The sequence below is a fragment of the Lepisma saccharinum genome, chromosome 3 (assembly GCF_977018435.1).
Source record: "Lepisma saccharinum chromosome 3, izLepSacc3.1, whole genome shotgun sequence".
NCBI lineage: Eukaryota > Metazoa > Arthropoda > Insecta > Zygentoma > Lepismatidae > Lepisma > Lepisma saccharinum.
This window is the reverse complement of record NC_139231.1, coordinates 100,916,576-101,043,940: the sequence shown is the minus strand read 5'-3', so window position 1 is coordinate 101,043,940 and position 127,365 is coordinate 100,916,576. Positions and strand designations below refer to the sequence as shown.

The 127,365-nt window shown below is 37.1% G+C and overlaps 3 protein-coding genes across 5 annotated transcripts; 1 reads left to right on the top strand and 2 right to left on the bottom strand.

Moving 5' to 3' along the window:
• Positions 1 to 8,352: 8,352 nt before the first annotated feature.
• On the top strand, positions 8,353 to 25,738 carry LOC145985918 (armadillo repeat-containing protein 7). 2 transcript variants are annotated; one of them, XM_083120055.1, is made up of 5 exons: positions 8,353 to 8,408; positions 12,400 to 12,545; positions 18,202 to 18,369; positions 19,125 to 19,262; positions 25,510 to 25,738. In XM_083120055.1, the coding sequence occupies exons 2-5, from the start codon at positions 12,437 to 12,439 to the stop codon at positions 25,677 to 25,679; spliced, it is 585 nt and encodes a 194-aa protein (XP_082976181.1). In that variant the 5' UTR covers positions 8,353 to 8,408; positions 12,400 to 12,436; the 3' UTR covers positions 25,680 to 25,738. The 2 variants fall into 2 exon arrangements, with proteins under 2 accessions (XP_082976181.1, XP_082976182.1); XM_083120056.1 differs by lacking the exon at positions 8,353 to 8,408 and adding an exon at positions 8,461 to 8,504.
• Positions 25,739 to 37,169: 11,431 nt separating this feature from the next.
• Positions 37,170 to 64,813, bottom strand: LOC145985917 (ATP synthase subunit b, mitochondrial-like). 2 transcript variants are annotated; one of them, XM_083120053.1, is made up of 5 exons: positions 64,679 to 64,813; positions 54,156 to 54,431; positions 42,192 to 42,355; positions 40,703 to 40,891; positions 37,170 to 37,566 (listed from the first exon to the last, which is right to left on the bottom strand). In XM_083120053.1, the coding sequence occupies exons 1-5, from the start codon at positions 64,713 to 64,715 to the stop codon at positions 37,381 to 37,383; spliced, it is 852 nt and encodes a 283-aa protein (XP_082976179.1). In that variant the 5' UTR covers positions 64,716 to 64,813; the 3' UTR covers positions 37,170 to 37,380. The 2 variants fall into 2 exon arrangements, with proteins under 2 accessions (XP_082976179.1, XP_082976180.1); XM_083120054.1 differs by having other exon boundaries at positions 54,156 to 54,416.
• A 27,485-nt stretch (positions 64,814 to 92,298) lies between these two features.
• On the bottom strand, positions 92,299 to 119,221 carry Ras64B (ras-like protein 2). The gene is made up of 4 exons (XM_083119041.1): positions 118,901 to 119,221; positions 111,804 to 111,891; positions 105,173 to 105,384; positions 92,299 to 99,252 (listed from the first exon to the last, which is right to left on the bottom strand). The coding sequence occupies exons 1-4, from the start codon at positions 119,003 to 119,005 to the stop codon at positions 99,058 to 99,060; spliced, it is 600 nt and encodes a 199-aa protein (XP_082975167.1). The 5' UTR covers positions 119,006 to 119,221; the 3' UTR covers positions 92,299 to 99,057.
• Between the last annotated feature and the right edge of the window lie 8,144 nt (positions 119,222 to 127,365).

Here is a 127,365-nt window from a genome sequence, read left to right as displayed (position 1 = left end):
AGTTGATTCGTTTCTTTCGGTTATTTTTTGTGTAATTTGTAAAACTTTTCAAAATATTCTATTAATTTATATTAATGTAGCCGAGCTTTATATAGAGTTGATATTTACTGTCATTTTCACCTAATACTATTTCCAAAGAAAGTCAACTGCTTTTAAACATGGTCAAGAGTCAAGCAGACGATCCACCACGCCATAAATCCACGCTGTTCGTAAACTGCAACGCGTGACAGCTTCGCTACAGTGTTACCACATGAAGGGAAATTTCCCTTTTTGAAGGGAAATTTGGAGCTAATTTTAAGGGAAAAGGGAAATTCGATGAAAAATAGCGAATTTTCAGGGAAATTTTAAGACAAACTCAACTTTAATTATATTAACCATTATAAGAGATTCCAGTTTTGAAAGTGAGAACTTATTTTAATTTTTTATTTTGTCGTATACTTTGTTCTGAGAAGAAGGGTGGAATTTGGGTTGATCCACATCTGGCTACCATTTGGGGCCGGAGGTCATTGACCATTCACCCTTTGGGAGTGGGAGTCCGAGGGTATTGTTTATGGTAAGCTTTCCGCGGTTCTCTGAATTTTGCCTCAAACACTACACGTGCAAACCATAAAGTTATATTTGTCGCAAACTATCTTTACTTCAATATTCAATGGATACTGATACTGGGTTATTCGTCGTGTGCGAGTGTTTGGTGGAAGGTTGTACCCGTCTTGGACGATGGAAGAACAAGGGAAGCAAAGGAAACGATCTGCAACTCCAGAATATATTAGAAAACGTTGTGGAGAATTATCGGAAGATGAAAAAACACCGCCGAAACAAGTTTAAAAATTCCGTGCGGAGTGGCAAGAAGTGACCAACAATACCTCTAAGACTCAATGGATTAAATTTTAATAAAAAACTTGCTGTGTTTTAGAAATTTCCACCTAATATGTGAAATTTACCAGAATGGAACATTTGCTCAGGTATGTACTATATATATATATATTTTTATTAATAAAACGTGTATACCCATACGCCGAACGTAAAAATTTTGATGGGGAGCCAAAAATGTGATTTTCCACACAAACTCTTCATATCTGCGCCTTACTAGAACCACAGACAAATTTGTCTGTGCTATTAGAACAGCATTTTGTGTAGAATATTTTTTCATTTTCTTCTGATGGTCTGATGAAGACAAGGGGCATTGGCCTCCCTAAATTTAATCTATGTTTGTGTGTTTTGCTTTTTACTGATCAAAATCTTCAGTTGCCAATTTTAACATAGTTTGAGCTTTCATCTCAAAACGAAACAATTGGCTTGGTTTAGCAATAAAATATAAATCTTCCGGAAAAAAAATTAAAAGTTATTGATTTGGTTTATTTTACTTTGCTTTTGTGCCACTTTTGGCTAATTGCGAAGATGGGGATGAGTGATGATATGATGAAATTTATGAATGGACACTAACAAACAGCCATGTCCAAGCAGGGATTTGAACCCAGGACCCCTGGCGTCGTAGCATTTAAAAGTTAAACATTTTATACATATGAACATGGGTCAACGATAATATTTAATTATTATTATTATTATTATTAATAATAATAATAATTCCTTTAGATGAAGGGAAAAAATGGGCGAAAAAGGGAAATTTTACCCCTTGCAAAGGGAAATTGTGCTTACAGATTGTGGCAACACTGCTTCGCTAGTGACGTCTGAGTAATCCACTCCTAAGACCTGCGGCGCGATTCACGAACTGTTAGTAGTCCGATATGTAGTCTAATATGTAGCCGCGTCAGGCTTGTGGTCAAATTTGTAGTCATTTCCTGAATTTGCGATTCTTGAAACTGTCTACAGCGGTCTACAGGCTACAGTCGACTACATATCGGGCTACAGTTGTAGACAGTTCTTGTAGGACCCTTTTTCACCCTCCTAGAGCGGGCTACAGCGAACTACATTCGTCATATTCTGTGTTTGTGTATGACATCCAACTTCAAAGAAGAAAATAGAGCTTCCAAAATGGCCCATAATCTGTGTTTTCACGTTTTCGAAAAGCAGAAGGAAATGACAGTGGGCATTTGCGTGTACTTAAAACACATCTTAGAGATATCGGAAATCCTTTTTCTGTTTCGAAAATATCTTCATAGTGATTTGTCACTGAACAGGAGGTGCCGGATTGATCAAAATTGTGGAACCTCATTTTCCCAACAAAAGGATTGTTTCTCTCAACCTCCTGTAATCCAAGTTAGTAATAATAATAATTATCCATATCTTGCACTAATTTATATGAAAATACACTTCCACGAGCAGATTAAGTTTGGTAGGCATAATTTGTTAGCACCTCTTTGCAGGCATTCCTGCTCGTGCACAATACATTTCAAAACATAATTTATCTTGTAATTAATACTTTGTGCAACTTTTAACTGTGCTAATTAGTTTCTCCAAGTTTCTAACTTACTCCCACAATCATTTCCAGTGTTGTATACACTTCCTAATACTCCTATAAAATTTGTGAAAAATCATGAAACATTCGGAACTGTTACCAAGGATTTCATGCGATTTAAAAACAGCAATTTCATCTTCTACAGACCATAAATAATAACGACTCATTTTGAATCTTATGCATCCCATAAGCCATGCCAAAATCGTAATTATACGGAAGTCAAGCCCTAACAGTATGCAGTTTGGTTTTGTACGAACGTGCTTGCAGGCAGACGGATGAGAAGAAGCAGCACAAACTTAAGTGAAAAAAAATGTGCATAGGTTATCGATGGCTGTAACAGGACAAAAGTAAATAGTGAAAACATTTCTGAAAAGAAATGAAAACTCTTGATAGGCTACTTAAGGTTGCTAAATCATACAAACGCATGCATCGAAAATGTTCACAGTACACACACCACTTATCATAGCAGCCTATATTTTTGCCAGTTATGTACAATCGTTGTGATGATGTTTTTATTATTGTTATTTATCCATGCCATTCCATTCGCCTTCTCAATTGCCAGCGATGTGGTTAGCACATCATGCTATGATGCTAGGGGTCCCGGGTTCGAATCCTGACCTGGGCATGGCTGTTTCTGAGTGTCCATCCATCAATTTCATCATATCATCCCTCATTTAGCCAAAAGTGAAGCAAAATAAAGCAAATCAAATCAACCTAACCGTCTCAATTGTTAACATGGGCTTCAATGAAGTCCCATGAGAGCTATTTTTCTTCTTTGTGCAGTGCTCAAGATTTGTGTGAAATATAGTTTTACATAAATTTATTAAGCATTTACTTAATTTATAACTAAAATTCACAGCACAATAATTATGCATTTATTATGTAGATAGAGCACATATTATCTGCTAGAACAAAACAGTACACTGTACTGACACAAACACATGTAAACATTTAGAGTTTGTTGTGACGATTATGTGTTCATTACCATGTGCAAACTATATATATATATTTTTTTATTTTTCTCAGGTTCCAAGTTCATTCTGGCTTCCCTGGGATCCAGACTCAGGAGCATTAATGCAAGGCACGGTATGGGATTTGTGCTTGGGAAGTGTATTGTACATAAACTTCTCAGTTCAAATCCTGTATCAGCCAGCATAAAACATCTTTCAATGCATATAAAATATTAGGGATATCACTATTATAAACAAGAAGCACTATATTTCCTCTATTGGCAACCCCTCAGCACATTCATGTTTAATTATGTAACACTACTTATCTTTTAACGGTTAAAAAATTGTGGTAGCAATTATTGTAAAACAACATAACTTTCAAAATAGTTAATACATGAGAGGAAATATTTTCCTGTAGTTTACGGTTATTACAAGCATAAGAAAACAGTTTTTCTTTCTGACGTTTCAGGAGAACACACGCTCCTTTCATCAGACATTTATTTTTGTTTTGACTAAAGATACAGTTATAACAATGGTTAGTAATTTTTTAAACAATGAGAGGAAATTGCATTAGAACATGATTTTTTAAAAATTAATTTGGTGCACCAAAGCATTCTAGTGTAAATAGGTAAAGAGTTTAGGGTAACAGTTCGTTATATCGAAGACACATTAAAATTGGATATTTTGTGTTTCGCATGGTTCGTACTTACCAATTGTGTATTGTGAAACATAGTTCAAGGTGCCATTATGCTTTTTACACAAAAACAAACACAATTTTTCATAGAGAGTAGTTTTTATTATTCCTTTTTTCGCTTCCGTAACACACAATATGGTGGGCAGAGGTTGACTACTGTTGTAGGTATGCAGTGTTTCCAACCTTCTTTACCGAAAATACCTACTATCATATTCGTCACGCGTGCAAATTGTATATTATGCATGGGTAGCCCCACAAACCATTTCTGATAAGGTTAGGTTAGGTTAGGCAAGATTAGTTAAAAAAAGGGGGGTTGGAAACTGACGGGGTTACATCATCAAACGTATGTAGCATCCAGTTCACGTAGCGAAAGCAATGGCACTTGTGCGTTGCTGAGATGTTTCTCTTGAAAAATACATGATTTCCCGCTCAAATAGATTCCAGGATGAAAGAAAATACCTCGATGAACGTTGTAAGTAGTTTCTTCTGTAAAAACGAAGAAATGTGTCTCCGATATAACGAACTGTTATCGAGGTTAGCAAAGTTCGCTATGATGCCAGGAGTTAAGGGTTCAAATCCTTCCCAGGACATGGATGTTATTGTGAGTGTCCTTTCGTCAATTTAAACATGTCATTCCTCATCCCCATCTTCATGATTAGCCAAAAGTAGCAGAAGACCAATGCAATAAATAAATCAATAAATAGGTTAAAAAAATATGTGAACAGAGCATTTTTATTTTAAATCTATAATCCCATGTAGTTGGTTCTTTCATTATTGTGTGATTTTAGGTATGACTTGAGATGACCGGACCCCTCTCCGATTTTCTTCATATTTGACATACTCACTAATTGAGGCCTCCTAAACACGAATCTGAAGTTAACATTTGTCGGTCACGTCTAGAAATTGCGAACCATTGACGCTAGCCTCAAGAACCATTGGCACGTGATTAGGTTAGTTTCGGTTAGGTTAGGCAAATATAGTTAAAATTTGGTATCGTGGTAGTATCAGGATCTAGAAATTGGAAATAATTGCGAACCATTGGCACATGGTTAGGTTAGTTCTGTTAGGTTAGGCAAACATAGTTAAAATTTGGTGTCGTGGTAGTATCAGGCATATATATATTTGTTTGTGAAACAAAAAAAATTCTCGAAAATCGACAGTTTCCATTCCGAAAACTAACGCCTTATTTTCGCTTATTTTGCAATTTCTAGACGTTTCCGACAAATTTTAACTTCAGATTCGTGATTAGGAGGCCTCAATTAGTGAGTATGCCAAATGTGAAGAAAATCGGAGAGGGGCCCGGTCATCTCAAGTCGTTCCATGATTTCTAATCCAAATTGTTACAAATGTCAACATTTCTTTTTTGTTATCAACAGGAATGCAAGGTATATTCTGGAGTGTATCAAATTGTGATGTGTGTAACTTTTAAGAATTTCTTGAAATTCTCATTGAATGAAATTTCTGTAAATTTGAGGTGTAAGCAAATGTGATGTAAGTGGTTGTCTTATACATAGATATTACATGAGCAGCTAACAGCAGCTTGGTGTTACATGCTAAAAACACCAAACCTACTAGCATATGCATCTGATAGCAAAAAAAAACATCTGAAAAGGTTAGGGCGGTTATGTTTGATTTATTTCTGATCTCAGATGCAGGTGTGAGTAGGTTAGGTATGTCACGGTTTGGTGCTTTTACCATACTCCAAGTTGCTGTCACTAGCTGCTTATAGATAATGCAAATGTATGTTGTTGTTTTTTTTGCCAGGTGGTGGCAGTACTAGTCCATCTTCTTGGCAACAAACAATGAATGACTGTCTGCTGAGAATTCCATACAGTATAACATGGGACATGAAAATCGTCCTTAAAGAAAAAAGAAGTAACATGTAGGCCTATCTTTTATGTTTCCGTAGTATGTGCATTCAGTCAGAAATCAAATTCATATGTACAAATGTAGCATGTAACATGACAATATTTTATTCATCAATTAAAAGTTTGGCCAAGTTCAAGGCATGAACAATTTTTGAGCACAAAAACATTCAAAAGTTTGTTCTAATAATTAGTGACATTTGTAATCCGTGAACCTTGAAGTTAATTTTCGCTAGTGATTCCAATTGTTCAGATTCTACTTTACTAGGTTTGATACTCAGTGGAGGTACATAGTGGCCCGATTAGCTGGGAATTTCTATTTATAACTGTTATCAATTGTAGTCTACTGTTTTCTTGGAAATCTACTGAAACTGAATGGTTTTCTACCAAACACCTACAGTAGATCTAATGTACAGGAAAGAGAAAAAATAATAGGCAAATAGTTCATATCTTTTCATTTTTTCATTCCACATCATATGTTGCTTTAAAGAATGGAATTCTGTTGAAGTGAAGCACATATTGTCCTCCAGTTTTTTTACATTTTCATTTAAATTTCACATTGTGTAGAACAGACCAAATAAAAACTGTTATGGACAACTCGCCTACCATTTCTTTAACATATTGGCTGTAAATATAAATTGTCATTCCTCATGATAAACGATTTGTTTTCATATCTGCTTGAAAATCTACACACAGTAGATGTTTCAAAACACCTGTTGATGTACTGAAAACAGTACAGAAGAGACACTAAAAGTGTAAATAATTTCTTTAGTATTATTTTTAATGTGTATGTCATGTGCTTAGCATAAGATGATGGCTGCTCAGCAGGGCTATTTGTGCATAAAGTTGAGTAAAGAGAAACAGTTCGTATGAAACTGGCAACGTTAATCTTAATGGGTTTGAACAGGTTAAGAAAACGTAGACGTTCCTGCTACGAACGACTAACTTAAGAAAATGTAATGCCAAACAACTAAAAATTTGACATTTGTAAAAAGAAGAAAATTGAGTTTTCACGAGATATTCAATGGGTGGATAATTTAATGGTTTCTTACTCCCTGCATTATAGATAATAATGGCAAAGCATGAAAAATCAGCTGCCCGATCCTGTGGCCGAGTGGTTAGCACATCGCGCTGCGATGCCAAGGGTCCCGGGTTCGAATCCCGGTCGGGCTTGGTTGTTTGTGAATGTCCATTCATCTATTCCATCACTCATCCCATCTTTGCAAATTAGCCAAGAGGCACAAAACGCGAAGTAAAATAAACTGGTACTACTTTACTATACCGGAGACACCTATCAATGTTTTATTTCGCAATTTTTTACATTGCTAACGTACTATTCTGCATTGCGGAACATTTCTTTAGGTGAAATAATGAATTTCTAACGAAAATAATGTCTATTTCTTACAATAATGAGTACTTACTGTTGTTCCTTATTTCCCACAAACTTTCACGGGCAGCCCCAAAAATTCACGATAGCCTCACGAACCATCACGGGGACGAGGTATGCCTACTAGGTTAGGTTAGGTTCCATTAGCACTCCTTTCGTTCAATTTAGCATATACGGAAAATACGAGAGCGTATTGTGCTCTCGTGCAGAAAGGAAATGGCGGCAGCAGCAATAGCGCGTCGAAATAGATTTTCGTAGAAAACCACATGCTTTCGCATTAAAATGGATCAAAACTACATTCCCGAACATCAACAACGCTACAGAAAATGATTTGCGTAAGTACTTTCTCCTGTAAATTTGAAGAACTCCGTCTCCGGTATAGTTAAGTGTTACCAATAAACTAAATCAATCAATCATGAAAAATCAGCTGCCTTTACATTTTGCATCATTCAATTGCAACACATAAGAAAAATAGTATTCCTTAGTTCTGCCGCATATTGTTTCAACAGTGACATACAGTAGAAGGTAAGGTAAAACCATAGGTAAAACATAGCATCTGTTATTAAATTTCGTGTATTTACACACAATTGCTTTCATTCAAAGAGTATTTTCACTTTATACAAATTACTTTGCGGTTACGCGTACATTACGATTACTTCGCAGTTTTAACAAACTAAACTAGTTTTCTGTGCATTCTGCGTAAACAAACAACTCTCGGAATCTCGAAGTACGACATGCATCGATAATGTCAAGGAAATAGCACAACAATCGATTAAAATATCGATTATTTCCATAGATATTGCTTAGTTTCGCCAAGTTCACCACTTTCCTTGTAGCCGTGCGCTGTAGACAATTAAAGATGTAGTAGATTCTTAGTAGACGGTTTCGTGAATCGCACTTTACTACATCTTTTACTACTAAAAACTACTACTTCGTTGTAGACTCGATTTTGTAGTCATTTTCGTGAATCGCCCTGCTGGGCTGAGTTGGCTGGAGTTTACGAACAGCCGTTTAGTAATCTGTGGCAGATTAGCTGGCCTGGAGTTTACGAACGAACTTATGTTTGCAGCAGCCTTTTTGTCAACTCCCATCTTGGGTACTGACTATGGCTCAAGTTCCTTTTGTTTAATTGCAGTTTCATCATGCTACGCACACCTTTTTTTTTTATATACATAGTTTGAGTTTGTTTTATGTTAGTTAATACATATTGCAAACTGCAGAGTTTTTGTGATTACTTGCTGCATGTTTCCTTGAGAATGGTTTTTCACTTCCATATACTCCTATACAAATATCAAATTTTGGTAACAGTATGGTATAGTGAAAACACATTCCACTCGTTTATTTCCTAATTATTTACATTTGTACTTACCTGTTATGCATAGCGGAACATTTTTGAACGTGGGATTTTGCTTTTTCCACTGAAAAAAGCGTAATTTTTCACATTACAAGTATTTATTGTTCGTTGATAATTCGCTTTCGTTACACACAATATGGCGGGAAATCTTGACTCACGTTGTCTATCGTCAGCTGATATGCAGTGTTCCCAAACTTATTAACTGAAAAATGCAGCACAAACTATTCACAGAAGGTTTTTAAGTGAAAAATTGATCCACAAACCATTCACAGAAGGTTAGGTTAGACAAACAGAAAATTAAATTGGAAAAAAAAACCCGCTCCCACATAATCTTGTAAAACTACCGCATGTCTGCAACATTAACAGGGGGTTACATAATTGAACGCACGGAACATTTGATTCACGTAGTCGACGGTAATGGTGGCAAGAGATATCGTGCATCGGAGATACATTAATGTCGAAAAATACATGATTTACCAGCCGAATAAGTTGAACGAAGGGGGAAAACACTTCCACAAGCTTCCAAAAGTCCACAGAAACTCATTTCCGTAAGTAGTTTCTCCTGTAAATTTGAAGAAATGTGTGTTTCACTATACCATACTGTTACCCAAATTTCTATTAGGTCCCCCACCAGAGATACTGGGGCCCAAATTTTGAATAAAATTAGAAATGAGCATTTTCAAAGCATTATAACTCAAAGAAAAAACCAAGGTAAATATGTGATATCGCCCGAATGGATTTCTTCAAATTTATAGGAGAAACTACTTACTGAAATCAGTTTCTGTAGCATTGTCGAAGTTCTTCGAGGTATTTTTTTTCGCGGAAACTGAAAACTTCACCATAGAATGCTAGAGAACAAGCAATAATCACTTTTTATGTAAGGAACTATCATTTTCTGAAATTATGCCGTTGTTTCCATTATGTACCTGCAGATGGCACGAGCGTCGAAAGTCACGCGGTCTCGCCAGTGTTTCCAAACGTGCCTTTTTCTTAAGAGATTTTTTTTTTACCTATGCTTACCTAACCCAACCCAGCCTAACCTAACCTAACCTTGCCGGAAGTGGTCCGTGGGGCTATCGTGAATGGTTTGTGGGGCTATCGTGAATGTTTTTTTGGGGCTATCCGTCAATGGTTTGAGATGACATAATGAACACGAAAGTAGGTATTTTTTGGTGAAGAAGGTTGAAACACTGCTTACCCACTCCAAATGGACAAAACACAAGCACGACGCATGGTGATCCATGACGAGTGCACTATTTTATGGAAAAAGGCATAACTTCACCTTAAAGAATCTTCCACAATGCAGAATAGATAAGTATCAATGCTAAAATTAACGAAATAAACTAGTGAGAGGTGTTCGGGCAATATCGCATATTTACCAAAACCGGTAACAGAGCTCAAATATCTACTGCCAAAACTTTCGATGTACGTGTTTGTATATGTATGTGTGTGTATCTGTTAAGACATTACTTCCCTACTAAAAAAAAAATCCTAATTCTGTTCAACCATTTTAGAGATTATGAAAAGAAAAGTACAGAACACATAAAATAAGATGGCCGCGACTATTTTCACCAGGTGGTGAGAATAGCATGTAGGAACAGTTATTTTCTGTTAGGACTGTCCTCCTCTCCAATGGTACCTAAATCATCACAATACTCCACATATGGTAAAAATCTGATATTCCCCGGACACCTATAACTTCTCCGTTTTGTCAATTTTTGACTCTTGTAGTTACCTATCTGCTTCGCGGAACATTCTTTAACGTGTATTCACGTTTTTTTTGATCGAAGTAATTGCAATTTTTTTTTAAAAAAAGTGTTTTTGTAACTGGCTATGTGTCAATGGTTTGTGGGGCTACGCATATTTTTTTCAAAACCAATTTTTAACTATTGTAACCTATACGTGACTCTGCCTAACCTAACCTTACCGGAAATGGTTCGTGGGGCTATGCGTCAGTGGTTGAATTTCCGCTATGAAACATTCCCACATCACACAAAACACCTTCCAGATGTTAGACAATGCTACAGGAACTTATTAACGTAAGTAGTTTCTTCTGTAAAAATGAAGAAATCTGTCCGGGGAATATCAGATTAGTACCCCACATATTTTCTGAGGTATGACATATTTTGTGTCATATGGTGCATTCGTTCGTCCACCCAATATCTGAAAAACTTTGATTTGTTTAAAAAATTGTAACTTTCAGCATATTTGTCATATTGGACCGTGTATCTATCAGTAAAAAAAAGAAGAAGAAGAAGCAAATCCATGACTATGAAGCAACCTGCTCTGGGTGATTTTACATGTATTGACCCACAAGTGGTTCTGATCCACTTCAAACTATAGTCCTGATTGTGCTAACTGTGCACTTCCAACTTTCCAAAACTATATTGCTGTACTGTAATATTATCAAAATACAATTTGTTTCCAACAAGTAGTGTCAAGTAATAATTCTGCCTGAAAAATTCAGTACTAGTAACATCTTTATTGGTCATGTTTATGTGGATGGAATATCAGAAAAATTCATGCAACAAGAAATAGAGAAATTTTCCAAATGTATCTGCATGCATTATGAGACTTAGACTACATGTTTTATCACGTTCACAACATTAGATATAGTTTTACTTATTTCAAACAACAAAACATTAAAAATGAACTACTAACACACTAGCATAATGCATGAAATGAGAGAGTGATTCTTACTGGATTACATATATATCATTCATTGAGAATGCAAATGTTCTATCTCCATATTGTAAACAAATGGAGATATTTTGGTTGTAGTCTATTTAGGATGTAATTGTTCATCTCTGCAATTGTCTGATGCCTACATACAACCAATATTGATATATTGAGAGTCTTTTTGGTCCATGTGCAGAATTTGGAAACAGCCACGAGAGTGCAAACTCCAACAGTCAATGAAACCTTACGGCAGTTTCCTAAACCAACTAAAAGCACCATCCGAGTATGAGATAAACCACTTGCATTCTAACCTCAGTCACTTGTGGAAGATGCTTAACAATGTATGTAACATTTGTTTGTGCACAATGCCCTGCAAATGCCACACTGTTGCTTACCCATATCTATTGAGAGTTAAATTAGATTTCACTCACAAGCTGTGTGTAAGTGAAAGTTGGGAAACCCTGAGGTCTACCTTATTTTTCAGACCGGAAGATGCGATAAAAATATATCACTTTACTTTCAAGTATTGGTAACTGAAGGGTACAAGGAATACTCATATAACTGTTGACTACTGTACACATTTATGGTACACCCGCTGCTGATAACTGAACATGTGAATTCAGACTGCAAGAAGCAGCTTTCCCTATTTACAACCATTCCTTAAGGCCAGGAAGAACAGTTTCAGTGGAAGGCCCTAAACCGCTCCTCAACCGACCTTTCCGGAGGGGAGCGGAGCTGGAGGAACAGATGTCTGTGGTCTTTGGTTCTTACTTTTGTTGTTAACAGACAAGAATTTCGAATAATAGTGGATTCAAAATAGTTGATTGATTTGCACATGTTTAAAGTCTTTTTTTTTTTATTTAAAAAGAGTATTATGAAAATAATATTGCCAAACCTGTTGCCTTCTATTCATATGCTAACACTGCTTTAGTTCTCTAGTTGTATTTGAAAATGCCAGATAATGAAATTTATTCACGAGTGACAGTGAAGTTACATGAACTTTCAGAAAGTGTATTTCTTGAAGTACTTTTTTTTTTTTTTATCTACTTTTCAGTATAAGGACAAATTTGGATATCCATGCAGTGTAGACTATGTTTAGTACACCAGATAAATTAATAAGAAGAACTGGGAAAAAAGGTGTTGGGAGATTTGATTATTTACAACAGTTAGTTCAAGAATTCCAATCCACAAACAGTGAAGGTATGTTTTGTGAAGTGTGTGTACTTTTTATTAGTATACTTTGAATATTTATCCTGCAAAGTGTCTCTTGAATTCACATATTTATGAGTACATATACTTACTAACTTAAGTTGTGAAATTCTTGATCTCATATGAAATGATCAGCTCAATTGATCCCAGAGCTACTTGGGCTATGTGATTTATCCACACTTTCTCCAAATTTCCTCAGCAGCCTCCAAAAATTTTTCAGAAAGGTCAAAATTTTGGTAATTTAGACTCTACTTACCCTTACCCCTCTAAATACAAGATTTACACTTCCAGGTGGAAAACAGGAATTGAACCTAGATTTCCTACATGGACGTTAGCTGCAATAGACTACCACTCTGTTGCCGGCCCCCGTGGCAGAGTGGTTAGCACATCATGCTACAACGCCAGGGGTCCCGAGTTTATATCCCGGCCTGGGCATGGATGTTTGTGAGTGTCCATTCATCAATTTCATCATATCATCACTCATTCCCATCTTCGCAAGTTAGCCAAAAGTGGCACAAAAAGCAAAGTAAAATATAGCAAATCAATCTAGACTACAAGAAATTTGTGATTGATGATGAACAGCAAATGTGCAATAAAACATTAAGCTATAATGTCTAATTTAGCAGAGACTGGGGACCCAGCCAGAGGCAGGAAACGGCAAAGGATGATGGTGGGGGCCAAGGTACAAATATTTTGACCTGCAATGACATTTACAAATTAAAGCTAACACCTTGTAGATACCTAAGAGTATTGGTAATTTACTTATTGCAATTTAACACAATCACTTCTCACATATCAAGATGGTAGATGCCGGAGCGTCCAATTCTTCTCATGTTTGGTTAGACTTCATTTGTAGTAGAATAAGAGACAAAAATTTCAGCAATTTATGGCATCACTTGTGCTACAAAGTTTTTGATGGAACTTATCAGTATTTAATATAAGGGTAGGGTATATCCTAGATGGCAACCATGTTTGGAACATAACCTCTATGGTCAGTTCTCCCCCCCCCTCCTGCATCATGTGTTGGGACATCGGATTGGGGTGATTGCCCAGTTGTCTTTTATATGAGTGGTTCCTCACTTTTGGCCTACCCTGTATATTCTGCTTATTTTCATCCACTTGGACATATGTATGTAGTGTGTATTCAGAGGTCAAATTTGCACAAGTTTTTACTTTCAATCTTTTTTTTATTATTATTATTTTTTTGTGCGAAATGGCACTCGACCACTATTTTTTTCCTATGAATTACAGAGAACAATACCCTAAATAAAATATCTTCATCTGTGCTTGGTGGTAAAAGTAATCAAGCCACTCATCTATAAAAATATATTAAAAACTTACGTTTTTGCGAGTATCTATGCTGCTTTCACGACGTTTCGGGACGCAACTGCTCCCTTCTTCAGGCTGTTCACTTTTGGTTATACACAATTCATAACCACGTCGACCTCTTATTATTATAGGATATGGGATTGGTTAAGTGTGTGTGGATAAAAACATTAAAAACCTAACACCCATAACTGGTGCACGTCATAGTATCACGCTGTTTTCCTGATTAAAAATTGCTCGTTGAAACTTTAAAACTAAATAGCCACGGCCCGCGTGTGCTGCAATTGCAATACTCCAAGGTTTCCTCGTAGAGCGTGGGGTTGGGTGCCTCCCCTCTCCTTCCCCTCCCCCTCTATTTCCCCTCCAGTCTTTCCCCCCACACCTCCTCCTTATCCAGTTCACGTGAAGTCAAGTGAGAATTCCTCTTCCATTTGAGCTTGGCATGCTACTTCCGGGGTTATGTTAAAACCTATTTTTACGTATTCCTTCCCATCCCACTTCTTGAACATCTTCCCACACATCTCGTCGATATTCCCATCGTCTCTGTTTAATTTATTCTCTCTTCCCTTACATATATACGACCCTTCATATACATTTCTTCTTATAGGTTTTTCCTCTTCCCTAAGTACTTTCCGTTTGGCAATGACGTGGCCTTCGTCAAGTATATGTTCGGAGAGCCCTGTCTTGGGAACCCCCTCCCTTATATCTTTGTCATGCTCTCCCCATCGAACCTTCATGCTTCTTCCTGTTTGACCCACATATTCCTTGCCACATTGGCAAACTATTCCATATACCCCCTTCATCCCTCCCTCATTTATTTCTTCCTCTTTTCCATCTTTCTTATACCCGGTGAAATGCTTTTCTAAAGTTTTTGGAGCTCGCATCCCACACTTTACACCATACTTTCTTACAAGTCTTTCAATTTTTTCCGATATTCCGGGAAAGTATGGAATGCCTATATATTTATATTCCCCCTCCTCATCTCTAACTACTTCTTCTTTTCCTTGTTTGTCTTTCTTCCTTTTATTCCTTTCTAATTCCTTCCCGTATGTGACCTTAGCTTTACGCAAATTCCCCTTTAACTCCTCTTCTCTGTATCCATTCCTCTTTCCTATTTTCATTACCCATTCGATCTCTTTACGCAAATCTGCTTGGTTGTTACATAATCTGTGAGCCCGCAAGAAGAAGTTTTGAAATACGTTATTCTTTGTTCTGTTGGCATGGGCCGATTCTTTGTTGATGTATAGATCTCCCGATAATACCTTATGATGAACCCCTGTATGAATTTTCTTTCCCTCTAAACGAATTGCCAGGTCTAAGAAATTAATCTTACGGTCATCCATCTCCTCTTTAGTAAATTTTATTCTTTCCTCTTGCTCCCCTAAGGTTACGAATAGTTTCTCTACTTCCTCCTCCTCACCAATAACAAGGATATCGTCTACGTATCTGCCGTAAAACTTAACTCCCCTGTTTATGAGGCTAAGTGCTGTCTTTTCGATAAAATGTATAAATATACTGGAGACGATTCCTGAGACTGGGTTCCCCATTGCTAGCCCTTCTTTTTGAATGTACATCTTCCCGTTTCCCCAAAAATAGTTAAACCCCATACACAGGTTAAACCATCTAACATATTCCCATGCCTCGACGACATCTATACCCCTACTCATCAACCATCTTTGCAATGCGTCAGCAGCTTTTTCTCTAGGAACACTGGGGTATAAATTTTCGACGTCAAAGCTCACCACGCGATCAGAGTTATTAATTTCTAGTTTTTCGATCTCTTCTTGACATCCACGGAGTTCCTAATACTAAATTCTGTTTTTCCCCCACTCTTTTAATTCTTTTAACTAGGGTTTTGGCAAGCCCGTAACCCGGGTGGCTATACATAGGAATGATAGGTCTAAGAGGAATCCCTTCTGTATGTGTTTTTGGAATTCCAAAAGCGGTTGGGATTTCCCCCTTTTTACACCCCTCTTTTAACTTTTCCTTTTCTACTCTTACTATAGTTATACTGGTTTCTATGCCTTTATTAATTTCTCGTCTTACTCTTTTTAATGGGTTCAAATCTACTATCTTGAAATCGTTGTTGTCAAAACATTCACCTAATTTCCTCCTATATTCTTCTTTATCAATTACAACAATCTTATTTTCCTTGTCAGATCGTATAATATGCACATTACTGTCTTTAGTCCATTTTTTAACCTTATTCAACTTTTTTATGTCTTCCTTATGCATTCTCTCCTTGTTAACGTTCCCTCCCCCGCACTTTACCCCCTTGTTATTCTCTTTTCTAATCTGGTTTTCTATGACATCATGAATTTTGCATCTCACCTCTTTCTTATCTTCCTTGTCGTCAATTACTGATATTATCCCTTCCGCAGCTATAATAAATTCTTCCTTTTCAATCCTACTTTCCCCTATAGCGTATTTTCTCCCTTTTCCCATAATTATCCTCATTTCCTTTGGAAGTTCCTTCTCCGTTAGATTCATTATGCAACCATCGGTTTTCTCCCCGCTTTCTCCTTCCTCCCGATCTTTCATTCCTACTCCCCTATAACCTCCTAATTTCCCTTTAAGCTTCTTTAATTTATTCTGAATCTTCGTTCTATGGTTATTTTTTGCAGCTTCAACGTATTTTTGGTGTCTTTCTTCAAACCTACCCCATACCGGCCCTTCTAGCAGGATGCCAAGCTCTAGATGGAGTTCTAAGCATTCTTTGTTCAACTCATTGATCGTGTGTTTCCCTGATACATTGATTTATCATCCTTATTTGTAAGTTCTTTTTCTTTATTTCTCCTCCCATTTTCAACGGTTTAAAACCCCATCTTAGAAAGTTCGGGATCACCTTCAACCTCTTACACTCTTTGAGGAACCATATTTTATTTATGTTACTATTAATCCCAACACTCATCTGTGACTTCATTAGTAGCAGAGATCCTGAGTGACATGAAACACACATTCTTCACTTACTTAAAGCAAGGGAAGATGGCCATGAAGTGTTACATTAGTGTGCTTCAGATATTACTTCCTAGCCCACCCTGGCCCCATCCTCTTTACCATCTTTTTCTGTCAGATTTAGATAAATTAATTTTGTCCAGGTTTTTATGCACTTGATGTACATTTGAGGGTACTACTTTACTATAGGGGTGACACCTATAAATCATTTATTTTGCACCTTTTTACATTGCTAACGTACTATTCTGGAATGCGGAACATTTCTTTAGGTGAAATAATGAATTTCTAATGAAAATAATGTCTATTTCTTACATTTACGAGTACTTACTGTTACTCGTTATTTCGATTCTGTAACACACATTATGGCGATAGCGTATTGGTTCATCGCAGGTTGTGAGAGTGTTTTGTCTATTTATGCAGTGTTGCAACCTTGTTCACCGGAAAATAGCTACTTTCGTGCCTGGATTTGAAATTATGCTAATACCTCGCAAACCATTGACGTTAGCCCTCCCAAACCATTTTCTATAAGGTTAGGTTAGGCAAGCATAGTTAAAAAAAGTTTAAAAATTGAAAATACTAGACATGTCATGTTATAGTGAAAACACTGTGAGTTTGAAACACTGACTATGGGGTTTACGTCATCTAACACATGGAACATTGTGCTCTCGTGCAGAAAGCAAATGGCGGCAGCAGAAACAGCATGTCGGACAGAGATTTTCGCAGAAAACAACATGCATTTGCATTAAAATGGATCAAAACTACATTCACGAACTTCCACAACGCTACAGAAAATGATTTGCGTAAGTACTTTCTCCTGTAAAAAGTAAGAAATCTGTCACCCCTATAGTAAAGTGTTACCCATTTGAGTATATATTATGATTAATAAACCTCTCATTATTTCTTTTATTTTTTAAATTTGTCCACCGGGACAAACCATGGTTTTTCCTATCCTTGCAAGTATGCAAAATCTCTAAAAAACTTGAATGCTGTTTCCATGTAAATATTTTTTTTTAATGTCAATTGTAAATGAGTTTTAAGTTCACTTTATTCAAGGAAAGACTAATCGAGACTGGACCTACTGTTTAAAGTGGAATACAAACCACTACTTGCCTCCACTTTTTTTTTTGTTTTGTTTATAGTTTATCATTTTTAGCATAAAAATAAAATAAGATTTATGTAAAAAGAACATTTTTGTTGCAGTTGAGCAAATTTCCACATTTTTATAATCTCCCTCTTAGTGTTGGTTATTCTTTCTTTAATTGTTAAGTATCAAATTGAGAGAAAAATTAGTATAATTTTTTGCTTACTTAAGAGACATTTGTGGAAAGTAATGTAATAGTGTACATATATTTGGAATTTTTTTTAGAAGCAAAGGAGCAAGTACTAGGCAATTTGGCTAATTTTGCTTACGACCCAATCAATTATGAGCATTTAAGAACTCTTAAGGTGATCGATCTATTCCTGGATCAACTTTCTGAAGGGAATCCAACATTAGTACAGTTTGCTATTGGAGGATTATGCAATCTTTCACTTGGTAAGTATTTTACATTATTCTAGTATGTATGTTATTTTGAATCACTTTTGCAAAAGAATTGGTTATATATTATTTATGTAATTATTAAACTTATTATGTTTTTATGCAGAAGTATGTTAGATTTGCATGTTCAAATATGTCACTTGGCTCGAGAATTAGAAACTTATTTCTTTCAGTGCTGCATTATCAAGTATATTTTGCTTCCCATTGTGCATTCCTTAGAAGTGTAGAGTGACTAGTCTTTTAAAGTTGTGTGTGTGGTTATCTTGGCTTGGCGAAGTTCTGGGAAATCTGGATGAAATGTTGTTGCAGGAAAAATAAAATTTAAAAAAACTTAAAATAACCATACTTTATTTTGCATCTATAAAAAGTGGTTATTTCAATCTATTTGGTGCATGTGTTCCGAAGGTTGAGAAATAAGTAGATGTCCAGTTCTGTTAATATTGTAACACTTGACTCTGCAATTTCACTGAGGCATCCTTCACCACCCTAGATGTGCATGCTTAAGAAATAGGATTGACGGCCAATGAAATGTGCAATACATCATAAGAACTTCATAGTAGGCATTCAGTAAGTTTTTTTTTATTGAATACTGTGATTTGATTGTTAATTATAATAGTCTTAATAGCCCAAGTTAGTAAGACTATAGTAAATGTGGAAATGTAGAAGCTTTATTCATCTGATTGTTTTACTTAACCCATATCTATTGAAACATATATTAATGTCAAGTTACTTACATGAAATCTATATTGCAGATCGAGAGAATAAGGCATATATTCTACATTGTGGTGGAGTAAAACTAATTGCCAGTTTATTAAGTTCAGCCAATGAAGAAACTGTACTCTCTGCTATTACAACACTGATGTTTCTTGTTACTCCAGAATCTAAAGCAGGTTAGAATTGAGTGTGATTATGTAGTGTCCTTAAACTTGCATTGGTCATGCACAGTCTCTAGTTGTAGGTGTGTGGTTTTAACGTCGTTATTTATCAATGATTGTTTTGTCAACACCCTCCCTCTGTCAAGCTGTTTCTACCCTTCCTCTTGTACACCACGATCTTTGAACTGCTAGGGAGGGCTCGAGTGTATGCAGGACTACAGGTGTATCTAATTTTTACTGAAAATCCGGTCTGCCATTCCGTGACCGACTAATGAAGAGTGCCTTTTTATATTTTATAGAATTTCAATTTTTATAGTTCTATAGATTCTCAATTGTTGAAGAAAAGATCTAATCGTATTAATTGAGGATTTGGCATTTTAAACCATTCATTTAGCATATTTTAAAAACATGGTCTGTGGCACCGTGCGCGACCATTAACATAATATTTTCGTGAGACCCATGAAGGGTTAATACAGTAGAACCAGGATTTTAGGTTTTTAGGTTTCTCGAGGGAAGGTGAAAAAAAACATCAAGTGCAGGAAAATATATACAGATGGGGAACAAAAGAGAAAATCTTTATTAATAGGGGGTTGGACCACCCTGTGACTGAAGTACACTTTGTATGCGACGTGGGATGGACGCACAGAGGTCATGCACAATGTTTAAGGGAATATGGAGACATTCTTCCTCCAGAGCAGTCTCCAATTCCGAAAGTGTGGCTGGAGGCGGACTTCGAGCACGAAGTTTGGACTCCCAAATATCCCCACAAATGTTCCATAATGTCAGGAGACTGTGGGGGCCATTCAAGATGTCCTACTTCATCGTCATGTTCTTCAAACCATGTTTGGACAGACCCAGCAGTGTGGATAGGAGCATTGTCATCTTGTCTGTCCCCAGGAAATAAAGTCTGGACAGAAGGATGGAGATGATCCCCCAGAATGCTGCGATAGTGACTGGTATTGATCTTTCCATGCAGAAAAACAAGTGGTCCCACACCATGCCAAGATATCGCGCCCCATACCATAATGGACCCACCTCCATGCTTCACAGTCGGCAAGAGGCAGTCAGGATGAAATGCATCTCGAGGCGTTCTCCACACATAAAGGCACCCCGTGGTCTGAAATAACGTGAATGTTGATTCATCAGACCAGATGACTTGTTGCCACTGCTGTGGGGACCAACTTCTGTGAGCTCTGCACCATTGGCGTCGCTTGACAGCATTACGTGATGTCACCAATCGCTTACGAATTGCCACTCGGCCATGAATGTTTGCAGCATGGAGTTCCCTTTTGACAGTTTTGGTTGAAATGGGGTCCTGGAGATGCCTGTTCATTTCAAATGTTATCTCGGATAACGATTGCTTGTGCTTTCGGGCCACTATGCGCTTCAACACCCTCCTATCCCGAGCAGCAAGCTTTGTCTTTCGTCCACTGTTGTGCTTTGAAGACGTCATCTTACCTTGTGTTGTGTACGCTGTCATAACGGCTGATACTGTGCTCCTTGCACACCCAACAAGCTTTGAGGTTTCAGTCACCGTGGCTCCAGCTGAATGTGCTCCAACAATCATGCCTCTTTGGAACTCTGTCAGGTCTGACATTGCAGTGTCTCTTGAGAGCATATGATAGACGAATGCACCACCAATGACTGCTGTTGGCAAACTAATACCGTCCCCTTCACAGCCACGAGGTGGCAGACTTCAGTGCCAGGTGGTGTTGCTGTACTGCCGGTGTGAAATGTGGCATACTTTTTCACAGGTGTTCGTATTATTTTGTCCCCCATCTGTATATATATATCATAACATTTTGCCACTGATTGGAAAGCTACATTTTAAAAGTAGCTTCACTACAATTGTGTTTACCAATAAGTAGCTTTCCTATAGCTACTCCTGTGCACTGCTTCTACTTTGGCATAAAAAATAACCCAACTATATGAATATTCCAAAGAAGCCTTTACTAGTTGTAATTACTAGATCATAGTTTCAGTTATTTATTATCATAAAATTCATAATTCAATATATTTTGATAGGAGTGTTGTGTTAGCAGCTGAGACTTATTTTTACTAGTTTTGAGAATGATTATGCCTAAGTACAAATTTGATATCAGAGTATTTCATTCAGGATGCCACCCAAATTTATGTAATTTGGTAGGATTATTTATGTTTATACAAGGGTCGTTCAAGGTTGACCGGAACTTTTATTTCTGCAGAGGAAATAGGTAGCAGAAGAAACACCAAACTATGTCAGTTTTTCAAAGTATTCTCCGTGCACGCCGAGGCACCATTGCCATCATTCTGGCAGCTCCCGAATTCCTTTGGCATAGAAAGAACTTGGTTGTTGTAGCCACTGGAGGACATCGCTCCGCAGTGCTTCGTCTGTCGTGAATTTCTTCCCTCCCAGATGGTCTTTAACCACTTGCCTTACGACTTTTTTTCCAAATTGATGTCAAAATTTTACTTTTTTTTATTTTATATTTTACTACTACTTTACATGCAAAATTACATTAACAATGATTTTTGGTACAACAATCAAAAATAATCAAAATATTCTACTCCAAATAGGCATTCCTTTATTAACCCGAGTATACTCGGAGCTGTTAAATGTGATATGAATTGTGATATTTACTAACAATAATGCAACGAACAAAATGGTATGTTGTTTATGTTATAAATGATATAATATTGATTTCAAAAGACAAAAGAAGTAATTATTATTTTCACAAACCATTCACATAATTACTAGCCCGAGTAAACTCGGAGCAACAAATTTTCTTTTTCATTTGAAAATGTTCGTTTTACCAACGTTTAGGTGTTCTGCTACCTGTAGCATTTCACTTCAGACACTAGGTGCTGTGTGGTATACATGGAAACAGGGCACTACACACAAAGCCACATTACAGTCAGGACAGTAGAAGTGGGATTCCCTTCTGATTTTTTTGTCCCGGGCATCACGTACTCTTGAACACATATAACACTGCTTCGTAGGATTTGATTTCTTCGGAGTGGGTGGCAAATACTTGAGGAAATGATGACCTGAAAGTCGTAGTGGACTTGGATGTATGCTTGGTCGTCCAAATCTTGGTGACAGTGATGGTGTGTGGTTCTGCTTGATCAGGTCATTCACAAGTTCCAGACGGAATTCCAGGTGTGTTTTTGTTCCACCACACTTTGTGTACAAAACAAACGAGTTCCATATGGCCAGATCAAGAAGGTGTAGGAAAATCTTCTTATAGTATTTTTTGCCACGCTTTCTGGGTGTTGCATAATCAGCAAGATGCTGATCTACCCTATCCACCCATAGTGTCATTATAGTCGATAACAACCCGAGGTCTATATTTTGCTTCTCCCCGCCTCTCTACTTTCACCATATCAACTGTGTGTACACTCGACAATAGACCAACATATTTTTTGTCGTTCCACTTCATAACTGTTACTTTACCCCTCCTGAAACCTATGATTCCTCCCTTTTCAACTCGTGTATCTTTCAGTTCCTTTGCTAACTCTTTTCTGTTTGTATTTAGTGTACCATAAACGTCTGTCTTGTTTGATATAAGAATATCTGCCAGCTGGGGTGAATTGTAATAATTGTCCTTGTTACGCTGAATCCCTGGTTTAGAAGAGGATGTAAGAGAGACATAACAACACGGGAAGACACCGGTAAATCTTTGTATTCTTCCATGAAGTGTGTATCTTTCCCAGTGTAAACAATTATATCCCAAACATAGCCACTTTTTGATTCACAAAGCATATACGACTTTATCCCAAACCTCGCTCTTTTTAGTGGTATGTACTGAATCCAACCCAACCTTCCCTTGAACATAAGAAGACTTTCGTCAATAGATAGTTCTCTTTCTGGTGTTACAAGTGTTTGAAATTTCTGCCGCAGATGTTCAATAACGGGCCATATTTTATGTAGCTTTGGATTTGGATGGGTTGCTGCATCATAGGTTTGATTGTTTGAAAAATGAAGGTACCTTTTGATCTCAAGGAAACGAGGGTAGCTCATTGTTTGTGAAAAAAATGGAGTTAGCAACAATGGATTTTTTGTCCAATAAAACTGTAGGTCGGGTTTCTTTACAATGCTTTGTAGTATTGTAAGAGCAAGGAAAATTCGCATTTCGTTCACACTTACTTGATTCCAAGTTGCATTCCCTTCTTGCACTGCAAATGTGTTCGTTTCATTCACTATTAGAGTCACAATATCATTATCAATGTACTGTTCGAAAAATTGTATCAAGCCCTTAATTTCGTCTACATCATACTTGGCACGTGGTTGAGCAGAAAACGGAAAGCGTGGTGGAGCTGGTGCTGGAGATTCAGGATCAAGTTCTTGCCACACTCGTACAGATGTCAAACTAACATCAGAATGCGAACTTTCGATTGAAATATCATCACAGTCAGTTAGCGTTGTTTCACTGCCACTAGCACTTACACTACACTCTGATGCACTTATGTCTGTGCTTATATCACTCATTTTGCTGCCAAAAGGATGAGAAAGTTCCAACCGAATCAACGCTTCCGAACAATGCATTCTTGCAAGCAACCGAATGTCACGCAATGCAGAAAAGCTGTTGTCTTTCTTCACTTCTTGGCGCCTCAAGGCAGGCACAAAAATTAGTGCACGCTCGAGACATCTGTTGGCCGGACTTGCAACTAACTCCACCTGCCCAATTCATCATGAAAGTTCCGCCCGACTTAGTACGGGCCGGTAAAAAAATTACATTCAAACTCCTCAGGTTTCCGAGATAACTCGGGATAATATTTTGCCGGAAGAGTACCACATCCGAGATAATTCGGGTTAGTAAGCCAAGTGGTTAAGGGGTGCAAACAAATGATAATCACTGGGGGCTAAATCCGGACTGTAGGGGGGATGGGGCAGAACTTCCCAGCGCATGTCGGCCAGAGTTGTTGTTGTCACATTGGCCGTGTGAGGGCGGGCATTGTCATGGAGAAGAATGACATTTCCAGACAACATCCCAGGTCTTTTCTTGCGAATGGACTTTCGTACAGCACCACTCAACAATGTGGAGTAATACTGGGAATTAATCGTGCTCCCTTTGTCCAGAAAATCCACATGGATAACGCCCTTCATGTCCCAGAAGACACTTGCCATGATCTTTCCAGCGGACGGCTGCGTTTTGCTTTTCTTGGGGGGCGGGTAACCTTTATGCCGCCACTCCATGCTGCGTCTTTTGGTCTCTGGGGTTGAATTATGCAACCATGTTTCATCACACGTGATGATGGATTGCAACAATTCATCACCTTCTGTTCGAAACCGATTCAGAAGCTGTTCACCACTTCTGATCGAATGTCAGCTGACGGGGAACTCACCTTGCACAGATTTTGCGGAAGCGTAAGTGGTCGTGAATGATTGCAACACTCCCGACACTGATATGCACCTCGGCAGCAATACTCGCCGGTTCTCAAGAATCATTTGCTCAACACGTGTGATATTCACTGGTGTGACTGCAGTCGGGCGAATGTGTCCATGCGCTTCATTTGTCACCAGCTCCCGTCCTTCGCGAAACTGCTCACACCATTCGTACACTCTTGTCCGCGACATCGTTTGTTCACCATACTGTGCTTGCAATCGTCTTAAAATCTCAGCTGGTTTCACTTTCTCCTTCACTAGAAATTTGATTACACACCGCTGCTCCACAGACACACTGCTTGCCGCCATGTTCGCTGCAACTGCTGCGCATGCGCGAAATAAATCATGCCGGGCGCTAGTTACTCGCGAAGGAATACGTTACGTCACCCGCACGTTTCATCATGATCCGCCTATTCATCGATTTTTTACGTACGAAAATCCCAGTCAACCTTGAACGACCCTTGTATATCAACATATTTTTATTAGGAATGATTATTTCATTTTTAATAGATGAACGTGAAGGTATTTTGAACGAAACATGTCAATGGAAATTTTTTGCTCACCGACTACTTCAATGACATGTGTGAACATGATGGCTATCAAGATTTTCTGAATAGCAAGACAATTGTGATAATTGATACCAAGATATCTGAATTTTCTAAATATCTTTTCATGTGATGTTTAATGAAGTAATAGGGGGAAAACAGTTTATTACATATTCTTTACTCGAAAGTGGAGTCTTTTGAAGCCCATATTAAGTTTCGAGTTAGTGGCATTTTTCTTTTATACTGTACTATAAAATTAATTTTCTCTTCAATCATTTTTTTTTTGTGTGCATTTTTGAGAAATTTCGTAAACAGGCTTGTTCTTTCTACTAAAAACATGCTTTCGTTTCAGAAATAGCATCTTTGGAGATAATAGATTGCATGCTTCAGTTTTCCAAAAGCAAGAATGCTCGACTATGTAATCTTGCTAAAATTTTCTTGGAAGATTACTGCACCAGTGATGAAGTTAATTTGATCAAAATGCACCTGCAAAATATGCCTACACATACAGAATCCTCATAAATGTCTTCAGCTGGAGTACTTGTACTTTAAGGTGTGGTAGATTATTTTTTATTAATATATGCAGAACACCAATTTTCTGTTCCCAGATTTTATAATCTTTTGTCACCTGAAAAAAAGTAAAAATTGAGGCTCCACTGTGTATGCTAGCATTTGGTGACATGGTTCCTATGATTTTTATTTATTTAATACTCGCAACTGCTGTATACATGCCATTTTAAATATGGATGTTACATATGATCACATTTTGAAATTTGCTGTTGGCTTGAGAACATGGACAAATATTTGAGTAAAATGTAAGTTTTTTGGAATCACAAAATAAAAGTTATGGAAAAAAATATGATTTCTTTCCTTTCCAAAATATGTCGTTTTACATATCAAAATGATGATTACTGCATAATATTTAAGATGACATCAGTCACAAGTCTAGCTGCTACAAAAATTAAGAAAAGATTTACTTAAAAATTCCTCTGTGACTTTTGATCCCTTTGTCTATTACCCAGATGTAATATCTCAACAACAGATGGTCAAAGAAAATAATAGAATTGTTGATTTTTACTTACCTTATCATGAGGTACATGTGTGCCAGGTTCACATATGTGCATAAGTTAAACTGGAACTTTGTCCCTGGTGGCCACCCTGTAAAAACATTGTTAGGGGGGCACTGACCCTCCAAAACGTTCACATGACCCTGGCAAACTGTTCTACATTTGATGAAAATGTTACTTTCATGACAAATATTACAAAATACTAGGTTGTATCAAAAAGTAAGGTGAATTTGTTTGTAAAACCCAGAGTTTTTTGTGTAGCTAATTAATTTTTTGTATGTCTCAGATACCAAGGTGATGCAATTCTGACGGCAATTACGGTCTTGTACGTCAACCCGTTTGGTACCTAGAGCAATTCAAAGATGGCGCAATGACTTGAATTTTCAATTTATTGAAAAACGTGCATAGAAAAAATATGAAACTGTAGTATGTTTGACACATGGTATCACACTAAAATTCGACATAGGAACCACTGCCTTCGTGGGCATATCATGTGAGGTGGGTCAGGGAAATGCCCATTCGGTGGTGTTTTTGGTCCTCACTCAGATTTTTGGACACCCAGCGTGCACACACTTTCCTGAAGCCAAGTCTGTCATGGACGATACTCCACACTGAACCATATGAGATGTTCAATGCATCATCAATGTCATGCAACCTGACTATTCTGTCTTCACGAATTATCACATCCACGTCTTGCACATTGCTATCGGTGATGGACGTTGCTGGTCTGCCACTTCTGTCATCATCTGTCACACTACTCCTACCACTTGCAAATGAGTTACACCACACATACACTTGTTTCTGCGACGTAACACTCTCTCCATAGACCTCTAACAATTCACAATGAATTTCAGATGGTTTCTTTCCCTTGACCAATAAAAAACAAATAACACTGCACACTTCTTCCTTGAGTAATGTTCAAGTCGTTCCGCCATCTTTGAATTGCTCTAGGTACCAGATGGGTTGACGTAGAAGACTGTAATTGCCGTCAGACATGCATCACCTTGGTATCTGACACATACAAAAAAATTTATTAGCTACACATAAAACTCTGGGTTTTTTCCAGACAAATTCACCTTACTTTTTGATACAACCTAGTAGTTTTTCAGTAAATTTTTCTTTCAGTTAGAAACACTGAATTTGAGTGGCACGAACCCAAAACCCATTTCTTTCTCGTTTTTCTGGTTCTAGCTATAGTGGATGTCAGTGTAGGAACCTATTATAGCACTTCGTTGTTTCTTGGAATTTTGAGGAAGCGGTCTTTCCACCGCTAGCAGTCGCAGGTCAACAACAGGCAGGGTTGGGCGTTGGGTGTTGCCGTTGCATCCAAACAATGTTTCGAGCTTAGAGTAGTTTGTGACCAGATTGAAGATCAACCGCTTATGCAGTGGTAAACCACATATATGTAAACAGTTACAACTGGTCCCGAATCAGAGCATAATACACGCTAAATAAGTATACTGGTGGCAGGATGCCTATGTAGATTATCATATCTCCGGGCAAGTAGTATTATTCGCACCAAAATTATCTTCACAAACTGTATAATTTATTGAGTCACATATCTTTCTAGATTTCATGAAGAGAGATTTTGAGAATCATCCTTAACAAACTATGCCTCCCCGATGGCGTAGTGATAGCGTTGTTGCCTTGTAATAAAGGGGTCCCGGGTTCGATACATGGGTGGAGGTACACAGTGGTCTGGATCTTACTTTAAACTGTAGGTCCAGTCCCGATTAGCCTTACTGTGCATAAAGTGGACTTAAAACACCAACTCAACTCCTTAACAAACTTTTCGAAGAATCAAAAATTTAAACAAACAAGTAAATACATTTTTGTCATTTTGAAATATATTATTATTATTGTTTGGGCTACTTTTGGTTCGTATGAATCTGCCTCATACAGTAAGTTTATTTTATCTGGCTCTGGTTGTCGGCCGCACCAAAATCACAAAGAAGATTTAGCTGCAGGTTGCTAGGACTTTCTGGGTTAATTACTTTATGGTTCAGGATGGACATAGGCTTTTCAAATTGCAAGAGACAAAATTCCACTGTTTGTACCTTTTCTGGTGGGGGATGAATGATAAAGATGTTGCGGTTCCTTCAGGTTCACACACTCAACCCTTGTGCTCATAACCTGCAATGAAGGGAAAGGCCATCATAAGCCTTTGTAATGTAGAGACTTTATATCCTTTCTTGGTAACTTTCCCCTCATTTTCAAGAAACATCTGCTTCTTTTTGCCCTACTCTGTTGATTTAGTGGACAATTGAAGACTTGTCAGCTAGTTCGAAGTAGTTTGATCCGAGAAGTGGTTTCATAGCTTCTGTAAACGCGAGATTCCAGTAGGATCACGGAGTACTTGAGATCTCGTTTTCATGCATTGGGAGTGAAATTTCGGTTGATTTGGTTCATTTTACTTTGCTTTTCTGACACATTTGGCTAATTGCAAAGATGGGGATGAGTGATGATGATATAATTAAATTGATCAATGGACACTCGCAAACACCCATCCTCAGTCCGGGATTCGAACCCGGCACACATGGCATCGTAGCATGATGTGCCCACTCCGTCATGGGGGTAGGCGAAGTGAAACTTCGAGTGTGAAGCTGCCAGCTCGTCTTCCTCTCGAAAAAATTGAAGTAGGATCAACTGATCGAGCAAATGTCCAACACATTGACTTTCTAAATTGGTGTCCGACTACCACACAGGAGACCGGGTTTGACTCCCAGGGCAGTTGATCTCACATGTGATGAAGAATAAGTCAAATTTCATTTATGGAAGGAAACTAGATATGTAGTAAGTAAACTTTATATAGTGTGCACACTCTAGAAATATTATGTTTCAAAAGTCTGCATAGTTTGTGATTTTTCTTCATTTAGCCTCCACCAGGGTTGTCAAAGGTCTATCTAAGTTCTATGGGTTTTATTGGGTTCTGTTGCAGGACCGGAACCTTTTTTCTCGCTCAATTTAAATTCGGTCCTAGTAGTGTATTGTTCCATTAAAAAAGGTTACTGGATCGTATTTAAATTGATCCGGAAAAGATTCCTGCACCGAATTTTAATTGATCTGGTAAAAAAGGTTCTTGGACAGTGTTTAAATTCAGCTGCAAAACAAGGTTTCTGGACCGTATTTAAATTTTACTGGAAAAAGAGTTCTTGTACCGTAATTTAATTCATACGGAAAAAAGGTTCCTGGACTGAATTGAGGCCTAGAACCTATTTACACTTGCTGATTTTCTCTCCCGGATGGGAAATAAATTTATTTACAATTCCTGGACCATTAACAACCCTGACATTGTTCAAGATCAGAGAACGCATACATTCTAATTTGTTCTATAGGGTTCCGTTACAAGACCGGAAATTTTTTTCTCTCATTTCGTACCAAGTTGTGAATTGTTTCATTTCAATACGGAACGTTGACCCTATTTAAACTAATCCGGAAAAAAAATGTTCGTTGACCGTATTTAAATTCTTCAAGAAATAAGGTTCCTGGACCGAAATTAAATTCATCTGGAAAAAAGATTCCTGGACAGAATTGAAAACATTACAGATGAAGACATTCCTTACGGTCCAGAACCTATTTACGCTTGCTAATTTTCTCTCCTGGATGGGAATTGAATGTATTTGAAATTCCTGGACCTTTAACAACTCTTGCCTCCACCCGCAAATGCAGACGCTGTGGCTGCTGCTTAGGCAGGAAATTTGACTAGACATACAAATAAAATTAATCCGAAGTTATATAGGAAATAATAGTTACTTACATAATAATATCATGAAATATGGAGAGCCAAATTACTTATCAAGCATTTTCTGTTATTTGCCTATCCTAGTAGGGGCGAAAATCTTTTGCCCTTGGTGGTGAACTCTGTTCCTGCAAATTAAAGATGGCATTTTCAAATTTTCATTTATAGTTGGGCCGACAACTCCGTGGTGGAGTGGTTAGCAGGTTACGCTATGATGCAGAATGTCCCGGGTTTGAATCCCAGCCTGGATATTTGTCTCCTTTGTGATGGTCCTTTCAATTTAATCTTAACTCATTCTCATCTTCACGATTAGCCAAAAAGTGAACAAAGTCAATCATTTCTATTTCGTTATTTTACGCCGCGTTTCTACCTCTTGGGTTAAATGCGACTATGAGATTGAATGATGATCCGAAGGAATAGCGATGCGAGAGACATGATGCAACCACCCCTGTGACATGACATTGTTCTTGGTGTCTCAAATCTGAGATAAGAGAAAATACATGGATTTTTAAAGACTGTCTAGATGCCATTGAGTTAATGAGTTCCTTCTGCATTTAGATTCCCGAATAATGGGCGTGGATTTCGCGAGTCTATATCCATAAATTTTGGGGGCAACAGGAGAAAATAATGTTCTCTTCCAACAATATATATATACAGGGAGGTGATTTAAGTATTTTATCGCGAGAGCGTTGGTCGCCCCGTTATGCAACAGATCCCGGCAAATTGCGTTACAGAAAGTTCGGACAGAAACCGCTTGTTTTGTAATGTTTCCATTTTTCATAATTACAGTTACAATTGCAATTGAAATGAGCACGTACCTTGTCGCAATTATGCTGGAAAAGGTGTCCTCCAAAATACAAGTATTTCTGACATATAATCTTAGATTAGACATCGCTACTTTATCATCAGTTGTCGCGAGAGCACCGGCAGCTGTAATGTTTCCATTTTTCATAATTACAGTTACAATTGCAATTGAAATGAGCACGTACCTTGTCGCAATTATGCTGGAAAAGGTGTCCTCCAAAATACAAGTATTTCTGACATATAATCTTAGATTAGACATCGCTACTTTATCATCAGTTGTCGCGAGAGCACCGGCAGCTTATCTGCTAATTGTCAGCCGCGAGAGGGCGCTTCATACTGCACGAATGCGACACCTGTCGGCAGTGATGCCAACCATAGGGACAGATTTTGCCAAATGAGGGAAAATGTTGGGACTTTTTTCAATCTTGGAAAATAACATTTTATTGTGCAAAGGTGCAAAGCTTACTCGCCAGTCAGTTGCCCTTTCTTCATGCTCGGTTTGGAATGAATAGATTAGTTTATCTGGAAAGTTTAGCGAGGAGGAGAAAAAAAAAACTAACAAATCTCCAACAGAATTTTGGAACATGTTATCAGTTACCAAGAACTTTCAAAGCAAGTTCTTTTTTGAAAACATTTCCACTCTCACGAAAATAGTGCTAACATTGCCACATTCTAACACGGAAACGGAAAGAATATTTTCAATGTTAAGTGATACAAAAACAAAAAAGAGAAATAAAATGGGACCAGAATTGTTCAAGACTGCAGGAAATACAGCATCACCAACCAACATCCATCTCTTCACCGCAGCAGCATGTATGACTTCAGATAACATAATCACCAGTAAACGACTCAACTTATTCATTACGGCAAGAATTTACAATACCAGACCCTTCTGTAATTTCTATGCTATGTCTTATACTCACGAAATAATTAGTCGTGATGATTTATCTCAGGTTAACATGTTGGGGTGAGGTGAAAAATTTGTTTATTAACATGTAGATGTTGTAAAATAATCTTTTCAATTCTCGCAATGATTCTCCGTATACAAGTATGGTAGCCATATTTGTTGTTATGTACAATTGACATTCGCAATTAGTTACGCTGTCTACAGCGTTGCCACACTTGATTTCATACTTGGAGAGCATGGATCGTGTAAGAATAGCGGAAGAGAACAGTAAAAAAGTTGTTAATGTTGTACAGATTGTTAGGTGGAGTGTGGCAGGAGGATTGCCGTGGTCTAATTAATAAACTTATGGATTTCGGTATTTTGCCCAAAGAAGGTGATTACATGTGACAGTGACAATCACGATGTAGAACATGTGGAATGTGGACTGATTTGATTACAGGTAAGTTTGGCAACAGTGCATCGATCGTAAAATTGCAGGATACGAAAATGGCATCTTCGATGATGAACGTTTGCCGTTAAAGTGATACGAAAATAAGATTTTTTTATCGGTTTGTAATCACAATTAGTGCAAAACCATTCACGGATAGCCCCACTGACCATTCTCGGTAAGGTTAGGTTAGGCAAGGCAAACAGTTAAAATTTGGGGTCGAAGAACCATGCATGGGTAGCCCCACAAACCATTCACGGTTAGGTTAGGTTACGCAAACAGTTAAAATTTTGGGGTTGTAGTAATATCAGGAATGTATATTTCGTTTTTTAAGTATTGGAAACAAAATCTTCCGGTAAATAATGAGCAATCGTGCCGATCGCGGACCACTCAATTTCGCTTATTTTGCAATTTCTACACATGACCCCCAAATTTTAACTTCAAATTCGTGATTAGGAGTTATCAATTAGTGAGTATGTGAAATATTACAAAAATCGGGGAGGGGTCCTGTATTGTAAATTCGCTCCTTCATTAATTGTGGAAGGAAGCACCGAGCAGAAAGATTTGGTAAGTAAATGTGTATATTTTATCTTCTGTTTTGCATGCTCATGAGGTGGTTTTTTTTGTTGCTTTACTTGGCATAGTAACATTTTGACTATGTCTGTAGGGATATTGCCGAAAAATGTTTGGCAACACTGTTGGCTACCAGACATAGTGAGTGCATGCTCATGTTCACTTCTGTTTGCGTGTATCAGTACGAGTGTTGTTTATACTGTGTTATTGAGTTGATGTGCTATTCAGTGCCAGTGCTTTATTGTGTGTTAATTGTTATTCATTCATTAGTTATGCCACTAACGAAATATAGTCTTCAACAAAGAGTTTTTATGTACGATAATTACGTGAAAACGAATGCTTGCAGAAAAGTGGTCAGGCCATTACGAGAGACAGGATCTCTTAAACCTAAGAAACATGTTGTATTGCTGTTGAAGGAGGTCATTTTCAACATCTCTTATAACACAGGTTAGTGATCATCATTATTATTACTTTTAAATATCATTTTACGCTTTCGGTTTGCTTTATGCGCCGCGATGCTGTCATCACTTTCTGTCAACTGAGGATAAAGTAGCGATGTCTAATCTCAGATTAGATGTCAGAAATAGGGTGCCAGAAATATTTGTATTTGGGAGGACACCTTTTCCAGCATCCTTGCGACAAGGTACGTGCTAATTGTAACTGTAATTGTGAAAAGTGGAAACATTACAAAACAAGCAGTTTCTGTTACGGACTTCCTGTAACGCAATTTGCCGGGACCTGTTGCATGACAGGGCAGCCGACGCTCTTGCGGTAAAAGACTTAAATAACCTCCCTGTATATATAAAGCAGACACACATACTGTACATATATGTAGGCCTATATGGTATTAAGTTTTGGGCCCCCCGAACTGATCAACCTAGCTACGTCCCTGGTGGCCACTCTAGGACCATGATAAAATCAAGTATAATTCCCGGTTTTCAGAGTGAACTTCCTAAAATTTCAAGGGTACAAGCACATGCTTTTTCTATTTCAACCTTACGTATTACTGCCTCACTCCCCCCTCCTTAAATATATAAACAATATAAAGGGTCTGTGCGATTCCATTGTATCCAAAAATTCTAATTCAATTGAACGGTAAATTTAATTTACGGTGGGGAGTTTACATTTGCCATTTTGTATATTCAGACTAAAAATACATACACAAGTCACAAATGTTATGGGGTTCAGTAATCTACGAAAAATTGTTAATTGTATAAGAATTTCAAATTTACCTAATCAACTTTAAGATATCCTGTCTTGCAGTAATCTTCCATATGTCAGATAGATTGTTCTGCAAAGAACACTAACAAAACAAACAGATTGAGATAATTCTGTTTTATTTTGCACACAGCTTTCTTGCCCTTCCTCGATAAAAATGTATCCTAAACTGTGAAAAAAAATGCCTCAGGGCATGTAATGAATTCAATGAGATTTTGATTAATAAAACTTGCATTTTTTATCGTGGGGGAAAATTCAAGCAGAATTCACACATATTCCCGCAATTCAAGAAATTCCCAGTGAATAGCCACGCTGTGTTAACCTTACGTTCATCCACCATCTCCTAAATTTCCATTTCCCCTCAGACATTTTCAGAGAGAGGCTACTCAGTAAGTCACTATGGAACCGAGGTTATCTTTACATTCTTATATAATTGTCCTTACATCAGACTGAAAATCTTGGATAAACCTTTTCTCTCACATTCCAACTGTATAATTATTTTCATCTGAAGAAAATAATTAAAGACACACCAGAAGTACAGTGTATTATTGATTCTTATGGCATAATTCCACTAAAGCAGCATTTCAACGGGCCTCCCCAATGGTGTAGTATTATTGTCGCATTGTAATCAAGGGGTTCCAGGTTCAATAATACCCAGTGGAGGCACATGGCTGAGTGGTTCGGATCCCACTTTAAAATGAAGATAAAGTTCTGGTTAGCCTTTCTGTGCATGAAGTGGACTTCAATTCAATCAAGCATTTAAATGACCTGTTACAAGTAATAGTGGTCCAAATCTGAACACTGGCACAGGAATGGAACAAACAAATTTAAAATAATAAACACTTTTTGTTTAGGATGTGTAAAATGCAGTGATATTTCAATTTACACTTCTCATGCATTCACAGCTGAACAAATGTAAAATCTGGGAAAATTTTTAACACACTCTTTTAATTGGGAACATAAAAGGTTAAATGCAGGTAGGAAAATGTAAAATTATAGAATGAACATATTTGAAGTTTCCTTTCCAAAGTTTAACGTGTCCTTTCATTTTGGGAGTTCTCACCTCGGTCCCAACTTCGATCCCTAATGAGTGTCAAAATATCAATTCAAGTTTCCATATTCGTGGTTAATTATTCACCTGGAAGAAAGAAAGGGGGGTTGTTTTTCAAGGTATTTTGTGTAATTTGGCAGTCCAAAATAGATGCCAAAAATTAGGGATGGGTCAGAGTACTCGGTACTCTATCAGTATCGGCCGATATAGGCATATCAGTGTATCGGTACAATTACCGATTATTTTACAGATAAAGTTTTTGAGTGAGTGGGCACTTATGTCCTCTTTGCACCCTTCAGTGTATACGGGGAAATAGCATCTTATCTACAATTCTCATTCTAAGAGTTAAAAAAGGGGTGTAAAAAGCCACCAGGGAAAAATTAAAAGTGCAAGGTTCTAAAGGGATCTGCACAGGAGAAAACATATTAAAAGGTATGAATACACTAAAAACTTTCTCACAGACAGTGGAAGAGACCAGCTCTTATCAAAAGGCTAAAATTTTTTCGTTAAAATACTGTTGTCATCTCCCAACAGGGAAGATAGACAGCTATATCTATAAATATCTTACAATTTAGTACCATTCTGTTATAATTTTTAAGGGTATAAACATATCATCTCCATTCTGTACTTTCTTTAAGTTAATGTCTAAATATGTAGCTTCTTTTGCATTGCAAAAGCTTCGTTCATCTCGTTGCATACTTTTATTAATGAGGTCAATGAACCATTTGGAAGTTATCAGATCTGTAGATTATCGGTTATTGGTATCGGTAAATTTTATATTGGTACACTATCAGTATCGGCCAAAATTCCAAACTACTAAGATATGCATTGCCAGCGTATTGGATTGCTCAACGAGAGAAGCTCATGCCCCACATATATAACAATTAAATTTTGTGTTGGTTTAGAATGGGTCAGTGAAGAAACTGCCTCAATCATAAGCAGTGTATGAATGAAGCCTCTACTATCCCAACAATGCTGAATAGCTATGGTATATGAAACTGAAAATTCAAGGTAACTTGTGCTGGAATACATATTTTTATTATCAAAAGGAAAATGATACACAAAACCTTCTGTATAAACAAATAATTCAAGGGCTTTAGGTAAGGGGATCTTCCCCGTATACACTGAAGGGTGCAAAATGCCAACAGATGCAGATGCACCCAAAACTTTTAAATCAATCAAACAACTAAATCTGCCAACTTGAAAGTGGTTAAGAGAAACAGCTGTAGCCTGTATTTCATCTACAGGGTTTTCCAAAAGTCGTTCCCACATTTAAATTCACTATAACTTTGTAAAGAACAGAGATATTTCAGTGCAATAAAGTTTGTAATGCACAGCAGTCTTTTAAAGTTGTACCTGGCAACACTGCGCATTGAGAAAATCACGTGACTGCGAGCGATCAGGTGATTCCAAGATGGTGTTGATTCAGGAGGCAGTTGGATTTTCCACAGAAAACTCACATCATGGCCCGCAAGGTCACCAGACCTGGCTCCATGTGACTTTTGGTTGTTGGGATATGTTAAGATGGAAGTGTACGCAGGGAAACCCAAGAGATCTGGATGACCTCAAAGCAAAGATATCTGCAGTCATCGCAAGAATATCGGATTCAGGATGAGATTGCAGGAATGCATCGATGTGAATGGTGCCCAGTTGGAGGTGTGCGATGAGGACGACAGACATGCAGTGTTGCCAGGTTAAACTATAAAGACTGCTGTGAAGTACAAACTTTATTTCACTGAAATATCTCTGTTCGTTATAAAGTTATAGTGAATTTAAATGTGGGAAGGATTTTTGGAAAACCCTGTACTTAATTCTCACTAAATTAGAATAAGAATAATTAATTATATGTAAATCATCCTAGTGTTTCAATGCATTTTGTTTTTAATAAATATATATATATTTATATATACACCTTGCAAGAGAGAGAGAAACACACACATACATATATTATCTGTACTCTTGCATATGTAAATAGATAACCGTAAAAGCAATACAAATACACATTGTTTAGCAGATCATTATATAACTTTTGATCAAATAAAAGTAATGACCATCATTTCATTTTGTAGAAGGTTACTGCTTTTGATGTGTTGCCCTGTGTTTTCTTTTGATATAGAAGTAAAATTACTAGCCATTCCATAACAATTTCACAAACTCATTGTAATAAAAATGCATAAAGAACAAAAAAAAACTTGGAAATTGAAGAAAGAATTAAATCATGGGAAATAGCATGATCTCTTATTTTTATTTTCAATATGATACAGTTAAAACAATTAACAAGCACTTGTTTCACATTGGGGGTTTCTTCATACTACAATAATTTACAGAGACACCTTTTGCAATCTTTGTTTCATCCACTACCTATACATATGTATGCAAATGTACTGTAAATAATTCCTATGGCTCTGCTTACCCATTTTTGATCAGGGGAAAGCTCTTAATAAGCTGGCTCCTTTGAAGCAAGAGTTTTAAGGTCTAGAATGCACTTCTGCAAACTCTCCTTTTCTTGTTCTGATGTTATGGACTTCATGACGTTGTTAACAACCCACTGCACTACATGCTTCTGTACAACTTTGTGTTCAGCTGACTGAACGGCAACATGGTAATCTAAACGATTTTTCACCTGAAAAAGTTAATGAATGAAGAGAATGAAAAAGTCTGAACTGTGAAGTGTAAACAGTGAACTACATTTAAAAGTTTCTCAATGATGGTTTATCATATATTCTCATATGGTAATGTATGTATATTTTCTAGGGATGGGACCGATTAATCGGTGCTCTATTGGTATCGGCCGATATAAGCATATTAGTTTACTGGTAAAATTACCGATTATTCTACCGATCTGATACATCGATTATTATCTGATAATTTAGTGCAAAATTCTGCCATTTTGTTGTAATTTTTATGGATAATCTCCATGTCCGACTTTCTAAAAAAGTAAATGTCTAAATATGAAATTTCTTTTTCACTGCAGTCACCTTGAAAATATTTATTAAGGAGGTCAATGAACCTTTCAGGTTCTTCCAAGACCATTTCTAATTTTATATCGGATCGGTAGAATATCGGTTATTGGTATCGGTAAATTTTATATCAGTACTTTATTGGTATCGGCCCATCCCTAGTTTCTTTCAATATAACTTTTCAGTTATATTTTCCCTCAATTGTGCTTTGTAACAAGTAGGTCTACTAGGGAAAAAAATGCATCATTTATATCTTTAATTAGCTTTTAACCCTAGCTTACCCATGCTGTATGAGAAACCTACTTACCTGAGAGGGAAAGGGAGGGGGGGGGGCTCAAATGCCCACACTTTTTTTATCACTAAAATTCAAGAAACAGTTTTCTTATTGAATCACTGCTTCCTTTGTTGTGTATATGTGCAGTTATTTATTAATTATAATAATTACAAAAATTACCATTACCATAATTAATAAAAAATAATAACTAATTATTGCATGAGTGTCACATATTTTACCAATCACTAAAACTCACAAAAACCATGTTTTTTTTATTAATACTTTTTTGTTTATAGAGGGGCAATTGTTTATTAATTATAATAATTACAAGATTACCAGCTAATTGTCACTGGCATGAGTGCATCGAATGACACATTCAAAGATGGCACCTGCTAGGCCCACCATGTGCATTTTACCTCCTATACACATTACATTTATGTTTGTATGAACAAAAGTAATACAGAAATATTGAGAACACCCGAGGAACAATGTAATTTATTTTCAATTTTTTATAAAAAAAAGTCATTTGAAAAATCAAAAAAATTAGAAGTGGTGGGCCTGACAGCTTTCCTCCCCCTCTGGGTAAGCTAGGGTTTTAATGACAATTTTATACTGATTGCCAACAAAGGAAATTGTAACATGGATGGAATCACCTGGGATGAAAATAATAATTATATACAGCAGAAACCTGATTTTGTGTTCCTTATCTTTTACCTGCTTTATACGTATACTGCACCTTCCAGGTCCCAATAAAGCAATATCAAGGTGGCTACTCTAGGACCATGATAAAATTCAAGTATAATTCCCAGTTTTCAAGGTGAACTTTCCAAAAATTCAAGACCACAAACACACATATTTAGGGTGCAGAGTTTACATTTGCCATTTCACATACTCAGTTTTGAAATACATCTACAAACACAAGTCACAAACGTTACGGGGTAAATTAATTTACAAAAAAATTGTTAAGGCCTCGAGTGTAAAACATGGTAAGTGACATTTTGGTCATTCATTAAGAAAAAAGGTTATTGGAAGCTATACTGTATATAACTTGTTTCCGTGTTGTGTTCACCAATTTCGCAAGGCTTCACTGTCCAACGAAAATTTTATGTCATGGCAATTTCACTCGAAAATTGAAGGATGGCACATTTTACTTTGTAACTAAAAAATTATAAAAATGTCACCATGTTTTACACCTGAGCCCTTCAATTGTATAATAATTTCAAACTCAAATTTACCTATCAACTTCAAGGTATCTTAGTTTGCAATAACTTTCAGTCAGATAGATAGATTGCTCTGCAAAGTACACTAACAAAGTAAAGGAACTGAGAGAATTCTGTTATATGTTCCACGTAGATTTTAATTTTTTCATTTCTTTTTCTTTATCGATAAAAATAATGGCAAAACTGTGAAAAACTTGCTTCAAGCCATTAATAATTTTTCACACCTATGGAGAAAAATTCACGCAGAATTCCTGGAATTCCCGGTGGGTAGCCACCCTGAATAGGTTATGAAATTTTGCCGCATTATAAATTCTTCCAAACCCCTGAAAAACACAAGATCTTGGTTCCGATGTATTTTGCACAAAAGTTGAATTCTTTCCTAGTGCAACCTCATTATTAGTAGCACAAGGATTTTTTCTCTAAATTGTAATGGATTGATGTACTGGTAAAATTTTTAACAAGTTGACCACTTTGGTACTTTCATAAATATCCTGTTACTGGCTGCACACTCCTATGTTGTTGTTTCTTTTATGTACATAAAGTAATGTTCATGTTGTTTCAGGCTAATTGGGGCGAGATCAGAAACACTATGTCCCAAGTCATTTTTCTAAGCCAAAGCCCAATTGAAGCCACCTGTTTACATTAATTAAAAAGGAGAGAATGCACCATTTAGTAGTTTCATGTGGAATGGCACTTGCCATTTCCTGGATTGGTAGATTATTTTTTTATCGTTGATGATCAATTTTCTATCAGCACCTTATCGAGACTGTTATACTTTGAGAATGGTTCAACCTTAGTAAATATCAAACACATTTGGCAACAATAATATCAAACACCTCTAATCTGTGCTGAAAATGTGGATATAAGTTATGTTTAGCACCCTTTATTTTGTGTTATAATCTTTGTGCTAAAATGTTATAAAACACTACTGCAACAGCCAATAACACAGGAAAAATATTATTTTTTTCTTAAAAAAATCTACTGCCACTTTTACACATTGTTATTATTTTTCCCCCATGAAGTATCAGACTATTTTCAATGAAACTTTGCATAGTTGTAAGAATGTACCATCACTACATACTACATTTTTTTCCATTCACGTTGATCTATTGTAGTGGCCATATACCAGATTTTTTTCTTTTAACTTTTAATTTTCTTCTTCTTCTGCATTTAGCTTTCATTATTGCGAGGTACAATGTATAAACTTTACCTCCACTAAAAGCAGTCATTCCGAAAACAAACAAAATCAATTTCATCTCTCTACCACAATTTTGTTGTCAAGTAGGCAAACAAACAGAACCTTACCTGACTGTAGACATCCATTGCACGTTCTCTGTAAACTGCTTCAAGTTGAAGAGCAACATTTTCTCGCTTGGCATCAAACAAGACTTTCTGTCCCTCAGCACGCCACTGCTCAAGCTTCTCATCCTCTGCGGATTCATTAAATGCTCTTATGCTACTCTCTCTGCTTTCTTTAAATTTTTCCTCAATTGTCTGTAAATATTAAGGTTAAATGTATTTTAACACTCATTTACAACAGTACTAACTAACCTGACCATTTATATCCTATGAGCACATGTTCCAAATAATAAAATGTGCTGAAGGATAAATGGGTACATTTATGCTTGAAAAAGAAACACGATAACTTGCATATTAACTTGATGATAAATATGCAAATGTTTTTCTTTATACCGACTTGCAGTTACTAGAAATGCAATAAACATTTTTAATTGAAACATTTCAGCAGTCTCAAGCTCCCTTCTTCCAGACATTTATAGGTAAACTTCAAGATTACAGTTAAAACATAACATATCAATCTAAAAAGCAATGCTGGCCCTTTGGGCCCTGGCATGCAGTACAACTATATGTCCTAATCCAAAAATTTTCATATCCATTGGGTACAAACTGGAAGCAGCAGATTTCATCATCGTTAGCACCAAAACGACAAAGATCTGAAATCAGAACATACTACTTTCTGGGCACCATCAATGGCCTCCTCACCAGCGTAGTCAGATAAATATGATTTACCTGATTTAAGAAACCAGAAAACCCTACATTACAAGTAAATTTCTCCCATAAAGCATAAATTTTCTACCAGTATTGTTGTTTCTAGCAAAAAAAAAATAAGAAAAACAATTGGATATCTTATTTAGTGTACTCAAATTAAAAAAAGGAAATTGAAATCGGTTGATAAATAGCCGAGAAGCAAGCGATATAAAAATTGTGAATTCCACCATTTTGAATCCAACATGGCATCTAGATGCCAAAATGAAATAAGGTTCATTGTCTAGCAACTTGGAGACACTCTCCAGTGATGCTAACAATGATCAAATTACAAGTGTCAGTTTTGAGGCACAGGGTTCTGAAAATGGGTTCAAATTTTGGGGGAGGGAGTTTTACGGATGGGTAACTCAATAAATATTTGAGCAGGCAGGACACCATTTAAGCAGCATTAATACATGCCCATGTCCCATGAAGTGGAGAAATGCCAGCCTCTCAAAGCAATTTATTCTGCAGTTACAGCTTGCTAAAGTTTGGAGTGAATTCATCACAACATTCGTATTTGCCGCAGCATTGCAAAAGCAACCTTCACAGAAGCAGCCCTGGTGCCCCCCCAACCAAACTACTTGTGAATCTGAAATTTTGCAGGTCTCCATGTGGGATACATATGCACAACCTGCAGAAGTTTCATCAAAATTGAAGAGGGTCGAGCAGGAACCATCTCTGAATTGAGGTCACTTGACATTGAATAACCCACTGCTATTACATCATCAGTCTAAGTATTTTTGCTTACATCTATTTCCTTGTCCAAGTATTTTGCTATTCCTGGTCCTAGTTTCTTGATTCCAATGACCATTGTCAGAAACAGAGAGAGTCCAGTGTAATACTCATGCTCCATAACAAGGATCTCCTTACTGAGAATGTATGTTGTCAATCCAAGACCCAATGCATAAGGACCTGAAAGAAAGTAAAACTACCTTAGTTGATGTAAGAGCAAAAAAGAGTGCCACACAATGGATTTTTTTAATTTTTGTTATTCAATGTTGCTCTGCAGCCACGTTTGGCTAATGGCAATATTGATGAGTGAAGATATGATGAAATTGATGGAAGGGACATTCACAAGAAACACCTATGACCAGATCAGGATTCAAACCTGGGACACCTGGCATTATAGTGTGTTGTGCTAACCACTCCACTACAGAAGTCCATGGCACACAATAGAAACGTCAGCAAATATTCTACAAATAATACATAAAAAAGGATATGCGTAAGCACCCCACTGATTGATTAATTTATTTCAAAACTCACTCTTATCATCACCATTTTACGCAATTTGGGTAGAGTAGAAAGTGTAGTACACATACAAATAAGGTTTCTCGATTGACTTGGTCTATTTTACTTAGCTTTATTGCAACTTTTGGCTAATCGTGATGATGAGGATGGGGAATGATATGATGAAGGGGTCCTCACGAAGAACACCCGCTCCCAGGCTGGAATTTGAACATGGGACCCTTGGAAATAAGGGTTGTGTAGAGAAATTTACTTCATTCTGTGATGTAACAATGCTTTAAAGTTCAAGGCCTGCCTGATACTTTATGATATGGTGCACACACGAGATGCACTGCGTAGAAATTTAAACAAAACTGCAGCCTTGATGAGGACTTGAACCTGGGTGTCTCACACACTGTGCCATTGCTGAACTAACAGAGTTAGTGAGAAAACCCTGGTTTCACCTGATTATTTGCTTACGCTGTTTTATCTATGCATAATGATCTCAGTTAATGACACCACATGGCAGTTTGTTCTCCTTGCACAAGTGTTTACGTAATATATCTGCTGTGTGTACCAAATCATAAGATAATGTACAATTCCAGATTGGGAGAAACGGAGCAGAGTCGACATCATCAGTATTTCAAAGGCAACAGATCCTGAAGCGGTAGCACTGACAGACAATTCCACACAGGTAAAACACCAGAATTGAAAAATCAGGCAAAACCAGGGCTGATAGCTCAGTAGGTGTAACAATGGCACAGAAACCGACGTTCAAGTCATGCTTGAGCCTTCATTTTTCATGTAAATGTCTACATAGACCTGCCTCATGTGTCGTCAGTTACAGTGTGTCATCATGCTGTTTTTCCTGGCTCTCTAGAGTGGAGGAATTGAATGCAGTACTGCTTACAACAGTGAGAGCACTAACCTTTCAGCTATGAAGAAACCCTGGATAATGATGGGAGAAAGAAGAGGTTTGGAATAGAAAATGGTTTAAAACAGAGAATTGCTTTAGAAACTCTAAACTTCATACAGCAACAGCCCTTAAAGGATCAGGGTCTACTAAGCAGCATTTCACTGAGTGACACAATAAGTCACCAACCCATGCCACCTCCCTCCACTGTGTTTAGCATCACAATGCTTTCACTCTTTAACCACCTTATTCATAGTAGAAAGCGAGATCAAAATTACGTTATGGTCAGTACTCAGGAAGTTATTTTCTATTATTTATCGCCCAACAAATTCCACTGATACGCATCGCATGGCCTTTAAACTTTTATACGTGGTTTTGCTTATTTTCTCAAAAAAAAACCTTCAAAATATATACTTTTCCATGACTAACATAACATTTATAAGAGGTACGTTCAGGACCCTGAAACTAGCAGTTAGCAGCACAAGATTTCTTTCATTAAGCCATTTACATTTCTCTAACCTAACCGCCACTGCTTTTTGTTTTTTGAGACTAGAGTCTGCTATACTATTGCTTTCAAGCAGCATCAAATTGCTCCATGATGCTGGGACAACACCGAAATTTTGAAGCTTCCAAAAGGGATCGGACCTCAGACCACTTGTATCAAAAGGTGAGCTTGGAGTGCTTTATAATGATTATCATTATTATACCGGGTGTTTCAGAAATAATTGAGGGGTTACAAAAATTTATTGTAAGTAAAGTATTGAACTTATGTTAATGAAACCAGTCCAGAATGAACAATGAACTAAAACAGATTTTTTTTGGACACCTACAAATGTTCAATGTGTGTACCACGGGTGACACTGCACACATCAACACAATTGTCTAGTTCTTGGCATACTCGCATCAACGTGGGCCTATTGATAGCATCTATCGCTACGATGATACGCTTCCTTAGGGCTGCAATATCACGTGGTATCAGTGAGATGAATAGCCTGTCTTTGATGAAACCCCACAAAAAGAAATCTCACAGTGTAAGGTACGATGACCTTGGGACCAAAACATTGCATAAAACACTGCGAGTGATGTCTGACTTTAGTATCGCCTCTCAACTTAACAAAACATACATGCACAAAATGTTTGCATTCCTCAATCGTTCTGAACTGGTTTCATTAACGTACATTCAATAGTTTACTGGCATTGCCTTGTAATGAAGGGGTCCCTGATTCGACACCCGGTGGAGGCTCATAGTGGGTCGGATACCACTTTAAACTGTAGGTCTAAGTCCCAATTAGCCTTACTGTGCATCAACTCATTCAATCAACAGTTTACTGGCAACAAATTTTTGTAACCCCTCAATTATTTCTGAAACACCCAGTATATATAAGGCACGGCGAGAGTACTTATTAGCCAATAACACCGATATGGTCAAGTGAAGAATGAAGTGGTCCAAGAGCAATTGGTTGGCTGTAACTGTGAAATGACAAAAAATTAGGAATGGAGTTCAGTACAAGGCAAAGTGAAATTAAAATGGACACAAGACAGAAAAATAAGAAAAATAAAATGACTAGGGGATTTTCGAGTCCGAAAAGAAATGCGAAGTTTGAGCTCAGAAGAAGCCAATTCTACATCCTGAGTATACTTTGATACGCATTTGGTTTGAGATTTCTAATTTGTTTTATCTTGTGTGTGTGTGTCAAATTTCAATCTTGAAGTCATACAATCAGTGCTGATGTCAAAAAGAGGGATGGTAGTGGAAGTCTCCTCAAAGATTAGCCTGCACTCCTTACCACCCGCAGCAAGCAACCCAATTAAATTGTCTTTCAATAAAAATTAGGTATAATAATATTTCTGGCAATGTTAAAAGAGACAGGCCCCATACAATATTACTGTTCCCTCAGCCTTCCCACTCGGTTTTTCTGACATCAATACTGCATACAACTTGGAAAAATGTTAATATCAAACTATTCAATATCTCAGAACAATTAAAAACTTTACAATGCCCAAACGATATGTAAAAATACTAGGGATGGTAGTGAGACAGAGATGGCATTTAAAAAATTGAAATAAGAACATGAAGATACTCTTTGGGAGTTGTCAAGACGAAACGTAAAACAAGACCTCAGTAAATTGAGATGAGACTACATCTGCAACAGATTGGTAAACTACAGTAAGTGAATTTTGAAAACCAAATGTACTTTATGTGACCATTTACTCAAGCATTGTTAGTAGCAACTGTGAGCCTGTGCATACATTGAGGATTAAATGCAGCTTTTTGAGAGTTCATGGCATTGAAATGAGGTATTGAGGAGAGTACCATTTGGCAAAAACTTGTTTATCCTAACGTCCTATACACTCTGGAAAAGTCTGTGTTGATACACTGTATACAGTGTGCTATCTTTAATTCGAACAAAAGCACATTCCCCTTGAAACCAATATCTAAAACAATGTTAAAAATGACTACTTAATTCGAATTTTGAAGGTTAAATTTGGATAATTCGAAGACAGGTTTCCAATAATTTAACATAAATCTTTCCAAAAAAGACCAAAGGGTTGCTATGTAAGAAATTCCAACAGATGATTCGTCCCCCTTTTCTTCTTGAAAAGGTTGTTTTTATGGTTAACGTATGTGCCGACGGCAGATAAGAGAGGGCAGCGGGAATCCCCGGAGCTTTTGTTTCTAGTGATGTGACCTTCACCCTCTCAGAAACAAGTTGAGAGGGGAGCAGATAGCCGGACAGAAGGGGTCATTAGTCTGTGTGTTTTAGTGGAGTCGCAATGTCGAAACATGGTGCGTACAGTAGCTTAGCATTAGATAAGAAAGTTGAAGTGCTTAGAGGTAGAAAGAGGAATGAAAAAGAATTAAAAACAATCACGTGATGCAAATATTTCAGTAACTGTACTGTTCCTGGATGGTGATATGGATAAAACATAGCAGTTTTATGTTTAATACAGTGTGTTATTTCATTTTTTTTATTATTATATTCTGCTTAATTCCACTTTTGGATAATTCAATTTTTTTCATAGACCCCTTGTAGTTCGAATTAAAAAGAGTCCACTGTATATGGTTTATGCAAAAATGAAGTAACAAGACCACTTCTTGTACAACATGCAGTGGCGTGTTCAGTATCTGGTTTTTATATCCTTGTTTGTACTAGGGATGGCCAAACGGATCCGGATCTAAAAAGTTACGGATCTGGATCCGGGTCCGAAAATTCCGGATCCGAAAGTTTCGGATCTGGATCCGCAAGTTCCGGATTCAAAAATCCGGATCCGGATCCGAGAGTTTCGTATCTCAATCCCATTATAATATTACCACACCATAAAAGGTATTATGATCTTAGATTACAAAGAAATTTTTCATTAGTTAGTCCTACAATAATTTTTTTCAAGTGTTGTTCCTAAAATACTGTGCTACGCATCGGCTAACACACTCGTGCACAAAAATAATCTTACTTGTTTAACATAAAATGTCAGAGGTGATTTTGTAAATGCCATTGAAACGAATATGTATTCATTCGAATGTATTGGAAATGGAAACACACATAAATGGGAGACATTCCTTTCCAGGATGAAACCTTTAACACATATAACAAGATAGAAATGTTATACAAAAATTATACAATTGTTCTACAGTTACAGTTTTACAAATTAAAATAAAACATTATAATATATGCAGTGTTATATAATTACAAAGTGTAAGACTAACAAGGGAGGTTATCTAAGTGTCCCCCTCCGATTTCCATGAAACTTGGCAGGTGTATAGTGGGGCCCAATGGAAGAGATACGCGTTTTTTTTTCAGCTAAAAAACGGTTTTAGGGGGCAAAACCCCCTCAAATGTCAAGATGAGGACAAATTGAAGTGGGGATCTGACCCCTGTGTTCCCCTCTGATTTCCATGAAACTTGGCAGGTGTGTGTATAAACGGGCCCAAAGGAAAAAATACGTGCTTTTTGTTTCGGCTAAAAAACTGTTTTAGGGGGCAACCCCCCTCAAATGTCAAGATGAGGACAAATTGAAGTGGGCATTTAACCCCTGTGTCCCACTCCGATTTCCATGAAACTTGGCAGGTGTGTGTATAAACGGGCCCAAAGGAAAAAATACGTGTTTTTTTGTTTCGGCTAAAAAACTGTTTTAGGGGGCAACCTCCCCTCAAATGTCAAGATGAGGTCAAACTGAAGTGGGGATCTGACCCCTGTGTTCCCCTCCAATTTCCATTAAACGTGGCAGATGTATAGAGGGGCCCAAAGGAAGAAATACGTGTTTTTCTGTTTCAGCTAAAAACTGTTTTAGGGGGCAAAATCCCCTCAAATGTCAAGATGAGGACAAATTGAAGTAAGGATCTGACCCCTGTGTCCCCCTCCGATTTCCATGAAATTTGGCAGGTGTATAGAGAGGCCCTATGCCCCCTGTTTCTTTCTATGTCATATTTAAATATATATTATTATAAATATTTATATTTATGGTTTCGGGGTCAGATCCCCACTTCAATTTCTCCTCATCTTGACATTTGAGGGGGGTGCCCCCTAAAACAGTTTTTTAGCTGAAATACAAAAACACGTACTTCTTCCTTTGGGCCCCTTCATACACCTGCCAAATTTCATGGAAATCGGAGTGGCACACAGGGGTCAGATCCCCGCGTCAATTTGTCTTCATCTTGACCTTTGAGGGGGGTTTTGCCATTTGCCCCCTAAAGCAGATTTTTTTAGCTGAAACACAAAAACACGTATTTCTTCCTTTGGGCCCCTCTATACACCTGCCAAGTTTCATGAAAATCGGAGGGGGAGACTTAGACCTCCCTTGTAAGTGTATTAATTAATTAATTACAAATCGCGCACGTGCGCACACACAATATATATATATATATATATATATATATATATGTAATGGACAAAATAATATGAACACCAATGCAATTGCAGAAAACTTGTATTAGTAGGGGGTTGCCCCAAGACTAGTAGAGGAGAAGGCTGGGGCCATACCTGATACCTGATCACGTGGTCCTTGACGTCAGGCGTGACGTCACGGGCGGACAGATCGCTCTACGCTCCGGTTTCGCAGCCGAATCAAAGTAGTAATTATGAACAAAAAAGAGCCGCAATTATGCCCAGAAGCTAATTGGGAGTGAATACGACATAACGCATGTCCTTACAGTTGGATTACACAGCCATTTACGCACACATTTTATCAGTAGTTTATATGTCGTCACATTTCTCTGTGAAACATTAGATTTCATGTAAAATTGGGGTTAATACACCTAGTAATGCGTTTTGTTAGGGCAGATAGAAAAATAAATATGTTGAATGCGTAAAATAATGTTATTAAATAAAGAAAGGCAGAAAGCCAAAATTATGGATAAGTTGAATATGTAAAAGAAAACAACCTCATCTATTTTTCTCTTTTAGGAGTGAGAGAGGAGCTGTTTTCACTTAACTTCTTCAAATTTGGTAACTTTGCTTCGACTATTGATATTTATTTCTTCATTAATTTTCCTTATTCAGAATACAGTTCTGAGTTTTATGAATCTTTGAACAACAGTGGGAGGACTGTGAGGAAGTTCCGTGTGTATTATGTCACAAACACTTTAAACAACTTTTGACTGAACGAAAACTTGAGACATAGAACTGAAAAGTCGAGGCTCACTTTATATACGTATATATATAATCAGTGGGATGTAGAACAGGGGTGCCCACAGGCGGGTATGTGAAAGCTGGTTGAGTCCACTTAACTTTGGATGGGGGGGGGGGGGGCGATTGTGATGAAAATTTGATTGAATAAATAATAGAACTTTGGAGGACGGAAGTTGAACTACGTTGACAATTAAGCATCACTCGTATATAAATAGCAAGTTGTGTATTTCAAAGGGAATTATAACAGTTACTATGTATTATTAGTGTTGTTAACGAGACTAGACACGAGAAGAGATGGAATTTTCACGCGACGAGACATACCAGTGTCGTCTCTCGGCAACAAGGTATATACTATTTGAGGTGCACAATATCCAGCCAGCTATTACATATTAAACCTTAAATTTTTATCGTGAATTCTGATGTGGAATTACCCTTGGTTGGGGAAGTTTTCAACTCTATAGTAAGGAAATTGAGCACTAGGATGGGAGATAGCCAAGTCTTGAGTATTAATTACTGTTGCGCTTAGACTGTTGTGGGAATTTTGGTATGGCGATTGAGAATTAAATTATTTGGAGGAGGTCGAGATTCAACTCTTCAATACCAACAGTGAACCTAAAATTGACATGGGAATTTTGGTGGGGGACTGGATATTAAATTGGGAGGGGTATGCTTGCAGGTTTTATCTTACTATACTCGTGAGAGCCTTTATTAAAAAAATTACAATATTATTATTTTTTATTCCAATAATTATAACCCAATTGAAGTGTATGGTAGCCTGATGTTGTGTAATGAGACTACTGGTATCGCAATCCACTAACAAGTCTCGTTAGATGCGATGTGTTCAGTTATATATTGTCACCCACTGTTTTTATTTTTTCATCGGAGATCACGACACGTCGCAACACCTCACTGAAGGCATTGTGAACTGCAACACCTCACAACCCACGAGTGTGCGAAATCATTGAAAACTGGTGAGGGGGAGAAAGTTCTTAACCTACAACCCCCTCCCCACAAACATATGTGTGAATTATACGATGTACATATTTGTAATGTTATTAAAAGTAAAAATAAATTACTCAATTAAAATAATTATTATGATTATTAATTAGAAATTAATTTGTTACTTTCATACATATCAGATAGTGTAAAGCAGCTAACTAATGCCATTACTAACCGGTTAAAGATGTTAATAAATTATGACATAGTTGAAGTGGTTTTATTATGTGTAAGTTTTTGTTTAGTTTGTGCACTATGTTAATATAAATCAATTACATTTCATAGTTACTATTGTTTTGCATTCTTGTTTTACTTTTACTGTGCGTAGTGATGTAGATTTGTTAATGATCTCTTGAGACAGAAAGCATTCAACACTCACAACCACACAATTTGTGTATGTTTTCGATATTATTCTTAGTAAAGTATATTTGAAATTGAAAGTAATTGCTTATCTTTTCTTTGTTAGAACAAAAACTCTACCCCCCGGGAAATTTTTGGTAGGGGGATTTTTGAGGCCAAGATTGTTGCTGGGGGGAAATCCCCATCGTCCCCTCCAGGATTTCGCACCCTGAACCAACAATCCAGAAATACAAGAAAAAAAGGAGCGAAAATAACAAAACAGATCAGCCTTTCCACGTTTCTTTCCGTATGGGGTAAAGACTCAGCTGGGTTTTGTCCGCCCATGACGTCACACCCGCGGCAGTCGCGAAAAGAGGCGTGTCTGACCCCAGCCTTTCCTTCTAGTAGTCTTGGGGTTGCCCCCCCCCCCCCTTTGCCTGAATGACAGCTTGTATCCTACGTGGGATAGACAAGTAAAGGTCCTGTACAGTGTAAACTGGAATACGTAGCCACTCCTCGCACAAAACAGTCTCAAGTTCCAAAAGTGTCATTGGAGGTGGAAACCGATTACGCACTTTGGCCTCCAAAATACCCCACAAAGACTCAATGATGTTAAGATCGGGGGACTGTGGACACCAGATGAGATGTTCTACCTCATCACTGTGCTCATCAAACCATGCATCAATGCACCTAGCAGTGTGAATAGGGGCGTTATCATCTTGGAAGATGGGGCATGCATCGGGAAACAAAATCTGAACCATGGGATGGAGGTGGTCACCCAGGATGGTGCAGTACTTCTCTGCGTTGATTCTCCCACGCAGGACGACAAGTGGGCCAACACCATTCCAAGATATAGCAGTCAATATCAAATGCTTCAGCAGGAGTTCTCCACACATAAACACGTCCTGTGGTCTGAAATAATGTGAAAGACGATTCTTCTGACCATATCACATGTTCCCATTGCTGCTGTGTCCAATTCTTGTGCTCTTGGCACAACCTTCTTCGTGTCACTGCATTACGTGGAGTCACCAACGGTTTGGGGATGGCAACTCTGCCATGAATGTTCACAGAATGCAGCTCCCTTTGAATGGTTTTCGTTGATACAGGGTCCTGGAGGTGATTGTTCATCTCTGCGGTTATCTGGGACAGTGTTGTCTTGTGCTTTCGAGTCACTTCAACACACGTCGATCCCTGTTGGATAACTTTGTTTTTCGCCCACTATTCTCCTTTGCAGACGTTGTCTTTCCATGTTGTCTGTAGGCTGTCAGAACAGTTGACACTGTGCTCCGTGCTACACCAACAAGTAGCTGTTTTTGTCACAGATGCTCCAGCCAGGCGGGCTCCTATGATCATGCCTCTTTTGAAGTCTGAAAGGTCGGACATACCTGCATTTGACGGATAGCCGACTGCTCGCATGCAACTCTCACACCAGCTTCTGATAGACTGATATGTTTGCTTTCATCACCACTAGATGGTTGAAATCTCTGCTGAGTATTGTTCCTTTTCCACGACGGCGTATATAGGCCTTTGCAAACCAAGGTGTTCATATTATTTTGTCCATTACCTGTAGCTATATATATATATATATATATATGTATATTAGCAGGTAACAATATGCTATAAACACATTCTTACTTTCCAAAGAAGCGCATGTGGGATGGCAAAACGGATCCAGATCCGAAAAATTTTAGGATCCGGAACCAACCGGATCCGGATTTCAGATCCGTCAGGATCCGGATCTGGCCATCCCTAGTTTGTACCTTATGCTTAGCTATGAATTCCATTATGCATATTGCATTTAAAATTCAGAAGAGCATATTTTTGGATTACTGAGGGGCAGAGTGGCATGGAAGTTGCAGAACAAAGTACTAATGTAGGTTCATTGATTTGAGGAAAATGGGAACCTCCCTCCCCGAAACATAAGTAGCTTTTTTTCTGACCACTTCCAACTATGAGATCTAGAACAAATAGGTAGTAGGTAGAAAATTTTATGAAAGAGAACAAAAAATAAACTTGCATCATGTATTGCTTTCTGATTTTTACTATTACCTGGCTTGTCTGTCAAAAAAAGAATATAAATTTTAGTATTGTTTTTAATGGTTCCATAAAAATTGCAATTTCCCCTGACTGTACAAACATATGAAGGGTTGAGAGCACAAGTGGCGTAACTCCATTCAAGGCAGTTTTGAGAAAAATACACATTTAATAACTTAGTACTATGTATAGCTATTGGAGCACAAACATAGTGGTGCCTCTATGAACAAGAATTTGAAACTTAGGACACACTTACTTCTAGCACTGAAATATTGATACTTCACACTTCTAAGATATACATGTAACCAAGGTGGATTGATTTCCATCAGGTCACTTTTAAATAAATAATTTACAGAACAATGTACATAAGGATTTTGTAGATATCAGATTCACTTTTGGTGAAAGTACATTAACCTTGTAATCATTTAATGGTGTTTATTAGGCTCTAAGAAAGAAAAAGAAAGGAAACAAAATATATGTACTGATGGTATGAAGCTCATAGGCAAGGAAATGTAATATGTAAACTGTAAAAACACACGTAAATTTCTCTTGAAATAAATTTCAATAATTTTTATGGGCAAAAAGAGCAAACATTTTGTGTAGAAAAATATACAAAATACTAAAAATGTTAAACTGTAAATCTATAAACATGGCAGCTGATATTTTGCAAACTATCATTAAAGAAATTGCAAAAATTCAGCTACAAAGACTGCAAAAATATTTTAAGTTGTAATTGTAGAGTACATCCAGAATGTTTTATTTTCATTAGTAGAAAAGTTACGGAAATTATTATAGTTTCACTAACACACTCAACAAACATTTCCGTAATAGGTTCATATATACCATATGAGAAACAGAAAAATGTATGTTTACACAATTTTTTTATTTACTTTAATCAAACTGTTCAAATATTTTACTAGAAAAAGCCTTTCTATAAGAAACATATATCTATATGCATGGTGTCAAAAACCATACTAGCAATTTTAGCACGTTTTTTTTTTAAAAAAATAGATTTAAATTAAAAAATCAGATTTAAATGAAAAAAAATCATCAAAAAAAAGATTTTTTAAATAAAAATTATGATCTTTATCCACCCTGCATGTAACTCAATTTTTAATGAAAAATGGAGTTTTGCCACTTGTGCTCTGAGCCCTTCATAAATGCTCAATCATATGATTCAAAAATAGGGACATTATTGTGTAATGATCATGATTCTTTGCAACCTATTAAAAAGAATGAGAGTACTATATACAGTGAGGACATGAGGAAAATAATGAAAACGGAAAACTACGAAACAATGTAAAGAGAGCAAGGTTGAGAAGGCACAGTCACTGGCAAAGATAACAGTAGGCAAACTACCCACTGATACTTTCAATCTTCTTTTCTTCCCTATCCTGTGTTATTCTGAGGAATTAAATTATGTTGATGTGAAACAGATATTGTCCTCTTTGATCATCACATTGTGGAAAAAAACCCGAATGAAAGTGATACATTTGCAACCCTTGGCTGTGATATTTTCAACACATTAAATGTTAAAATATCTGCAACACACCACACTTGCATCATGTACAATACGTACCTGTCACGCCTGTCTTCTGGTAGAAAAATTGGAACCACTCCTCTGGGACAAAGCCCATTCGCACTTTGCCAGGAAACTCTTGCCTCACGGGTCTTGGAAAATTAACAAGGTCTCGTTCACCACTTGCTGTTGGATCTGAAGCTGCTGTTTTGCCAGCTTCTGGCTGCTTCTGTGGGGGGCACACAGGGTCCTTCTTTGGTGGGCATGCAGGGTCCTTCTGCGTGCTATAGCATACTGCTACCACAGGTCTTCCTTGTTGACCTGCAAAATCAGAAACTAATAAAAATTAGCTGATATATTACTACACTACTATTAGACCTGAAACTGAAGTAACTATTGTTATAATGATGATAGAAATATTCTTATTTATGGTGCATGTTGTCTGTTGTAGAGTGGGATTCATGAGTATTACCATGCAAATTGTCCATCAAAATGTTCGTGCACTTTGACCCAATAAGAGCTTCAAGAATTAAAAGAAAACTCAAAACATAATGTTGACAACTTCTGCACCAGCATACACAAAAATCCATAGCTTAAAAAACACAGAATGCAAGATAAAAATTAATGAAAATAGTAATAGACAATTTGCACGGTAATACTCATGGATCTCACTGTACTTATACGGTGTACTCATTTTGGCTCGGGGCAAAGATAGCACATGATTGCAGATGGTGAGGCATGGCGTAGATGCCACCATTTTTGATCTGTAATGTCCTGCTTATTTTTATGCACATGCATGCAGACGATTATATTTATATTGCATAACGAGTACTAACCTGTGTTATAAGAGTTGTTCAAAGTGGTGGCCAACTGCATTCAAACATTCCCGGCATCTTTGGATGAGATTTTGATTCATACTTACAAAATCATTGTTTTAACATCAACTTTTTGGCTGGCATTTCAATGGTCTCACACTCTTATTAAACACACACTGGAATTACACATGCTAACAGAGCTGTACTGATAAGCGAGCAACAATTTACGCCCACAACGTAAGCTTAAGACAGGCACCTAAACAATCAACTTTTGCATGTCAATGCGATGACATTTTCTTTTCCAGAATGATCAAGAACAGGGTCCGAAATCATTGAAGTCTGGTGAGGGGAAAGATGATCGTTTCTGCGTACACACACACACACACAGATATATATATATTTATAAAGGAGCACACTTTACTAACCGGATTACGCTACTTACTCGTAGCTCCCCAATATCCTCACAATGGATAATGTTAAGATCTGGACTAATTCTGTCGACTAATATAACCTAATATGTTCTTAGATAGTTTTCATTTTAAAAATTGAAATTCTATTCATAACTCAGCCATTATTTTTTTTTCAATAAAAGCTCAAATTTTTGACGTGGCTGCTAAGAATTTCCACATTAACGTTCCACTGTTTCTTGATCTTGCATGATATTCAAAGCAAGAACTGTATGTCTTGTTCACATGCCTTTCCACATTTTGTAAGATGTTTAATATAGAGTAGTTACTCTCAAACCCATTACATTTTACCACTTTATCACACTCCAACAAACTCTAACTTCAAATTTTGTCTTAACAGTAGTCAGCAATGTTGCAATACAAGCTCGAATAAACTTGAGGTCTGTAACTCAGAACTAGGCTTCTGTGGTAACTTATTCTCTCCCATCTACTCTAATGTGACAAATCTCATGTATTGTAAATGTGAAGTAGCATTGTTACATGTTGCAAATTATTTCTCATACCAACGTTAGTTCCAGATTTGGCCACAGCCACCGACTATTTACTATCTGGACATATAGTACATATTGTTATTGGTGCAGATCGGCTAATGGTCTCTTGAAAGAAAGAGAAAGCATGCAACACTCACAAACACAGTAGTAATTTGTGTGTGTTTTTTTAAAATCAAAACTAATTGCTCACCTTTTGTTGTAACAAAAACTTTCCCATCCCAGAATTTTTTGGTGGGGGGGGGGCTTTTCAGGCCAAGATTGTTGGTGGGGGAAATCCTCCCTGTCCCTTCAGGATTTCGTACCCTGACAACTTGCAACTAGTGTTTAATGTTTAACCCATAAGGGTGCACATATAGGTAAAAATTACCAAGATCATTTTGAAATATATTTTATGATCACTTCCGATTATAGTCTGACCTTTCCAATGAACCCTTCCAAGTGTCGGGACCTTGAATTGACTGTCAGTTAGTTCATTAGTTTCGGGATGTTACAGATCGAAAATGTGGGCATCTGCAGGGCTGTAGAAACACTGCCTGGGTAAATTTCACCCAATGCACATTCATACATTTTAGTTTTGTATTTCAAAATGTTTTTTTCTCATTTTTATCAATTGTGTGATTCAATTCATATGCTCAAAATTAATATAAATCAATGAAAGATATTACATGATTTACAACAATTAAAATTTGCACTTAACCCTTTACTACTGGCGCTCTATTTCATAACATTAGTACTGGTGCAGGGTGTTCTGTACACCCTCCTGGAAATGATTACTTTAATTGACTTGCATTATGTTTTTACAATGTGTATTTTATTTTAACATAACTTTCAAACAATTACAATGAAATTTTACTAAAGTAGTTTATTAAAGTGTGTTTACAATATTAATTTTAACATTTAGAACCAAATTTTACTAAATTATTCTCCATTCGTTCATCGAAAAAATATCTTTAGAGGACATTATAGGCTTATATGATTACAGAACATAAACAAACTCATTCTCTTTTTTTTCATTTTTACTGCACTATATGCATCTAACAATAATTTGGGAAAGTACATTCATTGACATTGCTGTGGCATTTTATTTTGTTTCTGAGTCTTTAGTGTTATAGTAGTCATCACAAATCGTAACCATATGACTAAGATGCATCTTTCTCAGCAACGCATACAGAAACACTTTGTTGAAATAGCCTACTAGGACAATGTGAATGAACAACAATGGGTTAAAAGCATTATAAGCTAACAGGCATGCCAACAATGAGCTGCGATAAAATATAAAGAACGTTAATTATAAAATGTCACAAAATACTTATGTAACGTTAGTACTGGCACGGGGTATTAGGAACACCCAGGTCTTAAATACTGTAATTACTAAACAGTGGCGATAGTGATAAAATTGATTCTAGGTTAGTTGTTAAAATAATATTCAAATAGGAAGGTAACGAAAATTATAGCTATTTAGTGAAATTTACTCAGCTTGGAGAGTTACGTTTTAACATGTGGGGTGTTCACAACACCTCGTGCCAGCACTAAAGGGTTAAGAAGCAATTTTCTTCTGGTGATTTTTTTTACCCAGCTTGCATCCTGCCACGTTAACAATGGCAAGAAAAGAACTTACGAACAGCATAAATATGTCAATCTAATAAGCTGAATATTTAGGGAGATGTGACACATTAGATACAGTAATCATTCACTACTCACCTCACTGAATGACTGTCAAGTTAATTTGATATTTTTTATTATTATTTTAACAGGCTTTTGCCTAAGCATGAAAAAATGTATCTATAAAAATTGTAGTCCACCTTCAAACTCCCCTCCAACATGTACCTCCAAGGTGTAATGCACAAAGAAGAGTCTTACCTTCTTTTGACCCTAGTAAGTATTTTAACAGGCTTTTGCCTAAGCATAAAAAAATGTATCTATAAAAATTGTAGTCCTTATCTTCCATTCTAACAGTTTTGTGATACTGAAATACAGCCTCCTAACTAAACTTTGAGTATAAATTCAAGCCAAATTGCCTATTTCTCTCCAGAAGTAATGGTGTAAAAATTGTAAATAACTGGTCAGTTCAAGATAATTTGAAAATTCTAAATGATTCAGAAAAGAGTAGATATGATAAGTAAGAATTTAAGGAATAGTGGGGGAAGTTGCATTTTCCCAATTGATGTAATATGATACCCGGTGGGAATTTTTCTGACACTTTCCTTGCATAAAGCAGCATTGAGGCCCACCCAGACTCTAAGCAATGAGTATCTGGGTGCAATAACCCTAGGGTAAAGGCAAATGAAATATTATGAGAATGTACGGACCCCATCTTCAAATCCCCCCTCCAACATGTACCTCCAAGGTGTAATGCACAAAGAAGAGTCTTACCTTCTTTTGACCCTAATAAGTAGAGCCCAGTTTCTAGGCAATAAAACTTTGAAGCAAACACATAACATAATCAATGCATATAATACACATGAACTTTTAATGTTGTCAATAATGAAGAGCATAAAATTCAAAATGTCTCATTCAAAATCAAATATTGCTGTAATATTGATGACAATTTCGAAATAAGGTTGCATAATTTTTGCAATAGCAGAAATAGTATTATATAATTATACAGTATATATAAGTTTTTAAAAGATAAAAATCTCTAAAATGCTCTATTCTAACCTTCTCAAAAAATAGAATATAGCCTGCATAAGTAAAAACCTGCATATCGGAATACTTTCGCCACTTTTTATTAGTAAAAAGTCGGAAATTGTGATCAGGTCCAAACCGAATGACGTAAAATTATAGCTGCTGTTGTGGAATGTCATGTTGGATGATATATTCACTTGCACAAAGCCATCGGGCTGTTTTGCTTCATGGTAAGGTAATACGCTAATGTAACACACACACTTTATTTCACTTCACAATAAGGCCCAAGTTCCTTTTGTTTTATTGCTATTTGATCATGCTACGAATGCAATTTTTCCATGGTTCGATTTTGATTTATGTCTGTTAACACATACTGCGGAGTTTTAGCGATTACTTAAGATTTTATTCAATACATGCTTTCGTGGTTAGGTTAGGCAGGTCAGGTTTGGTTCTCTTAGCATTAAAAGAAAGTCCCTAAATATATTCTATTAAGGTTCCAATTTACTTCTACATTCATTCACACTAGTCTACGATACTTACTGTCGCTTTTCAACAGAGAATATCTTGTTCATGGGAAGCGCACATGCTTGCACAAGGTAATATTTTAAAGTTTTTATATTCAACATAAATAACTCTTTTTTTCGAATCCAAACAGTGCTCATTACTTTAAGGAAGTTTCAAATCTCATGTGACAATGCTTTCCAAAATTCTACGATAACGCTGGTCGACATGGGTTCTGATGTTTGGAAACTAATTGTGGTTTCTGAAACTACATTTGATGCTGATTTCAGAAGTGACCTTGTTTTTGTTGTATCACCCTCAGTTATTTAGAAATCTTCATTGTTGTATAAATCGTAATTCCTGCCCAGAAATTAGAAGTTAATAATATTCCCGATAGATGGCAGTCCACCTCTTATTACATTATATGATTAACAAAATTGCTGAAGACGCCTAGTAACAATGAATGATTCAATAAATTTGTTTCTAAGTTTTGTTATTCGATACCAACTAATGCAAATAGTACAGTTTTTAATTTATTTACCGTGTATAAGGTTACGTGATCCGAAAACCTTAGTTAAGTGTATTGTAGATATTATATATGTAAATAGCAGTAGGGAATGCAAAATATTTGATAAAGTTTTCGTCATTGTCGATAGTTCGTGCTGTGTTGTGTCGAGAGACAATGTCGTCCTCTTCCAGGAAGTGTTTGAACTCGCCCCATGTATTCTGTTACATTTGTGGAAGCTATGTAGTGAAGAGGCAAAGACAACGTATCACCACATTTGTGAGGTCTGCTTACCACAAATATTTTGGTGTTAAAGTAGGTGATCAGGACAAAAACTGGGCCCCACATGAAGTTTGCAAAACATGTGTGGAAGCTTTGCGATTGTGGAAGTGTGGCAAGAGGAAAGCATTGCCATTTGGAATACCAATGGTATGGCGGGAACCAAAAAATCACATTGATGACTGCTATTTCTGTGCTATAGATGTTAGCGGTTTCAGTGCTAAGAACAAGAGCAATGTGAGCTATCCCAACAACATACATTCGGCCATTAGGCCCGTGCCTCATGGGCCAGATGTACCTGTACCACGTACGAGTAGTGATAATTGCAGCACTTCAAGTGACACTGAAGTTGAACGTTCACACTATGATGACAGTAACAATTTCTGTCCTGGTACAAGTACAGGCACTCCGCAACCTTTCACAGAACATGAACTGAATGATCTCGTAAAAGACCTAAATTTACCAAAGGAGAGTGTCCAACTTCTTGGTTCCCGACTGAGTAAGAAAAACCTGTTGTCTCCAGGAACACATTTCTCATGGTACAGGCATCGAGAGACAAGAGCTACTCCCATACTTTACTGAAGACGAAAACCTTGTTTATTGTAAAAACATAAGGAAAGTCATAGAATTGTATGGTATTTCTTACAATGTAAGTGAATGGAGACTTTTCATTGATGCATCACAGACTAGTCTGAAGGGTGTTCTGTTAAATAACTGTAATGTGTTCCCATCGATTCCAGTTGCATATTCTGTGTCGCTTGAGGAAACTTATGAAACTTTGAGGTTCATGCTACTGAAAGTGAAATATGAAGATCATGGTTGGTCTGTCTGTGGAGATTTCAAAGTGATAGCTTTGTTGTTGGGTCTCCAGGCTGGGAACACAAAATTCCCCTGCTTCTTGTGCAAATGGGACAGTCGGGACAGGGAGAATCATTGGAAAGTGAAAATGTGGCCAAGTAGAGAATCTCTCTCTCCAGGGAAGAAGAATGTGACACAACGGCAATTAATTCATAAAATACTGCTTCCTCCATTGCATATTAAGTTAGGGGTAATGAAACAGTTTGTGAAAGCGTTAGACAAAGACGGCGAATGCTTTAAATACATTGCCAGGAAATTTCCATCCGTCACTGAGGGTAAGCTCAAAGAGGGTATTTTTGTTGTCCCTCAGATACGGAAACTGATGTTGGATGCAGATTTTGAAGAAATAATGACTGCTACGGAAAGGAATGCCTGGGTAAGTTTCAAAATGGTGGTTGCCCATTTTCTGGGCAATGAAAGACACGTTAACTATGAACATTTTGTGAAAAATCTGCTAACGAATTTATGTAAACTTGGTTGTAAAATGAGCCTTAAATTGCATTACCTTAACTAACATCTAGATTTCTTTCCGAGTAATCTCGGACACTTCAGTGAGGAGCACGGGGAAAGATTTCACAAGGACATAGCAGAGATGGAACGGAGATACCAGGGACGATGGAATGTTTCCATGATGGCAGATTTTTGTTGGATGTTAAAAAGACATGTTCCTACTTCGGGTGTCGGGGAAGGCAGAAAGTCAAAAAGAATGAAGTTTTATCCTGAGTCTCAGAAATTCGAAATGCACTATGTTATAGCCTATCTCTTTCTAGACATGCGTATTGAAAATGTACATGAATATAGTATATAATATAGATTTTACAATCTCAATATATGTCCCACTGATTACTATATTTGCAAAAATTATTTATTCTATGTGTCTGTAATATGATTATATAAACCCCAAATGACCCCAATAATACCATAATAGACCCCTATATGCTATTCAGTTTTCACGATTTGTGAAAAATTGTGACGTGATGGAGCAAAACGGTTTTCAAATTTGAATTCAGCATGAAAAATCCTTTCAGAGTCACCTATTCATTTCAAAACATCGTTCAACTTTTGAAAAAATGTCGACCAGTGTAATTAGTAGAATAGAATTAGAATTTTGACAATCATTGTCACACGAAATTTGAACTTTCCTTAATGTAATGAGCACTGTTTGGATTTTTTTTAAAAAAAAATATTTATGTTGGGGAAAAAAATTACAAATTACCTTACGCAAGCATGCGCACTATTGAAAGGAGAGACAGCAAGTATTGTATAATAGTTAGGTCTGTTAGCTTTGGTTCTCTTAGCATAAATACACTATAAATGTATTATGTATGTGAAGATAACTGAACTCAAGAAGCCTAATTAAGCATCTAGCCTTACATCTGAACGTAAATTAGGCTCATTATGTTTCATTTATAATGGAGGTTCCACAAACTTAATACTAGTTTTATTTTCCACTTCCAATTGTTTCCTGACCCTAAATCATAAATTTCTGGAATCCTTGATTCATACCCTTTCCAACGATGTATGATACATGTTTCTATTAGGAAGGGTCGATTCGACATCCTTACCCAAATTTGCAAGCAATAAATTAATGTCACAAACTAACCTTGCATATATATATCCACGTTTAAGAAGCAAAAGTTTGACCTAGCAATAATATGATACAGGAGAGAAGCTATGGTAAGTCATATATTATATATATATATACTGGTAACAGTATGGTATAGTGAAGACACATTTCTTCAAATTTACAGGAGAAACTACTTATGGAAATGATTTTATGTAGACTTTTGCAAGCTCGGGGAAGTGTTTTCTCCCTTCGTTCATCTTATTCGGCTGGTAAATCATGTATTTTTCGACATTAATGTATCTCCGATTCACAATAGCTCTTGCCACCATTACCATCGACTACGTGAATCAAATATTCGGTGCGTTCGATTATGTAACCCCCTGTTAGTGTTGCAACCACGCATTAGTTTTACAAGATGACGTGTGAGCATTTTTTTTTCCCCAATTTACTTTTCTGTTTGCCTAACCTAATTGAACTTAACCTTCCATGAATGGTTTGTGGATCAATTTTCGATTAAAATCCTTCTGTGAACAGCTTGTGCAGAATTTTTCGGTTAATAAGTATTAGTGCAGCAACCACGTGGTAGTTCTACAAGATGACGTCTGAGCGTTTTTTTTTCAAATTTAATTTTCTGTTTGCCTAACCCAACTGGGTACTACTTTACTATACCGGATACACCTATTAATGATTTATTTCGCAATTATTTACATTGCTAACTTACTATTCTGCATTGCGGAACATTTCTTTAGGTGAAATAATGAATTTCTAACGAAAATAATGTCTATTTCTTACAATAACGAGTACTTACTGTTGTTCCTTATTTCCCACAAACCTTCCACGGGCAACCCCAAAAACCATTGATGTTAGCCCAAAAGTTCACGATAGCCCTACGAACCATCACAGGGACGGGGTATGCGTACTAGGTTAGGTTAGGTTCCATTAGCACTCCATTCGTTCAATTTAGCATATACAGACAATACGAGAGTGTATTGTGCTCTCGTGCAGAAAGCAAATGGCGGCAGAAGCAATAGCGTGTCGGAAATAGATTTTCGTAGAAAACCACATGCTTTCGCATTAAAATGGATCAAAACTACATTCCCGAACATCAACAACGCTACAGAAAATGATTTGCGTACGTACTTTCGGTAACACTTTACTATACCGGAGACGGATTTCTTCAAATTTACAGGAGAAAGTACTTACGCAAATCATTTTCTGTAGCGTTGTCGATGTTCGGGAATGTAGTTTTGATCCATTTTAATGCGAATTCATGTGGTTTTCTATGAAAATCTATTTCCGACGTGCTATTGCTGCTGCCGGCATTTGCTTTCTGCACGAGAGCACAATACGCTCTCATATTGTCCGTACATGCTATATTGAACGAAAGGAGTGCTAATGGAACCGAAGCTAACAGGCCTAACCTAACCTAGTAGGCATACCTCGTCCCCGTGATGGTTTGTGGAGCTTTCGTGAATTTTTGGGCTAACGTCAATGGTTTTTGGGGCTGCCCGTGGAAGGTTTGTGGGAAATAAGGAACAACAGTAAGTACTTGTTATTGTAAGAAATAGACATTATTTTCGTTAGAAATTCATTATTTCACCTAAATAAATGTTCCGCAATGCAGAATAGTACGTTAGCAATGTAAAAAATTGCAAAATAAATCATTGATAGGTGTCTCCGGTATAGTAAAGTAGTACTGTACTTTCTCCTGTAAATTTGAAGAAATCTGTCTCCGGTATAGTAAAGTGTTACCCCTAACTGAACCTAACCTTCCGTGAATGGTTTGTGGATCAATTTTCGATTAAAAACCTTCTGTGAATAGTTTGTGCGGCATTTTTCGGTTAATAAGTTTGGAAACACTGCATATCAACTGACGATAGACAACGTAATATTGTGTGTAACGAAAGCGAATTAGCAACGAACAATAAATACTTGTAATGCGAAAAATTACGCTTTTTTCAGCGAAAAAAGCAAAATCCCACGTTCAAAAATGTTCCGCTATACATAGCAGGTAAGTACAAATGTAAATAATTAGGAAATAAACAAGTGAACTGTGTTTTCACTATACCATACTGTTACCCATATATTTTCGCTTTACAGAAAATGCACTGTGGCAAATCGAAGCATGAATTACACGTACTAATAGGGACCATACATTATTTAAACTTCGCAACAGAAAAACACAAGTTTCACTTATATAACATATCCGTCGCTTTTATGCCAGTTTTGGCTCATCGCAACGATGAGGATAAGTGAAAGATGAAATTGATGTTAAGTACTTTTAAGAAACTGATTTTATTGTATTCACAATGTTGCTAAATAATTTAGCCAACAGTGAATTCGATTGAGTTGATATTCACATCCTATGCGGTTATTACTGCTGGACCTAAGAAGATGAATGTATCTATGACTTACTGGCTTGAAGGATATTCTTAAAAATCAATTTAATTATTTATTAATTGCACGAAATATTACCTGCACGAATAGCTTGTTGAGCAATTCTAGACAACATATTGCCTACTTTTCCACAAAACAAAATGTTCGAAGACTATACGACCGCAAGGGTCTGTTCTGCTTTTCCGTGAAGGACGGCCTAATCCGGTTATTCTATTCTCGGTAGACCTCAGTACCACCAAGAAACATACAATTCGTTCAAATTTCAATTTCAGGTGAATTATTTTGGAGTTATATGTTCGTCATACATTTCGAAAAAGTGTAATTACACTTTCAGAAATATATATCGAAGTTGATATTTAGGTATTTAGTTTACAAATAATTAGCAATTCTAACCCAAAACCACACATCCATATTTTATTGGTCTCCCTTTTCGGACAACTCTACAGGAACCTTGCGCTCTGCGGCGCGATTCACGAACTGTTAGTAGTCCGATATGTAGTCTAATATGTAGCCACGTCAGGCTTGTGGTCAAATTTGTAGTCATTTCCTGAATTTGCGATTCTTGAAACTGTCTACAGCGGTCTACAGGCTACAGTCGACTACATATCGGGCTACAGTTGTAGACAGTTCTTGTAGGACCCTATTTAACCCTCCTAGAGCGGGCTACAGCGAACTACATTCGTCATATTCTGTGTTTGTGTATGGCATCCAACTTCAAAGAAGAAAATAGAGCTACCAAAATGGCCCATAATCTGTGTTTTCACTTTTTCGAAAAGCAGAAGGAAATGACAGTGGGCATTTGCGTGTACTTAAAACACATCTTAGAGATATCGGAAATCCTTTTTCTGTTTCGAAAATATCTTCATAGTAATTTGTCACTGAACAGGAGGTGCCGGATTGATCAAAATTGTGGAACCTCATTTTCCCAACAAAAGGATTGTTTCTCTCAACCTCCTGTAATCCAAGTTAGTAATAATAATAATTATCCATATCTTGCACTAATTTATATGAAAATACACTTCCACGAGCAGATTAAGTTTGGTAGGCATAATTTGTTAGCACCTCTTTGCAGGCATTCCTGCTCGTGCACAATACATTTCAAAACATAATTTATCTTGTAATTAATACTTTGTGCAACTTTTAACTGTGCTAATTAGTTTCTCCAAGTTTCTAACTCCCACAATCATTTGTAAACACTTCCTAATACTCCTATAAAATTTGTGAAAAATCATGAAACATTCGGAACTGTTACCTAGGATTTCATGCGATTTAAAAACAGCAATTTCATCTTCTACAGACCATAAATAATAACCACTCATTTTGAATCTTATGCATCCCATAAGCCATGCCAAAATCGTAATTATACGGAAGTCAAGCCCCAACAGTATGCAGTTTGGTTTTGCAGGCAGACGGATGACAAGAAGCAGCACAAACTTAAGTGAAAAAAAATGTGCATAGGTTATCGATGGCTGTAACAGGACAAAAGTAAATAGTGAAATCATTTCTGAAAAGAAATGAAAACTCTTGATAGGCTACTTAAGGTTGCTAAATCATACAAACGCATGCATCGAAAATGTTCACAGTACACACACCACTTATCATAGCAGCCTATATTTTTGCCAGTTATGTACAATCGTTGTGATGATGTTTTTATTATTGTTATTTATCCATGCCATTCCATTCGCCTTCTCAATTGCCAGCGATGTGGTTAGCACATCGTGCTATGATGCTAGGGGTCCCGGGTTCGAATCCTGACCTGGGCATGGCTGTTTCTGAGTGTCCATCCATCAATTTCATCATATCATCCCTCATTCCTATCTTCGCAAATTAGCCAAAAGTGAAGCAAAATAAAGCAAATTAAATCAAATCAACCTAACCATCTCAATTGTTAAAATGGGCTTCAATGAAGCTATTTTTCTTCTTTGTGCAGTGCTCAAGATTTGTGTGAAATATAGTTTTACATAAATTTATTAAGCATTTACTTAATTTATAAATAAAATTCACAGCACAATAATTATGCATTTATTATGAAATAATTTTTATAATGATCATGCATTAATACAAATTGTTGAAACATATGTCATTTAAAAATTAGATGTGGATAAAAATTGTACTTTACAACAGGTTTTATTTACACATTGTATACTTAGGACATAGTGTAGATAGAGCACGTTGTATACTTAGGGCATAGTGTAGATAGAGCACATATTATCTGCTAGAACAAAACAGTGCACTGTACTGACACAAACACATGTAAACATTTAGAGTTTGTTGTGACGATTATGTGTTCATTACCATGTGCAAACTATATATATATTTTTTATTTTTCTCAGGTTCCAAGTTCATTCTGGCTTCCCTGGGATCCAGACTCAGGAGCATTAATGCAAGGCACGGTATGGGATTTGTGCTTGGGTAGTGTATTGTACATAAACTTCTCAGTTCAAATCCTGTATCAGCCAGCATAAAACACCTTTCGATGCATATAAAATATTAGGGATATCACTATTATAAACAAGAAGCACTATATTTCCTCTATTGGCAACCCCTCAGCACATTCATGTTTAATTATGTAACACTACTTATCTTTTAACGGTTAAAAAATTGTGGTAGCAATTATTGTAAAACAACATAACTTTCAAAATAGTTAATACATGAGAGGAAATATTTTCCTGTAGTTTACGTTTATTACAAGCATAAGAAAACAGTTTTTCTTTGTGACGTTTCAGGAGAACACACGCTCCTTTCATCAGACATTTATTTTCGTTTTGACTAAAGATACAGTTATAACAATGGTTAGTAATTTTTTAAACAATGAGAAGAAATTGCATTAGAACATGATTTTTTTAAAATTAATTTGGTGCACCAAAGCATTCTAGTGTAAATAGGTAAAGAGGTTAGTGTAACAGTTCGTTATATCGGAGACACATTAAAATTGGATATTTTGTGTTTCGCATGGTTCGTACTTACCAATTGTGTATTGTGAAACATAGTTCAAGGTGCCATTATGCTTTTTACACAAAAACAAACACAATTTTTCATATAGAGAGTAGTTTTTTCGCTTCCGTAACACACAATATGGTGGGCAGAGGTTGAATACTGTTGTAGGTATGCAGTGTTTCCAACCTTCTTTACTGAAAAATACCTACTATCGTGTTCGTCACGTGTGCAAATTGTACGTTATGCATGGGTAGCTGACGGATAGCCCCACAAACCATTTCTGATAAGGTTAGGTTAGGTTAGGCAAGCATAGTTAAAAAAAGGGGGGTTGGAAACTGACAGGGGGTTACATCATCAAATGTATGTAGCATCCAGTTCACGTAGCGAAAGCAATGGCACTTGTACGTCGCTGAGATGTTTCTCTTGAAAAACACATGATTTCCCGGTCAAATAGATTCCAGGATGAAAGAAAATACCTCGATGAACGTTGTAAGTAGTTTCTTCTGTAAAAATGAAGAAATGTGTCTCCGATATAACGAACTGTTATCGAGGTTAGCAAAGTTTGCTATGATGCCAGGGTTCAAATCCTTCCCAGGACATGGATGTTATTGTGAGTGTCCTTTCGTCAATTTCAACATGTCATTCCTCATCCCCATCTTCATGATTAGCCAAAAGTAGCAGAAGACCAATGCAATAAATAAATCAATAAATAGGTTAAAAAAATATGTGAACAGAGCATTTTTATTTTAAATCTATAATCCCATATGGTTGGTTCTTTCATTATTGTGTGATTTTAGGTATGACTTGAGATGACCGGACCCCTCTCCGATTTTCTTCATATTTGACATACTCACTAATTGAGGCCTCCTAAACACGAATCTGAAGTTAAAATTTGTCGGTCACGTCTAGAAATTGCGAACCATTGACGCTAGCCTCACGAACCATTGGCACGTGATTAGGTTAGTTCAGTTAGGTTAGGCAAACATAGTTAAAATTTGGTGTCGTGGTAGTATCAGGAATATATATATATTTGTTTGTGAAACAAAAAAAATTCTCGAAAATCGACCGTTTCCATTCCGAAAACTAACGCCTTATTTTCACTTATTTTGCAATTTCTAGACGTTTCCGACAAATTTTAACTTCAGATTCGTGATTAGGAGGCCTCAATTAGTGAGTATGCCAAATGTGAAGAAAATCGGAGAGGGGTCCAGTCATCTCAAGTCGCTCCATGATTTCTAATCCAAATTGTTACAAATGTCAACATTTCTTTTTTTGTTATCAACAGGAATGCAAGGTATATTCTGGAGTGTATCAAATTGTGATGTGTGTAACTTTTAAGAATTTCTTGACATTCTCATTGAATGAAATTTCTGTAAATTTGAGGTGTAAGCAAATGTGATGTGAGTGGTTGTCTTATACATAGATATTACATGAGCAGCTAACAGCAGCTTGGTGTTACATGCTAAAAACACCAAACCTACTAGCATATGCATCTGATAGCAAAAACAAACATCTGAAAAGGTTAGGCTGGTTAAGTTTGATTTATTTCTGATCTCAGATGCAGGTGTGAGTAGGTTAGGTACGTCACGGTTTGGTGCTGTCACTAGCACTCACTGTACTCCAAGTTGCTGTCACTAGCTGCTTATAGATAATGCAAATGTATGTTGTTTTTTTGCCAGGTGGTGGCAGTACTAGTCCATCTTCTTGGCAACAAACAATGAATGACTGTCTGCTGAGAATTCCATACAGTATAACATGGGACATGAAAATCGTCCTTAAAGAAAAAAGAAGTAACATGTAGGCCTATCTTTTATGTTTCCGTAGTATGTGCATTCAGTCAGAAATCAAATTCATATGTACAAATGTAGCATGTAACATGACAATATTTTATTCATCAATTAAAAGTTCGGCCAAGTTCAAGGCATGAACAATTTTTGAGCACAAAAACATTCAAAAGTTTGTTCTAATAATTAGTGACATTTGTAATCCGTGAACCTTGAACTTAATTTTCGCTAGTGATTCCAATTGTTCAGATTCTACTTTACTAGGTTCGATACTCAGTGGAGGTACATAGTGGCCCGATTAGCTGGGAATTTCTATTAACAACTGTTATCAATTGTACTCTACTGTTTTCTTGGAAATCTACTGAAACTGAATGGTTTTCTACCAAACACCTACAGTAGATCTAATGTACAGCAAAGAGAAAATATAATAGGCAAATAGTTCATATCTTTTCATTTTTTTCATTCCACATCATATGTTGCTTTAAAGAATGGAATTCTGTTGAAGTGAAGCACATATTGTCCTCCACTTTTTTTACATTTTCATTTAAATTTCACATTGTGTAGAACAGACCAAATAAAAACTGTTATGGACAACTCGCCTACCATTTCTTTAACATATTGGCTTTAAATATAAATTGTCATTCCTAATGATAAACAATTTGTTTTCATATCTGCTTGAAAATCTACACACAGTAGATGTTTCAAAACACCTGTTGATGTACTGAAAACAGTACAGAAGAGACACTAAAAGTGTAAATCATTTCTTTAGTATTATTTTTAATGAGTATGTAATGTGCTTAGCATAAGATGATGGCTGCTCAGCAGGGCTATTTGTGCATAAAGTTGAGTAAAGAGAGACAGTTCGTATGAAACTGGCAACGTTAATCTTAATGGGTTTGAACAGGTTAAGAAAACGTAGATGTTCCTGCTACGAATAATGGCAAAGCATGAAAAATCAGCTGCCCGATCCTGTGGCCGAGTGGTTAGCACATCGCGCTGCGATGCCAAGGGTCCCGGGTTCGAATCCCAGTCGGGCTTGGTTGTTTGTGAATGTCCATTCATCTATTTCATCACTCATCCCATCTTCGCAAATTAGCCAAGAGGCACAAAACGCGAAGTAAAATAAACTGGTACTACTTTACTATACCGGAGACACCTATCAATGTTTTATTTCGCAATTTTTTACATTGCTAACGTACTATTCTGCATTGCGGAACAGTTATTTAGGTGAAATAATGAATTTCTAACGAAAATAATGTCTATTTCTTACAATAACTAGTAGAGTCGAATTACTTTAGGAACATCTCCAGCGGACTGCGCGAGTCTGTCTAGCGAGCCTAGTGGGCGTGTAGAACCTGAGTAAGAGGCTTAGCGATAGGTTCTGGGTTGAGATGGCGTCAGCGGCTTGCTTGGTTAATTGGCTGCTTGGAGAGTTGTGACTCGTTCCGAAGCTTCAAACGCATAACTGCCAAAGATGTTACGGAAATAATCTGCCTCTACTTACTGTTGTTCCTTATTTCCTACAAACTTTCACTGGCAGCCCCAAAAATTCACGATAGCCTCACGAACCATCACGGGGACGAGGTATGCCTACAAGGTTAGGTTAGGCCTGTTAGGTTAGGTTCCATTAGCACTCCTTTCGTTCAATTTAGCATATACGGAAAATACGAGAGCGTATTGTGCTCTCGTGCAGAAAGCAAATGGCGGCAGCAGCAATAGCGCGTCAGAAATAGATTTTCGTAGAAAACCACATGCTTTCGCATTAAAATGGATCAAAACTACATTCCCGAACATCAACAACGCTACAGAAAATGATTTGCGTAAGTACTTTCTCCTGTAAATTTGAAGAAATCCGTCTCCGGTATAGTAAAGTGTTACCAATAAACTAAATCAATCAATCATGAAAAATCAGCTGTCTTTACATTTTGCATCATTCAATTGCAACACATAAAAAAATAGTATTCCTTAGTTCTACCGCATATGTTTCAACAGTGACATACAGTAGAAGGTAAGGTAAAACATAGCATCTGTTATTAAATTTCGTGTATTTACACACAATTGCTTTAATTCAACGAGTATTTTCACTTTATACAAATTACTTTGCGGTTACGCGTACATTACGATTACTTCGCAGTTTTAACAAACTAAACTAGTTTTCTGTGCATTATGCGTAAACAAACAACTCTCGGAATCTCGAAGTACGACATGCATCGATAATGTCAAGGAAATAGCACAACAATCGATTAAAATATCGATTATTTCCATAGATATTGCTTAGTTTCGCCAAGTTCACTACTTTCCTTGTAGCCGTGCGCTGTAGACAATTAAAGATGTAGTCGATTCTTAGTAGACGGTTTCGTGAATCGCACTTTACTACATCTTTTACTACTAAAAACTACTACTTCGTTGTAGACTCGACTTTGTAGTCATTTTCGTGAATCGCCCTGCTGAACTGGGAAAGCTTTTATTGTTAGACTTATGCCTAAGGTGTTAGCTAAGTTTAGTTAAATAATAACTTTCAGTATTTATTCTAAAAGAACCAAACCTAACAACCTAGCAGGGGCGCCGACTTGTTAAAATTATTGGGGGGGCTCGATCACAGAAATAAATGAATGAATAAGTCACTCCCTCCCTTTTTAAAAAATAAAAATTACGTCTTCGTATGGCAGTTTTTAAGCAGTTATTATATTCCTCTTACTACTGACACGCGCGTGGCAGCAGACTCGGCCGTTATTCTGTTCAAAACCGGAAGTGCAGTCCCCGCCAGCGCCAAGGTAGCACAGAAATGTAAACATCCGGTGAATGGTGCCCATAAAAATGTTAATTGTTATCTAAAAAACAAATGAGCAGACACAAAAGACATAAAGAGACTTTGAAACATGGTAGTGTCTGCTGGCACGTTCTTTTTCTGCTGGAACCTCAAAAAAGATACGCGTGGCACGGCAGTAGACTTGGTCTTTGTTTTATCGTCATTTCATCATGCTATGTATGCAATTACGTCTGTAACACATACTGTGAAGTGGATTTAGGCAGTAAGGCGAAAATATTGGACACAAACACGTGAGAGTAGGCTCTGCAGTCGGCACTTTATCAAATCAAAATTAAAATGGACATTTCCACTAAATTTTTTTTTACAACAATTTTAAAAACTACGCCTAGGAAAAATGACCCCTGCAAGTTCTCGCGTTTTTCTGCGTCCAGTTTAAAGGCAGAAACGAGACTTCCAAAGTTGCGTGGCTAGCGTTGCGCTGAAAACACGCCCCGCTATATTAATACACCACGACTTAGAGAGAGCTCGTTTGTCGTCTGCTTCGAGCGTCCAGTTTACTGCGGGTAGCCCCGAGTTCAACTGGAACCTTGACAGGATCAAGACGTACGTACGCAGATCCTCGCGCAGTGGTTACACGTTCAACTAGTTCTCGCGATTTTGCTACCAAGTGATAGTGTAGTGAACAGGTATTGTATAGGAACACATACCGCGTGGTTTAATAGAACAGTGATACGTATACCTTCACCCGGGTAGCCGACCCGAACAGCCATGGACGGGAACGGATCCCCGGACACCGACATGGACACAATAGATCAACCCTCATCGCCACCCACGACTAACCACATAACACCCTCTCAGATAAGTGCGGACAAAAACACCCAAAAACGCCACCGGGATGAAATGGAGGAATCGATCCAGCCCGACAAAGTTCCCCGCGGAGACACTATTTCCGAAATTCAACCCACTCTTCCCGAATACTGGTACGACAAAGACATGCCCGGACCATAAGTCGTCCTCCTGGACGGCATTGAGAAAAACGCGAAAAGACTTGCCGCAGGTAGCGTCGGAAACATTCTCAGGGAAAAAAACCGTGAACTTGGTAGAACATTGTGGTATCAATCGGGTCCGGGTAACATTCAAAACAGCAAGGGCTGCTAATAATTTCATGCTGCAGACTGCTTTGCATTGGGAAATGCTGGTTCAATCGCGGGTGCCACTTTCATTAGTTCAAAGGGAGGGTCTGGTATTTGGTATTGAACATGATACCTCCGAACAAGACGTATTGGAAGGTATAGAAAGCCCCATCAGGGTTCTCACAGTCAAACGCTTGCCGAAAAAGATCTGGCGAGAAAATGGGACTCTCGACCTCGTTCCAACAAAACTTTTCTGTGTTACCTTCCGCGGGAACCAAATACCTGATAAAATCATCATTAATAGCCAAATACACGAAGTAACACCTCGACAGTTTTGCAATGTTCCCAATGTTGGCGTTATTCGCACCACCACAAACAGTGCCGTTCGAAACCCATGTGTGCCAATTGTACCAAAGATAAACATGAAGACCAGTGCGACAGTTCACCCTCGTGTATTAACTGCAAAGAACCCCATTCCTCCTTATCAAAAAATTTCCCCCGACGTAGACTTGAATCAGCCATACAAAACAAAATGGCTGATGAAAACATTTCATACCATGAGGCAAAAAACAAACTACAAGGGATTTTTATTCCCAGCTTCCCCACCATGGAGGAAGTTTTCCGCCCAAGATTCAGAGGTGCTAATTTCCCCCCATTACGTCTTCCAAGGTCGGAACGTTCGGTGGACAACACTAGACTTGACTTGCCCCATTCGACACAAACGGTCAATAACTATCAGATATTGAATCAATCGCAATCGGTGCTCACAAAGGAAGAACCAGTATCAGAAAATACTTCCCCTACTGATGCCATTAAACCGCCGAGGCGACCCAATAGACATCGTTCATCCAAAACAAAAAGAAAAGACGACCATCAACCCCGCAAAACGTACACTAGCAGGAACTGGTATGACGATGATGAAGTGTTAATCATGACCTCCAGTCCCACCTCCGACACACAAAGCAATTATTCCAAACCGATAGGACAAAATGCCCGGCCCGCTGCTTTGACAAGTAAGAGGGAGATAGATAGAGTGAATCCTGTTCGGCCACCAACAAATGTGTTCTCGAATAACTCAACCCCAGCGCATATAACAATAGAGCACAATCTTATCTACAACTCGATCCTAGACATGATTCCCAATTTATGGGACGCGGTGCGCGAAACAGAAAACAAAAACCGTCGCATTCAACTCATCAAACAAATCCAATCTTTAACATCTAATCTCCTGGCTATCATAGAATCCACACATTGACAGAACAAGGTTTCCGATAGATACCGGAAATGGAAACAATAGTACAATGGAATGTTAATAGCTTCTCCGCTAGAAAACTTGAATTACTAGACATCAACCCCAAATTCTCTGTTTACAGGAAATTAAAGGTATCAAACGCGAAAAATATCGTATTGCGCATTATAATATATACGGTACACCAACAACTAATAGGGGAACGGTAATATTCGTACACGAAAAAATTCAACATACAGAAGTCCGGATTCCGAATGACATAAGATTAAAACAAGATTTCCAAGCAGAAATAGTAGCTATTCGCGTTTCTATCTTCCTACAAACATTCACAGTCATATCGATATACATCCCTTCCAATACTAACTCCCAACGCATACGAGCAAGAGACCTTCAAGAAATGGTACAACACGTTCCCGGACCTATTGCCCTTTTAGGTGACTTCAATGGACACCACTCAACGTGGGGGGACAAACATAACGACAGACTAAGTAACGCAATTGACACATGGATCACTGAGAATAACCTCATTCTCTGTAATGATGGCACCCCCACCCATTACCCTCTCAACGGAAATAACCCATCCTGCATAGACCTGACGATAACGTCTCCGGAAATATTCCCTCAGTTCGCGTGGCATAAAGACGCAGACTTACGGGGCAGCGATCACACACCCATTCTCTTAATCAGACGTAGTCACAATCTCCGACCCCCAGGCTTGGCTAACAGCCAGACACCCCCAGTACGGCGATGGAATAAAGCTTCCATTAACTGGGATGCGTTCAAAGCCACGTTCTCACGGATATACATGCCAATTCTATCATTCCGAAATATCAACCTAGTTTACTCCAATCTCATCGAAATGCTTACGGTCGCTATGGACCACAGTGCTCCTCGTACCCGCTTTAGTATCCCGGCCAGATATCCATCCATAAGTTGGTGGACGAGAGATTGCGAAACCATTAAAATCAGAACAAACAACAACTCCGAAAATATGAACGACACCACCTCCGAGAAAATTTGATTGAACTAAAACGCCTACATGCGAAAGCAAAAAAAACTTACCTCCAGGCGAAGAGAGCAGCATGGCAAAACTTTCGCAATACATTAGCTCGCAGCGATAGCATAAGCTCCATTTGGCACAAATTTAACTCCATTCGCAAACCCACCCAAAGTAAGATGAATAACGCTAGACCGAACCTGGGAAAACGACTTCATATCTTTATTAACACCCCCCCCCCCCCCTCGGTTAGCTCGGGTTATAAACACGACGAAAGATTAAACGCAACATTCACTGATGACCGTATTAGAACTCACAAATAACTTGGACTCCCTCAAAAATACCGCACCAGGATATGACGGCATTACATATGACGTACTTCGCCACTTGCCGGACGAAGGTATCCATCCACTTCATTGTACAAATTTACAATGAAATATATCGCACCGGTATTATCCCCATAACCTGGAACAATCATATCGTAATTCCTATCCTCAAACCATCCAAACCTCGCAACAACGCACAATCGTATCGACCCATAGTATTAATTCCGGTACTCACCAAACTTTTTGAAAAAACATTACAACATCGAATAAACTGGACCCTGGAAAAGCAACAATTTTTTCCCCCAACACAAATGGGATTCAGGCTCAATCACGGCAGCCAAGATGCCGTATCCACTCTCACAGTAGCAATACAAAATAGTCAGATAACTAAGGACTATTGTTTTAGCCTGTTTACAGACATTGAGAAAGCCTATGATTCGGTTTACATCGCAATACTATGCAATGTATTAGACAAATTATCAATACACCCTTCCGTTGCTAATATTATCTGGAATTTATAAAATGAACGAAATCTTGTATTTTGGTTCGATGCTCGAGTGGTTTGGGCCAGAAAAGTACGAACCGGAATACCACAGGCCCCCCCCCCCCCTCAGCCCCCTACTATTCAATATATATACCCACCACATCCACCAATTAGATCTCGCTGACTTTAAAGTATTACAATACGCCGACGATTTATGTTGTTATAAACAAACTTCTGATGCCACTCAAGGCATACTTGCTCTAAAAAGGGCTATTACAGTACTTCGGGATAACCTCTGGAGTATAGGACTAACCTTCTCACCCTTCAAATCAAAAATCCTAATTTTCGTTCACCGACAACCTTTAACTTATCCAAACAATATACCAAGTATCCAAAATATACCTCTTGTAGACTCCTATAAATATCTCGGAGTTTTTTTTTTTTTTTACAGAAAACTAACGTGGAGACCCCACATTGAATACCTCAAAATAAAAGGAAAAAAAAATAACATATTACGAAGCATATCCACCACTAAGTGGGGGAGTCATCCATACATTATGCTCTTATTTTATAAAAAATGCTTTAGATCATTATACGATTACGCAGCCCCAGGTGGGGCAAACACAAAAACCCTGAACTCGTTAGATATATTACAACGACAGGCTTTACGAACGTGCCTCGGCCTAATGCCTTCCAGCCCAAACGTGAGTGTCTATCTCGAGAGTAATGAAGAATCACTTACTCACAGACGAAAAAAACTCACGGTACAATTTCTACTCAAAACATGGGCTATACACCCCCATAAACATGGAAAATATCAAGAAAGATGGCCGGAGTCGACATTAATATAAACGGATGGATCAAAAGACGATACCGCAGTAGGTTCTGCGTTTTATATCCCGTCCAAGAACATAATTAGACAATTTAAATTACCTACCGACGCGTCATTTTTTTCGGCGGAATGCTATACAATATATAGAGCATTAATTCATATCCTCGCGTCGGGCCTTCCACAATGTCTTATACTGACCGACGCCTTGACCGTGCTCCAAACGTTGTCAAGAGCAGGCACTGCAGCCTATAAACTTACGATTTTCCCTTATCTTATTCAAAGTGCAGCGTTACGCCTCCGAAATCGGGGACAAGAAGTGACCTTTACCTACATCAAGGCACATTCCAATCAAAACAAATCTCACGACTTCGTAGACATCTACGCAAAGCAAGCTCGGACACTCGAACACGTAACCCCCTTACGCTTGCCTTACACAGACTTGCTCCCTCGCGTAAAAATGAAAATCCAACACGAATGGGATGAATGGTGTGCACACGAATTACAAAACACAACCACCTATAAGTGGAACACGCACATCGGCACAAAACAACCTTGGTATCAATTTTTGAAAATGCCTCGGGCCGTGATTGTGTTCACCTTGAGAATGCGCACGGGTCACGTTCTGGTGAATCAACATTTGGCAAGAATAAATGCGGTACCTATAACTTCCTGTCAATGCGGAGAACCCAGCCAAACAATAACTCATATGTTTTTCCAATGCCCCTTACGACAAGCCCATCGGGAACAGTTGTATCAAACCCTACTTCGACTAGCTGTTCCATTTCCGGTGTCAATCCCAACCCTGATAAGTCAGACTCTAGCTCCCATCATGTGGACGCTATATAGCTTCGCACGACAACACAGCATCTCAATGTAAACAAAAACAATAAGGAAGATCACAGTGTAACATACCTAACAGGATACCTTCCCATAGTGAAAATCACGAGTGAAAGTGAAAGTGTATTGTGCAGGTGCCATAAGGAATAATGACAGGAGACAAGAAGAAGTCGGATCAAATAAAGCAGTCCCGATGGCTAGAAACCGCAAAGGATAGGCGGTGTGAGCCACGATAAAGCAAGCAAGCAAGACTGCGGGTAGCCCACGGTGAGCGAACACGTGCAGCAGTTTTACAAATCTGTACAGATTTAAATAATGGAAGAAGGAGCGATAGTGGAAAGGAAAGCTATGCTTTGTAACCATCATTCTACCATGAAATATCCCTGCTGCTCACGTGCAAGATAAATGAAAGGGTTCTGCTGCGTGCCTGTTCTCTTTCAAATATATATATATATATTTTAAACTTATATTTATCGAAATTTACCGTAACCTATGTAGTGCAAAATAAGAATTATCACATTCTTCACTTTATTTATAAAGTCTATTTTCCATAAAGCAATTTCAGTTTGTGTTTCATTTCTGTTGCGCAAGTTATGATCAAATATTTTTGGACAATTTAGAGAAAATACACTGAGAAGATTACATCAGTTGCACAGTACATATTAATACTTCGTTTATGTATAATTATTACAAGGAAATAATGTGTATAACCAAGGGGGGGGGGTTCAACGGATCCACCCCCCCTTTGGTTCAGTAAAATTACCGGAGTTACCTGTTCTATCCGCTTGTTCATAAAAATGTCTTCGGACTTATTTTATTCTCTTAAATTAGAGACATAGGACGGGATACGGATAGGAAGGAAATTACGTAATTCCACACACCAGGCAGGCCAAATATCTGCAATTTCCTGATAGTTTCGGAATTTCTGCGATAAGAAACTGCATTGAGACTGTCAGCACTTAACCTACCAAATAAATAGTTTACAAAGAAACACCACAAGGTTCAGTTTGCATTATTACCTAATGAGCATATAACCCTAACAACCTAGCTTCACGCCGGGCACGTTACAACACATACAATGTTGTTATTTTCAGTGGCGAAGCGTGATGTCTCTGGAAGGGTAGGCACAGGACGGAGCAGGGATTGGGGGGAGGGGAAGATGTGATTTTTTTTAACAGTAGTATATTAAAATATAGCCCCTAGAAAATAAAAGATAACATATTGCCTGAATCTCGTCTACTACTGTTCGAAAAAGTCGGGAAAGTGATTGTAAAGGATGATGTAGTGATTAACGCTCTCGCCTTATAATCAAGAAGTAGAAGGTTCGATTCCCCATGGAGGCATTGGTTCAGATTCTACTTTAATCTAGTCTCGATTAGATATCTGAGAATAAAGGCACTTCTGTCTCGAAGGTCAGAAAACAGTGATAATGGGACTCGATGTTCTGACCACGAGTCCCCCAATGAAAAAGCCGTTCTGTCAAACCCTAGCCATCTTACATTTGTTAGATTAAAGCTGCTCGTATAAATTATTTGCTACTTCAATAACAGTATTGTGAATGTTTCTCTCATTACAGAAATGGTTGGTTCACTTGATTGTCACTTAACGTTTATTTCTTTTTAATGCTGACCTCATCGGCGTGCTACGACAAGAGCCTCAGGTTCGTATCCCCACCTGGGCATAGGTGTTCTTTGTGAGTGTCTCTTCGTCAATGTCATCATATTATCGCTCATTCTTATCTTCCCAATTAGCCAAAAATGGCAGAAAGCCAAGTAAAATAAACTAAATCTAACAATCAATTATTTCTTTTTAACTCTTTCATGCATATAATTCTTCTTCAACAGGCGACTTTAAAAAAAATATATATATGATTTAGAAAATGATGAAATGCTAAATGAGAACACGGACACCTTTCTGTGTAACACACCGACAAGAAAATTTCAGTAACATGGATTTTCTCTATACATTTGCATTGTACGTACTTTGCCCCATTTTAAGAGTAGCGCGTTTTCAGTTATGTCACTAATCATGAAAGGAAATTTCGCCTCAATGTCCCTTTCCTCAAATAAATAAAAATACTTTCCCTCTCTGAATCGAGATTGGTGTGGGGCACATCCAGCAGCCAGCACTTCGCGAAAAGCGGTTCCTCAAAAGAGCTGAAAGCACCAAACTTAACACTAGTAACCAACTTGCATGCATTATTTGCAGTTAGAATTCTAATAATGCCTACTTTCATAGGTTAGGAGGCCAGGCTTAGAGGTGTTAGCAACACATTTTCGCTACATGTTAGCAGCTGGGTGTGCTCCGCTCCCGGCACAGCTCTGAATCTTCCATGGAAACGCTGCTTCTCAACAAGCTCTGTACGTCCACTGACTGCTTCGTCACGCGCTCGTACACGATCGGCACTCTTCGGAAGTCAGGGAGAGAGAAAAGAGGCCGGCCTCTCAGGTTACATTACAGGCGGACGCGCCCCTGAAATTATGCTTTCCCGCACGATTCACTTAGGTAGTTATGGGACCAGCTGAGGCACTCTCAGGCGGGCCTCGCTGAATGCGCAGATACGGTTCCAGGCAGGGTTGCAAACTTGCGGTAATTATCGGAAGACCTAGAATTTCATTTTTATTTTATTAAGCGTCGTTTAATGAAATTTATAAGTAATAAAATAATCCGTAATAGACAAATATATTAGGGTAGGCCCGGCCTCCGGGCCTCATAGGACGCTTCGCCACTGGTTATTGTGTATACCATGTAGATATCCCTTTCGGACATGATTTTTTTCTTTGAGTGATAAAAATTATTTTATTGCATTTTCTACATCTATGTACAAATACTAACAAGGATTTGACAAACTTTTGTCATTCTGATTGTTAGGTACGCAACAATGAAATGGTGTCAATTGACGCCACTGTGACTGAATGGTGGGTGATAAATGTTGGGCTATGGATTCTATGCACTTGAAATGAAACATATGTCTTTTCAGTTTAAATTTATTTCTGTTTGTAAAATACAATGAAATTGTTTTATTTGTTTATTTTTTAAACTGAATATTGAATAGTTGCATGTACTGTTGTGTGCATTTTGTATTATATTTATTATATTTATTAACTACATACCACAAGAATTAAGTTTTGGTCAACAGCCATTTCCTGACTACAACACACATTTATAAAAATGAGTCACTTCAGAATATTTCGAATTAGTCTAATAGTTTGCTGTTAAAATTAATGCACGTTTTATTGTCTTTCTACATGATATTTTAGGGAAATGGAATTTTCACTGCGTATGGAACTGGACAAAACAGTTCTTGCTTTTGTTCAAGCATAGAGAAACTTTGCACTTACTGCATTTTATCCTGCTTCTCCCGACACAATCTTCTTTCTTGCACCGTTTCTCTCTTCCTGTAATGTACTCAGGCCAGTGATTAACGTTGTCATAACGTACATCCTTGATGGGTCTCACTTCAGGTAGCCCTGTCGTCAATGAATGGGTGTCATCTGCTTCATCGTCTCCTTCGGCGGTGTCATTCAGATCGTGAGATCTTGGCCTTCCTCTTTTTTTCAATCTTTTCTGTTGTTCAGTGTCCTCCATCAGAGTTAGCGCTTCAGCAATACTATTTCTGAATGCTAGCAGATCCATCGTCTTTGTCCGGTCACCGTGTAGTAATTTCACGTCACGCTGATATTGCAGCCATGAGTTGCAAACTGCCAAATCAACAAGGTGAAAAATGACCTTTAGTGTCCATTTCCTGGATTTGAGCGAAATTCTGTATAGGGACACAAGAAAGTCCATTTTGTCTACACCCCCCATGAAAGCACAGTACTCTTTCACAATAAGGGGTCTTCGAACTTGAATGTGCATCTTCTGGGATGCACTCCACCTCTGAACGGTATCTGTATCATTAATTCCTGCATATGAGGACACTAAAGTAACAACACTGTTGTCCAACCAACGAACAACACAAAAATCTTCTTCCACAGGAACAGCAATATCAGCTGCACCTCTCACTTCTTTTTTAAGTTCTTTTTCTCCTTTGAGAGGACACTTCTGTAACCTGTTTGCCCGAATAGTACCTACACTCTGAATTCCCTTCTTGTTAAGTTCTCTAACTAGAGGAATGATGCTGAAAAAATTATCAAAATAAACTTTGTAGTTTTTTCCGCAAGGAATATTATCACAGAGTCTCATCACAATTGATCCACCCAATCCCAGAAACTTGTTGTTCTCACTCACACTTGTGCACTTTCCTTGGTAGATTTCAAAGTCGTAAACTATTCCTGAAACCCCACAACGAACGAAGTTTTTTAATCCTTCGGGAGTAGGCTTTCCTCTTACAAACTGTTTCATTATCGTGTGTCCCTTAAAAGGAATCATCTGTTCGTCAATACTATGTTTCTCCTCTTGTGACAAACTAAGACATGTTGTACGAACTCTGTCTATGAGGGGCCTTACCTTCCAAAGACGATCTTCCAGGGGATGATCTACTGCATTATCAACTAAGTGAAGGTTGTTTCTAAGTTTAGACACTCGATTTAGTTGTAAGCTATCAGCAATTAGGGGGACTCTGGTCTTTGGTTCCCAGTACATTCGAATTCTTGGGTAGTGCAAGGACCCAAACATGATGTGAATGCCAAACAATCTGCGTATTTCCGAAACACTACAGTTAACAGACGTGCCAGTTTTCTGCATGGAGTAGATGTTTGTTTGATCACATAAAAGTTGAAATATTTCCCTGGTGAAATATTCAGAGAAATATTCTATAGGTGTTTTTTCTGTATCAGGTATGGACACCGCTTGTCCGCTAAAACAAAAATCTGGAGGAGAGAACGGTTTCTTTCTCCATTTAATGGGTTCCTTTTGTAAGTTAGTCCCTTCCTCAATGTTCACTTCCACGTCATGTTCTTCACTAACAGGAGTTTCTGTGGCTTCTGCAACTGGTGCAGAAGAGGAAGTACCTATGCAGGTTTCTCTGGTCTCTGGAGTCCAATCAGGGTCATCTTCACGCTCCGATAAATCAGAAAGGTCACTATCATCAAGCTGATCGAGAAGCCTATGTGCATCCTCCAATGAAAGTGCCATTGTTAACCTGAAAAAAATGAAGGAAATTCATATTGTAATTGTAATTTTCTGTACTAAAAGTCCATTCCATCACAGATGCAAAAAAATTCTTACCTCTTTCCGAACCCACACATTAACACACAAAATCAAACACTTCCACATACATCAACAAACATGACTTACCCGCCACACACACACACCATTGCACCTGGCACGCCACACATAGACCTGCCATCCAAAAATTTTAACAAAACTTGTGTATTTCTAAAAACACAATTTTTTAGATGATGAATTGATTTACATTCATTCAGAACACATGCATGTTATCCATCCCCCCCCCCTTTCCCCTTGGTGTCACATGCATACACATGCATCCATCAAGACATATAACGCATGCCCACGCTAAAACAGTGACACAAACATAAATAAATAAATAATAATGTAACATTGTCCAAACATTTGGCAAGACATGGTAAGATCACTGAATTACGCATATTTATTTGTTGTTCTTGTTTAGTCATGATGGCGTCAATCAACACCACTAATTTTCAAAAAAATCTGTAGTTGTAATTATTGGACCAATAGCCAATTTGATAACATTACTTTAAAATATAACTATTAAATGCTTCTCCACCACTTACTTGATTTAGATAACACAAATAACACAATTTTAAAAAAATAAGTATTCTTACCTGTGTCTTGAACAGTTGAGCAACTTGACACACACTCCCAAGTAAGAAAACTCACGTGTCCTCTTAGTAGTTCAAAAATGAAGCGCAAGTGGCAGCACCTTCTTAAAGCTTGTTGGCAACTGACAACAGCATGAGCAAGCGGATACAACTCGTATCGACTGAGAAGTATTCGTTTGAACACTCGAGTGTCAATTGACACCGCCATGTCCGAAAGGGATATTTCAAAATGACAGATATGTAAAATATAAATATAAAAAATGTAGTGAAATAGAGAAAGAGACACTTCTGGAATTTCAATGTAGACCTAATTAAAAAGTCGAAATAATTTATTGTGTTGCTGGAGGAAGCAACGCTAAGGTTTTTATTTGTTTATTTAGAGATTATTTTACTCATACACAGGCCGGGATTTATATATGTGAAGGCTCGGATCTTACAACACCAAGACCCCAGCCCAATCCCCTCCACAGTTTCAGTTATAACTTTTCGCCAAGCTACATGAGGTAGTTAGTTATACGTATTTCTACATTTTTCATCACATCCGAAGTGCCTAATTTTTTCATTATGTGGTACTTTTCAAAGCAGTTTTTTTTCCCCCAGTGAAGGCCCGAACTGGCAGCCCTCAAGCTCACTAGTGTTGTCCACGGGACGAGACGGGACAGGCTTTTAAAAATTCGAGACGAGACGAGATTGACCATGTGTCATGAGACAAACGAATATTTTCGAGACGAGACAGCATTTCCACGAGACGAGACAGGCCGAAGTCTCGTCTCGTGGGCAACACTAACTCACCCTAAACCCTGATCTCATTTTGACCATACCCTGCATAATTTTGCGCCTCCTAAGCCAAATAGCTGCTTCTAATCATAGAAGTACGAGTTTCGTATTCAGTTGGCCACAGTTTTCTTATTTCAAGATCTTTAGTAATTCCTTTTGCTTTCTAATGACAAAGTTAAATCAGCTTTTTATGCAATGATGATATGTGAACATTTCTAGTACAGATAATATTCATTAGTAAAATATGCATGTAATGAACACCAGAATACACTAATTTATTGCAACGTTCACATATCTCTAAGTATATGTACTTAGTGAATTTGATTGGGTGGGCACAGGAAGACCACCCCTGTCGCCGTCCCTGGCGGTCCACTAAGAAATTGGATACGCTTGTCAAAAAATCACGCGGCAATGTTGTGCAATGTCGGCGCAAGGGATTCCCCAAAGAACGCGAACGAAGATGTTGACGGGAGTGGGGTGGGTGTGCGTTCTGCGTGAGCTGGTATCCACGAAAATTGGCATGTGTTGAATGGCACCAAAAAACAAATAAAATTTCCTGGGCGAAGGGCACCATGACGTAAAAACGAAAAAAATGAACTGTCATAGGTTGCATACTCTGAAGGGCAGATGGGTGTCCGTGTGATCTGACGTTAAGTACCACATTTCCCGCTAGGGGCGCCAACATTGTAGGATTCCTCATGAAGGAGCGCACGTGTCTGTGCCATTCGTGCCTCAGGTGCTGTGCCAGCAGCAGGTTGTTAAACATTCACAGTTGAATGGAAAGATGTGAGGTTCTTGGACAGTAGTGTTGGGCAAACATTTGACCTAGAGTCGTTTCCACGTTCAGAAGAGACAACGGCGCTTATGGAGAAACCGCACAGTGTTGCCAATACAGCGCTAGCTCATGTCGCCGGGAAATGATGACCTTCCTTCACAATGAAGGTGTTACATATTTTGTATATATAATGATAATTATATGTAATTATTAATATTAATATTATACTGTGAACGTTACAGTTACCCTTTTTACTATGATCCATTGCGATCACTACACACGCGAGTGTAATGCACGAATATGACACTTCAGAAATCACTTAAAAAAGTAAAAATCACTGAGAGCTCACACAACTGAAAACACTTTTTCGGGAGAGGGAAAAAGTCTAAACAGACCAAAGCAGATCTCTCACTCAAGTAAGGGGAACCTGGCACATGGGTTAGATTAAGTTGCAACCCAAACAAACAAATGAGTTATGACCCACGTGAACTGATAAGACGTGAATGACTCAAGCAAGGCATGTCATATTTCTATCTTGAACCTCCATATTTTGTCACGTGTTGGAAAGCCTTTCAAGGGTTAATATGGTGTCTATGAATTTATGAGTACGTTGTAAACTGAAAGGTGATCTTCATTTCAGTATTAATGTCGACAGTAATGTAAAGGAAAACAACGTGTATTTGCGACAGCACTAATGTTGATTACACCAACAGCATTGGAAATAATTGTCAATTATTAAATTTAAGTAATTTCAATTCTATTATAACAAACAGCATGAAGTTCATATTTTTACTGAATGGAAATAAAATAACTCGAGAACTTGGTGGTGATTAGCCGGAATGCTGCGGTGAGTCAGCTCAAGATGGCCAGACAACGTCTCCTTACTTCGCGCGCGGTTCGGGTTAAAAAGAAACTCCAAATGCATGGAAGTAATATTTCTGGGAACCTTTGAGTGGTTATAAAAAATAATTTCATTATTTTCTCCACAACTTTGTCGCTGGAAGTTTTTACTTGGAATTACAGAACAAAAAATGGCCAGCGACGACATTTTCTACTGCACGAATATAAAAAATCTCCACATACTTTATTTGAATATTTTTTAATGCAAATATGTTTTAAAGTATTGATAAATTCTGAGTACCACCGTCACCTATGACAATTATAAAACAGTGTCAATTTTTTTCATAATGAAAGCTTCAATTTTACGGCATGTTTCAACGTTAGGAATGAAAACAATGTAAAAATTGTGTTTTCACAGAAAATTTGCGTTTTTAATTTATCTAAAATTATGTAAGCAAGTTACCGGTTTTTTGTGTTCACCATCGTATTCTCTACAAAATTTCCTGCAAAACTGCAGGTACCGATTTTACTTAAGCTAAATTTGTAAATCCAGAAATTTGACAACAGCGCGCTCGTATTGCCCACAAGAGCCCATTGTGTCTTCTGAACGTGAAAACGACTTTAGCAGTGTTACGTGTTAATTCTTAGCCACAGCCCATTGTGTTGTGAAGTGTACTAGTGTTAACGGCCATAAACACTTGCAGCCCGGAGTAAGGGATGGCTGCATACACGTCCCAAGAGCTGGCGGACATGCATCTGCTTTATGGGGAGGCTGGATGTAATAGCCGTGCTGCAAGGCGTCTGTATGGGGCACGTTTTCCAAATAGGGCGTTACCATCGCACACCTTATTTCAAAACTGCAGACAATAGACTTCGGGAAACAGGATCAGTGTTGCCACCTCGTCGAGAAGTTGGGATGACCGCGAAGTGGGCGAACTCGACGGTTTGTGGAAGATGTGCTAACTGCAGTGATGGATCATCCAGGCACCAGTACGCGTGCACTAGCCCACGAGCGAAACACCTCCCATGTGAATGTGTGGCGTGTCCTGGCAGAAGAGGAGATGCACCCGTACAAATTGAAGTGCAAGATCTTTTACCTCGGGACTTTGGCCCACGTGAGGACTTTTGCCAGTGGTTTGTTCATCAAATTGAAACTATCCCCAATCTTCAGAATACGGTACTATGGACTGATGAGGCTATCTTCACGAAAACTGGTGTGTTCAATAGTAAAAACAGTCATGTGTGGGAACATGAAAATCCACATGCACTGCTAGTGGCACATCATCAGCACAGATTTGCAGTGAATGTGTGGTGCGGGATACTGCATGACCATTTGATTGGACAGTACATTCTTCCTGTTCGTCTATGTGGACCCACTTATCAAGCATTTCTCAGTGAGGTTTTGCCTGAACTACTAGAGGACGTGCCCTTGGCACTGAGACAAAGACTGTGGTTTCAACATGACGGTGGACCCCCACATTTCGATCGGAATGTGCGCAATTTCCTCAATACCGTATTCCACAACCAGTGCACTGGCCACCTCGATCGCCTGATATTACGCCCCTGGATTTCTTCCTCTGGGGAGTGATGAAACGCCTCGTTTACGAAACACCTGTCGTGTCAGCCGAGGACCTTGTTGCCCGTATCAATGTAGCTGCAGCATCGATAGCAGAAACGCCAGGGTTGTTGGGTCGCACTAGACAATCCTTGATTCGCCGTTGTCGCCTCTGCTTGGAAGTACATGGTGGACACTTTGAAAACCGTCTGTGATGAGGTTCCCTTCACATCTCCATTAAGCATACTGTGTGCCCTTCAGGGTATGCAACCTATGACAGTTCATTTTTTTCGTTTTTACATCATGGTGCCCTTCGCTCAGGAAATTTTCTTTGTTTCTTGATGCCAATTTTCGATGATACCAGCTCACGCAGAACGCACACCCGCGCCACTCCCGTCAACATCTTTGTTCGCGTCCTTTGGGGAATCCCTTGCGCCGACATTGCCATGTGATTTTTTTGACAAGAGCGTACCCAATTTCTTAGGGGACCGCCCAACACAGACGACTTCTCTCCACCCGTTTTGCCATTATTCACTTCGGAAAATCATTTTCCCACGTTTTCAAACGTCAATAACTTGGCAACAAAGCCGTTTCCGGAATTTCGTTACATGAACTTTCCACCCTATTTTCACTCGTACAATCACTTCCCAAGCGTTGTAAATGAACTTACGAAACACCCTGTATATGTATAATAGAAAATAAAAATTATATACTTAGTATATAGTAATAAGTCGTGTGTTTTGTCGTCTCTGGTCATAGCCGCCCCCCCAAGTTGATGGTCTAGAACATTTCAAATGTGTATTTAAAGTTAAGTTCATGTGGCACAATTCAGAGTAAACTTTACAAGAGAAGAAAAATAATACATTAGATCCTCTTAAGTAGGGATGTGCCGAAGCGGCAGAAATTGACATATCGGCATCAGCAAAAATCCGATATTTAAACCGGTACAGATTATACTAGAGTAATAACTTTTATATTATAGTTTTGTAAGATTTATTGAAAATTTGGTTATGATTCGTCATTATTGTAGAGTTTTTGTAATAAAATTATTGCAAACTCTCATTCAGAGGATCAAGCTAACTATAAATCGGAAATAAAACAGTACATTGCTGAACCAGGATCTGCTGTTGTATTGGAAATTCAAAAATGAGTATTCAGTGATTGAGTGTTCAGTGTTGCTGAACAGATTTGCGATAAGAGAAGAAGTAGGTTACTTCCTGAAGTGCTTCCAACAGATTTGCGATAAGAGAAGAAGTAGGTTACTTCCTGAAGTGCTTCCAAACCTCGTATTTCTGAAGTTGAATCTGGCAGAACAGGAATTCATTTTGCATTTCAAAAAACTGCTTGTGTACTAATGTTAAATCTCTAGGTTCACATCAGTAGCGGCTCGTGCCTAAAATAACAGGTGAAGAAGTATATTTATAGGCAATGAAAACAAATAGTAAGTGCCAGTGCCCCCCCCCCCCCAATTTAAAACGTCTTTTTTGTCTTCATCCGTCCATCTGGAAAATGGTGTCTGCAACAAATTACACACTAAGTCATTTACTGGGTTCATTGTAGAAACCACAGCTCAACACATGAACACAACACACGATAGGAAACGCGAAACACACACGCGGAACAAGATCTCGCGAACGCGAAGATTTTGCCACAAGCACTGGATGCGATGTTTTCTCCGACGAGAGAACTGCTTCATCTAGAAGGCGACACCCGTTCAAGGCCAACGCTAGGTGACGTCACCGTTGCCATGACAACCGGCTAAGTTTTCCGCAACCTAGCGGTGTTTGCTCTTGGGTTGGGACGAACTCAATACGTGCGTAGCGCCGAGCGGCGTGTTATTTGAGTATTATCGTGTGCGTTCTGCTGGGAAATAGTTTAATTTAACAAGCAAATGAAAAATGTCAATATTAATTTGAAAATTAGGTGAAAACATCTGCACTTGTTGCACTTGGCCAGCCGCCACTGGTTCACATAACCTTTTGTAGATGCAAATGTACATTCGCATCTCTTGAGAACATATATGTATATACATATGATATGCAATAGAAACGTACATACCAAATTTATTTTTGTCATGCAGAAAATAACATCCCATTTCTGTTTAATAATCTTATGTATCGGAATCGGTTCCAAAAATTATCGGAGTACACATCGACATCGGTAAATTTTCAGCTTCGTCACATCCCTACTCTTAAGCAAAATTATTTGGGGGCTCTGCCCCCCAATCATTAGCATTGGGGGGGGGGGGGGCTCGTGCCCCCTAAGCCCCATGGAGTCTGTGCCTATGCATTAGTCTGTCAGAACTTAATTTGCTCTAGTGTTGTGCGATAAAAGAGACTATCGAGTTGAACTGCGTCTTCACAACGAGAGAACGTGTTTTCTTCCTATTCAATGCAATGTTATTTTCCTTCGGAAGGGGTAGCTTTAATTATTGCGACAGCAGTTATGAAACAAAATTATGATTTGTATCGTACATCAATGTAAAGATGAGACTTTGGAGAATACGACTATATATCACACATACCTGACAGAGAATAAGGTAAACAATAACCGGAGTAAGATTCCAGTTCCAAGCACAGCCGAAGCCGACCAGAACTAACCCGATCTTAAGTCTGCCACGCTGCCGCCATGGATGGAAAACCAGTACCTCGGGCGATTGAACCGACGGCACCCATTGGCTGAGATTTCTTTTGGAACATTCGCTTTACTCGACTCCCATTTATTCTTTACATTCTAATCTGTAAGGTATATGTTATATATAGACTTGATCTCCGAAATCTCATCTTTACAATGATGTACGATACACATCATAAGTTTGTTTCATAACTGCTGTCACAATATTAAAGCTACCCCTTCCAAAGGAAAATTACATTGAATTGAATAGGAAGAAAACACGTTCTCTCATTGTGAAGACTCAGTTCAGTAAAGTGGGATCCATGAGCATTACCGTGTAAATTGTCCATGACCATTTTCATTAATTTTTCTCTTACATCCTGTGTATGCTAAAGGTCCCAGGTTCGATCTCAGACGGTTCAAATCCGGAAACTTTTATAACGTTAGAAGTGGACCCAGTACCCACCCAGCGTTGAATAACCTTGGGAGGTAAAGGCAGTCAGGGGCATGATGTTGATCACATCACTCCCACTCACGACCAGATCAAGAAAGTGTGGGGCGTTACCCCACACCCCCTATACGCCTTCATGGCATGGTGCAAAGCACAGGCGAGCACTTTACTTTTTTGGTAAAAAAGTTGTTAACAGCTTGCACAAACATGGTGATGGACGATTTGCTTGGTAATACTCATGGATCCCACTGTACACCCCAAAGCCGAATTGACCACCATTTTCATTCGGTCTGAATTACACAATGTGATGACAATGAATTGAAATAAAGACGTCAATAAGCAGAGAACAATGTCTGCTTCGAACCAACATAGTTTCATTCCTTAAAACAGCACAGGATGTAGAATAAAAAAAGTAGAGAATAGCGGTGGACAATTTACCTACCATTCTCTTTGCCGTTGACAGGCCTAAATGGAACATTTACGTGAAATTCAAATATAAACTTGTGTACAGTGGCGACGCTAGTATAATTTTATTCGAGATAAAGTCAAAGATATTCATAAAATTTGTTTCAATAGTTGGAGATAGGGAGTGGGATTCTGTAGATGAAGAGGGTATCAGTAGAGCCCCCCCCCCCCCCCCCGTAAAAAAAGAACACCCTGGTATGTTAATATTCTATCTCAGATTTGCAATACATTTAAAATAATTAATTCTTCACTTCTCCATTAGTATGAACTTTTCTGTAGGAGTTCTCTCATTACTCCCCCATGGGATTTGATTCTAGCTCCATGGAGCAGAGGTATACCAAAAAAGCTGCTTTCTAGTTTTAGTTTTCAAGCACAAGAGCAAATTTTTAATAAATAAATAAATAGTAACAACTTGGGTCTCTGAATATGACTAAACAAATATATTAATTCTGTTTGGCATCATTTATTATAGCAGTGGACTGATAACTAACAAGTAATACTTTTTTCTATCCTGGAACAGTGAGGTGGGGTGCTAGAAATCAACTTGCTTCAAATTGCAAAACTACAGATTTACCTCTCTTGGAGAAAGATTGGATCATAGAGTGCAATTTTAAAACATGCAAGTCTAGCACCATCATCTGGAAATGGTTGATTTTTCCTCCCATAGGAGAAGATTGGATACCTCCATGTTAAAAGCATATTTTTAGTATATTTGATTCCAGCACCATCACCAGGAAATTGTTGAACTACATATTATTTACCTCCCTTCGGAAAAAAAATGTATACTCATATTAAAGCAGTGGTTTTAATGTAGTTGATTCCAGCGCCAACATCATGAAATTGCTGAACTACACACTACTTACCTCCATTGGGAAAAGATTGGATACATCCATATTAAAAGCATGATTTTAATATATTTGATTCGAGTGCCATCGAAAAATTGTTGAACTATAGCTATATTATTTATGTTCCATGGGAAAAGATTGGATACATCCATGTTAAAAGCGTGATTTCAATATATTTATTCCAGCACCATCATTGTTGTTGAAAATTTAATCTGTCCTATCTGTCAACTGACAGAATGGAAATGGTTATTTTGTAGGTCAAGATTAGAAGAAAAGAAATAATGTAATACGAAACTGGTATACAATCTTGTTGCAAATGTTATGTTACAGTAGCATTTACATAGTATTTACATGTCAACCACAATAGCATTTGGAAATGACAAAAAGTGTTTTATAAAATTAGAAGAATTTCATTGGTGTTAATCATTAATTTGTTTTGGCAGTTCTTTAAAAGTGGAAACTACAAACTATTTCATTTCTTACATTTACAAAAATATAAATATTTGTACAAAGCATTTTCATATGCTCTACATCAAATTTGAAAGATAAACTGTATTTAATTATTTTTGAAAATTTGGGCACCATTGATAACATTTTTTACATGAAGCATTTACAAGGACGTAGACAAAACCAGATACAGCAAAATGAAAGACATGTATGTAACTACCATAAAATTTAAAATATGAATATATATGTCATGCTAGGATGCTCAGATTCTGAACCTTTTAAGAACAAAATTTGTGAACATGTCTATAGTGCGAAGGATCCTATACACTCTGGATCAAGACTGAAGCTTTGCAATTTAATGTTTCCTTCAGTGCATACGAAACACAGTTAGTACAAAAAAAAAAAGGCAAAATACCTTCACCTCCTGAACATAAACACACTTAAAATTTGTTCTATAGATGTTTATAACTAAAGAATCAATATTTACAGTAAAATTAACAAGCATTGTACTTCAATTCTTAGGGAGATTTCACATTGAAGTGATGTATTGCTTGGAAGCGAACCCTTAATAACAATGCAACCTTTCAAACTAAAGCAGCATGACAAGTTGCATGTGTTGCTCGGACAGGGCAATATCGTGCATTGTGTTGCCTCATGCCATGGTTCGCACATGTGCTGTGAATGTTTTGCTATAGACTGAAAAGGTTCATGTTGCTTGCAGCTTTGGTATGATTTCTACGTGTCGCTTCGATGCGAAATATCCACTATGTAGTCATACTTATTAAAATATTGCTGCAGTTTCCAAACTTAAGGACCACTGTAATTTATCCATGAATCCCCAAACACACTGCTAAAGAAAAAATTACACCCTGAATTTTATGTAAATGCAAATTCAATGTCCATTTACTGTAAGGTTCTGTGGTCTTTCAATAGGTACAATCAGGTTAACCATGATGGGAAAGTGAGACAGCAAAGGATGGAAAGAAGGGATAAGTACATGGAAAAATTCAACACAGGATGGGTAGCCATAAGGTTTGAACCCAAGATTTTCTGAATGTGAATCTGTCATCTTATCCACTCCCATAAATGATATCCTACTGATCTAATATTAAATTGCAAACATATTCAATGAAAATTCTAAATGGTTCATCTACCTTGTTAACTGATTACAGTGGAACCCTGATTTTACATTTTCCCGCATTATACATTCCAGCTTGATGGTCCCAACAGAGCAAAAGGTTATAAAATTTTCCTTGATTTTACATTTTCCTCCATTTTAGGTTAATTCAGGTTGGTCCCCTGAAAAACGTAAAATCGAAGTTCCACACCAGTGCCTATAAATAGGAGATAGAGTTGTTTTCTCACTTTTAATGAAATTAAAGTGAAATCTCATGAAGAGGAATTATTTACAATTACGGAAAACATCTAAACTGCCATATAGTCACTCACAGGTGTTCCTAATTTCAAAAATCCTCTTCATAACTTTTATTTTTCCTTCAATATATATATTTTAAAGGCACCTTTTAAAGATGGTACTTAATTTCTTAATTAATGTAGGTAACCAAGCAACTGCAATGGGTTTTCAATCTTTAAAACAACATCTAAATAAACTGAATATCAGGGCCAGTGAATTATACTACCAAAATGATAAAAGTGTATGTCCAATTACAGGTTACTTATACAACCATTGGATTGGTAAAATTTTACTGATAAATCAATATGTTCCCAAGAGCACACACCTATTAATCTGTCCCATTCATAATATCGTTGGAGCTTCATGGTTAAAAAAGAACTGAGAAACACTATTACAGAATTAATTATAGCACTTAAAATATTCCAATATCTCATATCTTGGAAGATATTCTTCACAAAAGCACGAGATTGTAACATAATTACCGTTAAAGTTAACTAGGCATTTTTAATGTTTAAAATATCGAAGGATGCTACTTATATAAAAAGGATGCAAAGCTGAATTACAATAGTAAAGAGGATGAACTTCAAATCATATAACATGTCTTGGAAGTTACAGGATCTGGCATACAGTATAATGCCAGTTATCACAAATGTTCTCCAGATGTTAAGAAGAGAAAAATAATTTCGATTTACTGTATATGTGTTGGTGAAATGGTACAATGCAAAGAGTGGAATAGGTTATGAAAAACTACACTGGAATTTGCAGACACAGTTCGTTCCAAATGCAAAATTCTAGGTTTGGAAATCAATTTTGATTTTTTTTACATTAAAGTTATATTTCTAGAATTACATTTACAAGAAAAAACATTTCTCATAATGCTCAAAATGTGTAACATGACCATACAGAAATAAAACTTCAGTTATTTAAGTTTGTAATTATTATGCGAAGAACTTCTTTAAGAAAATATATATTATATATCAAACATTATTGTAAATTTTCTTTTGTATTTACTACTGTAAAGCCACTAGTATAACAATATCACAATGTTAGGAAATATGCTAGTAGATGTACAAAAAACATTACAATTAATGAGATTGAACATTATAGTGAATTAATCTTGTATATACACACACACATGTTAAGGTATGAAAAAAAAAATCTTGAATATTTAGTAAACAAAAAAGGAACTGAAAGGTATCATTTAACTCTCAAAGTAGCAGAACAGTTTACTGTTTGAAACAATAACAAAACTTCTCAATCTGCTTTCTTGTTACAAAATCATCCCCCCATTAAAAACCTTGACCCCATGTAATGTGAAACTCATCATATACAATAGAAATGTACTACTAACATTAAGCAACAGAAAAATCTGAATACTGAACAGATATATAAAGTCGTACTATGAACATAAACACACATGCGGCATGTTAAGAATGTAAATTAAGGTTGTGATAATTTCAACTGCAGAGCACCGATCACGATTTCAAGTATGAAAGCTGATTTGTTTTATTAATTAGCCTGACACACTTATGGGAACATATCATGTTCATATATTGCTCTGCACATTTAACTTGTTGAAGATATAAGCAGTCTGCCAACTCTGAAACTCAATTTTGTTATCTGTCTTCCTTTCTTCACCAAATTTACCATGACCGCAGTAAAAATGACATGAGTGATAGTGATGTACAATGCAGTTTGTTTGGGGAAGCTGATAAAAATAACTTCCTATTTCAATGTTTACTTTCCAAATATGCCTCGTGTATTTATAAAAACTTTCAAATATTGCGGTATCTCTCGCTCCTTTCATAAAAATATAGAGAGAGTAAAGTTATTGTGCATTACAAGGTACACATGCAACAAGAAATATGTCTAAACTGAGTCTTCATGAAACAGAAAAATCATAGTTTAATTATTAAAACAATTTTGTTACATTGTAAAAATGCATATTATGGCAGTGTACAACAAAATTAACAAAGAAAAACATCAACTGGAAACATTAGGAAATTAACAAAACTATTTTTGCCATATATATACTATATCTGCGAATCTCTGGATGCAAGCGAATAAAAACAAGTCTCTGTGCAAGTAGTGACTCGAGAGAGCATGAGCATGAAAGCATGAGAGGGGAAGTGAGTTCATAAAGAGGAAAATGCAATTGCAGCTACCAGCTGTTAGCAGCAGCACATACTGCTTTGCTCCGCATACTTGTTTTCTCCATTTCTCTTCCCTTATGTACAACATTGCTCCACAGATTCCCAGGACAGAGTAAAACTATAATCAGTTTAGAGTTAGGTGTAGGAATTAGCATCTAGAAGTAATGAACAAGTGATAATTTAGAACAACTACGCTTTTGCATTACGTCACTTACTACAATAAATTGTGAATTACAGCAGTAAAAAATTAGTGTACAATGAACGAATTATGATGGTTAACAGGTACATACACAAGGCTATTCTTAAGAATAATTCAGTATGGATAATGTACTGAAGCAACAATGTAAGTACTTTCAACAATGAAAATGAGGAATGACTATTCACACCCTCTCTAATTGTTGAAAATTTGATAACAATCTGGTCAAGCTCCTTATCAAACCTCAAAATGTAGTTTTAACTGTTTTGGGAGGAAAATAAACCTTTCTAGAAAAATGCCACATGCAAGCATACAAACACACGCACACACATGTAATAGGATGTGACACAGAATTCAGTGGAGAACCCTCATCCAAAGCTTATTTTAAACTTCAAAACATCCCATGAAATACTCTCAATATGCTGGACATACCTTATATTGAATATATTCCATTGGCATTAAAATACCCCTGCAATTCACATGCTTAAAACTTTGTTCGTAAATCAAAACCTATTTCATGCATCATGGCAACAAAGTGAATGCATATATGTATATGGTGCCCGAAATAACACCAAACCATATAATAGTATACAGAGAGTGTTAAGAGAAAATATGCTCAGAATCTTTTAAAAGTGAAGGCATCCTTCAAATGGTACGAAAAATGATGTAATTTGCATGGGTAATAAAGAAGACAAAAAACTACAGTCAACTCTTACCTGCCTTCGACCTTCGATCTCTCTAAATTATAAACCCAAATTATCTGATTAAGTGGCTCACGTCACAAACATGGTGTCTTTCTTTATATTATGGTAACTTGTGTATAATTTGACTCACAATGATGGATGTTATCCAAGTTACATAGTCTGGCATTTACCACACTTCTAACAACAAATACCCTCTAAAGCTTTTCTGCATAAAATGAAGACTTACACGCTTACGCAAGTATTTTCAGAATAAACACTGTGTGTGTTTTAATGCATGTATATAATATTTCTATTCACAATGAGAGTTCTTGAATTTTTCCGTATGTACTGAAATGAAGCTTCTGCACAAAGCACATGTAAAACAAGACCTATTTGTCATGTCATTCTCCCATCAATTTCAATTAGCATTATTATGATTGTTCCTGAAAAAGTTATTTCATGTGTAGATAACATACAAAATTAACAAAAAACAAATGCATAGAAAAACTGCATGGATGAATAGTGAACAAAATGACAAACTGTTATTGACCCCAATGAAAGTGATGACCAATGGCCAGCACTAAATGAACAAATTACAACATTAATTCTCTTCAATTAAAACATACTAACACTTAAGAAAATTCTGGACTTGAATCCATTTTTCCAGAGGGAGATTCACCACTCTGAAAGAAAGAAAATGGATAAACATATCAAGGAATTCAAAGAAATCAGTATTGTTACTTGTTCTATGACTCTGCACCAGTATTCCAGTAAACAAAGCTGGCAGTTCCTGCGCTGTTCTTTGTACAACATACTGTATCACACTCTCTTGGGGATACATTGTTGCCACTCTCTTTTTCTATGTTTGACTATCTGTGGTAATTATGAGAAAATTGTCTCTCGCCTCTTGTATCACAATCCAAGCTGCTTAAGAAGTTTCTTACTCCCCTTATTTTGAACCTATCTTTCATATTTCCTCTGTGTGCACTTTGAACTGTGTGTGGACTACATTAATTTATGTTACTCCTCCCTTCAAAGAGAAACAGCACAGCAGAACCGGAGGACACAATATCTTTCACATTTGCACCCCTAATGGCAGTGGCTGTGGAAAATGTCATTCTTTATGAATGAACATTTTCTGACCTACAAGCAATTGGCACTTGTACTATTCAGTGCAATTAATTTCATTTGTGTGCAAAAACCCCATAATAAGCAAAGTAAAGGATGCCATAAGCGAATACTGGTTTGTGTACATGATGACTAAATGTGTCACAATACTTTCTATAGAATATCAAGGTGGAAAACTATGTAATTAACATGCACATAAACAATGTTTCATTTCTTGCCACCCAACCCACCAAAACGTTTGCATCTAAAGACCAAAGCCCAATCATAATGAAGGTGTATAACGTTTGTAAACTAATAATACTAAATATTACTAATAATGAAAACATTGCAAGTGTCAAGAGTTTTTCTGCCACCTCAAAGAGAGAGTTCGACTACATATTGCATCACACATTCTTCTTTCAAATACTCTTTGACATTTTCCGTCAACAGAAAACAAAGTTTCACGTTAGCAATGAATGTATATCCACTCACTTTCTTCCAGAAACAGAAAAACACTACGTTTACAAGTATTTTATAACAAATGACAATTATGTGTAACAATTAACAGTTGATATATTTTAAAATTATTCTGACTTTTAAATTGTCAATTACTCTTTGATCAACATGAGGAACTACTGTAAAAGTAATTTAGTTTATATTTCCGTAATAACCATGTGATTTTTATTAAGTGAAAGTATTACTTTGCATTAATATAATCATTATATATTATTGCCAGTTGATGAACACATATTAAGGTCACAAATTAGTTATTGTAAGGAAACTTAAGAAGCATATTGTGTTCTATTTGTTAAAAAAGCACCTTCTCATTAAAATTCCTTGGGTATAAAACATTTTACCTTGAAACAAAAATGACATAAGATCAGGTCATCAAATGTCACTCGCAAGCAACCATGATATTATGTATTAAATATGTGATGTTTTGCACAACCATGAAGAACATACCATTTATATATGTGTGTGTGTGTGTATGTTTGTGTGTAGAACACGTACGTCCTGTAAACATGCTACACAATATTTCCCACCTATATTATAGTACACTTTCGTTTATTCTTCTTGTTTTGTGCCTTCAGTGGTGGCCTCTCCGATGCCTGAAACTTCCTTACAATCCTCACTAATTCATGGAAGGCTTGGTCAACATTCATTCGCAACTTTGCACTGCATTCAATGTATGGAATCTTCAGCTGCCTCGACAGATTCTGTGCCTCCATTTGAGAAACCTTTAGAGTAGTAAAATTGATTGGTTGATTTTATTAGTAAAAAGTAAAACATGTAAAAAAAAGAGTAAATATGTCTAGGATAGTGGGATACACAAGTTTTGTCCAGTAAATTGTCAGTGACTATTTTCATTAATTTTTCTCTTCCATCCTACGTGATTTTAAGGGTTGGATTTTTACCTACGGGCATGCAGAGGTGCCAACATATGCAATCATTGCATAAAACAGACAATAAATAGGATAATGGGAAACTTGCTTCATAATACTTATGCATTGCTCTACTAAAATAACTACACCATGGTGCTCTGTGCAGAATGGCAATGCACAGCTCCCACAGAAGATTATACTGTGGTCCAAGTGCCAGAGTTTCAAGCATGTGATACCAGGTGTACTGTATGAACAGAGGTTGACGTTTGGGTGCTTTTGGAGAAGGTCACATCTTACACCCTACAATAAAATCTCCAAAACCAATGGAAAAGGAGTAGAGAAATTAAATAAACATCAGAAGCATAGGCAACTACAGAATAATACTACAAAATTCAAAGTCTTGCAAAATTCCAAGTAGGGTGGGGGAAAATTCTTAGAATTTCTATATCCCAAACAAACCCTAAATGATCAAGCACTCTTGAAAAAATAAAGACATTTATTTATTATCAGTACAATATAAAAAAGAATTTTATAAAATACTTAAAAGTACTTACGTTGGTGAGTATGTGATTAACGTGAAACTACGTTTTGGGATGTAACTAATCCCTTCATCAGATAGACATACTATGCCAATTTAATTGAGACATTGGCTGCGTCAGACAAGGCGTGGATCAAGAGGTATGGTAAAAATAAGTAAAAAGGTTAAAAAATGACTTAAGGCTGCTGAGCATGTAAAAGTGCCTTATTCCTACAATTACGTTAAATCCTGATGGGTGTAACCATAAAAACACAAACAATTATACTCGGAACATGTTAATAACCACTTTTTCAGGAGTGGCTCGATAGATGCTGTACACTAGACTGAGGCCTCTCATGGAATGTCGGAAGTTGTGTGGTGTGGTGCATTTCTCCTATTACTTCCTTCCCCTCCCCTTTACTTCCGTTGGGTCGAAATCTACTATTTCGCGAGACGCGTTAACCACGGCCAGGTAACCAGGTAGTTTCACGTTAATCACATACTCACCAACAGGGGCGTGCTGTGACCTTCAGTCATAGGCAAGCGATGGGTTAATTTTTCGTTTCGGTTAATTACAACAATTTCAAATACAATATACACATACACATCCCCATTTACAATAATGTGCATGATGGTGACGTATCGGGCTTGAGGGTGTGAAGTGCATACATACCGTAAAATAAAATCTTCGCTGCACGATTTTTAAAGACGAAAAACAGCCTCTCGATATAAACTTGTAAATTCCAACCATGAAGAAAATAACGATATACCTCATATTTCAGGGCAACTGTAAATTAAATTACGTTCTTTTTTAACCCTGAAAATAATAAACATCCTATTAGCATAAAGTTTCGATTTTAAATAAACGGACGGGTTTCGGTTTCTGACTTAGCTAGAATTATGAATCATGACTAACAGGACGAAAGAGTGTTTATGTAATTATCGTAGAGTTTAAATGAAAAATACAGAAAAAATATTAAACAATGAAATTATAAATTGAAGAAAAATATTACCTTACTTAAGTTGGAATTCCTGCCATCTGTTCTTCTTGGTAAATTCATCTATCACGTCTCCATAAAAATCTTCGCCCCTATTGCACAGCTCGCTTAATAACGTGCTTTCGATTGAAAGCAGTGCCAAATTTGATAAACGCTCTTGCCTTTGATTACTGCGACAGTAAGTTTTGATTCTCTTCAAAGCAGAAAATGACCTTTCCACAGATGCTGTTGTCACAGGAATAGTCATAACCAGCAAACACAATTTACGTAGTTCAGCCATACAATCATTGAGTTGCATGTGGTGCAGGTACTTATACAAATCACAAACATTTTTATCATGGAAATCTTCAGATTTATGCATTACAGTTAGTTCACTTTTCAGGCGGAGGCAATCAAAATATCGGCCATATGTAGCCTGCAAAGACTGTAAGGTGCCATCAGGAAAATGTTGAGAATTATGTGGGAATTTACTACTATCTAGCAATTCGAGAAATGAAAGTTGGTCAAGGTTTGCATATCTTGTCCTTATTTGCATAGTGATTATATCGAGAATTTCAACGAATACACGTCTGTATTACCGAACGGCATCCTCGTCGGATGTAACACCTCTTTGACGAAATTTTGACAGATTCTTATGAATTTCCATTCGCTTCCAGAACGCGTTGAAACTGCTCCTCTTGTCTTTCATTACCCTCAAACACTCCATTACTTTTTTCTGGCAGTATGATATGTCATTACATTTTGCTTGGAGAATATCGAACAGAACATCAATGTATTGGTAACTGCAAGCAAAAGACAAATGGAAAGCTACCTAGTCTTCCACAAAACCCACTAGCTTCGTTGTAAGTGTTGGTGTCCCACTAAGCCGGGTTGTCTGTAATTTCTTCGAACAACTCAATTAAAGATTCCCTGTAATTATTAAGAGTTTGGACAAGTCTAGAATTGAAGTTCCACCTTGTGGTTGTAACACGTGGCAACCTTTTCTGAACTATTCGGTCTAGTAGCTCGGTGCGTTTGGTAGAAACAGAGAAAAAGGCAGTTAACCCAGAGAGTGTTTTGAAAAAAAATACTACTTTCTTTAACGCTGTTTGCAGATTGCACCAGCACTAAATTTAAGACATGCACGTAGCAGTGAACAAACATAGCTTCTGGATACTTTTCACGTACTTTTGATTGTAAACCATTCAGTTCACTTGCCATTACTGCTGCACCATCATAAGCCTGCGAAACGATCTTGTTGCCCAAATTAAATTCTTCAATTACTTTGAAAACATGTTGGCTTAATGCTGTTCTGTCTTTACTGATGTCATCAAAGCAAATAAATCTCTTGCGAACCAAACCATCTGATCTTACATATCGTAAAACTGTTGAAAGTTGTGACTTATTACTGATATCTGACGCTTCATCAAGCAGTATGGAAACAAATGTGCTTGCTGAGACTTCTGTTTTAATTTCTTTCATTAGTGAAGAACTGATGCTTTCAATAAGATCGTTTTGAATTCTGTTTGAGAGCCCAGTAAACACTGTTGCAGTTTCCAAATGATTGCAAAGAACAGGATCATATTTACTTATAAATTTGCTTAATTCTACGTAATTTCCTCTATTGGTTGAACCATGTGTTTCGTCATGACCTCTAAATGCAAGTTTCTGTTTACCAAGGAAACATGTTACGTCTATAAATCTTTTCAAAACTTCTCTGATTTTCTTCACAGTTTCATTGTGTTTTAAAACTGCAGCTTTCTTTTGCAGATCTAATTGTATATCAATTCTGAACTTTCCGAATGTCTTCAGTTGGATGCAAGCGCAGATGTGATTTTGGGAATGTTCATGTCTTTGCACTGCATTATAAAAATTGCTCAAGTCACTGTAGCCTCTATAGTTCCATGGTCCTAAATTTGTATTGAACAAAACACATGGCCAACAAAATAATTTATTAAGATCATTGCTGCCACATAACCACATAATATTGTTGTACTGAGATGTTTTAAACTGCCTAATGAAAACTTTCCCATCTTTCTTAGTTGGTTTGGTTATGCACAGTTCAGGACACGGTCGCTCTAGGTTCACAAGCTCCAACTTTTCACCATATGTTCTCAAACTGAATGGTTTTGAGAGAAGGTCCCTAATCAAGTCCTTACCTGCACCACTGCAAATCGATGGCTCGTCTGGTATGTCACCCATGCAGAAATTTTCAATGTACAATCATACTTTTACACCAGGCACAAAAACACGACACAAAACACAGAAAAACACAGCACAGTATCACAGTAAAAAACAACATGCGCCCACGCTTCTAAATTAACCTTCCTTTTAGCAGTGTTACATACCCTCCATATTTCCGAGCAACTGACCACACGACGAAAGTTCAAGTACCGGCTGTGATTTCACTTCTTATAAATAGCATACGACTGGTGATCACTGGCTAACTTAATAATGTAATTTGTTGATTACTATACAGCTTCAAACATGAAAATCGTAACACATTGAGTGGTGCTACGGATACACAGAAAATTCTGGAAGTTAGCAACACTTGTGGCCAGGGTGGGCGAATTTTTTCCAACACCCTTTCCACAGACAGATGCGGTCTTGGTGTTGCTTGCCCTCGCCTTTTTTCTTCGTGGACGGGGACGGACAGTCACCATGCAAGAACTGCATAAGTCACTCGAAAAGCGGGGAGAAAGGCGAGCAGCCCTCTTCTTCTAACGCGGTCAATCGTGCTGCATCGCCAAGGGTCGTCAAGGGTGCAGCTGGTTTATGATTCAAGCCAAAAGAACAGAACATAGGGGAAATGAAAATTCTGAAATGTAAATATCTTATAGTGAATAAATTCCATTCTAATGTGTATAAAGGCATTGCAAAACACGAACTTAAGATATCAAAAGTGTTTTAAAAAACAACGCAAGCGGCGCTTGCCCCGCCTCTCTTTACCGCATGCTTCTGCTCACCAACATAAGTACTTTTAAGTATTTTATAAAATTCTTTTTTATATTGTACTGATAATTTATACTACATGAGGAAGTCGCACTTGCATCAACATGAATAAAGACATTTATAGACAACCGAGACTTCTTAAGAAATCTTACTTTATGAATATGAACTGCCAAATTTCTACAGCTAAAGAAAATGATCCTTAATGTCATTTATAAATCTGACATTATTGTACCTAGTCATGTCTTCTCTACATTTTTACTATAATTAAGGTACTCATGTTTCCGCGAAGCTGTTTTACATTAATGTAAAATAATGTAAAACAGCTTCGCGGAAAACGTGAGTACCTTAATTATATATTACCGCGTCTCTCATTCCCATAGTATGAATACATTTTTACTTTGAACTTCTACCAAATGACACTTCTTCTATCCTATCATTTTGAAATATGATATTTTCCATTTTTACCACTTTTTCACAACAAAATGAAACAATGCACATTATTTTGCAAACACACATTTTTATCATTCAATGCAATACATGTATATGTATAAAAAAAAAGGGCTCATCCATTAATTCCACCTCATGAGAGAAGGTGGTTGCCCACTACTATCCACATGTGCTTGCAATATTGCCTGATGTGAAGAAATCGATTAACAGGAATTTTCATATCCAAATCTTCACCCCAAGGTGTGCAGCACTAAAAACCAGGAGGATAGAGTAGTAATGGCACGTCAAGAAGATACATGACAGTCTCTCATTTTATCTGTTTCTGTGCTTTAACACAGAAATTATAAATTAATAAATAAAATGTAAGGTACGAAGTGAAATTTAGTAAAAATGATGCTTTGTGTTCATTTACACAAATATATTGAAAAGAATGATTGTATATATGTATGTGCAGTGGAACCTCAATTTTATGTTTTACAAGTGATTAAGTTGAAAAAACCTAAAATATGGGAATATATAAAATCGGGGAAATTTTATACCATTTTGCTATGTTGAGACCATGAAGACTGAATGTATAATGTGGGAAAATTCAAAATCCGGAAATGTAAAATTGGGGTTTCACTGTGTGAGCGTAATTTTAAAAGCATTGTAACAAATATCCACTTAATACCAATAAAGCACACATTAACATTAAAATGTGACAAGCAAAATATAACTTTGATCTGAGGTGGAACACCGATAGACAGTTCCCATGCTATGTTTTATTTTGTGCACCTTTTGCATACTTATATTCCTTCCTGATAATACAGAAAATTACAAACTGATAGGGTTTAAAGAATAAATAAAGATAGCCTTATAAAGAATAATAAAAGAAAATACTTACAAGCCTCTGGTGTTCCAAATCAGACTTGTTGCCAACCATAAGCATTGGGAACTCATCTCTATCCTTCACACGAAGAATCTGCTTGTGAAATTTGTACATCTCATCAAAGCTTGCTCGATCTGTGACAGAGAACACGAGCAGGAAACCTTCCCCTGAGCGCATGTACTGTTCACGCATTGCACTGAACTCCTCTTGCCCTGCAGTATCCAGAACTGAAACACAAACAGAAAGAAATGTAATCTTCTGGCATAGACTCCTCGTCAGTAGATTTACTGCTACTCGATACATGTATCAGTGTACTCAAATTGATAAATTTAACTAAATGATATTTTACTTAGTGCAAACTTCTGTCTCTTGTTATGTTTAAGAAAATAAAGAAAAAAAAACAAGGGAAAAAATATATCAACAGACCTCTCGAAATGTAAAGTTGCAACAAGTGGCCAGATGAAATGTGCCATACAGTATCTAGCAACCCAGAAGAGTGTATTGAGGAGAGAGACAGAGCTAAAGTAGTTGGTTAGGGAGTCATCCTTATAAACTGAGTTTGAAATTTTGATCGGCTGTTTGAGTGTCCACCCAGTCAGTAATTCCTTTTCACGTTATTTTGGAAGGCAGTTTATAATATATGTTTATTAAAATTGTCCCATTGTTTTCACTGTCGTTTCAAACAGTTTGAGAATAAAAAGCACAACATTGGCTACAGTGTGTTGCAATATTCGTTATAAATTGGTGTTTGCTTTTATTAGAAACATATCAAGAATGAAGAGCCTGCTATGACAACATTAATCAAAATATTACTTCTACATTAAAATATCGGAATGTGTTTAATCTAGCAGTTCATACATGTGTTGAATAAAATTACAAAATACTCAACATACTCATGGGAAAATAATAAAGAAAATATTAATAATAACTTTAAGGAAAACTGTAAGATTAGTAATTACACATGCTTTCTTGCTTTGACTAGATAGTTGCTGTTGAGTGACAGATTTATTTATTTGTGTTCAGGAGAATACGACGAGAATATCACATGTTTCATTCGCAGCCTCAGCGATTCTGAGTATATGTCATTGACATACAATATTCTGTTTCTTGTGTTGTTTCAGAACATCAGTGTAGCTACAAAGTGTAAATTTTCTAGGAATACAAAGACATATTAACCTGTATTGTCACTTATGTTAGCGAATGACGCATATCTTGGTGATGCAGTGACCAACCAGTTTCCCATGTTTGAATCCTAGTTATGTTATAAATATCCTTTTGTTATGATGGAAACAGCAGAAAACAGAAATTATATATAAAAAAAAAAAAAAACATTGTGGACAAACTACGGCTTCAAAGATGCACGTTCGACTCATCATCTCGCCACTGATAATCACTGTTTCGAGTATTGCATATCCATGGTGTTTTCTATTGTCCCTTCTTTAATTTCTACGCCATATATTCTACAAGAACGTGAATATATATAGAAATCAATGATGCTGAATTTATTGAATGTTCCTAAGTTGTTATCAATATTCACTAAACTAAAAGAAAATTTGGAAAATTTTGCTTTGTTAATTCAATAAGAGTTTTGCCTATTTTTTTTTTGGTCGCTTATCAAAAACATGGACATTAGTTGCATCGGTTACAAAAATATTATGGTTTGAAATTCTGTTTAACTCCCATAACAAAAAAACAATCCTCCATGTTTGAACTTTAATTTTTCGAGCATTATTATTCTGAGCATTTGTAGCATAAAAATAAATTATGAAAAATGTAAAACCCTATTATCTTGCATAGCACAGATGCACATAATTTGAAATTCCAAGTACATTTTATCAATTATCAACCCATCATTCAAAATCCAAATATTCTTTTGAAACATGGGTGAATTTGTATCAAATTTTACAGAAAACAGCTAACGTAAATTCAAATAATACCACAACCTCCAAACTTTTCTACTTGAACTAACCGCTGTAATAAGTTTCAATTTTAAGAATGCTTAATCTGCTTTTACATGATTTGATTTGATTGATCAATGGAATTAGGTTACTGACATCGCTTCTCTGCCACTTTAAGCAGACTTATCATGATGAGAAACTATTTGAAATACAGAATATGATCATGAATATATTACAACATTAAGAATAAAAGAACTCTGAAGTTATTGGGATATTTAAAACATTTTGCATGAAAAATTCAAACTGATCACCAAATAAATCCAAGTTTATTAGAACATGACATTTTTTTTTGTTTACAATCATGCTACAAACAATTAATATTTATTAAAATTCTTACGAAACATCTTTTCTTATGAATCTTTTCATGTCCTCAATTTCCTTACAGATGAATTTTCAACTTTGGAAAGACCTACTTCCAATTCTGATGGCAAGAAGTTCATGTTACAAGAAGGGAATCCTTTTGCAGCAATATTCAAGGTTGCCTGAGGTTACGAATGAACCATGTGATATTAATGAATAAGTAATATTTTGATTAACGTTAGCATACCACCCTCTTCATTCTTGAAATTTTTCTAATAAAAGCAAACACCTATTTATAATTAATATTGCAGTGCGCTGTAGGCAATGTTGTGCTTTTAAAAGTTATTCTCAAACTGTTTGAAAAGACAGTGAAAGCAATAGGACAATTTCAATAAGCATATATTATAAACTGCCATCCAAAACAACCTGGAAAAAAATTACTGACTGGGTGTGGACTCGAACAGCCGAACAAAATGTCAAACTCAGTTTGTAAGGATGACTCAACTAAACAACTACTCTAGTTCTGCCTCTCTCAACACACTCTTCTGGGTCGCTAGATACCGAAAGGCTTGTTTCGTCTGGCAACTTGTTGCAACTTTACATTTTGAGGAGCCTGTTGATATATTTTCTTCTCTTATAAATTATTAGTTTGTGGGTATTAATATTTTAATATTCTTTGTGTATGATTGTTGTGAGAATATAAGCCAACAGCTGAGTGGGAAGACTGCCACAATTTGTTTCCGGATGATAGACAGTGTTACAAACTGTGATTCTCACTTCTTTCAGTTTCATTGTTGACATGATAGGACACATATTTAATTGCATGAACACGTGTGTTGCTTATATAATACTCATTTGCTATTGTGCGTGTAATTTGGATTCTTTTCAGAATTCATATTATGCAAACTTTTATCAAGTTGAAAATTAATCTATTTTATCATTTTTTTTGGAGCCTCCATACCAGTCTTCTTTCATGTTTTCACCGAATTTCACAAGGGCGATCCTTCAAATCAAGTTATCTGCAGTAATGGCAACTTTTACGAACAAAACAGAACAAAGACTATGCTGCAAAATGTATCAATGGAAAGTTGCTTAATGGTCTGTAATTATATTGTATATATGTATAACTCATACATTGTATAGTGGGTGTGGCATTACCCCCACACCCCCTATATGCCTTCATGGCATGGTGCTAAGCACAGGGGAGCACTTTATCACTTTTTTAAAAAAATTATTTGTAAAAAATGAATAAATACATAAGTGATATATCTTGTTATAACAGCGCCAAGACTTTGACCTACCGGTAATGTTACTTTTTCGTACGTGAGATTTGTTATACTGTCTGCCATGTTGTCACATCGTGCAGATCTGGACTTTGAAATTTTTGAGGGTGGGTGGTTTTTTTCCGCTCAAGTGTGTACACTTCTGTACACATAAAGTGGCACATACTTCAATTATTCAACATTATGAAATGTGCTTTTATGTGAACAGCAGTGCACAAAGTAACAGTTTGATATTATTTGCACAGAATTTGCAAGGTTATTTTGTAAATACAAAGTAAGGATGTGCCAATGTGGAATATTTGCCGATACTGATAAGATATTAAATGTCAAATGTTTTATGCAAGATATTAAATGTCAAATGTTTTATGCAACATTTCAATCCTTCATTTGTCTTCTTAAGTGAGAGATTAGTTGTAAGAAGGGAATAACTAGAATTAAGGCATTTATCAGTAACATAGCTCTATAGTTCTCTGGTGATGTATTTACCAACAACCAAAAATATTATGTTACCACTCCCAGTAGATATTCTTCAAAACAATTATATTACATTAAATATATACTGTAAAATGTTGGGTTCAGGCTCTGGAAATTAATGTGTAAGGTGTGGTTAAAGGCAATTCATACAAACAACATTGGTCAAAATAACATCAACTTTACCAAAACAATAATATGCCTATACAGACCTATTCCTATAGTACACATTTTGTTTCTTTATAAAACACATTTGACAAAGATTCATCTCATATTTCCAATTACAATTTACATTACGATCAGAACAAGTATTTCACATCCCCTAAATGTGTTTTCATGGTACAGTGCTATATGGATGGGTAATTTTACCTTGTTTACTGCACCATCAGGGAAGTCCACCAATTATGCTCCAGCATGAGTGAAGTGGGTTCTGATTAGCTACTCCAGCAGTTGGGGCAGACTGAATATTTTAAAATACACCCAGGATTATTGGATGACTCCATGGCTCACATTATTGAAACATAAGGTAGATTTTGTTGATTTGTTGTTAAAGTCGCTTTTATGCATAATAAGGTTAATTTGGACTGGACCTACAGTTTAAAGTGGGATCCGAAGCACTATGTGGCTGCATCGGGTATCGAACCTGGGATCCTTGATTACAAGACAACAACGTTACCACTGCGCCATCGGGGAGGCCGAAACATAAGGTAGATTAGGTGAGAATGAAAATTAATGCTCCCCATTGATCAACAACTGTGGCTTACCTACTTGAAGAAGCAAACCATCTCATGGGATGGCATTGATATTTCCCAGATCAAATATGCTTGGAATACTTTGATGAGAAACACAATGTTTAATAATCTTGTTCCGAATAGGTCACAGAGATGTCAATTGACCATATCCATTGCCAGTAGCATAACCAGAACTTTGGGTGGGGTTGAAGCTTGAGCCTAATAGAAGCTAGATGAATTTGTCCACATTATATAATATTCTATAGAGGTTGTACGATAACTTAGTCTCAAGTTACGTCAATTCATGTGCAAGTCAAATTTGTTGATAAAAGCTCACAATCAAGCTTTTCTTGTTTATTAGGAGAGTGGTGGATTGTGAGTACTGTCACTTGTCCCTTTCAGGCACATCACTGATACAAATAATGTTCAGAAGTAATACCCTGCAGATACGCTCATGTCCACATATGTATTACAACAGGGTAGTAAGACAAGAAAGACCAGAAAAACTTCCACACTTGGTAAATAATAATAATAATATTTTCACAGTGCTGGCAAGGTATCACGTTAGCAAATCAAAACAACATTTTTCCTCTAAAAATATCTATCAATTCTAGATTTTCCCATACATTACATGTAACTAACCACATTGTTCTTCCTTACAATTTTATTTTTTCAGTGACTGGTTTGTGCGTTGCGAACACATCAGGATTTCCACTCCGTTATATCCTTGCTTACTATTGAGTTGGTGCATTAGTTCATCGACTTTTGTTATGGGCTGGCAACACTGCGTTGCCAAGAGTTTGTTGTCCAATACATTATGTTCCAATCTATATACAGTGGGTTCGAAAAGTAACTATACACCTATATAAACTCAATTATATGTTTTCTGCAAAGGTTGGTAATCCTGCGTGTTGCAGGATTGTGCAGTTTGCTTCCGCAAGCCAGTCGGGCTGGTGCTTTGAGGAAGGTGTGTCTGGTTTTTTTGTTGTTCATTGTGTATTTGTCACCTTTGAATGATGGCGCGACCACACATACAGCCAGGGCAATCCATGAAGTTGCCGCAAGAGGTTTTTGGAGATCGAATCATTTCTAAGGGCTGGTGGCCAGCTCGTTCTCTGGACTTAAGCAAACAGATTTTTACTTCTGGGGTTATGCAAAAAGCAATGTTTATCAAGGAAACCCCCACAGCCTCCAGGAACTTCAAATTGCTATTCGTGATTTCCAAGAACATTCCACATGAACAACTTGTGTGAGTTTGAGAACAAGAAACGCATGCAGATATGTGTGGATGTTCATGGGAACCATTTCCAAAAACTACTGTAAGGTAAGTCGATGTTATGTATTGCTGTACTAGTGCATGACAGGTGTATAGTTACTTTTCAAACACACTGTACTTTTAAGACTCGCAGATAAAAAAGAAAATGTTGAGAAAATATTGGATTACGTTAATTATTCTGCCATTTGTACAAGGGAGATACAATTTTGAACACATGTTCACCATGCACTGAGCAATGGCACAGAATCTTTGTGACAGAAATACACCTGCTTTTCATCTCCCACGTAGTCTTGCTGAAGGATGAAGTGACATGTGTCCACCACTTTAGACACAGATGTTCACAATTCTTGCAAACAGGATTCCCCATGTAATTGGTTTCCTTTCCACAAAATTTTCTACTTGTTTGCTCCAGTTATATATGACACTAAGGCCCATGCATGTGGCAATGCTAAAATCATAGCCCCAGAATAAATTTCCTAGACCCCTCTCCTGGATAAAAAATGGTTGGCAGTTCCTGAACTTTTCCAAGGAGGGAAATATTTTTTTATGCCTTTTACATTCAAAATAGTAGTTATTCCAAACAAAAATATATGCTTTGACGTAAAAAAGAAGGAAAACCATACTTACTATCCAACTTTGCTGGCGCATCATCTATTACACACTGCTTTGTATAAGAGTCTTCAATGGTTGGATCATAGTCTGTCACAAAGTAACTCTGCAAGAAAGAAAGAAAATGTCTCATGTAAGACACTGACATATGAAGAACAATTTTAACTAAATAAAAAAAGTATTCACTATATGTGTTTATATATCGTATTGGCCTGAATATAAGCCGCATCCTAAAATTTGAAGGAGCGAAAAGAAAAAAAAGAGAGGGAAGAAAATAAAAGGAATGACTGAAGATGACCGGACCCCTCTCAGATTTTCTTCATATTTGGCATTCTCACTAATTGAGGCCTCCTAATCACGAATCTGAAGTTAAAATTTGTCGGAAACATCTAGAAATTACAAAATAAGGCGTTAGTTTTCAGAATGGAAACCGTCGATTTTCGCAAAATTTTTTGTTTAGCAAGCAAATATATATATATATATTCCTGATACTACCACGACACTAAATTTTAACTATGTTTGCCTAACCTAACCACGCGCCTATGATTTGTGGGGCTAGCGCCAATGGTTCGTGAGGCTAGTCCCAATGGTTCGCAATTTCTAGACGTTTCCGACAAATTTTAACTTCAGATTCGTGATTAGGATGCCTCAATTAGTGACTATGTCAAATATGAAGAAAATCGGAGAGGGGTCTGGTCATCTCAAGTCATACCAAATAAAATACCGGTCCGGTAACCATTTACCAGCAGATTCAGGGAAATATAATGAGGTAGGTACATAGGTATTTTATTTTATCATAAATACAGTACATACAAAATACAGTATCGTTATTGAAAAATTAAGGTTACAATTGTGTGCTATACCTACTTCAAAGGTAGCTTTCTGTTAGCTATCAGCAGTGGCTTTAACGTAACGAACAACTGCAAGTTTGAAACTTGCATCGTAACTATGCCTTATTCCCAGGCTTGATGATGCTTTCTTCTCCACACAATTGTTCACATTGGTGACAACCCGTAGGTCCACTTCAGTAGAAATGCGTACCTGTGTAAGCTTAGAGAAGAACGAACACAATCTTAATAAAATCAAAGTGTATGTTATCAAGAATGCCGACAGTTTTTACAATGCCCCGTTAGAAACGATGCTATTGTTGGATAACATTATGGTATCTACAATGTGGCCAGTTTCTACAATGCTATTGTTGCATTATCCTTATTTCAAAGTGACGAAATGTCATTCTTTTTACGCTTGCGAATATAAGATGCATCTTAATTTTTTACAATTGAAATTTGGATAAAATGTGCAGCTTATATTCGGGCCAACACGGTATGTATGTAGTAAATTTCCATAATGTTGAACAGTAGTATACAGAAACACTTGTCCAACACTTAGGTATTGTACCTTACCTAGTAGCAAAAGTTGAAATTCCCAAACTGAAAACCTGGTTATACCTTAATAAATAAAAATTTATCAAGATGAACAATATGTTTCACTTTAGTAGGGATTAAATATTAGCCCTATAATAAATTAAATAAGCAGCATTTACGTTTATATTACAAACACCTAGCAAATACTAAATCATTTTGCACAAAGACTGTCTCAAATTCCCTCTTTTGGCATTCATAAAAATGAGCAATGATGTCATTTCGTTCACAAAAAAAAAAAAATAGTATTGGTTAATTACATAATATTTTAATCACTACTTAATGGCACCATCAGTCTTTGGCAAGTACAATTTGTTACATATAAAAAATAATATATAACGTGAGTGGAAAATATAAAATATTATCCTATTTGAAAGTTACATTTTGCATATTTTACTATACTTTACTACATATTTAGGTACATATCTTGAAAGACAGAGATATAAAAAGTCCTGGCTCTAGTTACCATTGCAGGTACTGCGTAGCCACCAAAATTTCTGAGTCTTTCTCATCAAAACTGGTGACTTAAAAAGCTGTACACAGGTTCAAAACCAAAAATTCTGTCACATTGTGCAACTTGCGAGCACTATTTTTGAACACATATCTACAAAATCATGGCAGAATAATCATGTTTAGGTGGAATAATAAAACCAACTCCTCTAGTTTCAGAATATTGAATTTGGAAAATCCTGCTACCTTGATAAAACACAAACTTCCCATGATAAAATCAGTTCCACAAATTCGACCACATCGTGGAGTCATTGTAAAATAGTTATATCAAACAGAAATGCAAGTTGAAAAAAAGGTACTACTTTACTATAGGGGTGACACCTATAAATCATTTATTTCACACTTTTTTACATTGCTAACATACTATTCTGGAATGCGGAACCTTACTTGGGATAAATAATGAATTTCTAATGAAAATAATGCCTATTTCTTACAATTACGAGTACTTATTGTTACTCGTTATTTCGATTCTGTAACACACATTATGGCGATAGCGTACTGGTTCATTGCATGTTGTGATAGTTTTTGTCAATTTATGCAGTGTTGCAACCTTGTTCACCTGAAAATACCTACTTTTGTGCCTGGATTTGAAATTATGCTAATACCTCGCAAACCACTGACATTAGCCGCACAAACCATTTACGTTAGCCACACAAACCATTGACGTTAGCCCAAAAAACCATTCATGTTAGCCCCACAAACAATTTTCTGTAAGGTTAGGTTAGGTTAGGCAAGCATAGTTAAAAAAAAAAAATACTTGACGTCATGTTATAGTGAAAACATGACAAGTTTGAAACACTGACTACGGGGTTTACGTCATCTAACACACGGAACATTGTGCTCTCATGCAGAAAGCAAATGGCGGAGCAGAAACAGCATGTCGGACAGAGATTTTCGCAGAAAACAACATGCATTCGCATCAGGCGCGTATATTCTAGGCTATCGCCGAAGCCCAGATTAAATACAGAAAATAATCGACTATCAAATGTGACTGATGCTTCACTCTCAAACAACGATCGTCGGAAAAAATGATAGTATAAAACCCGCGACTCCTGTGAACCGTACTCCCACGAGGAGAGTGGACCATGCTTCCTTATGGCCCGAGGTGAACGGAAGTAAAGGCAGTGCGGGGATTTTTCGTCCAAGGTTTGTTTTCCTTGTGCTCGCTCTATACATGGGGATGGACTCCTTTCCTTTAAAACTACCAACAGCCTTCAGCAGTTAAATTCGTCTTCGACCAGCGCCTGGAGGCAGTCGGTGACGCATTTGCAGTGGCTTCTTAGACAGGGAACTCTTAGTTTTACAACGGCGGTAAAACCTAACAGCGATGCTGGCATGTGATAGGCTTTTGCAATGAAATTTTGCAGATTTTCAATTGTCATACCTTGTAATTTCAATTTATGGTAAGTCAAGTAATAAAACCTTATGTTACTATATTTTCTGAGCCTTTATTTAACCCAAATTTAAAAAAGAAAAAGAAAAGACTTCTTTATTCTAAGTATGGGATGTAGCTTAACCTTACTTTGCAACGTCAGAAATTAGGTGACATACGTTACCTCATATTGACCAAAACGAGTTGAATCTAAAAGTTGAGATTTTTACTGTGAGTTAGGTTCATGAAGGACTTCGTATGTACCAAATTTCAGAATTTTTAAAGAGGACCCATCTGAGATATTTAACCCCGAAAACTGTCAAAATTCAATGAATGGTCATGTTTGAGCCCATGCTGTAAAAAAGGGGTGCATTTCTAAGCACTGATATTTTATTTACAGACACCCGGCAGACAGGTCTATACATGAAAAAAATCAAGCCTTAGACTAAACCCCTTCATTAAAAAATCGGGCTAAAAAATGCAATTTTTTAACTATTGTTACCCCATTTTCCACCATAATTTTCGTACTTACGATGCAATTTCAAGCAAAACATACCTGAATATTACAGGAAGTATACTTCATTAGCTACAAAATGAATTTTGTTTCAGGTCTCTGGCTTTAATGGTTTTTGAGATATTAAGGTTTCTGTATACTGCTACATGAGCAAAAAAAGCCATGTTGGAAAAATGGCTGCCCCAGGAGAACTAAAGACAATATTTTTATTTGAACATTGGTTTTGATATCTAGAAACATGTACAAACCTATGAACTAAAAATGAAATTTTTCTAAAATGGTCATGCAACCACCATTGGATGGTTTGGCATGGAATGACCCCCCAGCATACGCCACTGATTCGCATTAAAATGGATCAAAACTACATTCACAAACTTCCACAACGCTAAAGAAAATGATTTGCGTAAGTACTTTCTCCTGTAAAAAGTAAGAAATCCGTCACCCCTACAGTAAAGTGTTACTGAAAAAAAAAATAAAGACTCTAAAAAGCAAGGACCAACAATCTGATATTTACTTAAGAGGTCTGGTTGATGCATGCTCAGCTCTGTATTAATTTACATGTACTAATAAATAAAGGGTAAAATTTCAGTAACCACCAAACGTCTCTAATTCCCTTATTTTCCACATTGATACTTACGTATTCTGCATTCCTAAGGATTCTTCAAGATGGCATTTCGTTTTTTCCATGCAAATAATCTCAATTTTAGACATATAGAGTATATATTTTTTTTGTTCGCTTTCGCTTCACACAATATGCCGTTGTCCATGATCAGTGGTTATGCAGTGTTGCAACCTTCTTCATATAAAAATACCGGTAAATTTCTCGTATCGGACAAACGGCTGAAATTTGCTAGTTCATTTCATTTGAATATTCGTACTTACGTATTCTGCATTGAGAAACATTCCTGAATGTGGCATTTCGCTTATTTCACGGAAATAAGCTCTATTTGCGACATATCGAGTAAGTTTTCTTCGTTTCTTTTTGCCTTCGGTAACATGCAAAATGGCGGTCACAGTTTCACTAACGTACTCGGCATGCAGTGTTTCCACCCCACTGCACCCAAAAATACCTACGTAGCCCCACAAAGCATTGACGCATAGCCCCATGAACCATTCATACATAGCCCCACGAACCATTTCCGGTAAGGTTAGGTTAGGTAGGGTCACTATAGGTTACAATAGTTAAAAATTGGTTTCGAAAAAAAAATGCGTAGCCCCACACACCATTCTCGCATAGCCCCACGAACCATTGACGCATAGCCCCACGAACCATTGACGCATAGCCCCACGAACCATTTACGCATAGCCTCACGAACCATTGACACATAGCCCCACAAACCATTTGCGGAAACGTACCTTCTTCAGTTACAAAAACGCGTGTTTGGAAACACTGACCGGGATTACGTCATCACACACAGGCTACATCCACCTGGAAGAAATGGATGCAAGAGCTTTCGTGCAACGGTCACACATTTATATCGAAAAATAGATGATTTACCGGCAAAATTCAATGAACGATGCGTGAAAACACTTCCCCGAACTTCCACAAGTCTAAAGAAACTGCATTCGGTAAGTAATTTCTCCTGTAAATTTGAAGAAATCCGTTTGTCCGATACGAGAAATTTACCAAAATACCTACTTTCGTGTTACTGATTTTGTATTTCTTTCCAGGTACAAAAAACGCACGAACCATGGATGGATAGCCCCATGAACCATTCATAAATAGCCCCACGAACCATGCACGGCAAGGTTAGGCAATCACAGTTAATTTTTTTTTTTTAAATTAGAAAAATACTTTTTTCGGGTTCAAACACCCCACGAACCATTCATAAATTGCCCCACGAACTATTCAGGGATTGCCACACGAACCATTCATAAATAGCTCCATGAACCATTCATAAATAGCCCCACGAACCATGCACGGATAGCCCCATGAACCATTCATAAACAGCCCCATGAACCATGCACGGCAAGGTTAGATTAGGCAAACATAGTTTAAATTGGTTTTTTTTTAATTAGAAAAATTGAAGATAATTTATTTTTTAGGACATTCCAATTCCTTCACAATTCCATGGTGAATTACAAATTCTACTGGATCTTCAACGCCATGCAATTTCACCATGCATCCTGTGCACGTCATGTTGTTGCAAGTTCGTAATCAGAAATGATGAACAGCAACACACGTTTATTTATGTTCTACAACTGTTACACAGTTACAAAACCGTGTATTTGGAAACACTGACTGGTTGTTGTCATGTCATTAAATGCAGGCAAAAATTTGGTTCACGTAGTAGATGGACTTCAAGGGAATAGCTGTCGTGCATTGGAGTGAAATTAATGTCGAAAATTACATGATTTACCAGCAAAAAAATTTAAGCGAGGGGAAAACACACTTCCAAGACCTTCCTAAAGTATAAATAAACTCAGTTCAGTAAGTACTTTCTCCTGTAAAATTGAAGAAATACGTTTTGCGGAAACTAAAATTGTACCAAGTAAAGTACATGTGTGTCTAAACTACACACAAATATCCTCCACAAGTTGCACAGGAATTATATCAATTATTTCAGTCTTCATTCTATTTGGAAAACTAAACTGCTCTAAAATTTAGGCCATCTTCTTTAATCAACAAGACACCTGAACAAGTGACACTGCCCTCCCCCTTGTTATTCCATTTCAATGTTACTAAATATTGGTGTATATATTAAAAAATAACACACTAGATCATAGTTGCATTTATGCGCAATCCCTCTTCACATGATGTTAAACAAACGTACGTACAAGGAGATTATAAATTGAGGGGGGGGGGGGTTGCAATTACTGAGAAGAAATTGTCAAAGCGAGTATTCGGAGATCCTAAAACAAAAAATAATTATTGTATATATGGACGTTACAGCACTAGAAAAATAGGGAAATGGTATAGGAAGACAATATGGACACACACTTTAACAAACCTTAATTATGTATACCATTTGGCTACCGGTACTGTTTCAGAAGACATGATTTAGCGACACCCATTTGCAAAACCACAACTACTGAAGTTCTAAATACGGAGTATTCCCTATCTTTCATTATAAAATATCTCAACTCTTCACATTGAAAAATATTAAATAATAATAATATTATTATTATTATAGACCAAAAGATGCATACTGGGCGAGCAACTGTTTACATAAAAAAATGCCAGACTTTCAGTACTTCAAGCTCGATAAAAATTACAAATATATCACCAAAGGATAAACGACGCGCCAGACGGGTTGTATCATTCGGAAGATTATTTACATAATTACTAGGAACTTACCTGTATAAACTGAATAGTTATAGCCGATTTCCCAACGCCGCCTCCTCCTACTACAACTAATTTGTACGTTTGAGCGTAGCTTTGTCTCTCATTTTGTTTCGACATGTTGAAAAAATATTTTAAAAAAATAACACTTCTATAAGTATTAATCACTCGTCACAAACACATATATAAAATCCAAAACATCCGAATATGGTAGGTTGTAAACGCCTGATACATCAAGCACTTCTGCAACACAGAACGAACAAGGCAGAGCTCACGCTAAAATGTTTGTGACGTACGATGACGTCATTCATCATGTGTGGACTATATATATTCACAAACCACACACCCGACACCCGAGCGCGCGCAATATGTTCATTTTCTTCTCACTCACGTATTTAATCCCACATACATATTTAAGCATGTGCTTGCTTTTGGGTTTATGTTGTATGAACACTACAAAATAAATAAATGAAACTCTACTTCCAATCTCCTACCCAAGTATAACGCAAGAACCTACGGATTACTCAATTGTAATTTGCATATCCCTAGATGGTAAAGTACACTTAAATGCAATGAAGGGAACTCGCACACAAAAAGTACGTCGTGATATATAGGACACATGGACATTTGACTTGTGTACGAATAGTTGCGATAAAAATCAAGTGTACGAAATTGTAGAAGTGATTTTAATCCATCGATTTCTTTCATTTAGATCAGTGAAAGGCATTGCTGGACGCGCCCACTGTCTAGGTCATTGGGACATTGTCACCTGTAGACACAGATTAGATATAGCCTTCTGACTTCACTGCAAGTGACAGGCATGGTCCACGATCCCCCACTCAAGCAATATCAGAACAGTGGCGTGCGTAGGATTTTCGAAGGTGAGGTGAAGGGTGCTTGTACCATGCTTGTACTCTTTAGTCAGTTCTCATTTGCCATTTTTTCCTGTTTTTGAAGTACTTTTTTATGAATGCTGGGCCAAAAGGTGGGTATACTCCCATCCATTGGCGGCCGGCAGCAACTATGAATGGTAGTGCCAACATGATCAAGAAATCGAAAAAAAAAAAATAATAATAATAAACTCAGCAATGCTCCCCTTCGCTCCCTCCTTGATGTTGCGCCACTGGCCAAGATGTTCATCCTCGTTTGGTAACGTGGAAAACAACGTATGTTGAAGTAATAACGTACTAATCCGATTCATCTTCACTCACTAACCTATCTTTATACACTACAGGACACTTCCCTAAAAATATAACAATTACAAAAGGATAGGAAAAAACAAATCCTATCACCTTCTCCTCCTCCATGCACGCGTATTCTAACTGGATGTCGAAAATATCTTTGTTATGAAAATAAATTGTCGAAATGCCAAAGGAAACTCGCATCATCATAGAATTTTTTACTTTTTTATATTTTTAAAAAAGTCTGGATGGCCCCTATTGGTGCATCTATCTATTATCAAAAATGTTCATTTAACTTTGGAAAAATACTAGGTTCGTTTCTCCAAAAGTAGGCAGAAATTACTTCCCCAACGGGTTTTACGAATCAGTCGTATTTAGCGACTTTTTTCTGAAGGTGGCAACCCAGTCAACAAGGTAATGTTGCCACAACGTTGTGGCAACGTTAGCCCCTAACATACCTAACGTTGTTACAACGTTGAATGTATGTTGATACAACGTTGTGTCAACGTTTCAGGGTCATTTTTTTCAACGTTGGTTGACAACGTTGTCACAACATATACTGAACATTATGTAGCAATGTTAGGTATGTCAGGGGTTAACGTTGCCACAACTTTTTTGCAACATTACCTTGCTGCCTGTGTAATTTATGAATATAACAATGCATATTTAAAATATGGTTATTTCGCATGGTAAGCTATTAACAATCTTGCCAAGCCATTTTTGTATATAATACATATGCGTAACAGGAAAAACTCATGTTTGTAAAGTCACAGTTTCTCTTTACATATTAGTGATGGGTCGTTCCGGAACGAATCGTTCCAAAGGAACGAAACCAGCAAGTGAACGAATCGTTCCGATTCCGGAAGTCAGATGGAATCGAATCCGGTTTTGTTTTTAGCTACTGCGCCTGCGTCGTTGTCAACACATGCGAGAAACTTCTACAAGCGGCTTCTCTTGTCCTTTTGTTCCCTTACTTTCCCGCTATCTGCCTCAGCATTGAAAAGGCACTCCGAGGAGAGGGAAGAGGGGGGGGGGGGTACGAGGAAAGTTGTATTTTGCCCATTCCGAGTGGTCTGGGCTAAACAGCAGGGACATTGTGAATTCTGCAAAATTCTTCAGAGAAAAATTTCCCTCCCGTGTAGCAAAAAAAATCCCTTTCGACTTGAAAATTCCTGGTCTTCCACAACCAAGAAATACAACAATAAAATAGAAAATAAATTATCCTTACTTTCACGATTTATCCAGAACTTCTAATCTAGAAGGGTGTAAATGATGTAAAGGCAAATTTAACACCAAATAAGACTGATTGATTGATTTGCTTTATTTTACTTTGCTTCTTGTGCCACTTTTGGCTAATTTGCGAAGATGGAGATGAGTGATGAATAGACGGACACTCACAAACATCCATGGATTCGAACCCGGGACCCCCTAGTGTTGTAGCGCGAAGTGCTAACCCCTCCTCCACGGGAGTCGGCTACCAAATTAGATGATTGTGAATAAATTTAAAGGGGGTCTGTTGCGAAAAAAATATAACCGTGATATTTAGAGGTGGATAAATCACCGAGTATGTAGTTAATTTATTTTCTTCACGTTGGGCAAAATCTGCTTTATTTGAGTCGTTATTGTTAATTAATATTTTTACTTGAATGTTGTTACACTTTTGAACTCAATCACGATCAACTGAGTTCGAACTGAAAGAAAATACATTCCCGGTGTTTATACGTCACCAAAGGAAAAAGTAAGTATTATTTATTGCAAGACGTCTAATTCCACCGTTTTTTTTTTGTTTTTTTTTGCACATTTTAGACGTTTCACCCTTTTCCCTTCATTGGCTTCAAAATTTCCCGTTTCTAGGAAAGTTTCCTGCTGGTACCATCGCGGTTAAACTCCTCTCCCTCCTACACCCGCTATTGAGGTCAGAAGGAACCAACCAAGAAGCCAAATATAATGGGAGGGCGTTACTACAGTTTTTAACTCGCTCCAAGCTCTCCAATAGGGTGACTGTACATTTGAAGGACTAGTCAATGAGCCTTGGTACGAGTTTTTGGAATCGGAACGAGAATTTGGAGTCGGAACGAATCGTTCCGAGGTTTCGTTCCGACCAAACAGCCTGGAGAGAGGCAAGGGTGCGGGTGTTTTTGAGATACACCTGCGCTTCGTAAAATCAAATGTTCGCTGAAATCTGAATCATAAGAACATCGAATTCTAAAAAGAAAGGGCCATAACTATGTATTTGAAGTTATTAAAAATACATTTACATTGAGAGAAGAGCGCAGTAATCATTTGGCATCCATGACAATTTAATTTTTTAATTACATTAATAATTTTTCTCCCCCTTTCCCTCCCATTACACAACCTTTATCAAGAATATATACAAGGTAAAAAGAAAATATCAGTTATGAACAATTCCTGTTGTCGACATAAAATAAATGTATATTTCTAAAAACCCGGTATTGATATATTTACGTCGAATCAATTACACGCAATCAGCCTTTTTGAGAGATTTTGTTTTACCACATGGCATATTTCTCTTAGTTTTATGGTTCGATACCCGGTGGAGGAACAAGTGGTTCGGATCCCACTTTAAACTGTAGGTCCATCGCTTTTAGTGTGATTACAATTTTTATAGCTAATATCAATAATAAATCGGAATAAAATGCATGATGATAATTTTCTCCTTTCAAAGTAAAGTACTTGCAATTTCACATTGTTTAGAAGTGCACCCGCGAAGTTTAAAACGCTGCAAAATAACATTGAATGGGCCCACCCTTTAGCCGCGTGTAATTAACACACCAGTCATCGACAGCACAAAACTCCATCCTACATTATTTTCAATTTCCCCCACCTCCTCTCCTGGAAAGGAGGAACGAAACATGAGCCTCGTTCCTCGGAACGAGAGGAAATGATTCCAGGAATCATGATTCCGAAAAGGAACGAGTGAACGAAATCATGGTGGAACTGGAACGAGACGGCCGGAGTCGGACCGACTTTCAGTGGAACGAGTTGGAGGAATCGATTCCTTTAGGTGAGCGCAGGGCTGTTTCAGTCTTATGGGAGATTGGTTGACCGTAGTTAGTATTCTGTGTTTCTACTGTTCCTCGCGAACCGGCTGAAGTCAAATTCCTGTCCATATTCACGAACCTTTTCTTGTACTAAATTATATTGCGAGAATGTGAGTAGAATACGTGTAATATTTAAAAATAGCACCAGCAATGTACGTATTCTACAACTCTTTCATCTACACACTATTTAGTTTTTATTTTGGATAAGTAGCTTCATCCGGCCGACCAGTCTGCTTAAATTTTGAAATTATGTCGTCTGATTCTTGCTTGCTTGCTTGCTTGCTTGGTTTCATTAATGGCCTTCACCTGTTTTGGTGACTTTTGGCCAAGTTGAGACTCTCACTTTTCTTCTTACGTTTTTTTTTTTCTTTTCTTTTTTTTTTTTTCGATCTAAATTGTGTGTTGAGTGGTTCTGTTAGTTAATTCTAGACGATCACACATTTTGGGAATGTTAGTACACAGTTAAAACATTTACTATTCTTCGCTCCTTCGAGGCACACCGAGGAGTCTTCTTACTAGGTATCTTGTGCCCTGGTGGGGATGAGAAAACAAAAACATGTAGAAAATTGTATACACAGGGTTACATTTTATTACAGAAATGTTTTTTTTTTTTGTTTTTTTGTTGTTTTTTTTTTTTTCCTTGTTATATGGTGATTTGGGATTTCTTTTTGAACTTACTCATGCAGTTTATGATGTGTGTATTTTGGGTAAAAATTGAATGTATTTAGTTCAGTGGGTGTTGGAATTTTCAATTGATTCATTATTAGTAAGTAAAGATATAACTAACTGTATTAGTTGTTGTAAGAGTTGTTTCATTTCTGGGATGGTTAATAGTTGCTGATTTTGTAACATGGTTCCTATGAGGTTGTTTAATTGGGTTAGAGTGTTATACAGAGTATTTGATTGTACAGTGGGGAGTACAGATTGTGTAGTGTCTGTGTGTACTTGTTTTGTCTGTAATGTGTTTGATGTTGGTTTGATGGATTTTTCCTCTGCGCTATGATGTGAGGTTGTGGGTTTTTCTTCTGATTGAATCTGTTGTGGTATACCATCTTTCTGTTGGGTGGTTTGATCTATGGATGTTGGCGGGTGTTGAAGTCTGAAATTGGGTCCCCATTTTTTTATGCTTGTAGCATATGAGCGATCGGTTACAGGTGGTATGGCTTTCCAGCACGTAACGTACGTATCTTGTCTTCTTGGTCGATTGTCAGTTTCTATGGGTTCTGGAGGAGTAATTTCTTTTCGTTGTAGAGGGTCTGTTCTACTATCCTTGCTCAGTGGGGGAAAACATGTTGAGTTGTTAGTTGGTGGGGGTGCGTTTTGAAAATTTGGAGTGTAATATCTTCTTTTTGCTTGTTGGTATGATAGATTTTCGTACGCCATTAACCTTGATATTTCTCGTTCAATTTCCCACATGTTGCATATTTTATCATTGGCAGAGTGTAGCCCCCCGCAGTGGATACATTTCTGGGTGCACAAGTATGATTCGTTGTGTTCCAGATTACCACATCTGGGACACTTTGGCTTGCTCTTGCACTGCTTTTTTAGATGTCCAAATAGATAACATTGGGTGCATTGTTTTACATTTGGAACGCTAGGTGTTACTTGCACCCTATGTTTAAGGATGTATAGATATTTAGGTAGGGTCTGTCCTTGGAAAGTTATTTTAATCATTCGGATAGGTTCATACTTTGTTTGTCCAGTTTCTGTATTGTATGTGCGTCTATTCATTCTTTCTATTTTGAGTATAGGTATTGTTGTTTCTGTCGATTCGTTAATCTCGTCTTCAGAGAATTCTAAATCTATTCCATACACAATCCCTTCCCTTTGTGTGGTACCATATGGGATATGTGCTGTAATGTTACTTTTAGTTAAGAAAAGGTGATCCTGGGTGAATTGATTAGCTGTATCCCTATTCTTGAAGAAAATTTTGTACCTATTTTTTCCTACTTGGATTGTTGTATTTATGTTGTCATGAAATGGTTTTAACATTTTGCCTAATTTTAAGCCTGTGAAATATCCTTGGAATGTTGGCACAGGTTCCACCATAACTATGTATGGTCCTGGATGAGAATTATAATATAAGTTAACTGGACGTACTTGGTTTCTCTTAGTAATGTTTTCGCTATTATTGGTAGGACTACGTCCTCGTTTTTGTGCGACTCTGGTGTTATTACTGTGTGTGTCCATGGTGTTGTCTTCATCTGGGATAATGCTTAGTATTGCTTGTTTCAGTATGTCATTATTTGGGTTAAATGTCATTGTTAGTATGTAGGGAGTAATATCCCCAGAATTGTGAAAAAGTTATACTATTATCTATATGTATTTTAGATCGAAAAAATATACTTATCAATCCACGTTCTCTACAAATTTTTCTCTTACGTGGTACTTTCACAGTCAACGATGTGTACACGTCGGCCATTTGCCAGAGAATGCGTCTGATTCTTGTCATTAGAATATTATTTTGGGGATGCGGTAAGTGTTGCCTAATGTAGTTAATAAAATCGGAATTTAACATTGTATGAAATCACTGCGTAATACGTATCAAAGCTTTTTTTTCAAAAGTGATAAAGAAGTATCGCCAAACGCGAACCAAATTCCGTTCATTTCATACATCACTACAGGCTTGCATTCAGTATCGAAATCGAACTTTCTGTTTCATTTGTTGTGTAAAATAAAAACTCAGGAATTTTAATGAAATGGTAATAATATTATATACTGTTCTGTAAGGGCCAAGTTCCATGTGTATAACTTAATCTGTGATGTTATGCTTCTGCAATAACTTATTTTTTAAATTCCTCTCGTATTTGCTTGCTTGCTTGAGTGGTTTAGGTGGACCAGGTTTGGTTCTCTTACTTTTATAATTATACACACGCGCGGAAATAATCAGATAATTAAACGTAATGATCCTAACCTACTTATGTTATGATTCCGGTAATTATTTTGCTAGTGAAAATAACCCTACATGCTATTCTCACCACCTGGTGAAAATAGTCGCAGCCTTTTTATTTGTATGTAGCTAATCCTCAAGGATCATTTGAGGTAAATGCAACTTTGTATTGGAAGCAGCATATTTTCAGTTACTATTTTCACCAAGTGGTCAACCTCGTTTTTGTGCTATTTTCACCTAAATTCATGATTCCTCATAATGTGGGAATTATTTTATAAAACATTCACGTTCTCTTGTAAGATTTTGTTTTGCATTGCTTGTTAGGTTCTATGTCTCAAAAAATAATCATCTATACCATGTGATATCACTGCTCTCTCTAAAAAGTGGTAATAATAATCAATAATCAGCATTTTTAATTTGCAAAAATTGACAATGTGTGAAATATAATAGCTTCTGTACTTAATAATAAAGGTACCAGTTTCATAGATCGGAGACACATTAAAATCAGATATTTTGTGTTTTGCATGGTTCGTACCTACCAATTGCGTATTGCGGAACATAGTTCAAGGTGCCATTGTGAGTTTTACACAAAAACAAACACTTTTTCTACGCATTTATCGAAGTGCTATCGAATGCACGTAACGGTGCGATATCGCTTACTTGGTGAATGATATCGCTTCTTTTGTTTTCCAACCTTCTTCACCGAAAAATACCTACTATCGTGTTCGTCACGTGTGCAAATTGTACATTGCTGACGGATAGCCCCACGAACCATTCCGATAAGGTTAGGTTAGGCAAGCATAGTTAAAAAAAAGGGGGGGGTTGGAAACACTGACATGATTTCCCGGTCAAATAGATACCACGATGAAAGAAAATACCTTGAATAACGTTGGAAACCTTAGAAAAACTCATTTCCGTAAGTAGTTTCTTCTGTAAAAGTGAAGAAATGTGTCTCCGATGTATGAAACTGTTACCATAATAATTAAAAAAAACTGCTGAAAGTAACTTGTTCTGCTCGTCCCAACACCTCATGAATGTAGTTGCACATTTTTTTTTATTTTGAGAATAATTACTGAAAATCATGGTTCCCATTGTATGAAGTTTTTTTTAGAAGCTATACAAGAGAATGAAAAGGTGCTTTCAGTACTGCAAACAACTGTGGGAATAACTTTGCAGTTCGGAGAAACCTTTCTGTGGAAAAAAAACAACACTTCAGAGTGTGATCATTTCCACAATTTATCTATTTTAAGATAAACATTTTTCTGTTCAGTAACATTCATGTATCATGATACACACAGTACAGTAGTTACTGATATAACAGATTAATCAAGTCCAGTGAGATGTATG

Excerpts from the sequence above, each read along its gene's own strand:
- LOC145985917 (XM_083120053.1), bottom strand. The coding sequence starts at position 64,715 with ATGTTGTCTAGAATTGCTCAACAAGCTATTCGTGCAG. Across the intron at positions 42,356-54,155 it reads CCAGAAGACAGGCGTGACAG|GTCCTTATGCATTGGGTCTT; the intron begins GTACGTATTGTA and ends ACTTTCTTTCAG. Across the intron at positions 37,567-40,702 it reads CAATGGATGTCTACAGTCAG|GTGAAAAATCGTTTAGATTA; the intron begins GTAAGGTTCTGT and ends TAACTTTTTCAG.
- Ras64B (XM_083119041.1), bottom strand. The coding sequence starts at position 119,005 with ATGTCGAAACAAAATGAGAGACAAAGCTACGCTCAAACGTACAAATTA. Across the intron at positions 111,892-118,900 it reads TAACTATTCAGTTTATACAG|AGTTACTTTGTGACAGACTA; the intron begins GTAAGTTCCTAG and ends TCTTTCTTGCAG. Across the intron at positions 99,253-105,172 it reads ATTTGGAACACCAGAGGCTT|GTTTCTCAAATGGAGGCACA; the intron begins GTAAGTATTTTC and ends ACTACTCTAAAG.
- LOC145985918 (XM_083120055.1), top strand. The coding sequence starts at position 12,437 with ATGTTTAGTACACCAGATAAATTAATAAGAAGAACTGGGAAAAAAGGT. Across the intron at positions 12,546-18,201 it reads CCAATCCACAAACAGTGAAG|AAGCAAAGGAGCAAGTACTA; the intron begins GTATGTTTTGTG and ends AATTTTTTTTAG. Across the intron at positions 19,263-25,509 it reads TACTCCAGAATCTAAAGCAG|AAATAGCATCTTTGGAGATA; the intron begins GTTAGAATTGAG and ends CTTTCGTTTCAG.